The sequence below is a fragment of the Melozone crissalis genome, unplaced genomic scaffold (assembly GCF_028551555.1).
Source record: "Melozone crissalis strain CALT ecotype California unplaced genomic scaffold, PUWL_Pcris_2 ptg000132l_1, whole genome shotgun sequence".
NCBI lineage: Eukaryota > Metazoa > Chordata > Aves > Passeriformes > Passerellidae > Melozone > Melozone crissalis.
The window spans coordinates 5,412,552-5,556,339 of NW_026535905.1; the positions used below are offsets into that span (position 1 = coordinate 5,412,552).

Genomic DNA, 143,788 nt, shown 5'->3' on the forward strand with positions numbered 1-143,788 from the left:
AGAAGTGGCTCTAAAAAAGGCAGCTTTTCTCATCATGCAGAGGGAGTTAATTTTCATTGTCTTGAGCAAGAGCTGGGAGTTTCCAGCCACCCCCAAGCACAGCACACACTGTAAAGATTTTGCTTTTTTTAATTGCTAGAGCAGCTCTTTGCCAAGTAGTGCAGCAGCAGAGTCCTGCTGCTGCTGTCCAAGGTCCGTGTGCTTGGTGGGAGGAGCAGGAAAACACCCGGCGTGTGTTGGCTGCCCGGATCTGAGCCTGGAAATAGTCTGGGATTAGTGGTGAAAAACTGCTGGGAGAAGGGTGAAAAGACCCTTTAAGGCTTCAAGACCTTGTCAGTGAAACGCCAGAATCTGCACAGTGGCAATAGAAATAAAATATGTAATTTGAGTTAAGAACAAATAGCATGGAGCTTGTGAAACAATAAAAAAGTATTAAAATAATAAATAAATAAATAGTCTGCCCCCCTTGGAGGGGTGGATTCAGCACTGGGATGCTGGAACACAGCAGAGTTAGCACAGAAATCCTGGGAGCTTCTAGAGAAGCTGTGGTGGTGGGAACATCTCCTGCCTGTGACAGAGACCATCTCCAGGATGGGTTTTTTGTGCCCACCCTGGTGATGTTTTTGTCCAGCATCCACAGGATGTGGAGCTCACCTGTATTTGTGTCATCCTCCCTCAGGCTGGCCCTGGTGGGAGTTTAGGCTGCAGAGAGAGCTCCTGTCCCACCTCCTGGGACACCAAGCCACGATGCAGCTCCACCTTGGAGAATCCCAGAATGGTTTGGGTGGGAAGGGACCTTAAAGCTCACCCAGTTCCACACTTGTTTGCCAGGGAGGTCCAGCTCCTCACACATTAAAGCATTTGTATAATATCATCTTTTAACTCCTGCTATCTTCTGAAATTGTGTGTTCTACATGGAAGACTTTGTCATTAAAAAAAAAAAAAAGTGAATTGCCAGAGCAGAGCTGTCTGCTTCCTTCCCTGGATGCCAGTACTGAGAAGGGCTGGAAAAATTTCTTGGAAGTGCTCAAGGCCAGGTTGGATGAGGCTTGGAACAACTTGCTCTAATGGAAGGTGTCCCTGCCTGTAGCAGGGGATGATCTTTAAGGTCTTTCCAACCTAAATTGTTCTGTGATTCTATGAAATACCCATTTTTTACCTTAATATGATGATTTTAAAGCACTGACCTGCCTGTTCATCTGATGGTGTTGGGGTTTTGCTTAAACTCCATCTCAGAGCAATGCACAAGACAGAGAAAAGGAATAGTCAGGCTATTGTATAGTGAATATGAAAAATTTCCAGATTAAAATGGCAATAAAGTAAAGAATAAAGCCCATTTCTTACCTAACGACACAGGTGGAAAGTGTCTTGTGGCTCCCTTTCAGTTTTATTTACACGAGACTCAAAACAGCAGGAGCTTTTTCACATGGCAGGTCAGAGATCTGTAAATCATCTTGCCAAAAATTTCTGGATGATAGATGGAGTGGGAAATTAGGCAGATCATCCAAATCCTAAAATACTGAAGTTAGAAGGGCAGCCTGGAGGCTTCTGAATCTGTGCCATGCTCAAAGCAAAATCAGGTTCAGAGGCAGGTCAGGTTCTGGGAGCTCAGGTTTGAATTTGGCCAAAATCCCCCTCAGTTGCCACCATCAGCCTTCTGCTTGCCAAGCTCAAGATTGGGCATTCCCTGTGGAAAACCACTGACCCTTGCACAGAAATCATGGATAAACAAAGAATTTCCTGAACTAAATATGGTTTGATGCCTTCAAAGGGTGGGAAGGCACGTGATCCAGGCTGTCCTTGTCCTAATAATTTTCCCAAAGTGTCTCCTATTGTTGGAAGAGGAACTGTGGGTTGAACAGATTTTTATTTCAAGAGGAAGAATGTGGCAAAGGGCTGCAAGATCATAACTGGGCTGGAGAGGGTGAACAGGGCTGATCACTCCTTCTCCTTCTTGAGGCAGAGCTCAGCCAGAGCCTAAAGATGGTTTCAAAGGTGGTGTAAAAGAGGGAAGGGAGATACTTCACCTAAAAAGTAATTAAACTGTGGAACTCGTTACCTTGGGATAACAGAATGGGGAAAAATTAATAAAGGGGAAGGACAGCAGGTGTTGGAGGTTATTAAACATTGCAAGAGCCCTGCTGGCTCAGCTGAGCCTTTAATTGGTGGGACAGGGAAGGATTCCATATATTTTTGTTGATTTGGCTCTGTAAGAATCCAGGTCTGTGCTCCAGGTTGGATCAGCTTCCAGTCTGGTTGAGGCTCCTTTGTCCCAGCAGATGGAGAAGGTGGCAGCACTCCTGAGGAGATGAGGAACAGGATGGGTTTGCTGAGCTGTCTTTGCATATCTCCAGATCTGCCTGTTAATCCATGAAGTGCTGGGCTCAAAGTGGGGAGATTTGGGTTTTTTGGGGAGAAAACCAGTATTTTACTCCTTGGGCTTTACCTCTCTTGCCTGGCTTTGCTCAGTCATTACCAAAACCCTACAAACCCCCACAGAGGGTTTCTCAAAACTGCCTTTTCTCCCCAGATCTCTCTGCCTGCATTCCTGTATTTCCCCTGCACAGGGAGTGGAATAAAAAGCTGACTTGAGACCTCATTTAATGCCTGAATTAGTTCAATTTTTTCTGCCTGAGGCTCCTCATTTTTTTCCACTGTCTTGCTGTTGGCCTGCTGGGAATCTCTCATTGTCCACAAAAGTTTCTCTCGTGCTCCTAAATTGATGATTTTTTCCCTGAGCTCAAATTTTTGCCTAAATATGGACTCTTTCAGGGCTAATTTCTCTTCATAGTTTGCTTAGGCACACATGTGTGTGCGCTAAAATCAGTTTCAAAATGGCTCAGATTTATTTTTAAGCTGGGGTGGGTTTTTTTTTGCAGATGCCAAAAGCATTGATTCCTGTCTGATTAAAAAAAAAATAAAACCCACGGAGTATTTTCAGCATGATTTAGTGGCTCATCTACAAGGATCTTGACTGGCTTAGCTAAATTGTTGGTGCTCACTCGTGTGTGGAAAAGGCCCTGGTGTCTTTGGATGCACATTATTTTATTTAACCCAAACACAGTTTAATCTTGGGGAGTTAAAAAGCTAGAGTTGAGGCTGATGTCTCAAAGCTTGAGTCAATCACTTCTGGGAAAAGCAACCTACCTCATTATTTTTTGGAGCAAAATGTTTTAGTGGAGCTGTCGTCTTTAAATATTTTTGGATGCAAACTTCTGACATTGTTTGTGGGAAGAAAGCTTTCCTTTTAAATTTTTTCCTTCATATTTTTCATTTTAAGCTGTGGAAGCATTTATCAGGTAAGTCTTGAGTGCAACAAAACATTCAATTCCAAGTCAAGGCAAACACTGATTTTTTTTTTGAGACAAATAAAACCATTTTGCTCGATTCTTTGCTTAGAAGAAGTTTGGGGTTTGGATCATCCAGAATCCTATTCTTTCTTTTACTTTTTAAATTCTAGAAGAACCCTCAAACCAGAAAAACCAGCTATTTCATTTAAAAAGTGAAACACTGCTTCATAGCTCTGTTGCAGAATAGGAGTGACAAAAATGCCATCAGAATAAGGATGTTTAGAGGAATTAAACAGCATTATGATTTTTAAGACAATTTAAAAACTCCCAACACAGAAAATAAGTGAAATAATGACCTTAGGCACAGCAATAAATACACTGCAGCAGCACAACCAGATTCTGTTGTGTGCTGGATGTGAAATGAGCTGTCTTGGGGCTCTCCACGCTGCCAAGACAGCCTGAATTAGCAGCTGGTCAGTTTTCATGCAGACAGCTCTGTCAGAAGGGCAGGGAAGGAGCTGAGGGAGGAAAGTGGAGCCTGCAGGAGCTTCATGTCCCCCTGGCAGGACAGAAGCTGTGACAGCTGCTGCTGAGATGTTGTGGCAGAGGAGATGCTGGCCTGGGGTGTTTTTTTTGGGAGAAAAAGAGGTTGGTTTTGTGAAGCAGGCCCTGAGATGGGCAGTCAGAGTGTGCCCTATGGACATGGTGTGTGGGACTCCAGTTCAGTCCTTTAGGATCATTCCTGATTATGTTCTCCTTCAAATCTCTGCTCTGTCTTAAAACATCTCCCTCTGGAAACAGCAGACAGCCTCCCCTGCTCCTCTGTGCGATTCTGAGCCCATCTGTGAGGACAGGAGCTCAGGGAACATCTGGGGACATTGCAGTGTCCAACCTCACAGTCCCTCAGGACATTCCCAGTGGGCTCGAGCCACTTCCCCTGCTGTCACCCACCCATCCAAACTGGAAATCTCACTGGGCATCCTGAGGAAAAGCAGCTCTAAAATGAGACAGGGGAGAAATGGCTGCTGAGAAGAGGCCAAATGAGAACAAAAAACACATCACAGGAGAAATACTGATTGCTAAGCCAAGCCCTGCCAGCAGTCAGCCAGGACATCCAACACCCAGCTCGGATATGGATGAAGGCCTCAGAGTTCCTGGTGGTGCCAGAGGTGGGACTGCACCACTCATGCCAGATAAAGCAAATCTGGAGTAAAAAGAGCACTACAAACAATTCTCCCTGAGCTTCTGAGCAGTCTGGCTTTGACAAAAAACCCCAGAGATGTTCAACTAGGACTCGAGCAGGCATCAACTACCTTGGAATTGTCCAAGGCCTGGTTGGACAGGGCTTGGGGCAACTTGGGATAGTGAAAAGTGTCCCTGCCCATGGTTTTTAAGATGATTTTTAAGGTTCTTTCCAACACAAACCACACTGGGATTTTATGATATTATGATCAAACAGGCAAAGGTTTGTGTGGCTGCAAATTTGACACTGCAAGGCTGATAATGAGGAAAGACAACTGCAGGAAAGCAACTCCCACCACCACAAAAAATAGTGAAGAGACACTTTGAAGTCAGAGGGACCAAAGATTCTACACCAAAATAAGGAAACCAAACCTTTTTTTTCTTATTTCTTTTTTTTTTTTTTTTAAGAAAAAGATAACATCATTCAGTGTATTTTTTCAAGCTTGCTGGACATCATACCGAAATACCGTAAATCTGTCAGGGAAATTATATGTTTTTTTTCTGTTGTCAACCAAAGCGTGCTTTTATGGAGTCAATTAGCCACAAATGATGAACACACGTCACTTGTCTGGGAATGAATTACAGTACAACCCAATAAACACATCTGGCTTTGCTCTCTGATCATTGCCCTGATGAGCAGGAGGCATCAAACTTCCCTATCCAACCATGAAGGAAACTCCGTGTTCGTTTGTGTTTCACCATCCAAATTCATCTCCTCCAAGTGCTGCAGTGCTACAATGTGGGGGGAACGGGGGCATTGGTATTTCTGCTCTGACGTGCAAACCTGGATGTGAGCTCAGGGTGTGAAATGCAATTACCTCAGGGAAAAGGGCTCGGATAAGCTGGGATGGCACAGAGGGCTTGGGTGTACAACGGAGCTGCTGTCAGATTCCACAGAGAAGTGCAGCCAGTGTTGTCTTTACACAGGATTTTGTGTGCCCTCCACAGACCTTAGAGCCCTTTTTGAAGGTGGAGAGCCACAGTCTTATCAAGTTTTTAGAGTTTTTTTCCGTTTGGTTGGTTGGCTGGGAGGGTTTATTTTCTTTTCCTTTTTTTTTTTTTAAACTTTTATAACAGATGGGTAAACTGAGGCACAGAAAGGTGGTGTGACTGGCCCAGTCATTGGTAGACCTTGAACCCCCCAGCTCTTGCTCCCACCTGGGACAGAGTGAGAAGGAAGGGCTGTTCCCAAAGTTCCCTCCACTTGTTCCCAGGTTGAGGGAAAGGACCATCACCCTCAGTGGCAATGTCTGGAGGGGCTGCAAGGTTCCTGCCAGCCCCTGGGAGGCCAGGGAAGCGAGGGCATGGAGAGGCAGGAGGTCAGGCACTACAGGATGCACTCGTGCCTCTCTGTGGCTTTCAGGGCCTCGTGCATGCTGGCGGCCGAGAGCCTCCTGTTGATGTTCCTGTACCTGCAGCGCAGCAGGTTCCAGAAGGTAGTCCTCAAATCCCTGTTGAAGAAGGCGTAGATGAGGGGGTTGATGAGGGAGTTGGTGTAACCCAGCCAGAGCAGAGTCCTCTCCAGCCTCAGGGGCATGCAGCTGCAGCGGATGCCACAGATGAACGGCCGCGCTGTGGACATCAGGAAGAAGGGCAGCCAGCAGAACGTGAAGGCCCCCACGATGATGCCGAGGGTCCTGGCGGCTTTCTGCTCCCTCTTGAAGATGGAAATGTTCTTGCGGTCCTGGCGGAGCAGCTTGGAGAGCGTGGCGCACTCCTCGGCGGCCTTGGTGCGGCGGGAGCTGTGGTGGGCGCGGGCGGAGGCCTCGAGGCAGTAGACGCCCTCGTCCTCGTAGTGCTTGGGGAAGTTCATGAAGCGGTGCTTCTCGGCGCTCACCTTGGCCGCCTGGTAGATGCGGCTGTACATCACCAGCATGACGGCCATGGGGATGTAGAAGGCCACCCCCGTGGAGTAGACGGTGTAGCCAAAGTCCTGGCTGATGAGGCACACCCGCTCCACCGTCACGTTCTGGGCCCAGCCGAAGAGCGGAGGGAGGGTGATGGAGGCCGACAGGAGCCACACGATGAAGACCATCTTGGCCATCAGCTTCCCGTTCTGCCTCACGGGGTAGGTCAGAGGCCGCGTGATGCCCAGGTACCTGCGGGGAGGAGAAGGAGTTGTCAGGGGTTAGGGGTGGGTGCTCTGAGGTGGTTTTCACTCCCTCTGAGGTGGTTTTCACTCTCTCTGATCAGCTGTGAGGGAATTTTGGCCCTCAGAGGGGGCAAGAAATGAATTCACCAAATTAAAATCTCCACAGGCATGGGATCTCTTAACTAAACACCACAGTTTATTCCTTGCTTTTTTGCAATCACCTCATGTGTGGAATCACAGAATGGTTTGGGTTGGAAAGACCTTAAAGGCCATCCCATTCCAACCCCATGCCATGAGCAGGGACACCTTCCACTATCCCAGGTTGCTCTAAGCCCTGACCAGCCTGGCCTTGGACATTTCCAGGGATGGGGTATCCATAACACGAGGTGTCATTGAACTGCTTAGTGCAGTCTGAACTCTGCATGATCTCCTGTGGAATAAAAATACTTTAAAAAGCCTCATGTTCAGGAATAAAAAATGCCTTAAGAATTTTATTTTTCCACTACAGAAATATTTCATTATTCTGCACAGAGAACATGCAACAGCTTCCAGCCATGGCACATAACTCACTCCAGAGTATTGCCCTTCCCAAGAAGACACCCAGGAGTGGGCTGGGTGATGCTCAGAGTGATGTGCCACAGGACTGATTCCAGATGAAAGGAATAACTCCTAGCAGTGTTTAATGGGAAGTGGGAAGCACTGCAGCCTTCTCTTATTTGTTGGTGAAGAAATACAACCTGCAGCTAAGATGGCCCCGGGAGACCAAGAAATAATCTTGCCTTTGGGGAAGATTTAAAGATGTGTCTGGATAAGCCCTGCAAGCAAAGTTGGAGAGTGGACGATGTTGTTTGGGGATAGTTTTGGGGCCCCTCATGGCAAGAAAGCCATTGAGGGGATGAGGAGTGTCCAGGGAAGGGAATGGAGCTGGGGAAGGGTCTGGAGCAGCAGGAATGGCTGAGGGAGCTGGGAAGGGGCTCAGCCTGGAGCAAAGGAGGCTCAGGGAGGACGTTGTGGCTCTGCACAACTCCCTGAAAGTTGTTGAACTCTGGAAACTCAAATAGGAATGACCTGAGTAGCTGGAGCCATCTGCTCACTTGCACAGCCAGGAGCTGCCAAAGTGATGGAATCCAGCTCTCCCTCAAGGGGAAAATGAGTGGAGTTTGGAGTAAGAGATCCCAAAACCACCTGGTGGCCCGCAGATCCCCCAGTCCTGACGCCTGGGGTTAGGAGTTACCTTGTAATTTTGCCTGAAAGGAGTTGGAGGCTGCACCCACCATCAGCTCCTGGTGGTGCCTGGGGTGTAAATGTGAACTATCCTGACTTTTTTTGGAGACATTTGTGTGATAAAGAAATTGTGTCAACTGTGAGTAAATTAGAATTGTAAAGCAATAAATCAAGGGGGGAGTTGGCTGCTGTCAGCCAACATTCCCCCTGGAAAACATCTGCCTGCTACTCAGCTCCAATCAATCCTGCACAAACCTCGAGCCACTCATATGGATTTCTGTTCTGTTACAGCCTTTTTGATTCCAATCTCCTGCTGCCAGGAATTTTTAGGCAGGAACACATCACCTCTTAACTTGTTCTTGGATGAAAGGTGTCACTCCAGAGGGGCAGTGAGAGCAGCAGCTCTATGAGGACTTTTTGCTAAAAGCTGAACAAAAATTTGGAAAATATCTGTGGAGAATTTTACCTCTGCTGTGTAATTTTTTCTCTGACAGTCAGTCTTAGTGTGTTAGGAGATTTTCTCTTCCCTGATTATTTTGCTTTTCCAGATCATCCCTCAAGATTAGAAGATGGAAATAAAATATAAAAAAATCTAATTTCTCCTCCCCTCCTGACTGCTAAATCAATTGAGAGACTAAATTCGTCTCCCCTGCCTCCCTGATAAAATTATTTTGAATTCATTCACTGAGTTGTTCTGTCCTTATTTTCCTCTGTATTCTTTTTTTGGATACTTCTAGGGATGTGAAGTGAGCTGGCCTTGGTGACAAGAACCAACTGAAATTCTCTATGTTTGGGGAATTCCAGGATGGTTTGGGTTGAATGGAACCTTCAAGATTATCCATTTCCAATGCCCTGCCATCTGCAGGGACACCTTCCACTATCCCAGGTGGCCCCAAGCCCATCCCACCTGGCCTTGGACATTGCAGGGATGGAGCATCCACAGCTTCCCTGGGCGCCCCAATCCCTCCTGATGGAGCCAAGCTGGGAGAAAACCCCGTTCTGCTCCTGCAATTCCCAAATTAACACCCAAAAATCACCCCTCTGGATATCCAAGCCAAGAACTTCACCAACAAATCCATGCTGTGTTGTGTGTCACCCTCTCTTACGCTATTACCAGGTTTCTTTGGAAGCTGATCCGCCTGGGATTTGCTGAAACTTCAAGGAATTTACGAGGGAAGCGCTCGGTGACGCGGTTTAATGAGCAGGCAAAGCTGACACATTTCATCCACTGCTGCTGGGGGAAACGGGGCCGTTTTCAGGTCTTTGTAATAATTCTGAAACGAGCAGGGAGCCCTCAAAATAGGGCAGCGTTTACAGGAGGCACGGTGGCGCTGGCAGGCAGTGGAATTTGAGTGGAATTCTCTCCCTTTGAAATTTTTTTAGCTTTTCTCTGTGTGTGTGTTGTGCTGTTAATCAAGTTTAGGGTAACCAGGTAGCAAAAGGCAGTTCCTAGGATTTGCAGGCGCTCAGTGTGGATTTGCAGGGCAGCCATTCATGCCAGCTGCAATAAATTCCTGCCACATCCCTGATCCTGCAGATCCTTTGGCTGTGGGGTGGGAGGTGTGCCCCAGGCTGGGCTGCACCAGCAAACCCCACAGATGAGCCAGTTCAGAGTGTTTGTTCTACATTCAGTGGGGATAATGGAATGGGTTGGTTTGGTTTGGTTTGGGTTGGGTTTGGTTGGGTTGGGTTGGGAGGGACCTTAAATCCCATCCAGTTCCTCTCCAGGGGCAGGGACACTTTCCACTGCCCCAGGTTGCTCCAAGCCCTATCCCACCTGGCCTTGGACACTTCCAGGGATCCAGGGGCAGCCACAGCTTCTCTGGGCACCCTGTGCCAGGCTCTCATCACCCTCACAGAGAACAATTCTTTCCCAGTACCCCATCTTTCTCTGCCCTTGCCCTGCCTTTACATTTTCCCTCTGTGGCTTCCCTGTAGGCCCCCTTCAATTTTTGGATCATTGTGCCAGGAATTAAATAATCAAAACAACCCAAACCTCCCTGAGGTGCCCCTTTCTCCATCCTGCAGCTGGTGAACTGGGAAAAGATGAATCTGAACTCACACATGGGGACAAATGAGCCCAGAATTAGGGCTCAGAATTAGGGTTTCCTCAACCCTACTGTTTTACCACAATTCCAAGCCTCCTCTGGAGCCAAAATGAGCTCACTCCCTGATTTCCAAATTAATGCCATTCCTGCCCCATCCTGCTGAAGGAGAGGAGGGAACAGAAGGCAGCTGGAGGTTGCTGCAGTGCCCTAAGTCAGAGCTGGTGCAGCATCCCAGGGATCCATCCCAGATACAGAGCAGGGATCTACCCAGCCTGCGCAACATTTGGATGAAGGACGTGGGAAAGGCAATCCAGCAAAATGCTCTGCAGTTTTTATCCCACTGACTTTGGGGAGGCATCCTTTTACTGAGGGTGACCCCAATTTGGAGCATAAAATCTGATTTTGGGTGGAAAATACTTGCCAGGGAAAGGGGAGAGCCCCAGCAGAGCTGCCTGGGAAATGGATGGAAAGTTTTTTTTCTCCACCAGGGATGCCAGAAGTGATGTGTGGGCTTTGGGGAGCTCCTTTTGTCAGCTTCTTGGCATTTTTATGGAGAGTTTTATCAAAGCTGAGCAGCCAAAAGAGGGGATTTTTTTTTTGTTGGTGGTTTGTTTTTGGTTTGTGACATTAAAAAATCTGCAACATTGGCAGGCTTTTACATAAGGAAAATATAAGAGGGAGATAGATGTTTCCAGCATTTTTCTTTTCTGATTTCAAAGGAAATCAATCAAATCTCTCTTCAGACAAGATTAGTTCTACCAGCTTCAACTGAGAGGCTTTTAGGAAGCCCTCAGCATTAATAATCAATAACAGCAGCCTACATTTTAATAGTCCTCATCATCCTGGGCAAAGCAAGTAGCTTTTCCATCTAAGCTAAGCAAAATATTGAGGACACTTCAGTCATCAATAAAAGCAGGGTCTCCTCCTTGGCAGGGACAGGCCTGACAGTGCTGACCAAGTTGGATTCAGGACAGAACAGAGGAAATATTTCTATTTCTGAGAAATACCAAGGCTTTTCATCTTCTTCCTCACAGGGCAGGAGGAGGAGCTGGTCCCCATCACTGGGGAAGGTTTGGGTTGTGCCTCACTGAAATAACAATTTAATCTCTTTTGGAGCAGGTTTTTCAGGCATTCTGCAAGCTCAGCTCTCGTGCTTTTGGGTTTTGGTTGTATCAGCACAGAAACTGAGAATTGTGATTTTGGAGATGTTTCCATCAAGAGTCAAATGAAAAATCCTGCCTGTCCCAGGCTCAGGGGGGAAGTGGAGATCCAGGCATGATCCTGGATCCTCAGTCCACCTCCACACACTGCCTGAGGGTGCTGGGTGGGTGTGGAGCAGGGACGCTGCACAGGATGCTGGAGACACTGCCCTGCGATGGTTCACACAACTCCCAGCCCGTTCCTGGGCATCCTTGAGTCCCCTCCTCCTCTGATATGCACCAGAGAACATCCCAATAATTCCCATTCCCTCCTCAAGCCCCAGCACAGACTGACCCTACAAGCCCCCTCCACTTGCCCTTGTCCTTCCTCCCACCCAGATCTGGATGGGCACAGCTGCGGGGATGGTCCAGTCCCTTCCTTCTGCTCAATCCTTGCTGGTTTTCTCCTTTCCCAGCTGGAAATATTCCAGGCAGTTGCCCTGCAACCACTCAACTTCCCCATCAGACCTGTGGTGTGGTGAGGATGAAATTCTGGGAGCAAACTGGTCATGGTGCAGTTCCTGTGCCAACACATGAGGGACAAGCCCAGGCCAGAAAATTCAGGCTCTTTGACAACCTCTTGGGACACAGCTTTTCCCTGCCTCCTTCCCAGGAAGGACAAAGTGACACCAAACTCAGGATGTTGTCCTTGGATATGGATCTGCTCCCTGGAGATGTGGTGGAGGAGTGGAACCCACAGCAAGGATTTTTTGGGGAAAGATCTCTCCTATTTGTGTGTGCGTTTGGAAAAGTCTTGCTCCAAGGGATGGGATTGGTTGGTTGGGAAAGGAGGGGAAGGAAAGAGGGAAAATAGGGAAGGGAAGAAGGAGGAAAGAAAAAGGAAAGGGGAAAAGATTGCATGTATCGGGGTTTTGGGGACTTGGGATCGGGTGGGGAGAGTTGTTGACATGCTTGGGCAAGGAGAAGTGGAAGGGGAAAGGGAAAAAGAGAAAAGGAAAAAAGGGAAAAGGGAAAAAGGGGAAAGGGAAGGGAAGGCAAGGCAAAAGGAAAAGAAAGGAGAAAAGAAAGAAGGAGAAGAAGAAGGAGAAGGAGAAGGAAAAGGAAAAGGAAAAGGAAAAGGAAAAGGAAAAGGAAAAGGAAAAGGAAAAGGAACATTTCAAGCAAAGCCGGTGTGGGTTGTGTGCAGCCACTTCCCTGCTCCTCACCCACCGGGAGGAAGCACTGACACATTTAATTCCTCTTTAATTCCTGCATTCCATCCCTTCCCTCACAGAGTCAGACTCCTGCCAGCTCTGAGCACACCTGCTATTTTTTTCCCCAGCCAGAAATTTATTAAAATAAAGCAAATTCAGCAGAAGAGCTGAACCTCCCTGTGGCCTGGCAGGGTTTTTTCTGTCACCAGCAGCTCTGAGCTGCCCAGGGCTGTGGATCTGCATCTCCCAGGGGAGCAGTGCCTGGTGGGGATGAAGGCTTTGGAGCAGGACTCTCTGCTGGCTTTCCTGGGGGGCATATCAAGCAGCAGCCGGATCCTCTCTGTTCTTTCTGCTTTGTCACCCGCTGTCACACCTGCAGAGGTGACCGGGGAGGTGGCACAGCTGTGAGGGCACATCTCAGACGTGGGATGTGTCCCTTCCCTGAGCTGCAGCTCCCAGAGCAGCCCAGCCCAGCCCAGAGCGACCCCCGGGCAGGCAGCGCACGTCAGCCCCGGCCCCCGGCTCGGCAGCGCCATGGCCCCGCTGACGCAGCTGCTAAAATTAGAGCCACCAAGGTGCTGACTTGGCCAAGCCTGGCCACTCTGCCAGGCAGGCTCTGCCTTTCCCTCCCAGCTCCAGGTGTGGGAGGTGAAGCCAGCAAATCCTCGCAAATGTGCTCACTGAGCTAAACCGGGGGGGTTTGGGATCTTGGGATGGGGTGTGGGGAGCTGCTGATATCCTTAGCTAAGGTGTGAGTCCAGGGAGCAGCACAGAATCCCACAGGATTGGCTGCCCTGGAACCTGGATTTCCAAAGTGCATCTGGGGTTTTTTTTTTTTTTTGATTTCTTGAATGGTTTCATGGCCCAGGCACCTTCCATGGAGAAGGTCAGGTGCTGTTCCTCAGGAACAATGAGAAGCAGCTGCCAAAGGGGGGAAGACTGAGGCGGTAACTTAGGGAAGCAACTTGAGAAAACACCCTGAGAAGCCCAGCTCTTCCAAAGGGAGCACTGGACTCCCACAGAAAACCCTCACCTCCTGCAAAAAACACCTCCAGGAGCACTGACCCAACCAGGAACGCCATCCTAGCAGCTCCCAACACCCGAAATACCAGATCCCACCTGAGCCCAGGGCACCAACCCGCCCCTGCCTCACCTGTCCACGCTGATGATGCACAGGGTCATGATGGAGGCGGTGCAGCACATCACGTCCATGGCGATGAAGACGTTGCAGAAGACCTTCCCAAAGAGCCACTCTCCCCCCACCAGGTCCGTGATGGTGACAAAGGGCATGACAGCAAAGGCCACCGACAGGTCGGCGGCGGCCAGGGACACCACCAGGTAGTTGGAGGGCTGCCGGAGCTTCTTGACGATGCACACGGAGATGATGACCAGCCCGTTGCCGGCGATGGTGGTGAGGATGATGATGGAGAGCACGGCCCCGATGACGACCTTCTCGGTGTCCCCATAGAGCAGGATCTCCTCGCCGCAGTCGGTGCCGTTGTTGGTGAGGTTGGAGGGCGGCAGCTCGGGCTCGGCTGGGGCGGGAGGTTCCTCAGTCATGAATGGATTCGGGAGCGCTTCCCGAGCCGGCCGCTGCTGCTCTGCGCTCTCCACCAGCAGAAGGTGCTGCTCCAGAAACCTCCTGGGGCTGGCCCTCAGCAGCATGCTCCGAGCTCGCCACCAGCGCTCCCCCAGCAGTGACACCTCCAGTGACAAACCAGAACATCTCGTCACAAAACAGGGCGAAGAAAATCCAATATCCCCTCATCCTCTCGCCCACCGTCACCACCCCCCTCCACCCCTCCGAGCTCTTGCTGCGGCTGCATCTCACGTGCCCGGCAGGAAGCCGCTTCCCAAGTCTCCTTAAGGACACGCATTTTCCCGGGGGATGCTTGGAGGCAGCCGCTCTCCACTTGGGAAGCAGCACCAAGGGCTCCCTGCAACATCTCCCCGCTCATCCATGTGCTGTTCCAGCAGAGAGAACGGCTCGTGGATCCCTGTGTGCTCCCTGCCGAGCTGTGCCTGCTGCTGTGGCACTTCTCCTCTGCATCCATACATTTAATCCCTTGCAGAGCCTCCTCTGTGCATGCGACAACACGAGCCACAGCACCAGCGTGGGCACAGCCCCCGCCCGCTGCATCCCCTGCCCGTGGCACACGCAAACTTCAAAGCCGGGACCGCAAATCCGCAAATCCCCGCTCCTGGCACGCAGTGGCCACGCTCGGGCTGTCGGTAGCCACGGCAGAGGATCGGTGGCATGCAGCACACCCAGGGTACCACGCACAGCCCAGGCATCCCAGCTCATTCCCGGAGCCTGAGCATCAGCACCACCTCCGAGAGCCGCGCTCCCACCCCCGGCATCCCACCCCTGCCATCCACAAGGAAACTTCAGGGCAAAGATCACCCCTGGATGCTCCGAGCATCGTGCATAAACCCGCATCCTCTTTTTTAAAAATTGTTGTTGTTGTTTTGTTTCTAACCCCATTTCCCCCTCGAAGTTTTGTTTCAATCCCAGCCGGATTGCGGCCCCTTCCTCCCCTTTTGCAGCATCCCCCGGGGGGTTCCCGGAGTTACCTGTGCCGAGGGGGTGAGACATCCTCCAGGCGAGCCCCTGCGAGCTCCGGGCGGGCGAGGAAGCAAAGAGCCACCCCCGGAGCATCCTTCTCCCCTCCCCGCCTCGCCGGTCCCTCCTACCGCCCTCCCCTCGCCTCTGCCGGGCAGGGACCCAGACGGTCCCCGGCTCCCTCCTCGGAGCCCCAGGGAGGAGCAAAGAGCGGGGCGGGGGGGTCCGGGCTGGGTCCCGCAGCGATGGGAGGGAGCGGGTGAGGATCTGGAGGGAAAGGCTGGAAGTTGAGGAGATGCCTTGGAGCGCTGAGAGGCAGGAGAAGCAGCGTGGAAGGCAGCAAGGAGGGCAGGCACGGGGAAAGGCGGCTTTCCTCGTGATTTTTTTTAAGGATTATTTTACAGGATACATTTTTTACAGTATTTTTAGGTTATTTTTCCCTCGCTCCGGGCATTTTTTCAGCCCTTCTGGGTTGTCCTCCGCGTTCCTTCAGCTCCACTCTGAGAGGAGCTGCAAACAGCCAAGGAGAAGCAGATCCCTAAAGATGAGCCTTTCCGAATCCTAGAAAAACTGATTTTTAAAAATACCCAAAAAACGGGGAAGAACACGGAGAGATCCACATGCACTCCCCTCCATGGGGACTTTGGAGCTGGGATCACTCTGATATTTACACCCAGGGCATCAATGTCAGTCCCAGTTTGCTCCTCCTGGGGTGGAAGATGCGGGGCAGAGCCATCTCCTGCATTGGCTGTTCCCAAGGATGATTCCCTCGGGAATTCATCCCTCGGGGGGACGGACAGTGCGGGGCCCACCCTGCATCCCTCGGGATGGGCTGGGAGGGGAGAGGATGTGGCTGTGGAGCTGTTGGCAAATTCGGGAAGCGATTCCCGAGCTTCTGCCCCAGCTGGAGCGAGGTGGGAATCTCATCCCAGGACACCCTGGAGGGCTGAGTCTGGGAGAAACACCTTGAAATCTCAGTGATGCCAAGCACTGCAGGGATTTTTGGGGCAGATGTTCCCGGCGAGATAGAAAAAAAAAAAAAAAAGGATTAAAAAAAAAGTGCATTTGCAAGGAAATCGCCGGTGAGCTAAAGCAGGGCTGTTAAAGCTGTGCTTAGCGCTGGGGTTCCTCCTTTGCTGCTCGAGCATCGCAGCGTGTGTGGGAGGCTGGTGAAAATAGCTTCCTCACCAGGCCAGGACGTGCTGGAGGAGCTCCGGGATTTTTTTTTTTTTTCCTTTTTTTTTCCATGCCAGGTGGGTTTTTTTCCCGGCCCCTCCAAAGCCGGGGTGGGATGGGGCTGATGCACAAACCCTGCAGGGGCTGGGGAGGAGAATTCTCTCAGATTTACAAAATACACCCAGAATTTCTGAGGAGGAAAAGGGGGATGTGCAGAACTCCCTGCTGCAGGAATCCTGCTGGATTCTGCAGTCTCCAAACCCAGACAAATTCAGGCAAGGAGAAAAACACCCCCTAAGGACCAGCTCAGGCAGTCTGGGGCCAGATGCCTGGAGGATTTCAGGGAAACAATCTGTGCCCGAGCCACAGATCTGCTCCCAGCCCTGGGAGAGGGGTTAGAGGTAGGATATGGGGTGGGGGAACAACCTGGAGAGGTTTTTTTCAGCCTGGAGGGGTTTTTCCAGCTTCCCTGGAGAGGATTTTCCAGCTTCCCTGAAGGGATTTTTCCAGCCTTGAAAGGTTTTTCCAGCTTCCCTGGAGGGGTTTTTCAGCCTGGAGAGATTTTTTTCAGCTTCCCTGAAAGGGTTTTCCAGCCTGGAAAGATTATTCCAGTTTCCCTGGAGGGGTTTTCAGCCTGGAGAGATTTTTCCAGCTTCTCTTGAGGGGTTTCTCATACTGGAGGGGTTTTTCCATCTTCCCTGGAGGGGTCTTTCATCCTAGAGGGTTTTTTTTCATCTTCCCTGGAGGGGTTTCTCATACTGGAAGGGTTTTTCCAGCTTCCCTGGAGGCTGCTTATGGGAGAACACCACTATGCACTAAGGAGAGACAGAAGGAGAATTTTTTCCTTGAGGCATCCTTTGGAAGCAGCTGGTTCATGCTCAGAGGTCAAGTTCATGTCCTGGCAGAGAGGAAGAAAGGAAGGAAGGAAGGAAGGAAGGAGAAAAGGTGATTTTAGACATGAGGAGTTTCCTGGGCTTCCTTTGCTCTGCCCTTCCAGGACTTTTGGCAGAGCCTCAAAATCCTGCAAAAGCTGCAGGGAACAGAATTGACCCCACTCTGTCTCATCTCAGCCCCATTTCTGTAGGATGAAACCTACAGCTTTTCCCTTTCTGACGTCCTGCAGCTCTGGGGACTCCAAAGGGGAGTTTCCCCCCATTTTTTCAGGGAAATGAGCTGCTCTCATAACTTGGGGAGCAAAAACAGGGGCAAAAAGTCACTCGTGGGACACTGACCAAGCAGCCAGAGGGCAAATTCCTTGCTTGGGTTGCTTTTGAGGAGGACAGAAGGGAAAATGCCAAATTTCATGTGAAGAAATAATTAAAATAATTATCATTCTTCTGGCTAAAACCCTCAGTGCAGCATTTCTCCAGCCCCAGGCCACGGTGACCTTGCTGAGACACTGCCTCTGGGGCGAGCTGGGAAGCACTAATTGCATTTAATGGTAATTAAGGAGAGGAAATGGCCAGCGTGCTTCAGCTCAGCACTCACTGGAGCTTTCTGCCTTTGGTTTGGAGGAGCAGGGATGATGCTGGAGCAAGGTGGGATCAACCCCAAGGAAGATCTTCCATGCAAAAAAAAAAAAAAAAAAAAAAATCAAGAAGCAGAAATCACAAAATAAAAAAGTTTCCTGCACCTGCAGAAGAAGAGAGGCAGCCAAAATCCTCCCAACACTTCAGTGCCCAGATCTATTATTCCATTTTCATGTACAAATGACTGTTTTATTAGCAATTAATTGTTAATATTGAGCCCTATTAAGTCTAATGGCGAGGTAATAGGCGCAGGTATTAATATGCAAATTTGGAGAAATCTCATTAATTCTGAGGTGTTTCCAGGTCCAGCATCTTCCCTGCAGCACAGATGTTGACATTTCTCCCTCCCAGATGGATAAAATGAATCCCTTGGCACTCTCAGCTTTTAAGGAGCATCTCTAAGGGTGGATTTTACCTGCAGGGAAATTTGGATGAGCAGTCCTGGGGTACCCAAGCTTCTCTGTGGATGCTGTGATCAGGAATAACAAAATCTGGGGAGTTTTAGTGACCCAAATCCCATCCCCTTCTCTCCATGGGCATCTCCTGCTTTCCCCCTGAGGCTCTCCCAAAACCAGCCCTGATGAGCATCAAGGAACATCTCCCTGGGATCACCCAGCAAACAAAATAAAGTGAATAAAGTGGTGGGAGCGTGGTACCCAAGAGAGGGTTGGATCTCCCAGAAATGAATCCCTTGCCCTGGGGTCCAATCCCATTAAATTTACCTGTAATTTTAAAATTTACATAAAATTTTTAAACTTACCCTTTAAATTTACCTGTAATTTAAAACACAGAGAGAGGATTTTGGGGTGTTTTTTTCTTGTTGGTCCTGCCTAAAATAGCAAAAAAAAAAAAAAAAGAAAAAAAAGAAACTTTTTTGTTGTTCTTAAAGGCTCCCAGTAAATTTTGCTGTTTGAGCAGGTGAGGAACAATTGGAAATGTCACAGGATAACAATCCAAAGGATTGTTAATAATTCATTGCCAATAATTCATCTCCAAAGGTGGATTTGCTGAAGAGAAGTGTTTTAATCCTGTTCCGTGCAGCCACACTCCCTCTGCTGGAGCCTGCACGGAAAGCAGGCAGCTTTTGGTGGAGATTTATGAATTTTGGTTACCTGGGAGAGCTCTCAGGGGTTTCTCCTTTCTCCATGTGCCCACGGGCTCCTCCCGATGTCCCGCACAGCTGGGACTGCCCTGGGGACGTGGGGATGAGCTGCAAGGGACACTTGGGATGAGGAGGTGGGAGAGAAGCCCCTGATAACAAACTTCTGTCCACAGCCCCTCCTGTCCACCCTGAAGCTGCCCTTGGTGGGTGCCAAAAGGATTTCCAGAGGGACTGGTGAAATTAGGGAAAAAAAAACCAACAATGGGAAAGAGTAAAAAAAAAAGAGGGGAAAAAAAGAGTGAAATAGGAAAGAGTGGGAAAAAAGTGATTTAGGTGAAGTCTCCAGCACAAAGACCTCAGCCATAGCTCAAGGCTGTGCTCACCCATTTGCCAGATTTTTATTGGTGATTTTATTTGTTATCCTTAGTGCTGGTGATTTATTCAAAGTGATGGAAGTGCAGCTTTTCCTCCTGCTGCTGTCCCAGAGGTTTGGAAGAGCCTGGTTGTAGGTTTGAGCAGTAAAAGAACAGATTTATTTTGGGGATTCAGATAGAGAGATCTCCCCTTTTGTGCCTGTGGTCACAAATTGTTGTGGTGGTCCCCAGGATGAGGTGAGAGATGAGAATTGACTCCAGGTTCTCAGAATATAATTATGATATGATATGATATGAATAAACTAATAAATACCAATTAATATAATTAAGATAATATGGATTATATATAATTAATATAAGATAATATTATTAATAAATTAATATATAACACAAAATATTCATTAATATTATATGTTACATATAATATTATATATTATATATGATATAATATATATGATATAATATATATTATATCATATATATTATATAATATATATTATATATATTATATAGTATATATGGTTATGATATGATATATGACATGATATACTAAAGCTACACTAAAGAAAGAGAAAGGATACATCAGAAAGCTAGAAAGGAATGAATAATAAAAACCTGTGACTGACCAGAGTCCTGACACAGCTGGACTGTGATTGGTCATTAATAAAAATGATTCACATGGAACCAATCAAAGATGCACCTGTTGGGAAGCACATCTAAACCACATTTCAAGGAATCAGATAACCATTGTTTACATTTCTTTTCTGAGGCTTCTCAGGACAATAATCCTGGTGAAGGGATTTTTCATAAAATATGACAGTGACAGTGCCTAGGGAAAAACCTGGAGCAAAGGGTGATCAGGGGGGACCTTGTGGGGTGATCAGGGGGGACCTTGTGGCTCTGCACAGCTCCTGTCAGGAGGGGACAGCCAGGGGGGATTGGGCTCTGCTCCCAGGGAACAGGGACAGGAGCAGAGGGAACGGCCTCAGGCTGGGCCAAGGGAGGGGCAGGGTGGATATTTGGGAAAATTTCTTCATGGAATTGTTGGCACAACTGCCCAGGGCAGTTTGGAGTCCCCATCCCTGGAGGGATTTAACAGCCATGTGGATGTGGCACTTGGGGACATGGTCAGTGGTGGCCTTGGCAGTGCTGGGGGACCTGGGTGATCTCCGAGGGCTTTTCCACCCTAAATAATTCTGTGATCCTGTAACACCTCTGGGCCCTCCCCATGCAGAGCAAACCCTTCCCAAAGCACAGCAGGAGGAGGGGACATTGCCGCAGGACATCAACCTAGAGCTGGGAGAGGGAGCTGGCAGGGCTCTGTCCCCCTGGGAGCAAACCATTCAATGAAAACCATTTTCTGCCAATTTTTTTGGTACCTGGCTTTGGACAGAAGTTTTTGCTTGAAGGCAACAGCCTGGAAGTGTCCAAGGCCAGGTTGGGCAAAAAAAAAAAAAAATTAATAAAATGAGAAGAAATTTAATAAAATGAAAAAAAAAAAATTTAAAAATGCCTCCAGGTTGGACAGGGCTTGGAACAACCTGGGATAGGGGAAGGTGTCCCTGCCCATGGGATAGGAGGGGATTTAAGGGCCTTCCAACCAAAACCATTCCATGATTTCTGCTTTTCACACAGGATTTGGGGCTGGCTGAGCTGGAGTCAAGCCCTGCACCCTCCAGGTTCCCATTCTGAGCCCGGGGGTTCTCCAGTGCCCGGGGGATGGAGGGGATTGGGCTGAAATTTTGGGAGTTTTGGGAATGCAACCCGTCCCGGTGTTCTCCTCCCTGTCGTGTTCTCCTCTCTGTCCTGTAGATGGCACCGGCTCTCAGCACATCGAACTCCCGATGAAAACCAGCAGGATTTGGGGCCAGAAACAAACACAAAATCCACCCCGAACATTTAAAAGAAAAAAAAGAAAAAAAAAAAGAAGAAAAGAAGCTACAATTAATTGGGGTTTTTTTGGCTCACACACTGAAAAATTCAGATTTCTGACCCTTTGCTGGCTGCAGCATTTCTGCTGCTTTCTCTTCTGGTCCATCTCTGGGTTCTGCATCCCCCCAAAATTCAGGGCACAGGAAATGAGTGGTTCCTTCTCCCCAGCTTGCTGCAGTGGCACGTGGATATCTGGGGGCTGTGACAGACCCTGCCACACCTGGGTCACTCCAGGAAGGTATTTCAGCTCTTTATAGGGCTGGGAAGTGCAGGGAGGAATATCCCAACTCCCTTTGTAGTTTAAACCCAAGCAGGAGATCGAGGAGGGAAAATTACTGACAAAATCATCAGTTTGAAGACGCAGCCACCCTAAATAATCCCTTTTTCCATGCCCTCCACGGCGCAGGGCAAACCCACACATCACATCCCTGGGGCCTGGCTCTTCTTTGGGCAGTTTATCCGTGAAATTTTTGGCCATCTCACATTTCAAAGCTCCTGGTAGAGCATCACGAGTGTCCTGGTGGGGAAGGTGAGGGAAACACGTCCCCACCTGACCCTCCCCAGCTCTGCACCAACATTTAAACCCATATCATGATAAAGTCTGCTCTGGACAGGGGCACTTGGCACTTCATCCAAAGGAAATCCATGCAGTGACATCCAGAAGGTGCCACACAGGTCCCTCCTGCTGCTCAGGAGGGGCAGTACCTGCAGGGTCCCCACAGCCCCAAAGGGCTTTGTTTTATCAGAACCCAAAGCATTGCTCTGACTGCCCTGGAGGACTGCAAACCCTGGCAGGGGCTCAGAGACCTTGGCACAGAGTCACAAACACCTGTGCCTTTGATTTTAGCCCTTGGAAAAACAATTACCAACTTTGTGTGAAGATTTACAAGCCACAAGGGTTTGAGTGGAATGATAGTGAATTTATCACAGGGTGAAAAAGAAGAATTTTGGCGTTTTTAGAATGGGGCTTCAAGAGGCAAGATGGAGGAATCTGGGCATGTCCCATCCTTCTTCTTGGCCTCCATCTTCTGCTGTGATGGTGGCACTTCTGGATTGGTTTAGAGTAGAGGCAGACTGTCTAACATAGGTGATAGGTATTGAAAATTATTGTGAATAAATTACATGTAGTTTTTAGTATAAAAAGTTGACTCCACCCCAGGGGCAGAGACTGTGCCTCAACCAGACCTGCTGGACAGATCTCAGCAGGTCAGAGAAAGAATGTAATAGATAAGAGCAAATAAACAACCTTGAACAGCAGAACCGACAGATCTCGACTTCTTCGAGTGCAGCTGGGAAAAAAGACTTTCCAATACCTCGGTGTCATCTCAGCCACAGAACCTGAGGCTGTTTGAGCCCAACCACTTCTCACCCATTTTTCTCTCCTGTTTTGGGGCTCTCCAGCCTGTGCAGGAGGGAGCAGCCCTGGGCTGGGGCAGGTTCAGTGCTCTGCTCTTGGCACATCCCAACAGTCCCCATGGCAGAGCAGGGAGCATCTCCCATTCCAAAAATCAGAGGGAATAAAAAATCACCCAAACTAACACCACCCAAACTGCTGCCTCTTTTCCTGGAGTTCTGTCCATTTAGGAATTGGGATTTTTTTTTTTAATATATAGATTTATATAAGGGTCATTAGCATTGCTTTAGGGCAGCTCATGCTGATGAAGGTCAGAGCTGGAAGAAGAATCCCACAGAACCTGGGGAGATGCAGTGGTTGGAGACCAGGCACAATAAAATTGTTGCAATATTGGCATTATATATATATAGAATTATTATATAGATAATTATATATATAGGCATTATATTGATATTATATATATAGGCATTATTTCTCTATTATCAACAAATAACAATATAATAATACCAATAGTGATATAATGATATATGTATAATATATCAATATATCAATATAACTATATCAATATTATAATATAGGCATAATAATATATCAATATACAGGGATTGATATATATTATATCAATATATCAATATCAATATCAATACATCAATATTATAATATAGGTATAATAATATATCAATATATCATTACCAATATATCAATATTGTAATATATGTATAATAATATATCAATATACAGGGATTGATATATATTATATCAATATATCAATATTGATATCATAATAGAAAAAAAAATGTTGCAATTTGTATATTGGCAGGCTCTGGATTGTCCCAGATCCTGCCCTAAGACCCACACAGCCATTCCCAGCCTCACCTCAATCTCATGTCCTTGTGAGCTCCTCTTTGAGCTACAGGAGGTTGGAGTTGGCAGCTGGATGCTGGATCCTGGGGCAGGTAACAAATCCACTCCTTGGAGAATTCCCAGGATCCCCAGGGACAACATTCACCTGGATTTGGGCTCATCTCTGCTTTGGGTGATGCCAAGGAAGTCAGAGCCAGCTCCAGATGCGGCCAGTGCACCAAATCAGGTAAAAGGTGCAGTTATTCTCCATTAAATAATGAAATAATCCAATTTTTGGCTCCCCAGACTCTCCTGTGTCAGACACGTGCTTGTACAGTCACAGCTGAGATGCTCAAGTGCTCCAAGTGCTGGGGATTACCCGAATATCCCCAGAGAAACACCCTCAGCACGGGGAGAGAAACCCGGATTGAAGAAAAAACAGGGATTGGGCAAAAAGTAGAAATACATAAACAGCATATTTCTTTTTTCTTTCCATTTTAAATACAGAGCTTCCTTATACAGCCAAGGAATTCCCTCTCCCTCCCCCTCCAAGCAACTCTTATCAAAGGAAATCCTTCACTGGAAAATCAACACCAGATCAGGGACGTGCTGTGGGAGAGCCTCTTTAGCAAGTGGAATATCCATGGGCCAGAAATCCCTGAGCAGGGACCTTCCTCACTTCAAATCCTTTCTGAGAATCCTGGGAAAACCTCCTGGGCTCCCAATGAAGAATTTAACCAGTTACACATCATGGGGGGAAATAAACCCTGGAAATCCAGCCTGTGCTGCAGGGAGAGGGGATGCAGGGCTGGGGATGAGCTGGGTCTGCCCCTGGAATGTTTCTCCTCTTAAGCAGAGCTTATCCTGCATTTACACTCCCTCCAGGGAAAGCAGGAGGGGAAATGAGGGAGGATTTAAGATATTTATGTATTTAGGATACTCCTTTCTCAGGTGGAACATGGGGAAGGGGCTGGTTTGCATTGAGGGTGTACTTTGGGTAAAGTTTTGGGTTTTTTAGGAGCTGAACTATTGCAGTTTTTAGTAAGAGAATTTCTGTTTTCTGGGGAAACATCTCAAAGGATCATGGAATGTCCTGACTTGGAAGGGACCCACAAGGATCATTGAATCCAATCTTTCCTTTGTGGGGACAAGGTACAAACTCACACCCACAAAGAAGGCTGGGAAAGGAGGGGATAAACGCCCCCAAAAATAGCAGAGCCCTCAGTCACTGATGAAAGCAGGCTAAATAAACCCTCCCAGGGTCAATCAGCAGCTCCTCACTCCGCAGTGCCAGCTGTGCTCTGCAGCTGGATCATTCCTTCTCCCATGGGATCCCCTTGGACCTGTGGGTTCCTCAGAGCATGGCCCAGCTCCAAGGGGACACATCCAACACCTCCCAGCGGCTGCAGCTTCCAGACTGGGCCACTCAATCCCAGAATCAGAATTAGTTTTTAGTATCAGAATGGGAGGGAGCTCTGCAGTGAAGGGCCTGGAGGGACAGGACACAGGGAATGGTTTCCCACTGCCAGAGGGCAGGGATGGGTGGGAGATTGGGAAGGAATTGTTCCCTGGGAGGCTGAGGACGGGCTGGGATGGAATTCCCAGAGAAGCTGTGGCTGCCCCTGGATCCCTGGAAGTGCCCAAGACCAGGTTGGACAGGGCTTGGAGCAACCTGGGCTGATGGAAGGTGTCCCTGAACATGGCAGGGAGTGAAACTGGATGACTTTAATGTCCTTTCCAACCCAAACCACTCTGTGATTCCATGAAGATGTGATTCCCATAAAATCCTGCTCCAGCAGGCCAGCACTCCCTGGAGGTGCTGTTGAAATCAAATTTGGTCCCCAATTTGAGCAATGGGAGGTGCCAGCAGAGCTCCCAGGGGAAGCAGCCCCTGACAGGAGGGGACACAGCCTGGGCTCTGCCACCCCCATCCAAGAGCTCCCCGCAGCACTGGGGATGCTCAGGGCACCCAGGGCTGCACCTTCTGCTCCTGCCACCCCTGCAGAACCACCCAGGCCATCCAGGCATGGAAAACTCACCTCAAAAAGCATTCCAGGACACCAACTGCTGCTGCTGGGCAGGTGAGCAAACAGCTTGCACTGAGTTCTGGGGGGACAGACACAACAGAGGTGCTTGAGCCACCCCTGGATCTACCAGGTAAGTACTGCTCCCAGCCCTCCCAAAATCAGCACTGAAATCAGTCCCCCACAAGCTGAATTTGATAAGGAGGATTTCCTGCAGGCTCCTGATCACATCACAAACGCCTCACTGCTGCAGAGCTCCTGCTTCTCCCCACGTGCTAAAAAGTCCCAACATCACGCAGATCAGGAGGGAGAGATTTTATTTTCAAGCTGTTTTTCCCAATTCTTTGCATTTTGCTCCCCTTCTGTGGCTGAGTGACCCTTCTGTGTGCCCTTTCAGGGACACTGCTCCTGCAGCAGCAGGGATTTGTCTCCTGGAGGAAAAGCAGAGTCTCCAAGTGAGCAGATGGGGAGCAGAAGGCAGCAGCTCCCCCAGGACAGGCTCTTCAATATTTAATGTGACATCAGAGCAGAGCAAAGTGATCCCAGCTCATGCAGCGTTTTGTACAAGGCAAAGAAAGACACAGCCAGGGAAGTGTGAGAGGAAAACACCCAAAAGCCAAAGAGGAAAGTGCTAATTTGTGATTCTAAAGCTTGTACTGCAACAACTCCCTCCCCTCTGCTCTGGTTTGCTCTTTGCAAGCAGAGCTGCAGCATGAGTGAGATGGACAGGGTTTGGTCATTCAATGCCTTAATTAGACAGGAAAATAATTAGAGAAGATGATTCCCTTCTAACATTCAGGCCTCAGCACAGAAAATAACCCAGCCCCACCCCATTACGTCCATTTGGGTTGTTTGGGAAGCTTGGCAGATGAAAGGAGGACATCCCAACAGGAACAGGGACCATAAAGGAGATTTCTAAAGAGATGGGGAGGTGCAGCTGCTGCACAGTTATGAATCAATCCTTCATCATTGATTATCTGGCAAAGGAGCAGCCACTGCCAGACACAGGCTCAGGTTCTCCAGGAAAAATTCCTCCTCAGCATTCCCCCATGGAAATTCCAGAGGCAGCTTCTAGAGTGGGCTGGGGAAGCAGAGAGCTGAATTAGGAGATGACAGCAAACAGCCTGCACTGAGTTTTGGGGGGACAGACACAACAGAGGTGCTTGAGCCACCCCGACTCTGCCCATCAATGTTCTAGGCAGGTAAAAACCCTGCAAAGGGCAGATTCAGAACGCAACAAACAATAAAAAAAGGTTGGGAAGGAGTAACATGAATGTGTGATGATGGTGCCTGGTGGGACACACAGGAGCTGCTTTTGGCGATGGGACAGCTCAGGTCCCTTTCTTGTTGCTGAGAACTCCACAAAAACCCTCCCAAACCAACCCCTGCCCTCCCACCTTCAAATCCATCCAGCTTTGGGGAATTTCCTGCTCCTCCCAGGAGCGTCCACAGAGCAGAGTGCAGCAGCAGCTCCTAAGGCAGCCAAAGATCATGAGCAGGAGTTTGTGAAGTCTCTGGGTGCAGCTGGGGATGTGGAATTTTGAGGAAGAACCTACAGCTGTACAGAAGTGTGGCATCCACCCTGTTTCTTTCCTGGACGATCAGGAAGCTCCTGTTGTGTCCCACAGTGCTGGGGCTCATCCTAGACCCCTTCACAGCAGCAGCCCTGAGCCAAAGCAGCTGAATCCCTTTACTCCATCCCCATCCTGCTGCAGCACATCCAAGTGGAGCTTGACATTTATTAAATAACTTCAAATGTTGGTGCCAGGGAGTTTGGGGTTGTTGCAGTTGTCAGCTCTGCTTCCTAAGCAATCCCAAAAGGGCTGCACTGCTTGGTCAGCAAGTTCCACCTTTTCACCAACTTCCCTTCATTTACATGGACAAACACATCAAATCCCACAAACAGCACATCTTCAAAAGCAACAAAATAAAGTCTCAGACCAACAAAACCAGTCAGGTACAAATCCAATTTTAATTGTCAAGCTCACTTCTAGCTCCTACATTCAACGCAAGGATCAAAAACCACAAGTTTGAGAGTAGAATTTTATTCTATCTCCAGTTTCTGATCGTTTTGGCAGCTGTCAAAGGGCAACTTCCAAAATCCACTCGTTTCAGAAGCTTTTCCCTACCTTGCAATGCCAGGTGAAGCCCACAGACTCTCCCAACAGCTCTTGACACCTTTCAGACTCAGTTCTTTGGCAACAGTTACACAGAGCATTGTGCGTATATAAAGAGCTTATAATAAAACTTCTTTTACATTCTAATTGTCTTAAACCTTCACAGAAGTATTAAAGTGCTCAATCAACTTTGAACAAACCCTCCTTCCCTAGTCAGCTACTTCCTGGAAACGCCTGCACTTAAGTCAGCAAAACCAGAAGCAAACAAGAAGAGAAAAGGCATGGAAAAAAATAAAATAAATCCTCTGCAGGATCATAAAAACCCCTCCTGAGACAAGAGGCCTCGAGTCTCACATCTCCCTTCCACCCAAATATCGAGACATAGGTTCAAATGTTCAATCAGTCCAAGCCAGCACAGCTTTTTTGTTTCCCCCCCTCAAGCTGTGCTGATTTCCCATCAGTTGATTCTTTGGCCCCTGACTTCTGTAAGAACAAAAACCCTGCAGAACAGAATCCTACTGATGCTACAAAGAAAAATACAAACACTCAAGTCACACATCTGAGGGAAAAGAAAAGATACAAACAAGAGTTGTGGTTGATATTTAACCCTCCCTGCTGCCTGGATTTTCAATTCTCCCTGCACCATTTGACACTATCTGAAATGGATCTTTTAAAAAGGTTTTAAACGGGGACATTTTAAAAAGGTTTTAAATGGGGACATTTTTGGTTCTTCTAAGTGGGGAAATGGAAGGTGCATCTCAAAATTATTTCATCTGGTAAAACCTGCAGGCCAGTCCACCCCACTATGGGAAATCCCACCCAGAGCCTCAAAGAGGACCAAAGCCACACTCCCTTGGGCACATCCTGTCCTTCCTCCAGCCACAGCACCCAAAATACCCCTCAAACCACCCCTCAAGGGGAGTTTTTCCTGTGGAGACACCAGGAATTCACCCACGGGTCACGTGTGTGTTACAGCTTCACTCAGCCAGAGGATGACACCTCTGATTGCAGCTTTGCTTCAATCTTTTGACATCTGTGGGAAAAACATGTTATTTCAGCCTCAGCAGCCTCTGCACTGCCTGGCTCCCAGCAGGTCCTGAACTGCTGCCTGTCACCTGCCCTTTTGCTGTTGACTGAAGATCAGACAGAGCTGTGCCACCTCTGAGATCCTGCCTGCCCCCGTTCCTGCACGCAGTCCTTGCTAACAGCTCTGAGTGACCCTGCCACAGAAATGACTCAAAAGCCAGGGAATCCTGGGGAAAATGGTCAGAAACCACGTTTGGGTTTGTACCTGCTCTTGTCAGACATGCAGGAGCTGCCTCTGAGGCTGCTGAGAGCCAAATTCCCTGCTCTGATGCACTGGGGTGGTCACCCTGACCCTGAGAATTCTCACATCATCCTGGTGCCACATGAAAGTCGTGGTTTTGCTGTCTGTGACATTGTTTTGCTTGCTAAGCTGAGGGGTTTCCCCTAAAATTCCCCCAGGGATATAAAATCATGGATACAGGAACTCTCACTGCTCTCCTCCAGAGTCTCAATACAAAGGGTTTAGTAAGAAAATGCAAAAATTAGTTCTGCACACGTGTTTGAGAGCCGTGGGCAGCTCCACAAAGATTAAATACCTTCTGATCTTTAGTGCAAATACACCAAATCTGCAGTGGCTTGAACCTGGTTCAGCATCAGCACAGCAGCTTTGCACCCAAAGCCTTCCTCCCTCATGGCTGGGTTGGTCTCCCTCACCATGCTGGGGTGGGAGGAAAAAACTCTGCATCATTTACTGGGCAAGCAACTGGTGAGAAACATTTCTCTGTGCTGATAAATTCATATTTTACATTCTTCTTCTTCCCTCATTTCTACTCTTTTGAAAGTTCATCACCGAGGTCCACAATTGTCTGAACATTTTTAGCTGTGACCTGTGATGTGCCAAGCACTGAACTAAAAGGGCAGCTTTGTTTCACAGTACTCCAAATAAGAAAACTGACCATAGTACAAGCAAAATTAAATAAACTGAAATATAAAAGACAGCAGAAGTTAAGATTCATCCAGAAATATAATATAACATCTGGGAGGGGCAGGGGGAGGGAAACTGGAAATCAGCTACACAACAGAAACAATGAAATGACCAACAAATATTGATTAGGTGAAAAGAGGAAAACTTTCATTGCATTCTGTACATCAAAATTAAATGAAAAATTCACATGGTGGAGCCTCGAGACAGAATGATGAAGGTCTCAAGCCACAGGAAGGAGAAAGCAAAGAAAACACCTTGAAGAAAGTAACACATGAACAGAACCAGTAACTGAGCAGCTTCCAAAGGAATAAAAGTGACCATATCTCAAAATGAGAAAAAGCAGCACTGAAGCAGAGAGAACAAGTATATGGTCAGGACATGGTGGGTAACACTGAGTGCACAAAACACTTTGAGAATTTGGAAAGAACCAGGCCTATTTGTATATCTATGCAAAATATATACACAACTCCATATGTATATATGTACACATAGGCACTACTGTACATATGTATATATGCAACCTCCACACAACTGCCCTCTGGGTGCAAGCAAAAAATGCTGCAGTTGTGCAAAAACCTACAATTCTGTGTTTGATTACCCAGGAGAAATGGGAGAGAGATCCAAACTAATGCCCAAACAGCTCAAACCCAGCAGGAGTTTCACCCACAGGGCCATGTGAGCCCAGCCTCTGAACGTTCCCAGCTCATTTGCCGGGAATAAAAATTCATCCAAAGCTGTGGGTTGTAGCAGTACACATTGCAAGTGCTTCCAAACCCATGAATGTGAGAAAACAGCCACCATCTCTGCTGCCATCAGTGGTTTAGCACGAGGCCATCCCACCCAGAACACCAATTTGGGAACACTGGGTGCACAGGGAATTGGAATTTCAAAGGCCAGGCCAGGGCTGTCATTCTACAAAACAAGGGTCTGTTCTTAGTGTTGGGGAAGAAAAGGATGTGGTGCATTAAAAAATCCCCCCCACCCTCAAACAAGGGAACAGAGGCCAACTCTGGATGCTCCAACCGTGCAGCCAGGCTGATCTTTGGGGTTGGTGTGCTTTGGGGGTGTGGAAAGAAGCGTTTTCCATAAAGCTCCTTGGCCTGACAGCTCCAGAGAGCAGCAACCTCTCAGTCCAAGGCTCCCTTGGTCTGGCACAGGCCCCGTGGAGCTGTGACAGGAGTGCATTGCCAACGTCAGAGCACGAAGAAAGTGGTGAAAGGAAGCTGCAGGGATGGTCCCAGGCCTTGGCTGGCCCCCAGGGCTGTCTCTGCTGCTCTGCAGGCTGGGGACACTCAGTACTCTGCATCCATGGCATCCAGGTACTTGGCCTCGATGATCTTGGGGAGCAGGTTGTACCTAGGGCAGAGCAGACACAGCGATCAGTCCTTGTTTGTGCAGCATTTTTCTCTTTGTCCTAAAGCTCCTGGGTGAGATTGGCTGTGACATTCACACACTGAGGGGGACACAAAGTGGGGGACAGCAATACCCCACAAAAGCAAACACAGCTTTTATTCGTATGAACAGCAATGCCCGGCTCCCTCTGCAAGAGCCTCCTCCCTCCTTCCAGCTGGAAAGAGAACATCCTCATCCTCATCCTCACTGGAGGAAGTCACTTTCCCAGAGCTCTGTCACCACCAAGTCCTCAGGGTGACAAAAATAAAGAGGTGAAAAGCCATGACTCCAAACAAGACCATCCTGACCTGGTGGCCGGCTTCTCCACGGACAGAGATGGACAAACTCCACATTTCCATGGAGATGCATGGACAAACACATGTAAAGCAAATTAAGAATTTTTATATAAAAAAACTTTTTAAAGTAAGTTTACTATAAAAAAATTTAATTAAAAAGTACCTACTATAAATTTTTTTAATCTGATTTTTTGCAAGAACATCCTCACAAATTAATATATTTGGGTTAGAAAGGCATTGTGAAGTTGCTCTTGTAAATCTTGTAATCAAATAAAACTATTCACACAAACAAGTAAACTTATACACATAAATTTTAAATACAAAACCAAACAATATCTTTACATAAATAATATTAAATTCATAATTCTTAAAATAAGAACTAACACTACTTTCACACTACCGTCACACATTAAAATCGAATTTAAATTTAAGAAGTATTTTTAAATAAAATTTTTAACTAATTAAATATTTTGTAAATAAAATAGTTTGAATTTTATTATTATTAATATTAAAGGGTATTATGTTATTTTATTATAATTATATTTATGATAAATATTATAATATATTATAAATATTATAATAATTGTTATATTTATAATATTTATAATAATATATTATTATAGTGTATTATTTTATTTTATTATAAGGTATTTTATATATATACCCTATTATATTTAATTTTATAAATAAAGCACCCTATAATAAAATACAAACTACAACTCAATAACCACAACAACAACAAAAAAAGAAAAAAATCAACCCCATGCACATTTATGTGGCATTTTCCCTTGTTTTACAAGGATGTGACTCTTCAGCTGTTAAAATAACTGATAAAGCACCAAAAAAAATCAGTTTCAGATTTCAACAGCTGTGTAAGAGATCCCAAACATCACTTATAAATGAGAAATACCAGGATCTCCTTAAACTGACCCATCACAGAATAAAATGCTTGAGGGCCCAGATAAGAGACAACTTGGAGAGAAGATTCTTCTGTGGGCAACCAAAACCACATCATCCTAAAGTTCTGAATCCAGGCCAGGAACTGGGAATAGCCAAAGAGATCAAGTTTTCTTCCAACAGGCTGTTTTCCAGTGCAGTCATGGATTTCAGTGGCTTCTCAGAATCTGTCTGGGACCACACCAGTGATCCCTCACTAATGACAACACAAATCCTGTTTCTCCAGCTGTTGGATGGATGGAAATGTGGCTTTGGGACATGGCTGAGTTCTGGATGGGACACCAAACCAAGCCATGCCTTGTTTGATTCTTGAATTTGCCCCCTGGCTACTGTCCCACCTCCTCTTTCTCCCTTCACTTCTTTAAAAAAATAAATTGGAGAAAATATATTAAATTTCTTCAAGTGCCTCATCTATTTAGAGTGCCAGATCTTTGGGAAAAAGTCATTAACTACAGAGCTCATGGATCATGGTGCTGCCTTCTTGGCTGGAGGCCACACAAACTACATGAAGGCAAAGGAAATCAGAGGAAGCAAAGCCAAGGGCAAATTTCCATGCTGTGCCAGGCAGCATCTTCCCCTTGGCAGCAGGGCTGATTATCCAGCTGCTGGGAAAAAACTGCCCTGGAAAGAGAAATGAGTTAGCAACACAGAGAGTATAAAGTGACAGCATCTTATTTACTGAAAAGAAGATAGATTTGCGTATTAGTATCTAGCTCTGAGTACAAAATCAGATTTTTTGACTGCATTCTCTCCACACTAATTGAGTTTTTTACACCATGTCCAATGCCTGAATTTGGCTGAGTGTGCTCCACATTTTCTGATCTGCACTGAGCTGCAATTCCCACAGGAGCCACTCATCCAGCTCTGGAATTTTTACCAGCCACTCATCCAGGCACCCCAAGTGCCACCAGTGTGAAGGGCAGGTGAGGCATTACCAACAGAGGAACAATAATTTCTGTGTTTTCCAAGCCTGTTTATCTTTTAAAATCCAGCCCAAATGGCTCTGACATGATCCTGTTGAAAGCCACGGTGGCTCCAACATTTGCTTTTGTTTCAGAAAGGACTGGACCCGTCTTTATCAGCCAAGGAAAACAGCACTGCAGGTGGTGCAGATCAACAAATTGGCAGCCCTGGACTTTGCAAAATCTCTGGGACTGCAAGCTCAAAGTTAAGCAGATATCACTGGTACCATGCTGGCCTAAAAATAATCAAGTGGATTGGAAACTTGATCTGTTCCTTCCAAGATCTTTTTATGGCCTCTCATTATATCCAAAGGACTGAGAGCATGAATGATTTAACTGGAGAATGATGGGCAGTAGCTGCTAATGAACCCCAAGGAAGAAATTAGTTAAATTTCTTAATGATTCTATCTCAATTCTCTCTCTCTGTAGGATATTGTGTGGTCCTCCCAGCTTTAAATATATATTTTAAGTTTAAATGTGGCCAGTTTCACCCAACTGATCATTGACAGGGGCATCCAACAGTGCAGGAGGTCTGGGAAGTCACCACAGCACTGGGTAAGAGATGAGGATTCCTCTTATGAAAAGTTTCCAGCTCTGCTGGAAAATCAAATTGCAAAGTGATAAGGAACGTTATCAAATACCACCTAGAGGTTTGGATTATGGCTTCTCTGGAAGATCAGGCATCTCACAGGCACTAAATGGAGAGGTTTTGTCTCCTGGGAAGCTGGAAGAAGAGCACTTGCCAGCCCAGAACTCTCTGCACAACTCCCAGCAGCAGTGAAATCCTGATTTCTCCTCAGGTCTCAGCAGCTGGTAAAAAACTCCTTGTTATTACCCACTTCCAGGAGCTGCTTAGGCTGGAAAATGCAGAAAACCCTCCTGAACCACTCATGCAATAGCTGGGATTGGAAGGGACCTCTGGAGATCACCCAGCCCAATTCCCCAGGAGCAGGTGACACAGGAATATGTCCAGGTGAGTTTGGAATGTCTCCAGAGAGGGAGACTCCAGGGCTGCTCCCACCCTCAACATTAAAGAAGTTCTTCCTCATATTGTGGTGGAACTTCTTGTGTTTTAGTTTGTGCCTTTAGTCCTTGTCTTATCACTGGGCATCATTGGAAAGAGTCTGGCACCATCCTGGAGATATTTAAATGTATTGGTGAGGTCCCATCTCACTTTTCTCTCCAGACTGAACAAGTCCAGCTCCAGTTTCTCCTCTCCTCAGACTTCCAGCAACCCAAGCTGGGAGACAGGGAAAAAAATACAACCAAGCTTCCTACCTGATGGGGATCATCCCTATCATGATGAGGGGGAAGATCATCTTCATGTAAGGCAGGGGTGACATTCCAAAGCCACAGAGGATGAGGAGCTGCAGGACCTGCAGGCCTGTGAAGTAGTGGATCTTCCTCTGGGGAACTCTGCGGATGTAATGGGTCGGAGGATAAGCAGTCTGGGAAGAGAAGAACCACATGTCAGACATGGACTTGTGACAGCAGAATGGAGCTTTGGGACATCAGGGTTTGAGGGAAGTCATCAATTTATACAATGCATGAATCACCATCAGGGTTCTTAAAAAGATTCAGCAGCTGAACATAGGATTTGTAGGATTAATTCCTAAATTCCCGTGTCTGAAACCACAGCATGGGCAGCAAGACCCAGAGGATGAATGGGCACTGAGAGCCTGCAGAGAACACAGGACACCCCTCAGGGAACATCTGGAGTGCAATGAAACACCTTGGGAAGGGCAGTAATGAGATTCCCTGAGGAGGACTGGGATTGCCAGGGCTCCAGAGCCAGAGGTGGGAAGGAGAGCAGATGCATCCAGGTGTTGTTCCTGTCCATGGCTCCTCCCCCTGACACCCAGCTCCTCATTATTTTATAGCCTTGCAAGGCTCCAGGCTTGCCCCCAGAGCTCCCATCTCTTGGCTGAACCCCTCTAGGGCATCAGGAGATGAGGGAAATGTGGGAAGAGGCTGTGCTCACACTGCAGGGATTTTCTCAGCTCCTGTAAACCACCCATTTTTGAGAAATAGGGGGGAAAAAATGACATTAATAGGCTAAATATGGTGGTTTCTTTTGACAGTTCCTTGCTCATGTCTGAGCACTCAGGCTTTGACTCACTGTCTATACATCAATGAAGAGGATGAGCGACTGTCTGCTGGCACCAGCACAGCCTCAGTGGCTTTTAGATTGTGCCATGACTCATTAAAAGGTTTCCACAAAAGGGAGTTTTCCATACTTGAGAATACTTTTTAATTTTGCATGCCAAAACCTGGAAAATTCCACACATAATTCCTACTGAAACCAGAAGTAATAAGTCACATACATCAGTAGCTGTTCAAAAATTGACATGACATGACAAATGCAATCTTTACCCAAATTTCACAGTTTTGACCTCTGGGATGTAATAATGGAGATCAAGACAGATTGGCAGAGATGTAGAGCCAAATGTTGGGCTTATTAAGCCCTTGATCCTTGTTATATAAGAGAAGGTGAGGTGGAGATTGCTCCAGGTACCACCTACACTCCAAAACAACACATTTTTAGCACCTGTAACAGAGACAGGTTTAAAAAAACATCTTCCAGGTTTGTTTTCAGCCCACATCACAGAGGTTTCAATAACACAAGTAATTTCATTTTGAGTTTAAAATCCCATCTTGCTGTATTTCACACAAAATGAAAGTGTAAAACAGCACCAAAAAATACCTGCCTGAAGCTTTGCTGGGGAAATCAAAAATCATAATTTCTTGATGTTGTGCTTATTGTATTTTATATTATTATTTTTTTAAATGCATGTACTCTGCAGATGACAACTGTGGCATTCACATTTTCTGGAAAAATTCCTTCGCCCAGGATTTTTCTCCTGGGAAGCTGAGAAGCCTCAGAGAAAAAGAAAAACATTAACTCTCTGATTTGCTTCTCCTGTGTTTTGTTCTTTTGGAATGTGTTTGGAGATTGTTCACCCACAGGTGATTGTTCCATTGGATTCTGCTGTGAGTTGTTTTCACTCTTTGGCCAATCAGGGCCAAGCTGTGTTGGGACTCTGGATTATCTTTTTAGCCTTTTGTAAGTATCCTTTCTGTATTCTGAAGAATAGTATAGTTTGGTATTTTTAAATATAACATAGTATCATAAAATAATAAATTATTATCTTTTTAGCCTTTTGTAAGTATCATTTCTGTATTCTTCAGAATAGTATAGTTCAGTGTTTTTTAATATAATATAGTAGAATAAAATAATAAATTCTTATATTTTTAGCCTTTTTATAAGTATGCTTTCTGTATTCTTTAGTATAGTATAGTTTAGTATTTTTGAATATAATACAGTATCATCAAATAATAAATTATTATATTTTTAGCCTTTTGTAAGTATCCTTTCCGTATTCTTTTATATAGTATAGTAATTTTTAATATAATATCATATCATAAAATAATTATTATCTTTTTTATCCTTTTGTAAGTATCCTTTCTGTATAGTATAGTTTAGTATTTTAAAAAATAATATAGTCAAATTAGCCTTCTAAGAACAGGGAGTCAGATTCATCATTGCTTCCTTTGTCTGGGGAAAACCCAAATACAATCCATGACAGCACAGGAGGGGGGGTGGTTAAAACTCCCCAAAAAAACCCTCATAAAACAATAAACACCTCACAAAAAATCTCACACTGAGAGTTTGAACAGCTGGGTTGCAAACACAGCTCCAGGTACCTGTTCCTTGAGCAGCAGAGCCACCCTCTCAAAGAGCTGGTTGCCATCGATGGAGGTGAGGGCGATGTAGAGGAAGAGGCCGAAGAGCACCGGCTTTGGGATCCACTGCAGGGGGAACGGGAGCAGCAGCAGCGACAGCCCCACCAGGAAATTGGCCATCAGACTTGTCAGCCGGGTCTCCTTCACACTCACAATCCTGGCAGCAAGAAAAGAGGGGTTAGGAGATGGGAGAATACCCCAAGATCCGTTTTTATCCCAGTGGTTGCTCCATGGAGCACACGTGCCAGCAGGGAAAGGGAAACTCATCCCCACCACTGCAATCAGCACTTCTGGCCCTGTGCTGATATTGAGGAGGCAGAGCCTGGCTGGAGCCAGGCCAGGCACTTAATCTACAGCTCAAACAGAGCAGCTGGAAAAGTGCCAAATTCCCCTTCTGTAAAGCTCTACAGATCCTATCCTGAACTAAATTGCCCTCAAAACTGATTCTGTTTAGCACAATGCAGAAAAGAAAAAAACCAAACCAGCCAAGAATCCTCTTTCTGGTCTTTCCTTCCCTTGCTTTACCCTGGGCACATGCAACTGGCTTCTCTCCCAAAGAAAACCCATTGACTTCTCCAGGATATAAGGAACGTCTTGGAGGGAAAAAAAAAAACAAACAAAAAAGCAAACAGCAAGTCAGCAGTCTCCTCCTGAGAGCGAGTCAGCATTTCTGATGGATTTGAGGATCTCCCTGTTTACATGGAAGGGAGTGCTGAGAGCACCACACAGGGATTCTATCCTGCTGTGGGCAACTGCCTATTACCATGCTAAACATGTCATTAATTAATGCAAATTTTCCAGAGCTGACAGGCCACAAATTGAGCTTTTTTTGAGAGGAAGACTGACAGGAAAGCAGGCAGCAGCTTTAGCAACCTGCTTGAGGGGAGGCTGCTGTGTTTTCTGTGCACTTCAGCTAAACCTGTGAACATCTCCTCCCAGTCTGAAAAAAATCGCCAGAAACAATAGGAGGAAAGGAAACCCACATCTGTCAAGACTACTTACAAGGAAAGAAAAAGAGGATTCCTATTTTTTTTTTCTTTTTAGAAGGTAAATCAAACAATACGGTGGATCAGCCAGTGAATAAATCCCCCTATTATGAGGGAAGATTTTTTGTCCATAGGCTGTTTTGGTGTCATTTAGTGACCTCATTCCCTGGATGAGACCCCTCAAATTCTGAATTAACCCTATACACAAATTTCTCTGAGGATTAACACCAAAGATCTATCAAAACACACTTCCCTCCTTTGCACATGCACTGCTGGGACTTCTTAATCATTCTGTTCGGAAGAAGACTGAATTATTGCAATATTAAGTTGAAGAGTTTTGCTTAGAAGTAAGGTCAGGTTGAACTTGAAATCTGTTTATACCTTCAAGGAACAAAAGGGGATGAAGGAACCTTCAACATCTGTATTTGGACAGGGAGGGAAAGGGTGACAGCCCAAAGCTTGCTCTGAGGATTTGGACAACAAGGCAGAATTAACACCAGCAGTCACGAGACCTAAAGAACAACAGGTACCACAAACAGCACACAAAATCCTGAGGACAACACTGGAATTCTTCTGTGAGTAGTGGGGCAGGTCCTACAAACAATCCAGGATTACCAGGACAGGATGCACAGAGGTGTTAACCTTTAAGTAACCTTCCAACAGGTTTAAACCACAGCTTTTCCCCTTCCAAACAGATTTTGTTGGATCCTCTTGCAAGTCTCCTACATCCAAGGGGTCCCTGCCAGTGCCTAGAGAGGCTGAGGGAGAGCAGAGTGCTCCATTCTTGCCAGCTCTGGTGGAACTGGGACATCACCTACATGGACAGAGTTTGGCATCTTTCCCACTGCCTCCAGGTCTGGATCACCACATAACTGCTGGAGATTAACAAAACCAAGCAGCTTAAAGTGCAACTGTGCCAGAGTAATTCCAGTCTGGCCACTCCAGAGCTGCCAGAACCACCACGAGCCTCCTTGGTGGCTCAGAGCAGCAGGAGTTAAAGGAAGCATTGATTTAACCTCATCCAGATACAGCAAGAGTTCCTCCAGCACCAGGTCAGCCACAGAGGAAGAATTTGTGCTGTTTCACACAGAGATCTCTCCTCCTGCTGGGGAGGCTCCTGCCCTGCAAGCACACACAAGTCTGCAAGGGAAGTCATGCAAGTGGAAGAGCTCAGGAACAAAAGGAGCTACAAAATCACATTTCCATCAGATGCAAGGCTGCAAGAACAAGCTCAGAGTGGCAGCCCTTGGGTAAGAGATTTCTGAAGTTCATGGAATTTTCTGCAGCCATCTCTTAGGGATGCAGCAATCACAGCACTGTGTTTGATCACAGGCAAGATGTACTGCAATTGCTGCCAGCTCCTGCTAATGCCACTTGTTAGTTTGGAATATTTTATCAGAACATAGCTAAAATTGCTCATAATTGGCCAAACATGATATTTGTAAAACTGATGTTCCCAGCTTTAGATTGGTCTTCTGCTAATTCCAGCACCTCATTTCCAGAATAAGAACATCACAGTCACATTAAATCAACAGAGGAATCCTTGATTTCCATGTGTTCAGAATCTGGTTTGGCCCTTGAGGAAACAGCTCCAGAAAGTCTGTGCTGTGATAGAAATAAAGTAATTAATGGAGATTAAAGAGCATAATCCAGGCTCATTTCCCCAAAATCCTCTAAATATGGCTAGCATGGGATTAGCCATTCCAGAACTTCTCCAAGTAAGCAACAAGAGCCTGTTTGCAGATTGCCACAGGAAACTGAAATCGTTTCTCTACAGGGGAGAAGAAAATTTTGCTTTCAGTGTGACAGATCTTTATCCTTGTTTATATCATCATCCTGTGGGAGCTTTGATTTTGAGTGCAGGGAAGGAGCCTGCCAAGGGAGACAGAGTTGATTTTCTAATTGAGCTTCATTTCTTTTTCAGCAGAGCTGGCTAAGAGGGGAAAAAAAAAAAGGAAAGAAAAAGATGACTGCATTGCTTGGAGCCTCCTGTTCTAGCCCCAGTGCTTTGCAGAGAACAAAAAGCTTAAGTCTCAAAGGGAGTTCAAAGCACCAGGAAACCCTCATTCCCTTTTTCAGTCCCAATATCCAGTTCCCAGCAGCAATTTGCCTCCAGCAGAGCAGAGCTGTGCCATGAGGGCACAACCTCAGGGAGATCAGGGCAGCACTCAGCCCTTCCAGGATAATCCCTGGAGCTGTATCTTGGACAGAGTGGCCAAAAAGGCCTCTCTGGTGCTTTTATTTGGGGTGAAGGAGGAGAAGAGAGGTGCAGGAATTAGTCCTTAGTTCAGGCAGGGGACTTGACTTGGTCAAAGCAAAGCCAGAATACAGAACCATGACAGTGGAAAAACAGGAAAAAGAGGCATTTGGATATTCAAAGTGACAACAGGAGAGACAGGAGGGAGGTTTGGCACATGGGTTTCAAAGTGTGAGTTTTGCATCTCTCAAAGAAAGAGAGTGCAGGTATCCCAGAGCACATCATGCACATGAGGAGCAAGGGCATGGATTAAAACTCTACAGAACTCAAATTTCAAAGTTGATTTTTTCTTTAAATAGGGTTTAGCATTTATTCAAGAGAGATACAGCTGTGGAGACAACCAATAGCAACATATCCTAACGGAAATACAAACCCAAGGGACTCATCTCCCAGGAAAAGATCTGTAGAAGAGTTACAGGGTGCAGCAGAACTCAGCAATTTCCAGATGTGGAAGGTGAAATTTGTCCATCCCTGACCCAAAAATCAGCTGTGCCTGGCTGGGCTGGGCCATTTGGCACCAAAACAAGCATGAAGGCAAGACTGAGATTAAGACAGACCTACTCCATCCCCCAAAATCAATGATCACTTAGCCTCACTTTTGATAAGGGGCAATGCAGAAAATGGAAACCATGGCAGGATAATTAAAACTAATGGTATGTGAGTGGAAATTACCACTCCTGTGGTAAAAGCACTCAACTGCAACAGACTGAGATCAAACAAGCCAGATCTGCTCCAGAGCAGAGATTGTTCCATGGGAAAAAGGTTTTTAATTTTTTTAAAATAGGTCTGTGATAAGAATGTGTTGCTCAACTCAGAGCAGCAGAAGAGTTGGTCTTAAATAGAAACCCATGACCCAGCCATGGCTTCACACTTGTTTTTGTTTAAAACCCAGAGAATTTAAGCATCTCCTTCCCAAAATGTGGTGGGAGATGTTATGGGAGCTCTGAAATAATGGTGCATTTTTCCTCCCCTTTGTAATAACCACCAGACAGGTTTCAGGCAGTGAATCAGCTTTGGATTCTTTCTGGAGAAAGCATCCGGAGAGATCCGGCCAAAGCATCTCCTCGGCTTTCCACAAGGCTGAAACTGCAAATGGCCTTGGCTGACTTTTCCAGAGGAGAATTTGCAATGGAGTGGGTGGGATCCCTGTAGGATGTTGCCACTGCCCAGAGCATGAATTTGAGTGCCTGAGTGAAGGGGATGAAGCCAAATCAAGGTTCATTGGGGGCATCTTTCCATCACTTTCCTATCCGGAATACAACACCCAACACCCCAACCATGCAAACCCACCGTTCCCAAAGGATTGGAAAGGCACAAAAATGAATCCAAAGAGCTCAAAGATGAATCCAAAGATCTCTACTTACGTCTCATAGATGTGTCCACTCTCCACTCTCTCCTCCACGTAGGCCAGGGCCCGGACGTGCATGGGGGAATGCGGGAAGGCCGCGTGGATCCAGGGCAGGCCGAAAACCGAGAGCCCTGTGTTGATCAGTGCCACCAGCAGCAGGTCCCAGTGATAGGCTGTGCCCTTCACCAACCTGCAATGAGCAGTTGGGGACAGCAGTTACACCCTACAGGCTGCCTGTGTTGAACACTCAAGTTCTCACACACACACACGGAGATTTCACACCTCTGGATTTACCTTGTGAACGCTAAAGGAGTGAAATGGGTTTGCTCCCCAAAGTTGTTGTCATCTGGACAGAACAATGCTGAGCAGAAAGGCAGCCCATGAAGTAATAGCCCATGAAAATTTCAGTGTTTTTCTCCTACATTTATTGCAGAGTCTATACAAAATCCATGCATGTGTTTGCTCAGAGAGTCCACATAAAATCCTGAGCATTTGTTGTCAAAGTACTGACACTGAAGTTTCTCATTTGTAAGAACAAGAAACTGATCTGTCTCCTTCCCCACGAGCAGAACACGTGCTTGGTATGCTGCAGTAATCCCCTAATTATGTAATTGCTACTGCATGATAAGAAAATGGGACAGGAATTCATTAAACTTCAGTTCCTCCTTGGTAGTCACAGAATTGTGGAACGGATCACAGAATGGTTTGGGTTGGAAGGAACCTTAAAGATCATCCAGTTCCAACCCCCTGCCACAGGCAGGGACACCTTCCACTATGCCAGGTTACTCCAAACCCCATCCTACTTGTCCTTGGACATTTCCAGTGATAGAACAGCCACAGCTTCTCTGGGCAACACATTCCAAAAGGTTGGTAGCCAACCTTTGCTCCTAAATTCATCAAAGTTCATCAAAGGCTGCAGAGCCTCCCTGGTTTATTTTTTAGGGGATGGGAATCTGACAGCCCTCACTGAAGAATCTGAGCACACCAACTTTGCCAGGACTGTGCAGAAAAGCAGCACCAAGACTGAACTCACACTGACTTTAATAATTTTTTCCAAGGTCTGTCCCTTTCCTGAATACTCCTATCTTGTAGGAGATATTATGAGTAAAGAGAGATATAATACTGAGATATTATGAGTAAAGTTTAGAAAAAAAGCTGGGGAAGGATTCAGCTCTCAGACTTTAAACCCTCACTGAAAGGTTTAAAGGCTGAATCTCTGCCACTGGAGCATTTCACACCCTCACACAATGTGAGGGATCAGCTGAATTCTCTGTGGGCACCACTAGCTGGAAAGGGAGCATCATTTAGATGTCAATGCCACCCAAACAAGCTGCAATGAACACCTCTGCACAGACTTGGAGCCACCCATGATACTCCTGGACATGAGGCACATGCAGCTGGTAGAGCTGACCCAGCCCATGAAGATCAAAGCCATTGTTTGGGCAGCAGAAATGTAGGGTGGGTCTTGTTTTGGGACAAAAGCCTGGTCCCACTGGGAGTGTCCCCTTCCACTGACTGAGGAGGCTGTGGGGTGAGTGGGTCAGGTAGGTGTCTGCCCTGCAATGCCTCTGGAAGGTGCTGGCAGGAAGGGTGGGATTGCAAACGCGTTTCCTGCGTTGGAAACACAGCCCCTGCTCACGTGCTGCTTTCTCTGAGCAAAGGCACCTTCAGCACCCTCAGGGTCATTGTTTGTTGTCCTCCTCATTCTTTTCAGGCTTTAAGGACATCAGCCTGTTGGAATGAATCCAGAGGAGGCCACCAAGATTATCAGAGGGATGGAGAACCTCTGCTCTGTGAGGAAAGGCTGAGAGAATTGGGATTGTTCAATCTGGAGGTGACCTAATTTCAGCCTTCCAGGACAAGGGGGAATGGACTCAAACAGACAAAGATTTAGATGAGATATTAGAAAATAATCCTTCCCTGTATGGGTGGCACAGATTGCCCAGAGAAGCTGTGGCTGCCCCTGGATCCCTGGAAGTGTCCAAGGTCAGGCTGAATGGGAGTTGGAGCAACCTGGGATAGTGCAAAGTGTCTGTGTTGGCACCACAAACAGATGGTGTCAAGTCTTAGGTTTTACATCTCTAAAAATCCCTGCCCCAACACCTGACCAGCTCAGCTCTGTACCCAGATGCTCTGAAAAGCACTCTAAAAAACTCCAAAGAGTATTTTACATTCCTTAAAGACACTCTAGTGGAAAATACCAAAAGCGTAGAAGAAATTCATCTTAGCCGAGAGATGACCCACTTACATACAGATTTATGCAACACTTAAAGGGATATAATAGAGATAAGAGGTGGTCAAAGGAAACTAAATTAGTGTAGCTGAATTTGAGCTTTTCTCCTCTCTCCTAATACTGTGTCACTCCAGCTACAACATGGAGAATGCTAATGGATATTATGCAAGGAGAGAACCCTCCCACGCATCACATTAGCAAAAAATCCTCAGAGACGTGGTAGTTCCCCTGGAAAAAAAGTCATCCACATTCATTCTTGACATCACATCTGATTGCAGTTGGCACAAAAACATCAGAGGGAATATTTTAATAGTGCAACAACTCAAGTTTGCACACAAGTGAGACTTATCAGACATTGGACATATTGTTTTATTGCACTTCCACCTTTTTTGCAGTTGGAATTTACCAACTCCCAACACTCCTGATGCTCAGCTGCAGCACATTGTGCTACAGCATTTATGTAGGTCATTGACTTCTCATTTTCAACGAATTCTCTGTACTGCAAGAGCAGTGCAAGTGTCCACATGTGTCAGACACTCCCTAAATATCTTGAGGTGCATCCAAAGACCTCAAACTGTACAAAACATCCACTTCACATTCACTATGCCATCTCTTGTGTCCCAAACTCTTCCTAAAAAATGCCTTGAGTTGTAGGGGACAAATGATGGTGTTGGGCAGAGAGTAAAGAAGAAACGGGTTGAGGTGATGAGATCGTGAAGGATTTTTGGTTTTGGCTCACTGCCACAACACCAGACTTTGGGGATGGAGTTACCTCCACCTGTGACAACAGAAATTCTTAAAAACACACCCTGAATACATTTCTGGTCTTCAGACAAGCTTTGGGCTAGCAGTGGTGGTGACAGACCCAGGGACATCCCTCCACAGAGGTGTTACCTGTTCTCTGGGGCGTTGGTGAGCGACGCGACAATGTTCTGCTCGATGAAGAAGAGCATGGAGAGGAGAAATCCCAGCCCCATGGCACTCATGACCGACCCAATGGACAGGGACTGCACAGGGGCCAGCACAAACAAGCTGTCAGAGGCGTTGTAGTTAAATTTGGACACTGCAAAGAGGAGGGGAAGGATGTTAGGAGGCACCTTCTTATAAAACCATCAATGTTTTACCCACACCACGAAGTACTGGGAAGCAAGCAGAAAAGCAGGAGTGATGCTCTGGCATGTGGGAGCCTGGAGGCCATGGAAGATGGGTCCATCTGGCTGGTTTGGTTTATTTTTTTCCTCCATCCACTTACAACTTGGCTGCCATCCTGATAGGACAGACCACTGCTAGTCCTAGCGAGGCATTACAGATATTGGAGCAAAACAAAAGAGGGAAACTTGTTGCATCTGTGAAAAACATGTTTTTAGATGAGGAAGCCTTATTTCTAACCAGCACCATAATGCTCAGCTCATCAACCCACAGAGGCATTTGAGAACTTCCTCATCTCCAACAAGCTGTGCAAGGCATTTTAGTATAAAATCTAAATCAAAACTGCTGCTATTGGAAGCAATCCATGGCTGGGGATAGATCACACATGGCCACACATCATTTTGCAATCCAACTGGATGGAATGGCCATCACAACAAAGAAAAAGCCATTTCTTATTTGTTTCCATACATTTCCTCACATCACCCGCTCACGTCACTGCAGGACAATGCAATTCCTGTCCCCGTTATCACTTCCTGATATGGAAAAGTTGATCTATCTGGCCAATGAATGGTGGCTCATTTTTAGATTTCCTTGTGTAACTTAGAGCTGCCCAGATGCTCGGCACCATTTCACCTAATTTAGGAAAACAAACTGGAGACAAAGAGGACAAATTGGGATGACCAACTCCATGTTGATATGACTGGCAACAACCCTTCCTGCCTGCTGATTACTCTGCCCTTTGTTCTTTGCCAGAGATTGTTCATCTCCCTTTTTATGACACATACCTCAAACTCATTGAAAAGACACATCTGGATAATTTTTCTTGCCCCAGACTCAATCAGGGTTTTGAATTATATAAAACTAACAGTGAGGAAATCTGAGCTCTTGGTGGGTGGTACACAAAGAATTTGTGAAATTATATGGAAGAACTTTATTAACAAAACCCTTCTAGGATTTCACTTCTTGCTTTCATAAACCTCAGAATTCCAGAGAACAAAACAAGAACTTACTTTCAATTTCATTGAAGATAAAGGAACCCACAATAGAGAAGGTCAGGACTGAAATGGGTAAGGCACAGTCGGACAGAATTTCACGTACCCTCGCGTGCAAATATGGGCTGCAAAAGAGACAAGAAATTCCCATCAGCACCCCACTGTCAGGGCAATCACTCAATCCTGACAACATTTAATGTTTAAAAGTGAAAATTCAGTCTCATCTTGCAATGCTAAAGAGATACTTGGAGTGATGAATTAGTCTTTTACTCAGCCCTAAATCTTCTGGAACCTTTGAAGGTTGATGAGTGCAGAAGCAAAACACAAAGAAACAAGAAAATAAGATGCAAGCTAGGAAAAAAAAAGGCCTTCAAGCACCAATTTGTGTCTCATTTGCACTTTACTTTAATTGATTCCTGCATCTCAAATGAAGAGTTTTAAGAGCAATAGGAGCAAACCCCAGATTAGAGCTAATGTTTGACTCCCGGGAGCACACTGAAGGTACATTCCCAGTAGACCTTCCTGCACCATCAGGAATTTTTGCCCAGCAAAATGGTTCAATGCCTTTTGGAGGGAGATACAGGGATCCCAAGTGGGAACCCAAAGCTTTTTTAGAAAGTCACTTGTGAGGCCAAACCAAAGACAGACGGACATCGTCCACTGAGTGAACATTTTGTTCTGCTGGGAATATTTTCCAGGTGGCCCTGGCAAGTTCATCTCTGCCTTTGGCTTCCACCTGATATTCCCTAGGTTGCAAAATTGGTGAGGCCACACCTTGAGTGCTGTGTCCAGTTCTGGCCCCTCAGTTTAGGAAGGATGTTGAGATACTTGAGCACGTCCCAAGGAGGGCAACAAGGCTGGTGAGGGGCTAGGAACACAAACCCTGTGAGGAACAACTGAGAGAGCTGGGGGTGTCCAGCCTGGAAAAAAGGAGACTCAGAGGTGAGCTTATCACTCTCTACAACTCCCTGAAAGGTGGCTGTGGTCAGGTGGGGTTGATCTCTTTCTCCAGGCAGCACTGACAGAACCAGAGACACAGCCTCAAGCTGCACCAAGGGAAATACAGGTTGGATATTAGGAAGAAGTTTTTCACAGAAAGAGTGATAAAGTTCTGGAATGGCTGCCAGGGGAGGTGGTGGAGTAGCCTTCCCTGGATGTGTTTAAATAAAACCTGAATTTGGCAATGGGTGCCAGGGTTTGGTTGAGGTGTTGGGGCTGGGTTGGACTGGATGATCTTGAAGGTTTTTCCAACCTGGTCATTCTGTTAATGACTCCCTCAGAGAGAACATGAAACAGTCAGCAGCCTGAGCTCTGAACTCACCTTTTCTTGAACTGATAGAGGGTGTGGCCGAGCCAGAGAGTTCCCAACATCAGCATGAGGCTGAGGACAGCGGTCTCGCGCCCGTAGTGGTGCCCATCCTGAGTGCAAGTCTGGTTCTCGCCCACTGAGGAGTTCATCAAGAAGCTGGTGTTGATGCCAAGGCCTGGGATAGCATCAGCCCCTGCTTTTCCATCTCTTGTCTGGTCATTGGGGTAATATTTCTTAAAAACTGCACAAACAACCAACAGGCAAGCGTTAGGAGAAGACAATCAAAGCAAGTTAAATAAAGTGGGTTTCTTGCTTGATCATGAAGTATTAACATTATGCTTCACCAGCTCTGCCTCTCAAGCCTGCAGAAAGAAATCAGAGCTGTTGCTCTTAGGAAGCCAGTGCTTCACAAAACGATTTTTTCATTTATTTTAACAGGTAATTTAGACTAATCTATAAAGCAACACTGTAAGGACTTCCAGTGCTAATTATGTGGTTTCGTTCCCAACACTGGAAGCACTGCTGTTAGATACACATATAAATATTTCTATCTAGACACCTGCTTTCAGCAGCCTGGCAAACAAATTCCATCAGGATTCTCTGGAAACACTAAGAGCAGCCAGGTTGCACAGATCCTTAAGTGGATTACACAGTGTAGAGTAATTACTTTTCTTCCAAGGCTAGTCCAGATTTTAGAGGTAAGTGTTGATATGCAAAACCTGGCAGAACATTTAAATTTACAATGCAAATTAGAGTTACAGGCCTGAAGTAAACCTGCACAAGCAAAACACCCAGTAAAGCCTCTGGAACTGTCCATAAATGTTTTAGATCAGCTCAAAGGCATTTATATAAGGAATGGACAGCTGTAAAGACCCTCTTGCTCTTGAGCATTTACTGTGTTCCCATTTCTATGTCACTGGCTGGCTTCAAGTGTAAAAATATGCTTTTGGGATCATTTCACCACTTTGGGGAAGAATAGCCTGAAGGAGCAAGTAAAAGCAGAAGATGGGAATTGGGCTTTGCAGCCTCAGTGTTCCCACAATATCTGCTCCAATGGCAACATGCAGCATCCACACTTCCCTATACCCATGGGAAATACAGGAGCATGGAAACCACCCCACCAGAACTTTGCAGTCCCACTATCCTTCCTCATTTTGGTCAAAATACCCCTTCAAATTTCGCATAGAGAACTTCAGGGCAAGACCATCCTCTCTAGGCAAAACCACAACCACCTGAAGCTTAGGTTAAAATGCACTTCCTAACATTTCCCTCACTCTCAAATAATAATCCAGGTTCTGGAAGCACCAAACATTTCAGCTTTTCCATCTGCAGTGGCCACAGGGAAAGCAGTGAAGACAAACTAATTCTGAATATTTGAGAGGGAACTTTGAATGTTCTTGTGCAGCCCAACCAATATTTGCAACCACCTGGACTAAAGCCCAGGTTGTGTTACTGCTGCTTTGGAGCTCACCCCCAGTGTAAAATGACCCAAGTTCAACAAAGAAGCCATTAGAAATGCAGTAATGATCTTTCCTGCACCATCTTTGGAAGGATTTAAAGGTGTTTTAAAAGGAGTCTGGGCATTTCACAAGTGGATGAGGCCAGCATGGCATGTAGGCCACAAGAGACAAGACTGCCTCTCATTCAATACATCTGTACATAAATTTAAACATCACAGAAGGTTTACAGCTCAAAATGTAACCTCTCAAACTGCACCAAGAGCAGCCAGGAGTGAGGAAATCCCCTTAAAGCTCCAGAAAGGTTCCCCCAGTGAGGAGCGATCCCATCCCGACCCCTCTCCAGAAAGGTTCCCCATTGCGTGCTATGGAAGAGGCTCTGCCCTCCTTCATTTCCTCCCTCTGTGCTCCAGCTGCCTCAGCCCTGGCAGGACACACACACACCTGCTCTGAAAACAGGTAAAAAAAAATCCTGGGCCCCAGGGCACTGCCATGACCCAGAGCCTGGCACAGAATGGCTCGTTAGAAGATCTGCACTTTCTGGCTCTGAACGCCAACGGACGCTTTTGTCCTGACAAAAATGATTCTGGCAGCATTTCCTGGGAATTCACAGCTGGCCAGGGAGAAAAGCCTGCTCACCCTGAGTGCTACTGAGTCCCAGAGACACATCTGAGCATCAGAGAAACCAGCAGCACAAACAAGCCAGGAACTACAGAGAATGTATTTGCATTCCTCTGGATTAAGATTTGGACTGGAATGAGTAACAAACAAGCTATTTTGTTTTGGGTCTTGTAGATTTTCTCAAGCTCCCACAGATGGCTATAATGCAATAGTATATTTAGTGCTGGGATATATTGCAAGAATATATTTGGGGCTGATCTTTGGTGCTCAGCTTGACTACATCACTCCACATTCCATCTCTGAGGTTGCAATTCCATTTATATGCACCAACCCAGGCAGGACTGCTCCAGTCCCTCCTGGACAGAGGAAAAAACCTTGCTTTACTCTTGTATTTTAATTCAAGCAACAAGAACACGCCAAGACAGAGAGTGGAGGCCTTCATCCCATACCACCTTGCTGGGAAGGATTTGATTCCTGAACATTTCTGGTTTGTTTTTGCACCAGAGCTCAGTGAACCTCGCTGCCATCATCCAGAGAGAGCAGCAGAGCCAGGGGTGCCCTGGCTGAAGCCAAGCCCTTCTCCAGCCTCCAACAACATGAGCTGGCTTTGTTTTCCTCTGCCTGCTCACCACCATTTCCTGCTCAGTGCAGATGTCAAGATCAAACAAACACAGCCTCGGTGGCCGGGCCAGGCAGTGAAAACAAAGTGTCACCGGGACCGTGTGGCTTTGGCTCCCCTCCCCTCCTTTCCTGCATGTGTACCTTGCACAGAATCAAGGCTATGAACAGGCTGGGAAAACATCTGGGAAGAGGTGGCATTGCCCCCTGGCACTCAAAAAGCCAAGGCACTAACAGGACACATTTAAACAGCACCGAAAAAATATCAGCTTTCACTTCCTACTGAACTGCTCAACCAAAATTTTGAGTGGGAGGAGGAGGAGGTGGCAGCAGTGAACCATCACCTCCTCCTCCTCAGGCAGGGAAGAACAAAGATGAGCCTGTGGCCATGAGTTGCACTGGTTTCATGTTTTTAAATATGAGCTCTAAGAAGGTTAAGGATAAAGTCTGTGCCTGCCAGCACTGGTGCCCTCCTGTGTCTGGAAACAGCTTTGGTCCCACCTGTGGAGCCCTGAATGCTCCCAGGTGCAGCTGAAGCCAACATGAGCTGGCAAAGGAGTGTTGGTGTGACTTTATCACCATCATTCCTACAAATTCATCCCTTCACAAGTACAAAGAACATTCAACTGGTTCACTAATCACACATAAAATCACAGAATGTGTTGGGTTGGAAGGGATCTTTAAGATCATCTTGTTCCACCCCATCCCATGGGCAGGGACACCTTCCACTGTCCCAGGGTGCTCCAAGTCCCATCCAACCTGGCCTTGGACACTTCCAGGGATCCAGAGGCAGCCACAGGTGCTCTGGGAACCTGTGCCAGGGCCTCACCACCCTTACAGGGAAGATTTTCTCCCTAATATCCAATCTAAACCTGGTTTCTGTCAGTAAGGCCACTGCCCCTTGTCTTACAGCATCTTCTCCTGTTCCCACTACAATACTCCACTGATTTTCTTGCACATTCCTGAAAGTCTGGCAGACAAGAGCAGTGGATGCTTCCTGCACTTTTAACCTCTGCTATGGGAGATCAGCTCTGGGCTACAGAAACTTTGTGAATATTTGCTAATTTTTACAGGGCAGCTGAATTTTCCGTTAAGGACCACCTGGAGACTGTCCCATGCCTCCAGGACAGGGCACTGACAGCACACACTCAGCAAAGCTCACAGAGTCAACAACTATCCCATAAAACCTCTGCCTCACCAAGCTCCAAGCAGGATATTTAAAAGATGCAGGTGTTCTACAGAGAAAAAAACACCCTCTGATTGCACAATCAAAGCACACAAGGCAATTAAGGATTCCCAGTCAAGCGAGAAAGTTTCTCACTTCATATTGCCCTGCAGTGTCAAATCTCTTGGAAAGCATTCCCTTGCAAGCCTGAGTGTCTTAAAAACAAGGAGTGTGCTTGGTGTATCCTGAAGGATTTCAAAGATAGCTCAAATTTTGGGATGCTGGACAACAGGTCATAAAAATCAAGGAATTGTCCAGCTCCTTACTGGGATGAACAGAAATGTTGATATTCACAAGGTATTTCTGCTACCATGATTCACCTTCTCAAATATCTCCTGCCAATCCCCATGGAGAGGGAGAGAAGTGTCAGAGGAATCTGTTAAATCTCAAGGTTCTCCATGGAGATGTAGAATTTAACCCAGAAATGGGAAAACCAAGTGGCTGGAAAGGGCAGAGGAGATTCAGGAAGGTGTTGGAGGCACTGCAGTCTTTGTATTGACATTAAAGAAGCGTCTCAGAGCTCAGGGAAAACCAAGAAATCCCAACCCATCTTTCAACTCCCCTCCACAGAGTCTGAATAATGTGTCAAGGAATAAGGACTCCATACACTGCATTCAAATTGGACTTCTTTCTTTTTTCAAAACCAAACTGCAATCAGGAGGAAGCACTCACATCAATAACATAATGGTTTCTCCGTTTGGTGGAAGTTTAGAAACCAATTCTGTCTCAACCAACGGAAATTAGAGCTGCTAAAAATTCTGCACACCCAGGTAAATTGCTGACAAAGGGCTGCTCCTATCTCACATACTGATTTTCTTTTTTCCCCTGAAGACTTTGAACACAGAACAAGCAAATATCACACATTTTTGCAGCTTTGTGCTTGCCTTTGACAAGGCAGCAAAGCAGAGATCTGTTCTGAAAAACTCTGTTGCAAGACTTACCTTTAATAATGCCTTTGATGGCATCAAGCACAAATGTGATGGATATAAAAAGTGCAATTATTTCTTCTGTTGACCTGTGGAAAAAGCCCAGGAATTAATAGAGCTGCATTCAACTCTGCTCAAAGAAAAATCAGCATATTCATCAATTTACATGAAAATACACCAATTTGAGTTAGGCTCCAACTTAGAAACAAAACCCAGTAAATCAGAGAACTTCTTTCAAGCTGGAACAATAAGCCAAAATGATACTTTCCTCCTCTCACAAAATACATTTTGCAGCAAGTTCATAATTAAGGAGCTTGTGGAATGTGTAATTTTTCCATTTGAAGAATAATCTGATCAAAATATGACTTCTTGAAAATAGCTACCTTTTAAAGAGCTTCATCAGGAGGCTGACATTAAAGAGGGAGTAGATCACAAGGAAAAAGCTGTTCCAGAGTCCAATCCAGGCATAGAAAGCATTGAAATCCAAGTTGTAGTCATCACAGATTCCTTGGATGACTGCAAAAGTGAAGCATTCATGTGTCACAATTAACTCCTGTCACTGCCACCCAGTGATCCCCATCTGCTCCAGGCCACAAAGAACCAATTTCAAGACTTTACCCCAATGCATTTATTACAGATACCATTAAATCCATATTCCTGCACTTCCACTGGATCAACAGAAACTGTTCTCCCCTTCCACCAGGATAAATGGGGAGAGACACTTGGAAAAATATTCCCTTCCATACTGCTCAAAGTAATTTTTCTAGGAACTGAGGCCACAAAAGCAGTTGGAGTTTGCTCTCAGTGACAATTTGAGATGGTGTTGAGCAAGGGGTGTCACAGCTGCTCTTTGCAGCCCCATCCCCTGATTATCCTCACAGATACTGAGCTTGTTCCTTTGGCTGATCTCTGGTTCATTGAGATCAGCTTGCAGTACCTGGAAAGCTGCTGATGATACTTTAAAACATTGATTAGAAAAATTCAAAACTCAACAGACCCAAAAAAGTTTGTTTCAAGCTGGTTAAACACAGCCACATGAGAAAATCATTACTTAAACAGATTTCCTCACTGAAGCTGAAGAAATGCTTATTTTAATTGAGTTTTTTCTCTGCGAAATGATTTCTTCAGAAAAACAATTTGAAGTAAACCAGGTCTCGATGATCCCTGTGGGTCCCTTCCAACTTAGGATATTCTGATGGTGATGGAAAAGGGAGGAATTTGATTCAGGTTTTGAATTCCAGAACATCCTGAGCTGTAAGGGACCCCTCAGGATTATCCATCCAACTCCTGGCCCCACACAGGACATCCCAATAATCCCATGATGTACCTTAGAGTCCTGTCCAAGCAATCCTTGACTTTGTGCCCTGTAACTCCAAGGGGAGCTTGTTCCCATCCCCACCGCCCTCTGGGGGAGAACTTTCCCTGATAGCAGCCATTAAACATCAATTTATCAAACAAACCCAACTCAAACTCTACAAAGCTCTCACCCAAAGTCCCAAACCCTCAAATCCCCTGCTGCAGACTCACCACTGATGTAGATGGCCAAGGGAGCTGTGGTCAGCAGCACCACCAGGGGCTGCCCTGAGAAGAGGGCGTAGAGCAGCCCTCCAATGCACTGCCCGAAAATCGTCTTCCGCACATCTGGAATTGGGGAGGGCGGAAACAAAAACAGGGAGTTGGGTCAATCCCTGCCTCATCCAGGAGCTTCCACAGGGCAGAAAAACCAACCACTCATGAGGAGGAGAAATGTTTATAGAGTGCAGAGGTAACACACTCATAAATCAAAAAGTGAGCCTTTATTCGTATCCATAATTTAGGTTTCCAGATGTTCAGCTAACTGATGGACTCTGGAATTTTTTCTGTGTATTGTTATATTTTATATATACTTTTTAAATGTATTTATTTTATTTTAACACCTATAAGACATAACCAGTGCTTGTTTGAACTGTGACTGCAGCACAAACTGCTTCCACAACTGGGATAAAGGATGATGTTTAGCTCTGTCCCAGGGATTTCAATGCTGGCAATCAAATCCAGGTCAAAAGCACAGCAGCTTGTACCAAGAAAAATGTGCAAATAATTACATTAAGTCAGCATAATTCAAAAATACAGTAGCATACTTCTGTGTCAGTCCAAGTCAGATGATAACACCCAAAGCAGTGTTCAATTTTTCTGGTTTTTAACAAAAATAATAAACTTAATTAGAAAAAAATCCTTCAGTCATGATTTTGGGTTTGTTTTCCCCCTGTAAATAAAAACTCTCAGAACTTTCTGTGACCATAATGAAATTTTGAATACATGGAATCAAATGCACAAAACTGGTAAGTTTAAGAAGCACAAAACTGATGAACTCACCAATAGCTCCTCGGGTATTTTCATCATTGAGGGACCCAAAAGCAATGGCTGGAAGGAGGCAGGCAAAGTACAGAAAGATCATGGTTGTGATGTATTTCCCTATAGCTTTGTTGCTCCCAATAATACCTGGGGCAAACCACAACAAAAATCATGTTGGTAAAGCACTGAAAACCTTCTCACATCAGCCACAGCCACTGTTAGTTCATGTAGAGAAGCAGAAATTCAGTCCACACTTTAAATATGTAACCAAACTTTTAATATTTGATTCTGCACAACCCACACTCTTCTGTTCATCTGGGACCAGAAGTAGCACCAAAATTGCCACCAGACATTTTTGACATCATCAAAACAGGAAATACAAGAAGCTTTTTGCTCAGTTTTGTCAGTCCCCATAGCTTGGAAGAGGATCAAGGCAGAAACTGTAAGTTTAGGGTTCATAAACCCCCACTCCTGCCTTTTTAACACCAACTTCTCAGGCATTCTGGACTGTGTCCCTAATGAGCTTCACAACAATCTCTTGTCTTCCCTACTCTTGTCTTGGGCAGGAAAATATTAAGCACTTCATTTTTTCCTAGACAGAAGTCTAAGGCTGTAGGTTTTGATCAATAATATGCTACTCTGAGCCAAAAAATGGCAGAAGGACAAAAAACAAACAGCTCCAGAGGTCAGGAATGGCTACACTGAGGTTTGATTTACCAAGCCCTGATGAAAGAACAGCCTCTCTCTTTTCCATCCACTCACCCCTCTCATCTCCATCGGAAAAAAACACACCAGGCCAAAACACAAAGCAGCCAGAAAGAGAATTAAAGTGTCAGAATATGAATTTAAGAGCCTCTGAAGTAGCTTCCCTTCCCCTTCCTGTTTTCAGGCTGATGCTGATATGAGCTCACTGGGGATGCACAGGAGAAAGGATGAGATGACAGCAGCTGATGTTGCTCCAGGAGAACACAAGTTTTTCCACAGAACAGAGAGGATGCATTGGGAAAAGTCTCAACCTCCAGGCTGCCTGTGCCACCATCCTTGATGGTGCTGTTCCTCTAAAACAGCTGGAGGTGCTTGGAGCTGCCCAATTCCCCTTTCTGGAAGGCTCCAGAGCCAAGAATTCCCACACAGGAATCTGCCCTGAGCTGCCAAATGTCTATCTAAGCTTTTGCAGCATCAGTCCCTTGCTGAGAGAGGTAAAACAAAAAAAAAAAAAAAGAGTTGGATCAGATAAAGGAGGGCTTGGCTTTTGAGGTTATTGGTGCCACACTGAAAATCTTTATCACCAGAATGAAAAGAACAAAAATCTCTCAATGACTTTGGGATCTTATCTAACATCTGCTTTCTGCACCATTTGCAGGGCAGAGATAAGGATGGGAGGAGGATGTAAAAACCCAAAAATCAAAGGTGATGTGTAATGAACAGGCAGCCACATGAATAAAGGACACCTTGTGAGGTGCCTGCTTGCAGGCAGGAGAGGAACAGACACAAAGAGCACTTCTGATGCTCAGCATCCTCAAAGTCCAGGCTAAAACCTGACAAGAGACACCTCAAGCATGCAAATATGAGTTTGACCTTTTGGGAGTCATCAGACCCAGCTGTTCCCAGGCAAATTCCTTTCCATTTATTCGGAAGATCCAGAAACCACATGTCACATTCCTGACCACTCCTGGCAACCCAAAGGGCTGGAATTTAATTCTCACAGATGAAGACATCCTGTGATCCTGACTCCAACCTCACAGCCCAAACTGCTTGAAGCCTTTAGAGAAAAGGAAGGATTTGGAAGACAAACAGGGCTGAGGGGTGATTCCATGAGCAGACATGGTCACACCCTGGTTCAGAGGATTCTCTGTCACTCCAAAATATTGCTTTTTGGACAAAGGAGCCTTTTCAATATGAAAGGTCAGGGGCAATGATTCCTGGAAGGTTTGAAATCATTTCTGAAAGGACAACCAGGTCCAGAGAAGCAAATAATATCTTTTTTAAAAGGTTCAGGTGGTTAAACCACAGCATGAGAGGGCAGAAGGAAGAAACCTTGAAGAGCATTACAAAATTTCATTTTCAGTTTCCATCCTGGCAAAGGAGCCCTTGCTCGTCATGGAGGTCCTTATGCATAAGGACACGGACCCAAGCTGCACCAAGGGAGTTCAGCTGAACATCAGGAGGAATTTCTTAATGGAAAAGGTTGTTAAACATTGGAATGGGCTGTCCAGGGAGTGCCCAGCCCTGGAGCTGTCCAAGGAAGGACTGGAGGTGGCACTCAGTGCTCTGGGCTGGGGACAAGGTGGGGATTGGGCAAAGCTTGGACTTAATCTTGGAGGTTTTTCCCAACTTCAGTGATTCTGTGATTCATCCTGGCTGGGTCCAAGACTTCCAGCACTTTCTTTAATCCATAATCAGCCAGATAAGATTCTAGGATCAAGAATCCTTCTGGTGGGCAGTGAAATTCACTTTGTAATGGAGACAATAATTAAACACACTCCTTCCCAAAGCTGACTGCTCACTCTTTAATTGCACTCACGACCAAACATTGCCTCTCCTTGTACAGATCCACCTGTACAGCAACAGGCACGGAAATCTAGGATTAACAACAATTTACCCTTCTGCCTTTTTGAAGCCAACATCTGGTGAAACATTTTCAGGATGTTCTGCAGCCCATGGATTGCTGTGGCTTCATTCAGAAGAAGGTGAGGTGCATTATGATGGTATTTCATCTGTGACAAGGCTCATAAAGCCACTGAAAAATCTGTCACTCCACCTGCACCATGAAAATTTAGAGCATAAAAATCAACTCTTGGTCCAGCTGTAGAATTTGAGTAGCTGATTATTACAGGAGCATTCCCCTGAAATTAAGGTATAGCTACACACTGGAATGGGGAGCAATTATGTTCATCAACGTGACAGTTCCATTTTACCTGCCTGGATTTCTGAAATCTCACAGTTTGTAGAGACAAGGTTACAGTTTCAGGGGAAACTGCAGCAATTCTGGCCTCACCGTGCTTGGGATTCCACAGCAGTAACTCAGTGACCAGCAGCCCTAAAAATTGGGTTTACAGCTCCTGAAGTCTATTAATTGTGTATTTACTAAATCAAAATCACAACTGATGGACATTCTCTGAACTGCCTGTTAATGTTTCTTCCCAATTCTCTGAAACATCCTGTGCAAAGAAAAATTAATTACAATGACCTGCAGCATAGCAGCAAGGATGTGTTTATTAAAGCCCTAATTAAAAAAAAATAAAATTTCATATTAAAAACACTGTAAAACTCAGAATTACAAACTTCTCCTAAAGCCCTCAAGCTGAGCTTTCATTTATGTGGTGGCTGCTGGACTCTGCCCAATGTTGTGAAGATGAATGTTCCCTGAAGTCCTGTGAGGAATAAATCCCAGAACAAGTGGGACTAAGAACTCAACTGGAAAAGGAAATCCACTGAGGGAGTTTGGAGCAGGAGCCAAGCATATGCTGAGAGCAGAGAGGCATGAAAAATCAGATCAAGGCTCACTCCTTTCCCTTTCCATCTCACTTCCTTCAGCCCATTCCCCAAGAAATCCTGGGTCTCTTGGAAGGCAACATCCATCCACAAAACATGATGCATCTTTAGAACATTCCCACCCTGACACAAAGAGACCCCAAAGCAACCCAAGTTGGATGTTTTGGGCAATCATGATAAGTCTGGGATGTTAAACTTTGGTACCCAGGAGGTATTTAAGGATGAAGGGCTGCAGGGTGATGCAGGAGCTCCCTCATATCTGATCTAAGGCAGGAGAGACAGAGAGACAGGGAAAAACCTCTCTGCAATCCCTTTATTTCCCCTCCCAGGAATGGAATCCTGACAGACAAGGTGGCCAAGGCAACCAGGCAGGAAAGCTGATGAGGATTTGGCACAAATCAAAACCAGTCCATGGTCAACATTTCAGCTCTGGGTTCAGATCAAGGTTTAAACTCTGAGCTACCTTAGACAGCCAGCAAAACAAAAGTTCTCTTTCAAATCCAATTTCTCCAGCACTTTCAAGCCTTCTAAGCATGCCCATATTGCAGGGAGCTCTGGAGATCTCCCTCCTGCAAAACAGCACAGCAAATCCCAAGGATCTGCCAGCAGACCTCGGGAGCTGGTTAGGGACCCCCTGCAGGACCAAGGACAGGGAGAAATCCACACTTCCAGCAGAACTTTCCACCCATCACAACCAGGTATCAAAGACACAAGCTAAAAAAAAAAAAAACAGGGAGAAAGAATAAACATCAATTTTCCTCTTTTTCCTTCATTTTCCCTGAAGGAGGTGAAGGAATATGGATGTTGAAGAACACAGCATCAAAGCTCACCATTAAAATCTCAGGCACCTCACATTTCCCACTGGGCACTTCGGGCACTGCAATTGTGTTTGTTCCTCTGTGTTGTCCCAGAAAATAACACTGAAGAATGAGGACAGCAGCTTTCAGGAGTTTCAGAAATCTTGTATCTGAGTCCAGGCAGAATCCCCTTTCACTCAAAACAGCCTCAATATAAAGAAATTTCTGGAAGCTCCAGTTTGAGGCTTAAAGAGTAATAAAATTGACTCACAGGTGCTTTGAGCCAATTTGACAGGATCAGGATGAAGTTCAGTCCCACTGTTTTTTTTAAGATAGAATCCTACACACAAAGGTCACAGCCAAATGGAATAAATTCCAGTTTAAAGGAAAACTACAGGAGTTTTCAGACTCAGCATAGCCCAGTTGTTCATCTTCAGATGCTCCTGCTGGAAGACATCTATTAAAAATCATCTTTATCACCAAAATCCTGGGAAAAAAGTTTAGAAAACTCCTTCTTGATCCTCTGACCCATTCAGTAAATGCACAAGACTTTGCCACAAAATTAAGTTGATGAGTTCTTAATCTGGAGTAAAAAGGGGGAAAAAAAAAAAGAGAAAGACTTTTCCTTTAAGGATAATTTGTGCAGTGTGTGAAGAGGACAGATCCCACAAAACTCCAAGTGGCCAAAGACTTGCTGGTCCTACAAAAAACATCATTATTTATCCCCCTGCTCCTGATGGGTTTATCTGTCTAACCCCAAACCCCAGGATGTTTCTGAGATTGAGGATTTAGAGACTCCAACCAACTAAACCCAGCATCTTTATAATTCAGAGCTCTTTGATGGTGCACATGTGGCTGTCTGGAGTGCAGATACTGGGACAGTTCAAATCCCTCATGTTCTGCTGCACCACTGCTTTGAGATGCTCCAGGAATTCCACATTCCTGATCACCTTCAGTCTCAGTGGTTTATGGCACATGCTTCATGCTTCATCTGCTTTTCATTTCAAGCAGTTCCTTAAAGAATTCATCCTAATTTCTGGTTTCTGAAAAGAAATGGCCATACTAACATACAGTATTTTTTAGAAAATCCCCTTTTTCTATTGAAAGGGCACAACTGCTCCCAAAATGAGAACCTCCCATTTGAGCTGAAGTAGTTCTGGAGTTTCACTGGGCTCTTTTCCACTCTCCAGAAACTGTATAACAAATCACTGACACTTTTTAACCTGTGGTTGCATTTTATCCCAATTTTATGCCCATTCTGTACATCAGTGTGTGCAAAGCCTGCAGAGCTCACAGCCAAGAGCCCAGGGCTGAGGCAGCACCCACAGGGTCCATATGGATGCAGTCAGAGTCACAATATTGACCCTGAAGGGGGCTCCTAAATCTGCTGACAGCCAGAATTGGCTACAAAATCTGATGGTTTTGTGCCTGCTGAGCTCAGACAGGCACAGCAGACGCTGCTCTGTCTTGAAATGAACATGGACCCTCACAAGGCACTTCTGCAGCAGTTCCCTTCCCAAGTGCTTCAAAATCCCTTTATAATGAAAAATGAGCCTTTGACAGCTCTAGAAAGCCAAAGGGATGAAGTGTCCAGATTAGGAGCTGAAGTCCCCTGCCAGACCTGATGCCACTGATGCACACACCAAAAATTGTTTCCATTTCATCCAAATACTTGCTGCTCCCCTGAAAATCATTTTACATCCCCATCCTCTTTAAAACACCCTCAAATCCCCAGAGAAATCAGCCTTAGCCCTCCTATCACACCAAGTCTCCTGAAAATAAATTTCATCCCAGCAGTGCCAAAGCACCCAGCACTCAACCCCTGTGCTAAGCCAACCTCTCATTCTGTTCCTCTGCTGGTTGGAAGGGAGTGAGGACACATCCACAGCCTTGGCCAGGCTTCTCTGAAGCTTAAGCTGCCTGTGGAAGATGGCTTTGCAAGAGAAGACTCTGAAAATTGGGGTCTGGGTGGGCATCTTGGTTTTTTTAAGCCTAATCCAAAGAAGATCACCTTCATCTCATGAGCCTTCACAGCCCTGGTGCACTGAGGAAAGCAGGGACACACACTTGAGCTATGGTGGATTTAACAGCAGGAAGGGATAAATTCCTGATATAGCTGATAAATCTCCAAGGTTCTCCCTGCCTACACTTTAATTCTCTGTTTTATTTGAACTTTCTGGGTATGAGATTGAATATATTAACCAGCTCCCCAACAAGCTGCAGGAAACACGTTTTGATGTCAGGCTGGGGCTCTGTAACCTCACTTTGCCCTGAAGATTCCGCCCAGCCTTCAAGAAAGCGAAAGTCTGTGAGTGAAAAGGGAGAAAACAACTCTTCAAAACCCCAAGGCCACTGTGGGAGCTGCATCAGGCTGAGGCTCACTTTAAACACTGTGTGCTGCTCGTGTGATCTGGCGGCAGCGGACGAGCCGTATCCTGTTTTTCACAACACCGGGCTGAAGTTACTGCAGCTCACATTTTGTTTAAGCATTCTCAACTCCCACAGCATCACTATAATTAGTGTGGAGCCAGCTTGCAGAGGCAGCAGAAAGGGCCTATCAGGCCAGTGCTGAGTAATTAGATTGCAAGGAGTTGATGTGAGTCTACACACGGTAATAATCGATCCATTTAATCACCGCTTAATAAAAATTAAAACCCTCATCCGCGCACAGCCAGCACCTTCATTAAGGAAACGCTGCAGGAGCCTCCTCTCCAGTGCTCCACGCTGCCCATTCACAGGCTTTTGCCAAAACACCCTTTTAAACAAGGGCCAGGAGAGCTGTTACACATATCAAAGCACACATTGAATGCACACTGTAAACAGGACATCACATCACAAAAAAAAAATTCCCCACTCGGGGCAGCGCTTCCATAAACACTGGCCAACGTACCATCGGTGAAATCCAGCGCGTACACTGGGAATCTTCGTGCAATGTCATCAGAAATCCCCTTGCCAATACTGAGAAAGTCGTGCAGCTGAAGAAAGGAAGGAAGTGCTGTGTCAGTGTAAGGGCTCATGCATTGTTAAAGAGATTAAGCTCCTTATTCAAGCCTGATAGGAGCGAGAGGGCTCGTTTTCAATAGGGCATTCAAATCCCATCTTGCCGTGATAATAAAAATAAACTCGCCCAGATTAAATTTATATCCTCATAGCATTGTAACGGAGAAAATCCCCCAGACCACCCTGTTTTCCTCCCTTCCTTCCCTTTTCCCCCTCCCATCCCTATCTGCATTCCTGGTTTGCAGGTGAGGGAGCTGAGGATCCACTGGATGGATCAGACATTGGGTGCCCTGGGGTTGAACACGTCTGAGGTGCCTTCCCCATCCCTTCACACAACTTTTGCTTTAGATGCCAGCACAAAAATTCTCCTAAATCTATGTGAAACCTCTGAAAGAGGATCTCCAGCAAGTGCTTTGCCATGGCAAAGGGAGACCTCAAAAGATGTGAGGAAATTCAGGCTGTCTGCACCTCAAACTCCATCAACAGGGAAAAGCTTGAGTAAATCCACACAACCATCATTTCTGCTCTTAAAACACAATAAAAACACTGGGGAAGGGTTCCAAAATTCCAACATTTTCCCTTTTATTCCTGGTTTGGGAGCCTACAAGGTGCAGTGGGATTGCTGATAGGATCTGCTGCTCACCACAGGCAATGAGGAGCTTGTCAGGAATATGTGACAGCTGCTATTGACTCTCAGCCTCCCAACCCTCACAAGTCCTTCCTTATGGAAAGCACATGGAAAGCATCAGGGTAGGCAACACTTACAAATGAGGCACCTGTCAGATTTTTTCCTGTTACTCTCAGAGCACACAAACCACTCTGAAAATCAAATGCACCTTTATGCAGTGATAACAACCCCAGCTGCCTCAGCTAAAACATTTCATGTATTTGTTGCAGAAACAGGCACAGAAGACTTATAACCTCTGCTAGGGAGTGTAAGGGGGGAAATAAAAATTACAGACACAAAATTTACACTGACAGATCATCTCAAAGCAGCAGGGAGCTCTTCCTTTGGCTGCCTCATGTGGAAACTGATAAAAATGACTGCTTCAGAAAGGTACAGTGCTCATTTTATGGACTACACACAGCTTTGCCTTCTCTCCTGGGACTCACCTGTTTGCAGCACCTGGAAAATCAGAACCACAAACAAAATAAAGAAGGGAATTTTTTCCTTTAGAAGGAATACACCAGGCACAACAATCACTGGGTTTGGGGTGCAAAAGAGGAGCAGCTCCTTTATCAGTGACTGTATCATCTCAGATTTCAGCTATTTAAGTCAATTCTGTTGCTATTTGCCAATGCACCGGTAGGACTTTTCGAACTTTAAGACAGTTTCAACTCTAACCTGAACAACCAGGATGAGCAGACAGATGTGTTGCCAGCAAAACATCTGCATTTGAAGCATTTCTGAAAAAAATCTCAGTGCTTCAACCATATTTGGTGGCAGAGTTGGACATCAAAGCCAGATGCACTCAAAAAGCAATTTAATTTTTCCCCCCAGAAAGAGATTCCTGAAGGCATGAGTCAGCCAGAGAATCACAATGGCCTCAGACTGGGATGTTTACTTATCATGCTGCAGTGAGCACAGGGAAAAGGATGCTCAGGGTGTCTCATCTTCCAGGGAAGGAGGACCAGAGGCTGTTGCTGGCCTGGGGCAGCAGGGAGGGGGCTCTGGGGAACAAAACCTGTTCCAGGCAGCTGGGAGTGTGCAGAGGAGGAAAGCGCTGCCTAACTCATCCCACAAGGCACCAGGGTTGTGGTTAAGACCCGCCCTGATTTCTTCCACGCACTTATTTCTTGTGTGTGTGAGTGTGGAATGAGGGTAGGGGGTGTCAGTGGAACCTCACCAGCAGGAAAAGCTGTTCCTTCTGTTGGGCTGATCCTCCTGTGAGCTTTCCTCTCTGCTCTCTACCCTCAGACTCAACCTGGGCTGCACCAGAGATATCACAGAATCACAGAATAGTTTGGGCTGGAAGGGAGCTCAAAGCCCACCCAGGTCCACAGGCAGGGACACCTTCCTCTATCCCAGGTGGCTCCAAGCCCTGTCCAACCTGCCCTTGGGCACTTCCAGGGATCCAGGGGCAGCCACAGCTTCTCTGGGCACCCTGTGCCAGAAGGATTTCTTCCTAATATCCCATCTAAATCTACCTCCTTCAGCTTAATGCCATTCCCCCCTCTCCTGTCACTCCACACCCTCTCCAGCCTTCCTTAAAGTAGGAGGCTGCTAAAAGACTGAGTTACAAAAGATAAAAAATACAGAATATGAAAGACTGGCCTCCAAAGTTACAGCCCTTTTTGGTTTCACTTTTATCCCCCAACCTAGCCAAAGAGATGAAGTTCATGAATTTTTCCACTTTTCATTCTACAAATCTCTCCCAGCTTCTTGCCATTATTTGGGTTAGAGAAGAGGCTAAGCCAGCACTTAGCAGCTACAAAGCCAAACAGAAAAAATGTGCTCCAACAACTCTGACCCTTCCTCAGCCCTCCCCAAAAGTGCTGGGGGGCTGCAGGAGTATTTTACAGAGATCAGGGACATGAATCTGTGCAAAACCACATCATCCTTTGTATCCCCCTCCTGCTGACGCTGAGCACACACAGCCCCCTCAGCAAATCCACACAGGACACAAAATCACAGCCAGAAAAACATCACAGCTGTTAGGGGCTCCTCCATGAACAAAATCACAATTAGATGCCTCAGTAAACAAGAGGATTTCAGGCTGACTTAATTATGATTGAGTACATAGCCTTGCCTAAATAATCCTCTGAGATGAGCCAAAGCAAAGTGACAGCGCTGTAGGCACAGCAGGGAATGTGACTGTCACATCCCCCTCAGTATTTCAGCAGAGGCAAAAACAAGCCCTTGCAAAAAATCCCACTCACACACCCAGAATTTCAGGCTTGTTTCCTCTCCCATCACTGCAGGACCCAAGAGGCCAGATTTTCATGTCACCCAGAGACTTTACACCTTCCTGAGAGCTCACTTGTCATAGTCCAGGGGCTCCTGGGAGGGTGTTTATTTCTCTGGGGGTGGCTGACAGGCTGAAATTACACTCCTGGTCTCACATGGGTTTGTGCTCATATTAAATGCTTCCTCTCCACACGAGAGGAAAAGCTGGAGATGGCTCTCAGGAGCTGAGGAATCCAACCTAAGAGCTCAAATCAACCTCACTTCTCCAGGCAAACCTTGGCTTGCCAGGAAATCTCCTTTCCCAGCTCTTTGTACTGGCAGGGCGAGGTGGGGATAGAAAGGCTGCATCTCCCAAGATCTCAAGGATAAAATGGTTTTGAAAAGACAAAACACTTCAGCAAATCCAGGCCCACAACTGTCAATGCCAAAAGCAAGAGCTGAAGGAAGAAGTGTCACCCTCTACAGAAATCAAAATTCAGCCTGGCCAAGGCCGCTTTTCCAAGCAGGCCAGCAGGAATCACCAGTCTCAGGGCCAAAACCTACAAGCTCAGTGTCCCATCCAGCCCTCCTCCCCAAACCACAGAGCAGAAAACCCTCTGGAGGCATTTTTTTGGTTATTTTTAGCAAAAGACAAAATCAGACACTTCAACTGCTCTAACAAAAAACCGATTTAAAAGGCCAGGTGTAGAGGGTTAAACCTACTTTACGTAAATTACTACTCCAAATATCCCTGCCTTGCATGACCTGGGTTTAAAGAGGGTTTCAGGACTTGTTCTGCAAAGTTAAGAGCAGATCTGGGGTCTAGCAAAGTTCAAAGCCCTACCTATAAGCAAGGGGATTCCACAGGAAAAACATAAGCTTTGCTCATTTCCAGATGTGCAGATCAAACCCCTTAAATCTATTCCAGGGGGGAAAAAATAAGTGATAAGTGAAGCAGCTCCTGCACTATAAGCAACCCAAAGCTTTGGGGTTATTTGTAATGCAGGGACAGGAGCAGCATGCTGGGGATGGCCCAGTTTGTTTTTCAGGTATGCTGTCTGCTTAAAGAATGGATTTCTGAACGGAAAAACAAAGCAATGACCAACACACAGGAAATTCCAGAAAAGAAAGCTGAGTTACAGCATTTCCCTCCAACTTTAAAGTACAAAGCAAGTAATGTTTTACAGAGCTACAGATCAAACAGGGAGAATTCAGGCCAAATACTGACAGGCAACTTTTAAGTGAAATTACCGTGCAGAGATGGCCAAGAAGCTTTTTTGGCTGCAGGAAAGACAAGCAGCAGCTTCCTTCAGAGCCTTCTGATTGTAAGGATTAAGTACCTTGGACTGACAAGGAGCAGGGATCCATTAATCCCACCCTTCACTAAGCATCTGGAATCAAAGTCCTGCAACCATTTCAACCCCAAAGTGCTTTGCATCCCTTCAGCACCTTAAAGTGGCTTTTTGGAGATTTATAGCAAATCTGAGGAAGGTGGATGTGCACAAAGCAGAAATTTGGGGAAGAGTTGGTGTTGAGAGCTGCCTGGAAATGCTGCTGCACCCACTGGCCTTAAATGTTCAGCTCCTCACCCCAAATCCCCATGGATGGATGGATGGATGGATGATGGATGGATGATGGATGGATGATTGATGGATGGAGGGAGGGAGGGATGGATGGATGGATGATGGAGGGATGGATGATGGAGGGATGGATGGAGGGAGGGATGGATGGATGGATGGATGATGGATGGATGGATGGATGGATGGATGATGGATGGATGGATGGATGGATGGATGATGGATGGATGATGGATGGATGGATGGATGGATGGATGGGATGGATGATGGATGGATGGATGATGGATGGATGGATTTGGACATCAGGGCATGGCAGAGGTGCTGGCCAAGCCTCACCTTGAGGTGTTTGCTACCGTGTGTCTTGCGCCCATCTTTCCTTCCTGAGGGTCTCTGATTGGCCACCGTCAGCAAGTGGCGTTGGTACACCAAGGCCTCCTTGAACTCCTCCTCAGTTTTGGTTTCCAGAAGCTTCTGCCGGAAGGTTATGTCTGAAAACATCGTGGCAAAGGTCCTGCCCACTTCTGTGGCCGTTTTGGTGCTTTTCTAAGCAGGAAAAAAAAAGGCAGAAAAAGTGCTTGTAAAACCATTTAATTTCACTTCTGAAAGGTAAACCCTATAATTTATCCCTCTGAAGAAGAACCTGCCCACCTCCCAGTATCCCAGAGAGACCTGAGGGAGGAGGGCACATGTGGAAGTTGTTGCAGATGAACACACATCCACAGCAGAATTGGAAGCTGTTGCAGATGAGCACACATCCACAGCAGAATCCTCTGGAGGCACCACCAGAGGTCCTGAGGCCCTGATTGATCTTTACTTGATCAACTTCCCAGAAACCAATCCAAAGCTGAATCACGCTGAGTGTGCATTTTATTCCTGCTTTCCCTTCAAGACAAGACAATCTTTGCTACTTAACATCACCTCAGCATTGCTGCTCCTGGGGTGGAAAGGCTTCTGCAGCTACTGATGTCTTATCTGAAAGACTGAGATTTTTGTGCTCATCTGATTCCTATTTTCTGGGCATTAAAACTCAACTCATTTGGCCACTCTGGGGCAATTCTGGCAGCACAAGTGGAGGTTGAGAGCTCTCAGCTCAAGTAACCACTGGCACAGAGGAGAGGATGGGAAAAAACAGCTGAGAACACACACAAGGAGCTCTTGTCTGTCTTCACTAAATGTTTGGAAGGGACAGGAGTCTTGCAGACATGAAAAAAGTGTTTATTTTCAGGATTTAATATTTCTGTGAGACACAGGCCTGATCTGTGGGGGTCCAGCTTCCAACAGAATCCAAGCTGCTTTCCTACTGCAAGAAATTAAAGGCAAAGGGAAGAGTAAAGGAGGCTGAGGTCCCCATCCCTGCACAAACCCACCAAATCCAAGCTCTCCAGGCCCTGACCTGCTCCTACTGTGGCCAGGACAGGTAAAATACTTGCCAAGACTAAATTACACAGAACCACAGCTCATTAAAAGCTCCTTCTGATGCCAAGTTTTAACCCACCCACCTCTTCTACACTCTACACTCATCAGGCAGCAGCTACCAGAGACACCCAAACATTCCCCCAGCCCTGGAGCACCTCCAAGCTCCTCACTCCGCTGTGAAAAGAAGAGTGAGCATCTGTGATTGATCCCAATTGCTTCTCATGATTCACAACCTAACAGATGAACAATTTCTCCATGGACACAACCAAATAATTCAGTGTGGGTGACGCAGAAGCTCAGGCGTGGGTGGCACTGAGCTGGTCCCAGAGTCATTGCTAATGCTGTCCTTCCTCCATCACTCACATCATCCTCCTCTCTGCCATTTGCTCAGGAAAATTTTAACTGCCCCATCTTCCATTTGCTCCAAAAAATTGTGGCTGCCCTATCCCTGAAGTGTTCAATGCCAGGCTGGATGGAGCTTGTTGCAACCTGGGACAGTGGAAGGTGTCCCTGAACATGGCAGAAGTTGGAATGAGATTGTTTTAAATGTCCCTCCCAACCCAAACTATTCTGGGATTCCATCACCAGTAATGTCCCTTCAAACACTCACTAGGGCACATTCAATTTAAGTTTCCAGGGAGAGGTTTGGATTCAAGTGAGGGATTTTCCCTGAGACTTGCTTTTAGAGTCAGTGAACCAGCCTGGATTTGCCATCACAGAGAAGGCTCCACCTTTCACCTCTAAGCAGCAACAATCCTTGGGCTGGATGCTGCAAGGATTGCTTCAATATTCCCAATGCTCTTCCCATTTTTCCTTCACTAAGGAGATGAACAGTTTAGAGAGGACAGATATTTGCAGGAAAGCTTTTTTTTTACCTTCCTCCATATCAGCAAGGCCAAGAATCTGGATTCCCAGCATAACAAATACCCATTTTGTGGACTTTCCCCCCTTCCACTGAACGTGATGCTGTCAGCAGGTTAATTATTTTAACTGCTGCACCAGAAATGCGCACTTGGGGCTGGCTCCACCAACCCATTTAAAATAAAAAAGCACATTGGCAAGTGCAAGCTCTGTTGGCCTCCACTCCCTTCCCTTAATTTGATGCTGACCATTGGAATTGCAAACTCTGGGGATCCCAGCGGATGCGGAGCCGCTGGCGAGGGCTTTGCACGTAGCTGGCCCCAGATAACAATGAGGGACAGATCCATGGAGCTGCACACAGCCCCAGGTGTTCTCCCTCCTGCTTTGCACAAGGAACATCAATATGTTTTCAGCCTGTTGGCTTCGAGGTCCATGCCAAAAGCAAGTTGGGAAAGACCTGCCAGAAATCCTGGGAAAGAAGGAAACGCCAGGATTCCCATTTAAATGTGGGTGGTGGTGAAGGGGGGAGGAGACAGGCCAGAGCAGCAGGTGCCAAGGTCATACAGATAGCATTGAAGAGCAGGAAATTGAATCAGGACATATCCTGTCCCAGGAAAGGTCCTCAACCTCTCCAGCACCTCCCAGGAGCACAGACCCAGCAGCCCCAAGGTGTAAACAGCCAGCTGGAGTGTGAAAAGGTCTTGAGCTTTGAACCACGCAGCCATTAGCTGCAAGAACCACCTTGGTCAGGCCAAGGCTTTCTAGGAAGACAGGATGGTGATCCCCAATTAACCTTGATGCACCCCATGATATCAGAGTCAGACTTGGATGATCCTTGTGGGTCCCTTCCAACTCAGGATATTCTGATTGCGGTAAAAGTGTTTTACTGTGCCATTCTTGTCAACACCAAAGAACCTGAACTTGAGCAAGCTTTAACCTTGCTGTTTCAGGTGCTAAAAGCTCTGAACCCAAAGAGCCTCAGGGACAGGTTGACCTTAAAAGCACCACAGCTCCCAGAAAGTCTCACCCTCACTGCAACAGAGCTCAAAAAAGAATCACCTTCCTCTTGGCTACATCACCTCCAGCTGCTGCAGCCACACGTGCAGGGTAAATGTCAGCCCCATCAGGGAAGTTTGCTGGGAAACAACCCAGACCTTTGCCCTGGGGCACCAGCTGTAGGCTCACAAGGGCCTTTCAAAAGCTTGGCTTTAGCAAGGAACGGCATTGCTTACTTCTAAAAATAGCAGCTCCAGCTGGAGAGGGGAATCCATGGAGTGTTAAGGGCATCCCAGGTGTGTATGGGGACCAGAGAGTGTTCTCCTCCCAATCAGGATACAGCCATGAGACAAGGACACAGCCCGCCAATCCACCCCTCACCAACAGCATAAATCATCTTGACAGCTGCTGAGAAGACCTCAGGCCTTTTCACGTCCCCTTGTGTTTTAAAAACAAACCAATAAATGTTTAAAAACATTTATTAACCCTTGGAGGAGCCCAAGGAACAGCAAGCTCAGGAGAAACTGCTGAAATTATGGAGCAAGAAGAACAAAACTCACCATTTTGGGAGGAGCCAGGACCAGTATGACAAATCTGACTTCACAGGAGTTCTCCCCCCAGTTCTGAGGCCTCTCCAGGCGGCTGATGCAAACGTGACGTCGCTGAAGGGACTTTATAGTGCAACTGTGGGGAAAAGGGGATTGTCAGACTGGGTCCCACAACTCCAGGCATGATCTCCCCTGGTGCACATGGTATAAAAACACATTTCACCTTTGAGAAACACATTATGATGTTGGTTGAAGACATCTGAAGTCTTAAACTTAGTTACTATCAGCCCAATTCTGCTCCTTTTGTACAATTTGACATCTATGTTTTGATGGGAAATACCTTTCAAGATTTCAAGGTGTATTCTGCCTTTTCCTCCAGCTGCTTTTTAACAGCCAAGAAAACAAATGACAGAGAGCACAACACACTGAGTACCTGCAGAGCTACAGAAGCTTCTACACACACACACACACACAAAAAAAAAGCCTCTTATTAAAAACCACCTGCATCATTGGAAAGCAGATAACATTTCATTTCACCTGATCTCCCAAGGTGCTTCTGGAAACACTAAGGCAAAATGCCAAGCCAATGTACTCCCACTTCTGCCTCAGGCAGATCTCTCTGTTGTAATGGTTTTCCCCATTTGCTCCCAGCTGTTGTTTTCCACTTTCTGGCTCCCAAGTGTTAAAGAAACCAGGCTGACCTCCCTGCTCAAGAACCACAGAGATGGGATTAGTGCTTGGAGGGAAATCCTTGGCTGTGATCCAGGGGCTGGGATGGATGTTTGACTCCCAGAACCAAGACTAACAAAGAAAGTCGTGTGGAATAAACACAGGGATCATCTCCAGAGGCTGTGAAAGATCAGGTTTGTCTCCACCCCAGGATATTTAACCAGAGCTGGGACCTGTTTAGCTGCCACTTTGCCTGCTGGAAAATTTTGGGGTTTGCTCCAGGGGTAGCAAGTGAGTAATGCCAGCCTGGCATTCAGCTCTCCTGTTCCCTTTAAAGCCACCAACCACTTCCCAACCCTACTGTAAACCACTGGTGGAAAATGCACACAGGGTTTGCCTACAGACACCTCGAAGAGGTATGGAAGTGTTTTCCTGCCTCAGAGTCATTATTATATATTCCCCTCCTTTTACCTGGTTCAAAGTTATTTCAGCTGCCTCCTCTCTTTTTTTCGCCTAACAAGCACCTATCACAGTCCTCCAACAGAGGATTTATTTCTCTAATTTCTCTTCCATAATCCATCTTGTTTCTTTGTTTTTGAGATGTATTCTCACTCCCATGCACCCTGAGGGCTGTTCCATTAACAAGATCTTTGGCTGGAGATGTCCTGGTCTGGACTACGTCAGATTTTCTATCAAGTTCTTCAATATTTGCATTTTAAAAAATTAAAAATCACACCATCAAGTATTTTCTTACTGAGTTTGACTTCCTGATCTCAAACTGGAAGCAGCCTGCTTCTACAAATTAATCTCATACAGACACTTGTCTGAGAGCAAGCAAACAGCTTAATTAGAACAATACAGGGCATGAGAAAGATGACACTGGTTCATTTATTTCCTAACTTCCCTTCACCACAGCCTCTTGTTCTTTTTGTACTTGAATCAGCTTTGCAAGAGAGAAAGATCAAGGCAGGTCCTAAGGTGAGGAATAAATATCTTTTGAAGTAATTGAAAATAGAGTGCAAGCAACACTTGTTTTCACAACCAAAGCCAAGCCCCTGGTTGCAATCCAGCTGTGGCTGGACAGCAGACAAGTCTCCTTGTGTTACAGCTCAACAAGCCAGAGGGGACCTGAACTCTGGGCTTTGGACCAACTGGAGAACCTTCAAGTGGCCCAACACCTTCAGTTCTGCCACCTTCACCCACCTGGTCACCAGCAGTGAATGATTACTGAAAGCATTAACATTAATTCTGAGCTCATCTCTCAGCATTTGCACACCTCAGCTGCTGAGCTCGATGCCTTGTGAAGGCTTACCCAGAACAGAGGTTAGAGCTAAACAATAAAGTAAGGATTTATTAAAAGATCTCAATGGATCTACCTTGGGCAACATAAAAGCCCAGCCAGGGCTGCACCCAAGATGAACCAAAATGGTCACAAAATGGACAACTGGTCACAGGGTCTCTCACTTTTATAAGTTCTGCTCCATTTGCATCTTGGAGTTGTCCAATTCCAGCTTTAGCCCATGCAGTCCCATCCTTCTTGTTTTTCTCTCTTCAGCCCATGTTGTTTGTAATTTTGGGCCTGAGATTTGGATCATTTGTCCTTGGTCCCCAGCTGGAGCAGGAATTGTTTTGTGTCCCTGCTCTGTGCACAGAGCTCACCATCCCCTCATATGAAGCCCAGACCCACACACTAAAGCAGCACAGAATCTGAAAAATATAAAAACCAAAACCTGAGGCATCAAGCTCATCAATTAATCTGTTTTAGAAATGAAGGTTTGCTGGGCATTTTGGACACAATTTCTATCCCAGCCATGGCCAGCAGCAGCAGGTATCAGCACCTGTGGCTCACAGAGTTGTACCAACACTTCTCATTCACCTTTCCTTCCTACCATGTGCACCAGGCAGGACCTGACCAAGCAAGAAACCACTCAAGTACAAAGCAATCTGGAAAAGCCTATTATAAAGCGCAATAACAAAGCAAGCCACAAGTTCTGGAGTTTTCTTTCTCCCTGGAGTGACAGGGTTATGTTTCAGCTCCGTGAATTGTCTCCAGGGCTGTGTTTTGCAGAGACAGGAGTCCTGCCAGCAGTGCCAAATCCCACTTCAACTCAAGAACTTCTTGGGTAGGTACAGAGGGAAAACCGGACTGCAAAAAACTGAGCTTTGCTATTGGGTCTCTCTCACATATAAGATCATTTCCATGGCAGCCACCAAAAATTTGTGTTTCCCTAAGTCAGGAGTTCACTGTTTTCTTAAGCTGAGGAAAGAGGATCCCACAGTATTGAAATATTTCACACAGTGGAATTGACATTGACAAGATACCAAGAAATTAATTGTCATTATCAACGCTTTTCATCTCAAATAGTTTTATCCAGAGTGCTGGAGTTTGAGGTTTCTCACACTTCTGAGAGTCTACTCCAGCTCCTCTGTAAGGAACTCTCTGGACACTGACACAGGGGTCTAAATCCCAATATCACACCAGCAAAATTGAGAATTTCCAACACTTAGGTCAATGTACAAATAATTGAGATCAATAACACCTTTACAAATCAGGCTGGAGTTGATTTAGTGAGGACAAACCTGATTAAAACCAGATTTAAGCAGGTGCCACAGAGAAGATGGGATGTACCTGAGCCTGGCTGCATGGAGGGGAGGAACAGTGCAGAATGCAGCCTCATCTCAGTCTGCTCTCCCTCTGTTACATCCATTAATTTGGGGAAAAAAATGATGTTTCAATACTTCCAGTGTAAGGCCAAGTCACTCCTGCCCATGCATCATTCAGCAGCTCAAGCTTTTCTTCAAATTTAAGCCATTATTTAGCTGACTCAAATCCTATTCCCTGGTGTAGCACTTACACCTCCCACTTTTGTTTTTATTCCAGAACCCAGATACAAATACAATACAAACCAAATCTGCAGTCCCAACTAGAACTGTGCAAATATTTGTAAAAGACACACAAAAAAATAAAGTTCATTGGTTTACATGGAGAAATCCCAAGCCAAGCAAGACTGCAGGTAAAAGTCAGCACAGCTCAGGCCAAGAAGAAAGTCACTTTCAAAATGAAACAAGTTTTTTTAAAAGTAGAACCTAAATTCTCACTAAAAAAAAAAAGCAAAAAAAAAACAACTGGAGGGTAAATAGCCCCAAAAACCTGAGAACTAGCAATACATTTTCAGCTGACTCTAAATCAAGTCTGGTTTGGTCAAAGCCTCCAAGTTCCTTTTTGGTTTGACTTGAGCTACATTTGATGCTCCCTTGGTTTGGCCAGAAAGCCGAAAAATCTATTTTCACCCAGTATTAGTCAGCCCAGGAAATGCTGGACTATGATTTCATGAGATGCCAAGTTGTGTTCTCAGCAGTTTTATCTTGATCCCCCAATAACTGAGCTTGTAAAAAGGGCATTGAAATGATAGCACAAATTCTGCTTCCCTGTGCTCCTCTCTGCCTCTGGTGGTGCTGAGGGTGGCACTGGGATGGTGAGAATTGGCAGAGCTCCACCAAAATCCCAGATCCACCGAATCCCACGTGCCCCAGGTCTGCCCCACACCCAAGATGTTATCAGAGTAATAACACATTGCTCAAGCAAATCATAAAAAGGGTCAAATTATGGAGACCTAAGAGAAACAGAAACCCTCTTTTAAAAGGGCAAGAAAGGAAGTTAATTCAGAAACAAATTATCCCTTGCAGTATGAAAAAGTGCCCAGCAGAGGTAATCAGCCAGCCAGCCTTTTCCTGTCCCCACACAGAACAACAATGACACTTCTTGTTCTCAACCACTGCCAATAAATCTTCCTTTGCTGAGCAGCTCCAGGCACCAGCGTGGAGAAAGCAGGATCTGCAAGTGAGGAATGAAGCTGTGGCCAGGCCAGGCAGCTCACCCAGAGCTTGGCACAGGCTGGTCTCAGCCACAACACCCCCAACATCATGTTGGGAGTCCTTCTGGCCTGGGAAATGCACCTTGCTGGGCTCCAGGAGACTCATCCTCTCCAGGGGGAAGGATCTCCTCCAGGTCAGTGAGTATTGAGAATTCTGCTCCATCACACAGCACCTGCAGGAGCTCTCCAGCACCACCTGGGATGGCCCAGCATGGAGGGAGAGGCCCTTAAAATAAAATTAATTGGTTCTCTGAACTCAAAGAACCCTTGCCAGATGTTGGCTGTGACACTGGGGCTGTCACTGTGATGTTTTCTGAAAAATCCCTTTGCCAGCATTTCTTCTCCTGGGAAGATGAGAAGGCTCAGAGGAAAAAACCAGAATTATCTCATTTGCTTCTCCCTGTTTTGCTGCTTTGGAATGTGGCTGGAGATTGTTTACCAACAGGTGCATGTCTGATTGGTTTCATGTGATTTGCTTTTAATTAACGACCAATCACCATCAGCTCTGTCAGACTCTGAGGAGTCAGTCATGAGTTTTTCATTATCATTCTTGCTAAGACTTCTGTCTGTATCCTTTCTCTTTCTTTAGTATAGTTTTAGTATATACTATACTACACTATACTATACTATACTATACTATAATATAATATAATATAATAATAATGTAGCCTTCTAAGAACATGGAGTCAGATTCTCAATTCCCTCTTCATCCTGGGGACCTCACAAACTCAGCACTGGGGCCATGGTTTGGAGGTGAACACGGTGGTGCTGCATTAAGGGTTGGACTTTTCCAACCTTCCTAATTCTATAAGGAGACTTCTCACCCCTGTTCAGACCCTGCAGGAATCAAAACAAGCCATCTTTCTTCTTCAGGGTCCAAATTCCTAATGCAGAGGTTGAATTTGAGGTTTTCTTTACATAAAACAGCACCTGCAAAAGCTTCAGCTCTCCAGCATAATCCGGGAAAAACCAAAAAGGGTGGAGAGGCCCTTAAAAAAATTGTATGGTTCTCTGAGCCCAAAGAACACTTGAGAGATGATGGTTGTAAATTCTGGAGAAGAGGCTCTTGCTTACAAGGCTCCAAATCTTGTAATCATCCCTCTAAATGAAAATATTTGTTTTAAGCAGTCCAACTGTTTTAATTTCCCATTTTGCCCTTTAAAAGAACAATCTGAGGAAGAGACAGCAAGTGAAGCATCTCTATTTGCAATCTATTCAACAGCTAAATCAGAGACAGTGTGACTCTTCTAGAAACCCACAGACCTCTGGGTCTGGAAAAATCCTTAAACACATGAAATGGACTGGCATTAGTTCTGTTGAGAGTCACATCTTTCACAGTAATACATTAAATTTGGGATCTAACTCCTCAAATTTTGATTATCTCAACAGCAGCCTTGCTGATTATCCAATATCATCTCACAATACCTGTTTTTGAGAGGCTACCTGGGTTTTTCTGTGTTAAACTCCTCCACAGGAGTCACTGCCATGACAGGCTGCATCAAAGGCAGAAATTCTATAGCAACACAGAGCACACAAACCACTGAACCACTCTTCGCTTGCAGAGAGGCTTTTTTCCCCTCTGCTCTGCCTGTTAAAAGAGCTTCAGGAAATCACTTTATTGCCCAGTCCATGTGCTTTAGCAATCCAGCCAGAAATGGCTCTACAACTACTCTCCATCCTGACCATGGAGCAGCTTGATTTCACATTTTTCTAAGGATTCAGCTCTGGAAATCAGCAGTTATATCAATGTGCTGGCAGGGAGAACACAGCCTGGAAGCTGGGATGCCTGGGGAGTTCCATCAGCTCAGGGATATTTATTCCATAACCCACTGAGCTGATGCTTTTCCTAGCAGGACATGAGGGAGAAAAATCCACCAGCACCCAGTTAAGCCATTTTAAAATCTTCTATCCTTCATTACAAGAGGAAAAAATTAAAAATCAGGCATTTTCATCTTCATTTGTCAGGCAGTTAAAGAAGGAGTGGGGTGTGACAGGACTTGGCTTGGGATAGAGTCACCTCTTCATGGGATAAGGAGTAGTTTCTTGGCCTTTTTGAGGCACAAAACTGCAACACCAAACCAGCAGCTCCATCTAGAGCTTCTTTCCCATTTATCCCATGGAAAACATCCAGTTTACCCCTCTGTGCTGGGATCATGGCAGGTCTGGGTGCTTCAGGGGAGCTTTAATCATTCCATGCTGCAGCTCCTGCCAGCAGCTGAGCTTCCTCACTTAAATAACTGAGGAAAACAGTCCAGCACTCCCCACTCTGGGACAGAAATCCCTCATCCCAGCTTCTCCAAGGACACAACAAGCAGCAGCTTCCCAGGGAAGCAGAGGAGATCTCTGGGCCAGTTTGGGTCTTCCTGTTCTGGCAAATGCTGGAATAGGAGTGAAAAAAAGTTGTGTCCATGGTTTCAAAGGTACGAGATGTTGTCCTGGGCTGATAGAGCTCATCTGTAACTCTCAGGATTTGCTTTCTAGTTAGGAAGTGACCATGTACACAAATAGAAAACTTCATTCTTCCAGAGCTGGACCCTGGTGGCCACTGGGGCATGAAAGGCCTTGATACTCATTTTAACAGAAGAATCCCAAGTTTTCCATAAGCTGATGTAGCCTGGTCAGCCTCCTCCTCTTGCCTCCTCAGCAAAACCAGGTTCTGGTCATTCCTGACAAAACCACCCCTAAGACCTGCAGTGAATCAGAATTCAGTTGTTTTTCTGGACTTCACAGGAACATTGAAACCTTGAGATCTTCAATTCCTCAAGGGTTTGTTCTGCCCTGTGGCTGAAGCCCAGCTCCATGTGGAATGTCTGACCTTGCTGGAGCTTCCCTAGACCTGAAACCATCAGGAAAGCACCAAATCCAACAGAAGCAGAACAATTATCTGAACCCCAGGTTTTCCCCACTGCTCTTTTCACAGAGGATAAATCAGATAAGAAATAAGAGCCTTCTTTCCAGCACAAAGGAGAGGGAAACACATTTTTGCCTTCATTAGGAATGTTCTTCTGCAGCCAGGCTCTGCACAACTCAGTGAATATCCTACACAATTCCTTCCTTTCTCACCCCTAACTAATTTCAGCTGTTAATATTTCCCCTCATCATCTATGCAGAAGCAACACCACCAAAACCTTATCTCTGAGCTGTTCCTCCTCATTAATATAATCTTATTATATCAATTTTATCTCATCCACCAGGAATTAAAAGTTGGTTAAGGTGCACCAACCCAGCAGTGCTAATTTAAAATTTAGCAAAGGGTATAGACCAAATGCAAGGATAAAGAATAGCAGATATCTTAAAGGTTCTTCCCACTCATATGGAAAATTTTTTCATCAACAAATTCCTTTTACTTCAGAGGTTTAGAAGCTGTTTTGCAATCTGATTTCAAGAAAAATGTAAGATCTAAAAATATGGTTCACAATCTGTTGCACAATAACTCCAGCAGAAATACAGTGCAATAATTAGATAATTATGGTTAATAACTCATCATTGCTTTCCCACCACTTTCTTCTCCCTCTTCAGAGCAACAAAAGGAAGAAACAAGGAAAGTTTTGCACAAGACACCTTCAGGCTGTGAGCTTATTTTTTAAATCATCTCTTGTCATGGAAGCCAGGATTACTCACATGGATGCATTTAAAGCTCTGGCTCACTTTCCTAACAGGCTGAACCCACCCTTTTCAGTCTCATGTATGTAATCACAGCATTTGTATCCTGACCTTTAAAATGCTTTGGTGTTAAGGCAACACTCCCCAAAACCCTCCTCACCCCACAGGAGCAACTTCCATCCTCTGCATCAGCAGCACCTACATATCCTTACTGCTGTTACCCTTCCTATGGCATCCAAAGGGGAGAAAACTGCCCAAAAGTCCTCTTGGTTGACATTATTTTACTTTATAGATTAGTTTTGTTCGTGGTGATCCTGCTATGTAAGTGTCAGGTGTAAAAATGTAGCACCAAAAGCATAAAATATCATCCAGCCCTCTGATGCCCTGATATGCCATCACTTCTTTTTCACATGGAGATCACATCCTTCTCTTTCATAAGAGATTCAAAACAAGGGGAAGATTTTTCCTTGTTTGTTGATTGTGTTGTCTATTGTTTGATTTTTTTTAATCCTCTATTTCTCTCCATTTTCCCCAGCCATAAGCAGAGGGCAGGAGAAGAAGAGCAAGCAGAAGGAAAACTATTGTGACAGTTGTCCCGGCAAACTGACTGGGAAGGCTAAAATATGTGCATGCCTTTAGGCACCTATCCCACATATCCCAGCCATTTCTCTGGGAATTAACATATTTCTTGACAACTCTGACTTTAGGAATGCACAGGAATAAAGCAAGAGTCAAAAAGGCACAGCTTTGGCTGGCTCAGGGACTCAGGTTCTGGCTTTTCCCCTGTGAAGGGACAGCCTGGCTCACCCCACAGGCCTGACTTAGAGACAATAACTTCAAACCCCAGTTCTGGTCAAGTGCAAGCTGGGGTGAAGCCACCACATCTCATAAATCCCAGGTGACAGAGTTCTTAAGGGCCTGCTCCTCCAATGTTTAACAGTGTTGACAATTAATCAGCGTCCAAATTAATTGTCACACAAAGTAATCAGTGTCTAAATAGTGTGGAATGTCTGACTTCAATTTTCAGCTACAAAGTTTGGATGGTTCCATCAAAGGACCTAAGAAATCTATTGGTCCAGGCTCCCAGACTTTGGCAGGCAAAGCAGTCCATGAACCAGTTTGCTTGTCCCCTTTTTAGCATTTCTCAGTAATTAGCATTTTCTGGCTCATTTTTCCAGCATTCTTACCTTGTTAACAGCAGATTTCTATAACATCCAAGAGCTGAATGCCCTGGAAGGGCTGTGGTCACCTACTGCATGTGTTTGCCAAGAGAGGCAGCCCAGAGAGAGACAGATCCCACAGGATGGATGGAACAAGCACCACCATCTTAACCCAAAAGGGCACATTCTGAACCTCTGCTCCTCCCAGCAGCAGGAAAAGGTTTGGATGTCAGTGATTTTGCTCATCTAAGCCAGGTACTTACATGATACAGAGCCAGGACTGCTGATACTGCACCCCAGTGACTGTGGCTGTGACCCCTTGAATTGTGTCTGATAAGAGGTGAACTGGGAAGAGAAGAGAGGGAAACATCACAGGCTGTCCTCATTTATTCTGCAGCTGTAAACAACATTTCTGTCTAAATGGAAGCTGACTACTAATCCCAAGCATTCCCATCTGCCCAGTGGACTAATGCAGGGGTGGGGGCTGACAGAGAGAGATGGAAACATTTGCCCTGCTGCTTTTGAACTGTGTCCTTAAACTATTCACAGCTTAGAAAAGCAGCTGCTTTCTCCTCCCAACATCATCCTACTGCAGTACTGGGTTATTAGATTAGCATTATCCACCACACACACACAGACAGGACTGGGAGGGATGTCACCTTCCCAATCCCCTGCCCTCTCTCCCCCTCTTCCCAGCTACTGCTCTCACACTATTTTACAGCACTACTTACTTTTTGTTCTTTATTGGCAGAAAGCCTAAATTAAAAGGATTACAAATGCGAAGCTCTAAAGACAGGTAGCAAGAAGTAACCAAAGCATGAACATGCTTACTACATGCTCAGGACTTGACATATCTGTTAAACAAATTCACTCAGGCTGTGACAGTTACATTTGAGGTGCGCTGGATATGATAGTGCAATCATTCCTGGTGGCTCTGAACCATCAAGGATGCCTACAGAGAAACAATGCTCAGTTAAGCTTCTTCACATCTTGGGCTACAAGGCAGTATTTTTTTAGACTACACTACAACATTTTTTGATAGCTTAAGGTGATACCATTTGTTCATAGCTTAAGGTGATACCCGTTGTTGATAGCTTAAGGTGATACCATTTGTTGATAGCTTAAGGTGATACCAAGCCAACAACCTTGGCTAGGGCTGCCCCAGTTGAGCTTCTGGAGGAAAATCAAGTGTCTCCAATTTCCTCCAATGGGCTGGGAGTGACACAAAGGATCAACCCTCCCCAGTTACTCATCCAAAGCAGGCAAAATTCCTCAGCCTGTGTGAATTCAGGTGGAGAATCACAAGGCAAAGGAGCCATTGCTGATGAGGACAAGCAAATCAAAAGGGTCCACGCAGACAAGACACCCCAGAGAGCACCACAATGGATGATCTTAATGAAACAGGGGCAAGACTCCACCAAAACACAAAAACCCAGGAGAAATGAGGCCCTTCAGTCTGAATGACATGGAAAATAAAATCAATCCATGGGGTCACATGCAACATGCAAGCCTGGGAACCACACAGTGACTGTCCAGCACACCCCACCATGGCCAGGATGGCAAATGAAGAGCAGCCCAGCAGGCAAAGCAAAGAGCTGATTACCGTTCCCTTCCCGTGGGGTCCCTGAATCTGTGAATAAAGTGTTCATGATTTTTTCGAAGTTGCAGCTGGGCTCCATGTTCTCAGGATCCTCGGCGAAATGTCTCAGCATCTCCCGGAGAACGTCGTCCAAGGACGTGGCTGTTTCATCCAGGATGATGCTGGCTCTGGCCAAGAAACCATCCAGGTCTCTCTGGGCTCTCACCTCCTCCTCAAAATTCTTTAATTTCAGGTACTGTGTTGAGAAAAGAGCATGAGACAGCTGTACACCAAACCAGCAAAGCAGAATTTGGGTCCTTCACAAGCATTTTTGCTGAGGTTAGCACCCAACCAAAGATTCTATTGGCCATGGAGATCACAGGAGAAAAAGCATTTTATGCATTAATGCATGGAAGGTTTGCATTTTCAAGGCTTATCCTAACAGTGTGCCCACAGGTACCATTTATACCCTGACACAGAAAGCAGAATTTTTTTTAAAAAGTTTTTTTTTTGTGGTTGGTTGTTTTTTTTAGCCTAGAATAAGTTGGTCTAAAAGTAAAAATATTTAAGGTAGCATTTAAAATCTTTTTTAGGTTCAAGTAATTCAGGAAGTTTGACAAAAAGTGAGAAAGTTATTTGGGAGAAATGGACACTGAGCTCAGCAGCATGAAAAATCACCAGTGTGAATCTCAGTGCCAAGTCAACCCAGTTGTCCTCAAACTGGGAACCATCTGTCCCCAGTGCTCCCAGTTAGGGAGCATGAAGTGGCAGGTGGGGAATGTCATCCAGCCCATCAACTTTTCTGACATTTGCTAAATTTCTGTTCTTTCCACTTCCATGGAAGTTTTCTTCCTTTGTAGACTTAGCTTTAAAGCAATAACGAATAAAAGACAGCAGAGGCTGAAACTATCCCAGCTCTCTGCTGGTTCTTTCTGCTGTCCCAGACTCACTGGCTTTGAGATGGAAGAGACAGCCCCAGTATGTCAGAACTCAGTCTCTTCATGCAGGAAAAGTTAATTTTTTATTCACACAACTCATTTAATACAGTTTTTACAGGCCTCCTGGGCAACTTTAACTGGTTAATAGCTTTCTTGCTAATTACTCTATTGGTTAGTAAAAGCTATTTTACTTGTCTATCAAATGTCTCTATTCTTGAATTGTTTACATATTATCTTCACTGATGAGACTGAGCTTATTGTTTATCTACCTTCTTATGGGACTGAGCTTATTGTTTATATAGGTGCACTTGTTTTCTACCCTAGAAATAGACTGTTGTGTTAACAAACTCTCATTTTCAAGATGTTTTTGCATGAGAACTTGCAAAGTACTTAGCTGCACTTAGAAGTGACAGGCCAGCTATTAATTTAGCAGAGCAGGCCTGATTTTATGAGGCTTTTATTTTATAATTTTTCTACCTGTCTGTGATATGTAGACCTCAACTCCTTTCTGTACCTGTCAGTGGGAAGGTGATTAATTGAGTGATCAAACTAGAAATTCCCATTGCAGAGTCCTTGGAAATCCACACACAAGCAATGGACAAGGAGGGCTGGCAGTCCTGGTCCTCTCCTTCAACAGCCTGAGTAAGGAAATGTGAACTGAGCTGTTCTATGGATCTTCCTTCCCATGGGAAAGCTGCCAAGCTCAATTCGTGATGCTGAGAACCAGATTGTCAAGAGACATTGAAACCCTCAGTTCCCCTCAAGCTCAGGAAGAACCAAACTCTGAATTGCTTTTACAAATCTGATCCCCAGCTGCCTCCACAGCCAGGACCATGCCACATTTCCCCCAGGGTGCAGGGCCATCCCTCATGGGTCCTCTCCTTCCATGCACACTCTCTCTTACCTTTTCCATTTATAGACGCAGGCAAAAAAATGCTAACATCTCCCTAATTACGGTAATTATCACAGCAACTATCAAGTTGTCAGTACACATCCATTGCAATTAGCACTGTTTTACTTTGCATCAATCACTCTTTCCACAGCATCCTTGAGAGGGAGGATTCTCTGAAGCGTTGCAGCTCCCACCCCCAAGGCTTTGGAGCCATCTGCTCGTAGGAGAGGAGACGGTGACACAGCTACAACTCCACCTCAGAAGTGCAAGCACTGAGTCTGTCTCAAAAGTGAGAGCAGATTAACATACACCTGTAATAATGAGTTTTCAAAATAGCAAAGGTGGATTTGTGTCACCAACTTCTGCAGAGAAGCAACCAGGAGAATAGCAGAAGGAGAAAGGTGAGGGACAGCAAAAAATTAATCAAAGGCATTCATGTGGGTTATCTGCCCAGATCACAGAATCACAGAATGGTTTGGGTTGAAGGAACCTTAAAGATGATCCAGTTCCATCCCTTGCCATGTGCAGGGACACCTTCCACTAGCCAAGGTTGCTCAGAGCACTATCCAACCTGGCCTTGGACACTTCCAGGGTGGGGCAGACACAGCTTCTCTGGGCACCCTGTGCCAGGGCCTCACCATCCTCATAATAAAGAATTTTTTCCTAATATCCAGTCTAAACCTACTCTCTTTCAGTCTGAAGCCATTTCCCCTTGTCCTGTCACTCCAGACTATTTTAAGTTATCTCTTCCCTATCTTTCTTATAGCTCCCTTCAGGCACTGGAAGGCCCCAGCTCATCTCAATCGACCCTGATCCCGCACTGAGCTGTGCCTGACAGCACCAGCAGCAGCTCATTGCAAATCAGGAGGATTCAGCTCCAGCTGAGCCACAGGCTTCAAGCAATGCCTTGGAAAAATAACTTTCCATGCCCCAGAGCCGTTTCATTTCCCTGCTGTTGGTCCTTTATAGGAAATAGGGGGAAGACTCATATTTATCATCCATTTAGCATTATTATCAGTTCCTAAGATTAGGGGAGGCATTATAGAGTCATGGAATGGTTTGGGCTGGAAGGGAACTCAAAACTCATCCAGTTCCAAGCCCTGCCATGGGCAGGGACACCTTCACTAGCCCAGGGTGCTCCAAAGCCCCGTCCAACCTGGCCTTGGGCACTTGCAGGGATCCAGGGGCAGCCACAGCTTCTCTGGGCACCCTGTGCCAAGGCCTCCCCACCTTCAAAAGGGAGCATCTCTAACACCCAATCTAAATCTACTCTCCGAGCTTAAAGAGGCTTTATGCACATTAAACATCACAAGGCAAGCAGCCACCATGAAAGGAGAGAAATCCATCACTCCCTGAGACACACCAAAATCAAATTACTGGAAGCACTGGCACAGCAAAGCCTCAGAGACAGCTCAGGCACAACTGTTCCAGCCAGGACCCCCACTGGGTTCAGGGCAGATTAATGAAGGCTCCCTCTCTAATATTTTTAGCTGGATAGTCAAGTCACACCAGGAAACTTGATGCTGGAAATTCGATGCTGGAAACTGCTTAGGAAGAAACTCAAGTCAGCTACCCAAGAGCCATTTGAACAGCTCTGGGCATCCTTGATTGCAAAGCTCCACTTGCACCGTGACAGAACAGAGGCTGTTGTGCCAAAAAAGGGGGAAAACACTGAAACAGCCTCTCCTGACTTCAGGCAGGCCAAAATCACACATTCTAACTTATCAACAAGGCTCAAAATGCAAGCTCTCTCTTGGCTGGCTGCTCAGGAGGGAGACACCTTCACTTAGAGCCACCAGCACATTTTTTCTGGTGTCCAAAAAATCCCATTCTGCTGAGCAGAGCTCTGCCTGGGCTGCTGCCATGATCCTTTGGGCCAATTCCCTCAGAACCACTCCGTGATGGTGATTAAATAGCTCAATCTGTGTGAAGAACCTTTATTCCTGCCCACCAAATGCTAGATAGCAAATTGCCTGAGACACAAACTGCCCTTCCAGAACCACAGGCTTCCACCTGAGACAGGGACAACCTACAGGGAAACTTCTCCAAACAAAGCTTCTCACTTCTCTGCTGGTGATTCCCCCTTCCCAGACACTTGGAGCCATCTCCTCCATGAGTCAGGTCTCAATTTCCTTTGCATTTGAAGCACAAAATTTCCCCTCATCCTCCCTGGAGGGAAAAACTGGCAAAAATGTCTTTTTCTCAAGCCCTGCTAAAGCTCTCTGGTATTTGTGGCTCCACAGCACACTAAAATGCTCAAGCATGAACTACAGGCCAGAAAAAGCAAGAATCCTACAGCTCTGAAAAGGAAAAACAAAATAGGAGAGACAATTATGAGTTAGCAGTTTCCAACTATTTCTTATCAGAGGCAGATCCTGAGTTTGGGATTAGAATCTGCACTTTTAAGTGATTAAGTTCTCAGGTTACTTTCAGTCAAGTGTGTATGACTGAGAACCTTGGCACTGGGATTAGACAAGACAAATTAGGGATAAAGACATTTTCATTCCTGAGCGTAGAATTGCTTATTTTAACTTTCCATGATTCTATACCAAACAATGTTCAAATTTTTTTTATTGATTTGCTTTGGGGTTTTTGTTAACTTGGGGAAAAGGTTTCTAAAGCTATCACACATTTCCTCCCACTACTAATTCACACTTCTGAAATATCTTTTCAGGATTTGAGCTGTCTTAGAGCCCTAAAGAAAAGCAGAATTAAAAGAGCTCTCTGGGATTCCCTAAAAAGCCCCCAAAGCTTACAAGGCTGGACAAACTAAAACTTCAAATTACAACCTGCAGCAAAGCCTGAAATCCAAGATCTCAGGCACTGGCACAGCTGCCCAGGGCTGTGGTGGAGTCCCCATCCCTGGAGGGGTTTAAAAGCTGTGTGGATGTGGCACTTGGGGACATGTCAGTGGTGGCCTTGGCGGTGCTGGGGGAATGGTTGGATTTGTGACCTTAGAGGGTTTTCCCAACCTAAATGATTCTGTGATTTACCAGGATCAGTGATGCTACAAGTTCCCATGACAACAGCAACTCCTTCAGGCACAAAGTCAAGACAACTTAATGCACCAAGAGCCTCCCAACTCTAAAGGCAAAACTTCACACAGTACTAAATGCAGAATCAGAGAGTTAAAGAATGGCTTGGGTTGGAAGGGACCTCAAAGATCACCCAGTGCCACCCCTGCCATGGGCAGGGACACCTTCACTACCCCAGGTTGCTCCAAGCCCCGTCCAGCCTGGCCTTGGACACTTCCAGGGATCCAGGGGCAGCCACAGCTGCTCTGGGCACCCTGTGCCAGGGCCTGCCCACCCTCACAGAGAAGTTATTAAAAACGAACCCAATTCCTTCCTAAGTACTTTCTGTGCCCTTCCATAGCTGAAGGTTTGAATAACAAAACCTAGAGAGGTTATTTTTGCACTTTCACCTTATCATTAGTGAGTTACAGTCTCAGGAGCAAGTGTAAACTAAGTGTGGGCTCCCAATCCCCCTCCTAGCCTTGTTTCCAGGGATTTCACTCCTGCTGAACCTCGTGAAGGATGACTGAATAGCTGGAATAAAGAGGGAACCAAACCCCAGCCATGTCTGCTGGGTGTCTCTGTTTCCAGCTCCAGAGGAGCTCAGCAGCCAGGACACACTTGGATCCCTGTGGAGGCAGCTGCAGAAGAGAAAGTGATGAATTAACATGTCAAGGAATTGTCTCGGACAAAAAGCAGTGGAACAATCAGAATTACAGAGAAATTGTTCTGAGAATGAGCAGCACGTGGCTTTTTAGGTTTAAAGAAAGGGAGAGGAATTGAAGAGAAGAAGCATTTAAATGCCTTTTGTTTAGGCCATCGACAAGCAGCCCCTCAAGTGTGTCTCATGATCCTTTTCTGTACTTCTGGATGATGAAAAAACCAAATTGGTCAAACAGCACCTCTACTTACCTTCCTTGATGTGTGCAGTAACACGCATCCAGCACCTTCACTTTCAGCTGGAAAGAAGGAAAAAAACACCCATGTCAGAAGAGTGTTACTATCACAGGTACCTGACAGGCAGCAGGAGCCGAGCAGGAGGCTCAGGAGGAGGTGAAGCTTCACTCTCTTGGCAGGGGATGATCTCTAGAGAAAAGCAGAGATTCAGTTTTTACAACATCTCCCATTTTGGAAGCGTGAACCAAGCACGCTTGGATTGGCATTATCTGATCACTAGGGGATTGTGTCTTGCAGCTTTTTTTGGCTGGGTTTTTGTAACTCTGATGTATTTTTACTCTTCCCTTCTCTCCCCTCCCTCTCCACCTCCCCAAAAATCCAACTCCTAATCCTTGAAGTAATCATTTAATCCAATGCATCGTTGTTTGATAGATTGAGGCTACGATTTCATGAGTCACCCTCCTTGTCCTCGTTAAGGAGTCAACAATAACAGCCAGGCACTTCCAAGGGATTGCAGGCAGTGACTCCAAGATGAGCACATTAATGTCCTGTCAACTCACCACGCTGCCTCCATAAATCTGAGGAGAAAGCAACACAGCTCTTGGGAAAGAAAACTGCTGTTTAGGGACTAGTAAATGTCATTGAATACACAGGATGGGGGAACCCGGGAACTTCCCACTTCAAACTTCCAAGAGCCAACAATAACATTTTGTTAGAGTAACTACAAAGCATTTTTTGGGTATCAGCTACAAAACAAAACAAAATCAAGCTGTATTTGCCAAAAGCCCACTCATTGCAGCCAAGGCAGCTTCTCTGTGGCATTATTTGTCCCACAGGTACTTTTTGTGCAGAGAATCATGGAACAGTTTGGGACTGAAGGGATCTTAAAGACCACTGAGGTCAGTTTTCACTTGACCAGGCTGCTCCAAGCCCCATACAACCTGGCCTTGAAAACTTCCAGCCTGGCATCCTTCTCCTTAAGTTCTCCAAAAAAACCCCCTAAAAGCCTGAGCTGCTACCAAAATGAAGCACATGAACAGCTTTAATTTGAATGAGCACAGCAGCAGCAGCATGGAAAAACCCGCTGAAGACCAAAACTTTTCCAGAGGCCAAGCTGTGGAAAACTACAGAGATGTAATACGGAGTTACAGTTATTCAGATGAGGGTTTTGCTTCCTTTCCAGAGCTCTACTTCCAAATCCTAACCTGTAAGAGCTGCTGCAATCCCATGACTTGGCTACTCACCTTCAAGCCAAGCCCTGTTACTCTTCAAAAAATAAGCTGAAGATACAACTCATGTTAAAACTCCAGAACTCCAAAAAAAAAAACCAAAAAAACTATTATCTTTTGCATGCAGAAAACTGCTTTAAACAAAATCATTGCTGATCAAACAGAAATTTGAGTTTTGCTCTCAATGGGATTCAAAGGCTCCAATTTAAAGTGGGAGCAGAGCTGTAGAAAAGAGGGAAAGGATTGACTTCATCTCCCCCTAAACACAATGAGGTGGTTCAGAGGCTTCGGTTACATCACCCAACTTCTCCAAATTTCACTTGGATGCTGCACATGTGATTAAAAGCATCACTTAACCAGACAAGTCTGCTGCTGCAACAGCCCCAATTATTCCTGCTTTTGCTGCGCCTTTTGGAAAACACAAGCTGTTTCATCTAAAAAGTGCAGTTTATTATTAAAAAGCAAGCACCCAAATAAACCAGAAACATCAAGCATTTTCCTCAGGCTCTCACATCTGTAGCTCTCCAATGCTCACTTACCCAACTTCCAGCCTAATTACACATGCAGAAGTATGCGGGGAGATTTGGAAGCCCATAAATATTCATTGAGGAGAAAACATGTTTTGGTTTATCTGCTTTTGCAAGAAATAGTTCTGGAGAGACAAAAAAATACCCACAATCCTGAACAATAGCAGGCACATGCTGAAGAGAGAGCTGCAGCCTGTCCTCCTGGATACATGGAAATGGAACAGAAATTCTCGTTGTGCTTTTATCAGGCAGCAGCTCTTGGTTCCTCTTATCACTTTCGAGGTGTATCAATCTTTGCTGACAGCTCTCTCACGTACCCAGCTGGAGGAGCACCAAGTGCTGCTTTATCAACACAAGCAAAAACATCTCACTACATCTGTTGGAGCAGGATCTTTCAAACTTCTCAAAAAAGCTGTTCTGGGTATGGAGGTGGCATTTTGGAAAGCCCAGAGCTTCATTCATCATTCATCCCAACAACACACGGCTCAGATTTAATCCAGGCAAGGAGATGGACGGGTATGTCCATCCCAGTTCTGGGCTGGTATCTTAAATGCTCACTGGAGTGCTACAAAATCACTCAGGGATAGCAGCAAATCCACTGGAACATGACAAAGGGAAGGGAAAAATACACAGAGTTTTCTCAAGTGTTCTTCTGCCTTGTTCACAATAAATATCCATTTATTTCCGGCTGGACATAGTGGGATCAAACCCTGCAGGAGGTTGCCCATGACACATCCAAAGCTCAAGTCCAACCACCACCAGCCTGCCACTCATTTTCTCCTCCTCCACAGCACCATCCCTGCCTCACTCCAGCCAAGGAGGGAGTAAAAAGAATCAACACCACTGGCCCCTGCACCTCCACAAAGGAGCCCTTCACGGAGATGATATGACAAAAACCCCTGGATTCACCCTACAAGAAACCCCCCTTCAATCTCCTCAGCCAAGAGCAGTACCTTGAAAATCTCAGTAATTTGAGATTTCACACCTGAATGTCACAGTGAAACTCTACGGGGAGGTCGGGACCACGTGAAATTTTCACGTCTATTTTTGCGGCGCTCCTTGCCGGACAGAGCAGGCAGCAAAAGCCTATTTTAGGCAAGCGAGCGAGCAAGGGGCATTATTGTGTGTGTGAGGGAGAGCTGCCAGGGGTGGCTGAGCTTATCTGTTGGGCTCTGCTCCAGGTCCTGCCCAGGGGAAAAGCCAAAAAGTCAGCAACGCATCCCCGACATCCCCTGGCAGGCAGATCAAGGCGCCACGCGCATCCCGACGTTCTGGGATGCGTGCACACGGGCACGGAGCGTTACTGGGAACCCCACGAGCGACTCCCAGGGAGCTCAGCTGTGACAACTCTGAGGAATTGTCACCATCAGACCTTGTGGCACACTCTGTCTCTCCTTTTATTCTCCAAACAGGCCCCGTCCAACTTCAACACGAATGAGATTTAATGCCTGGAAGTTTATTTGCTCGGTTTCACCCCAGCTGCCCTGATAATATCCCTGAGAGCAACCCTGAGAAACAAAATCCCCTCCTTGTTTCCCCTCCACCCCCTGCTTAGGTAACAACATCTGCCATGCAAGCCTGAAAACAAACCCCTGAAAGTCAAACACCAAAGTTTAAGGTTTTTCACCTTTTGCCTTAAGAGATCTCCTTTCACCCAGGATCCCTTTCCATCCTTTTCCTCATCCAGGTCCCCAGTGCTGCCCTTAACACCTGAGAAGATCCAAAAGTCCTTGGAGCAATGCCACCACTGGATGCCTGCAGCATCTTAAGACAGTATTTTAATTTGGGATGAAAGGAGTGGAAATTAGAGAAAAAGAGCTTTTTGGCTGGGCACATTTCTTTAGATCTACAAACATTCCCCAGTGCATCTTCACAGTAAATATATATAAGCACAGTAAATTAAATCAGAGCAGAATACTGTATTAGCATTTCCATGGTTTTCCCTGAAAAATAGCAAGGTCCTGGTGTGACTGGAAGCATTTAAGATTTTGAGGGCTTATTACTTAAAAAAACTAAAAAAATCTATTTTATCTTTGCTTTTTATCAAGGGTCTGCCCAAATCTGAGACTCAGCCACTTGTGTCGAACCACACTGCAAGCAGAAAAAAACTGTTCTGCTTTTCAAATTGGCATTAAAAATATTTAAATAAAACCCCATCACCACATGGCATGACAAGAGTTTGTCAGGAGCAGTGGTGACACCTCTAACACACCACTGGCAGTGAAGGATTGCACAAACAGGATCTCAGAGGGATTCTTTGCTTTGCTGTCCTGAACCTGGACTAATCACCCCCAGATTTGAGTAATTTTGGTTAAATATTGTTGGATAAATAACTGTGCCCTCATTATCCCACATTCCCACAACAGGTGATGAGAAAAAGAGCCTGAAGTCTGCTCGGTTCATCCCACAAATCCCCAGGCCAAAGGCAGGTGGGAATAAGGAATCTGGAGCAGCAAAAACAGCAGGACAGCAGGATTCTTTGCTTTGTTGTACTGAGCTTGGACTAATCACCATTAGATTTGAGTAATTTTGGTTAAATATTGTTAGATAAATAGCTGTGCCTTCATTATTCCATATTCCCACATTCCCACAAGAGGTGATGAGGAAAAGGGCCTGAAGTCTGCTCGGTTCATCCCACAAACCCCCAGGCCAAAGGCAGGTGGGAATAAGGATTCTGGAGCAGCAAAAACAGCAGGGCAGGTGAAGAACCATCCCTCACACTCCTGGGTGGGGAACTGGGAAGAGAGGGGACATCACAAAGATTGATTAGGGGCAAGGTGTCACTTGTCACACCCATGTGCTGAAGTGTTTTTAGTTAAAAAACCCACCTGTAGTGGATTCTATTGGAGCAGAGGGAAAATGTGCATTTTTTCCATGCACTCTAAATCCCACAGGGGGGATTTAGCTGCTCCAAAGCACCAAGGTGAAGCACGGAGAAGGGAGGCTGCTGCCTCAGTGCAGAAGCACCCGCGCTCCCCCACACCTCCCTCAGCTTCCTAAGCAGCGCTTTGAAAACACCCTGGCCAGGAAATTCGGAGGGAGGCCGTCCCCTCCCCGGCACACAATCGCTATATCCACTTTCCATTAGAGGGTAGGAAGCCTCAGGAGCCCAACATCCCACTCTGACATCAAACTGCTAAAACAGGAGTTATCAGATGGAACGCGTGGGTCAGCATTGTGCCTCGAGACATAAAAAGGACCTTGGTATTAATGTGAGGAAATGTGACTATTGTGTGCAGAGTGATACCCATTCAAGCCCAGACCACTTGTCTCTGGACCTTACTCTCCCTGGAATATCCTTGGCGCCAGCATCCAGCTTTTCTCCTCGTCCCCTCGAAGGAAAAAAAGTCATCTGGGCAGGGGCTGGGCCAGGATTTGGATGCTGTGTTTTGTGGCGGCGGGCGTGCACGTGTGTGCCTCTGGAGCACAGGAAACTGTTGATTCTCTGTATCTAGGAATGATCACTCTGAGCAGGGTGGAACAGCCTTTAATTTCTCCTGAAGCGTAATTGGTGTTCCGCTGCTTCCCCCCCACACCCCGGCACAGCCACATCCTGCTTTCCAATTGGCTTCTCACTGCTGGAAGAAGTTTGGCTTGTCCTCCCCAAAACTCTCTAAAATCTCCAGTCTGAGCATCAACTGCAAGTGGGATAAGTAAGGCAGCTACAGCTCCACAAATCCTGGAGAAATTGTGGAGGAAATATTGTGCAAAACCTCCTGCAATGTGGGTAAGGAGAGGCTGAGTTTCAGAGCCTCAAACTACAAAAACAACACCCAAAGAACAGTTTTAAAAGCCCAAAGTGCAAGAAGAGCAGGGTGGAACAGCCTTTAATTTCTCCTGAAGCGTAATTGGTGTTCCGCTGCTTCCCCCCCACACCCCAGCACAGCCACATCCTGCTTTCCAATTGGCTTCTCACTGCTGGAAGAAGTTTGGCTTGTCCTCCCCAAAACTCTCTAAAATCTCCAGTCTGAGCATCAACTGCAAGTGGGATAAGTAAGGCAGCTACAGCTCCACAAATCCTGGAGAAATTGTGGAGGAAATATTGTGCAAAACCTCCTGCAATGTGGGTAAGGAGAGGCTGAGTTTCAGAGCCTCAAACTACAAAAACAGCATCCAAAGAACTGTTTTAAAAGCCCAAAGTACAAGAACAAGATTCAAATGATAAAACCTGAAACTGAAAGAAAAACCCAAGATTCAAATGATGAAAATACGTGCCTGTCTGATTTAAGGGAGCTGCCAAGGAGATAAGAACGCTGTGACTGAGGGCAAGGATGTGCCCCCACATATTCCCAAGACTCACTTGCATGACCTGTCCATTAAATTTAAGGCCCAGCCTAAACCAAACTGCTGTATTTATTTGCAGGGATTTAATTCCAGGTGTGCTGCAGATAAAGCTTTCCTGGACAAAAGCCTGGAGTGCCAGGACACCGGGGAAATGTTTCCCACTGACAGAGAGGACATTTAGATTAGACTTGAAAAATAAATTATTTTACAATGAGGGCGGTGAGGCCCCATTGCCCAGAGATCTGCCCCTGGATCCCTGGAAGTGTTCAAGGCCAGGTTGGATGGGGTTTGGAGCAAACTGGTGTAGTGGAAAACATTCCTGCTTACTGCAGGGGTGTTGGACTAGATGACCTTTAAAGGTCACTTCCCACCCAAACAATTCTGTGATTTTACTTGCAAACATTTATTGTGACTTCAGAAAAAGCCTCAGCCTAAAAACCACCCTGATCTTCTCCCAAAAATGCAGATCCCAGGTCCAAAAGCCTCCAGCTTCAGATAAACACCCACCTTCCTCTTAGAGCTATGAATAATTGCCGAAAACAAATGTTACCACCAAAATCCAAGTTACAAGGATGAAAAGCAGAAAATAATTTTTAAAAAAAACTTCCATCAGTTAACACAAGGAAGCACTGAAACACCCAGGAGAAATGACCCAAATGTCACCACTGAGCAGCATTTTAGTCCTCAGGCATCTGCACTGCTTTGGGCTCAGTACTCCCTGCAAAGGCAGCCAGTATTAATTAAAAATAACACAGGCCATACCTTGAACCCCAGATTTCTTCAAGCCATCCTGTTTTACACACACCTGTGCACAAAGCCCAGTATTTTATGTCCATGGTCATTTGCTGGAGTTTTATTGGTCGTGCTGTGTTTTGTTGGCTCAAAGCTTAATCCCACACAGTGATCTTTTTAAAAACAGAATTGCAGTGGAGAGCATCCAATTATGCTCATGGAGAGCTCAACACACATCACACAGAGAGGAACAGCTCAACAGGATGATGCAGAGCTGTCACTGCATCTGTAATTCCACCTTCACTGCCTGCCAGCACCTGCAGCATCCCAGGGTTCCAACTCATCCCCTCCAAAATGGGAACTTTGGATCTTTTAGCCCTTTATTAAAATGGGCAGCAAACTCACAGCAGCTGACCCAAAAGAATCTCCAGCAGGAGAGAGTTTGGGCACCACATTCAGCCAAGAGAGCACATTTTGACTCAAACATTTCACCCAGCTTGGAGAACACAGGAAAATTAGATGAGGATGCAAAGATTCCATTCCCACGCTTGGTCTTCCTCTGTGTTTTCAGAGCAACAGAGGATTGTGTAGGATCCTGGTGCACCAGCTCCCCAGGGGTAGGAAATGAGGTGTTGGGGTTTCTGGCATTACCTGGAGAAACCCCTCTTTTATTTCCCCTCCTTTCCAGCTTGCAAAGGTTCAGTTCCAGCTTTGCTCTAGAAAATCAAAACCTGAGTATAAAAACAAACCTCCCAAAGAGTGGCAGTGATGGAAGGGAATTTCTGTGCAGGGAACAATTCACTCCCAGACACACCTTGGCTCTGGCATAATTAAACCTCATTCAGTTTGGGAATTGGGTATTTTTTTCAGAAGTTCAGGGTGTTTTTCTTGGAGGATTTTAAGGGGCTCATCTCAGCCACCCTCAGCCACCCCTCCAGGAGGATCAGCTGTGCCCTGGGCAGCCACAGACTGATTTGATGTGTGTAAAATCCAGCCTGGAAGAAACTCCAGTAAAACCATCTCTGTAAAGGAACTGATAGCCCAGATGACTCCTACCCCTGGACCCTGATGAATGCTTTGCATAACAGTGAAAAAGTTGGATTTTGGCTACCTGGATCACTTTGATGTTGTAAAAGGGGGGAAAAATCTAGTTCTTCACATATCCCCTTATTGAAAGTTTGGGGTTTTGCTCTGTCTGAAACTCATTTTAAAAATCTCCAGCCTTCCATTTGAAACAGGACCCCAACACACCAGAAATCCATTTTTCCTTAAAAATTCTGATCATTTCAGCTGAAAAAAAAAAAAAAAGGGATACAACTAATATCACCAGCACAAACAGCAATGCTTCAGGGAAATAAGGCAGCCTTTTTTGTCCTGTTTTGAATGGAAGGGAAAACAAAAAAAGCCCAGAAGGACACACAAGGAAAGTGAACTTCTTCAGATACAGAAGAATCCACAGCACTTGCATTCCTCATCCCCAAACAATGCACCCCACGGCATTGAGTCCTGACTTGTCATAGCAGAGCACAGCTCCCTTAAATCTTTCAATTAAGATGGCATTTGTAAAATTGCAGGCTTGGAAATTGCTGGATATTATTCCTAAGCTCAAATCATTGCTCAGAGTCAAAAAGCAGACTCCAAGACACTCAAACAGGAGTCCAGGCTGTGCCTAGTGTGCATCACCATTCCCAGTAACTGCTCACTGCAGATCAACTGGGATTTGCATGTAACTCAAAAATAACTTTTAACAAACTTAAAGGACTCTCTGACATTGTGACACCAAGAATAATCCAGAGCCTGTGCATTTAACCTCTAAAATAGCCCACACAGGCAGGCTGCAGCTGCTGGGACAAGTCCAGGCTGCTCTGTATCCCAGAGCTGTGTTTTCCCTGGCATATCCCACAAAATCCAACTTTCACAAATTGGGTGGGAAAGGACCTTAAAGATAACCCAGTTCCACCCCCCATCTGTGGGCAGGGACACCTTCCACCAGACTAGGTTGCTCCAAGCCCCATCCAACCTGGCCTTGAACACTTCCAGGGAATAAAGAAGGTTAAGTTTTGTCTAATTCAGAACTACTTATCTTACTAAATCTGAAAACATTTTCTAGAAAAATAAAATGGTTGCTACAGCTAAGAAAGATTGTCACAGCTACCAGCCACAAAAAAAAAACCTCTTTAGCTGTATGACTTGATTTTTGTTTTCTCCTAAAACCTCCATTTCTCAGACCTGGCTTGGCACTATGTGGAATGTCAGTTTAGATCTGTATTCCCTTCCTCTTCCAGCTTTACTTTTCAAAGGATTCACTAAGTATCACCACTGGATTTTATGGGAAATTAAGCCAACGGGATTTTGTGCAAAAGAAAAAAGTTAAAAATTGCATATGAAATAAAACAAAACGACAGAAGTTTTTGGTGAATGGCTTGGCTATTTTCCTTCCTCATCACTTATCAGCACTGAGGATATTAAAACACTGTGCCAAAAGCAAAGGTTCAAGGATGGGTTGGACAGGGCCTGGAGCAACCTGGCCTAGCAGAAGCTGTCCCTTCCCTTAAAGAAATCACATTTAAGATCCCTTCCAACCCAATCTACTGTGACCCCATGAAATCCCACCAGCAGGACCAACCCCCCTTTGGCACCCCTGTTCTTTTGGGGCCACTCACCGGTGGCGCTGGGAGTGCCCTCGAGGTTGACGTTGACAAAGAAGCGGATGCTGTCCGCGGACACGATGGTGGAGTTGACGCCGTCGAAGAGCTCCTCGCTCACCACCTCCTCCTTCGCATCGTCCGTGTCGCACTTGAGGTACCCTGCCAATGAGAGGGGGGTGTCATAAGAGGGCAGGCTCTCAGGGAGTGTTGCTGTTGTTGTTGGCAGTGAGGAGGTGTCTGTGGCGTCCGAGTCTGAGTCCAGGTTTGAGGGGCTCTCGGCCATCGCCGGGGCCTTGTGAGGCGCCGCTCTGAGGCCCTGAGAGGCCCGCGGCGTTCAAGGAATGGCACCCAGCATGTTTTGGGGTGGCCTCAGAGGCTTTTTCCTCAGGCCAACGGTTCAGCTACAACACCTTGCCCCCCTTCAGGTAAAAGCCACCACAGGATGAAAATGCTGCATAAAAACACCACCAAAAGTAAGAGCTGTGCCCCAGCCCACCCCGAACTCAACATCTCAACCGAGCCAAGGCCACGCCGCTGCTTTGGGACATGGCAATTTGAAACTACAGGTGGAAAAATGGAAAAAAAATAAAAGAAGTTTCCAAGGAGATACCTGATATGGACAGAGAGACCCATAGTTCCCCAACGGGCAGAGGAGCAGGTCACTGGGGGTGGCAGCACTGAGAATGCGAGACAAGTTTCTTAATTACACCAGACAACTCCTTAGCCTTTTGCAAGGCTTTAATTAGAGTTTAACCCAGCCTCATCCAACAGCAAAGTGGTCCCTGCAACATCTCATTAGGGAGCAGCTGGAGGACTCTTGTAGCACACTCATGTATCATGTTTAATTAGGAGAATTAGGGACATTATAGAATGTCGATTTTTACATTACCAGGATTATTCAGCGGCTTCTCCTCATCTTCTAGCAAGTCTTTTATGCCTAATTTGAAGCAGGAGGGAGATAGTTCATTAGCTGGCTCTAGGCACTACAGTGAAATGAAAAGGGGGAGCTTCAAGGCAGAGGCTTGAATGGAAACTAAAATATTGATGGCTTTTTTTAAAGCCTTGCATAAGCAAATGTGGAGGCAGCAGCTGAAAGCAGCACATGCTGCCTCTGAGGGATCGAGCCAACAGTTCTCCAACACAGAACACAAACCCAGAGGAGTGAGGCCACAAACAGGAACTCAGTGACACAGGACAGGGGCTGCAGCATTTCCTGCCACGAGCTGATGGAGCTCAGCATCCCCCCAGAGGGCTCAGAGGGTGCAAAGGGCCTGCAGGAGCTTCAAGCCTCCAGATGACTCCTAAACTACTAATCAAAGGTGTGGGATACTTGATAAAGCCCCTCAGATTAACCCCCCTCCTGACCTCTGCCTCCTTCACCTTAGAGCCTGACAGGAATTAATGTGAATAAGCCCTGAAGTGCTCTGAAGGCTTCAAAAAGCATCCAGGGTGCTGCTGTCCCCATCCAGCAAAGCAGACTGAGGATATCACCCTCTGCTGCTGGCAGAGCTTGGGGTGTTTGCAGCCCTGCACGATGGAAACTTGTCCAGACAGAAAAAAGTGAAGTGAGGAAAGTACAGGAAACACCTGAACACTGAGGGCACCACTAGCTATGGAATCTCTGCTGGCAGATGTGGCAGGGATGGACAACAGCCAGCCAAGGTGCCTGCTGCCATCAGAAGTATTGCAAAGTCCCTCACAAGCATCTCAATCGCAAACTAAGTCCCAAAGTTGGGGTTTGGTTCCTCCAAAATGCATGATGGACAGCATAATCTCTCCTCAAAGCTGAGCACCCACAGTGCTGACATTCCCCTCAGTGCCAGGAGAGTTTGGGCAGCCCTGCAAAGGAAAAAAAAAACAGCCTGGGGAAGGCTCTTTCCACCTCAACCACATCCAGAGGAGAAAAAAATCAGCCTGGGCAAGGCTTTTTCCACCTCAACCACATCCAGGATTGCAGCCTCAGGGAAGTTCTGAGCTTCATCTCCAACCTTCCCACTCACTGGGTCACGTAAGGATGGTTTGAGCACCCAGCTCTGAGCACATGGCTGAGCTTTTCCTCACTCTGTCCTAAAGGAATTAGATGGGTAAATAGGGAAAAGCCAAGCAGGGAAAATGATTTATTCCCCTCCCCAGCCACTGAAAGTGGTTTGATAAGAGGGTGGCAGTGGTGGAAACCAGAGAGGGCTGGAGACAGGACAGAAGCAGCCCAGGAGCTGGAAGAAGGGCAAGGGTGGAGTAGGATCAGAGGGCTGGGCAGAGGTCAGCCAGGACTCTGGCAAGGGAAGCATCCTCTGTTCCTCCCTCTTTAGGGGAGGAAAGAGCAGAACAAAAGGCAGCCGAGCCTCGTGTCCCTTGGGCAAGGCAGGGACAAAACACTCGGCCTGCAAATATTCCCCAACCTGGGCTGGACAGGAACTGCACTCCCAGACAGGTGTCTGCTCTGTCACTGAAGCACCTCCAGGCTCAGATCACTCCTGTTTGGAATCCTTCAGCCCATTTCATCTGCCAGGAGCTTGAAACCATGAGCAATTCACGCCTGTCAAATGCAGGGTGGCCTCAAGGTGACACAGGCTCTGTGGTGGCAGATGCACCTTCCCTGTGAGCTGCAGCCCTGCCTCCAGCCCTGGCAGCTGCTTCCCCCTCGTTCCCTGATGCTCACTGAGTGCCACCCCCGCTGCTTGAAGGGCAGCAGATGCCACAAGCGACAGCAGAAGCTGTTCAGCTCCTCTGGAAGTCTGATGGGTGTTTTGCAGAAGTTCAGAGCAGGATCTGATGTGGCTGTTGCAGAATTTGTGCAGATTTGTTACCAATCAAGTTTCCATATGGAAGTCCCAGAAACACTTCACAGGCTCTGTCAGGAGCAGTTGCTTCAGAGACAGAGGGCAGAGTTAAACACCTGCATCAGATTTGGCATTGGCATCAGATTTCCTGGGGGATAGTTTAAGATCTTCAAATTGATGCTCCCCCCATCTTTATCACTGCAAGTTGGCACCTTCAGATGAAGGCAGCGTTGGCTGAAGTGCCATGAGCTATGTGACAGAGCCAGTCAGAGCTCTGAGCACAGAAAGTGTCACTCCAGCCCAAAATATGGTCTGAAAGAGAAGATAAGAGAAAGGGAGAGAAAAGAGAGAGAAAAGAACAGAGAGAGAAAAGAGAGAGAAAAGAGAGAGAGAAAAGAGAGAGAAAAGAGAGAAAAGAGAGAAAAGAGAGAGAAAAGAGAGAGAAAAGAGAGAGAAGAGAGAAAAGAGAGAGAAAAGAGAGAGAGAAGAGAGAAAAGAGAGAGAAAAGAGAGAGAAAAGAGAGAGAGAAAAGAGAGAGAGAAAAGAGAGAAGAGAGAGAAAAGAGAGAGAGAGGAGAGGAAAGAAAGAGAAAAGAAAGAGAGAAAAGAGGTTTGGCTGAGGAGGAGCTGGAACACAGTTAAAGCTGGCCCAGACCAGTGCAGCCCTCCTGCACCATGAAGAACACTCTGTGGTCAGGATAATCCCCCTCAGACCACCCTGCAGGACTCATCTCATGGCAAAGAAATGGAAAAACATGGGAAGTGCATGAGACTAAGGAGAGCAAGCAGCATCCTTCAGTGCTGCAAGAACAAAATCCCCTCCTCACCCTCAGAAGCAGCAGATGCTTTCACCTTAAATCCTCCTTTACTTTAAGGGCTTCCCTTAGCCCATACTATGCAACAGGAAAATAAAGCAGAATAAGCAGAAAATAAACTCAATTTTATGCAGGTGCTGGGAAGAAAAAAAGAAGAACAATTAGGATTTCTCTGGTGATTTCCCTGCAAAACATCAGCCCTTCCTCTGTAGTTAATCCCAGACCTGCCACACTTTAATATCCCAATATCCACCCAAGATCAGGCTGGATGGGGCTTGGAGCAACCTGGTCTGATGGAAGCTGCTCCTGCCCATGGCAAGAGGGTGATGGATGATCTTTAAGGTCCCTTCCAACCCAAACCATTCCAGGATTCCATGATTGCATTCCCAGCCTTCTCTCTTTACTTTCCTCACAGTCTCAGCTCCATCTCCCAGCTCCTGCTGCTCTCAGCCCTCTCACAGCTCTGACAAGGTGCCTGCCCTGCAGCTATTTTGCTTTGGAGCTGAGTTTAGTGCTCAGGGCTCTGTAGGGAGCAGCAGCGACTGCAGCTGCTGCCATCAGAGGTGGCACTGAGTGTCCCACTGCTGCTCTGGTGGCACCTGGCAGCTGCACCTGGGCCAATAAAATCAGCTGAGCAGGAAGCTCAGCCTCAGCCACGTCAGATAAATTCCCTGGAAAAGCTGAAGTGGGAGCAGCACTCCCAGCCCAAGGGCTGCAGGCTTCTCTAGGAAAGCCAAAAACCTTAATCAAGCTCAATTTCCTGGGAGAAAAAGCAGCTTTATTACTAAAAACATCCTCTCACACCCCAGGTGATGGGAATTATTCCAGCCACAACGCCTGCACAATCTCTCAGGTGACAAAGCCACTTGTGGAGCTTTAACCAACATCTGCAGGCACAAGCCACTAACTCAGAGCAGTTTTCTGGAAGCAACTGATTTTTACCCTCAATTTCCAAGGCAATCTCTTCTCCAAGCCTGGAAAACTGTTCTCATCTACAGCAGTGCTTATTCCCTCTGTCAAATCCAAGACCAGGCTTCCAGAATCATGGAATTGCATCTCCTCCTCTTCACCCCTCCAAAAAACTCTCCTCAGAAAGCCAGGAACCTCAAACTACATTAAAAGAGGCTTTTTGAGCTATGATTGGCAATCCAATGCTATCAGCTTGTCACCTTAAAAGCCATTTCAGATTCCTCGAGGGAGTTTTTAGGCACAGAAAGCAGCAAATTGTTTTGGAAGAGCCTGAAAACCATTTTTACATCCATTTTCTCAGAGGAATTACAGGTCAAGTACAGAAGGTCAAAGGAATCAATGATAATAATGTATATTCAATAGCTTTTAAAGGTAAAGGAGCATCAGATGGGACATGGGCATTACCCTAAAATCCAGCCTGGTTCTTTTGAGCACTCCAGTTCCTGGCTGTAACAGAGTATTAAGGAACTCAAGTGAGATTTAAGCCTAAAAACTCACTTGGTAATGCTGGCATTGAGTTAAAAAAGGTCATCTTCACCTAATTTTTCTCCTTGTGGATTTTTAACTTGCTCTAGCCAGGAATAGACACTGATTTTCAAGAAAGGCATGAAGTTTTAATTAACCTGAGCTCTCCGAGGGTTTGTTTCACTCCCTGTAGGCTCCAATTCACTGCACCACTTGGAAAACACCCAAATCCCAAACTTTGGGTGCAAAAGGAAACTCAGTTAATAATGGAGCATCCACCTCCAAAATGACCTTTCCACTCTGCACAGAAAACACAGATTCCTGGAGCCTCCATAGGTTAGGTAACTTTCCAGCCAGGTAACTCAGGCAGGGAGAGAGCAGCTGGAGGATTATGGAGGGATCTGGAAGAACTTTGTGCAAGTGTTATCAGTTCTCCAATCTCCAGAACATTCCAGGAAAAAAAAACGTTTAAACATCACCCTACTTCCACATGAACCACAGCAAGTTTGTGGGCACATCTCACAGGCTGATTCCAGCAAAATCACCCACTTACCAAAATAATTCTCTTTTTTTTTCCAGACAAAATGAGAGCAATTACATTGCTATAACCACATTTTTAGGTAAATGCACACCTACATTTTACACATCCCTGCTGAGGTTGAACTGCAAAGTTTGAGCTTTGTTTTGCATGACAAAAGTCATAAAAAACCCTCTTCTTTCCTAACAAATTATTGCATTTCACAGACAAGAACAACTGCAAGGCTGCAGCCAGCCAGCAGCACCCAAAGCTGTCTCCCACCCTGCTAAAACTGAGAGCCACAATGATTAAATAAATCTGGATGCCTGCTAGGATTTTTTAAGCTTTTTCTCTGGTTCACAGCTGAGAGAGTCCCTGGCAAGGCTCACAGGAGATTTATTTACCCCTGGCAGCCACAGGGAGCAACTGGGGGGGGGCTGGGGGTGTCCTCAAAACTCATGGTTGGACTGCTGAGGGTTTGCTGCAGAAAACTCATCAGCCAGGAGGACCCAGAGCTTATCCTGAATATCTTGGTTAGAAAAACTCTTTTATTAAGATTCACAGAGAAGTTGTGGTCGCCTCATCCCTGGAAGTGTCTGGACAGAGCCTGGAGCACCCTGGTCAAGTGGAAGGTAACTCTGCCCATGGGAAGGGTGGAAGAGATGATCTTTAGGGTCCCAACTCAATAAATCACTCTAGATTTTAACCAAATAATTTGAGTTGGCACAGGCAGATCTTCAGATCATGTAAATAGGATTTACATGAGGTGTCCCCCAATGCCAGACCTTCCACAGGTACCTTAAGAGTGTTGGGTGAAGCTTTTTGGCTCTCTATAAAATACAGATTTTCTACAGCAATGACCACCTGCTAGGATGATGTCAATCCATTACTTAAGCTCAAGGGCACAGATTAAACCACAACCTCCTCTTGGAAAAGCAAAAAAAAAAAAAAAAAAAAAAAAATCCAAAGCAGAGGTAGAAAGTGCAGAGGTGCAGAGCAGGTGAGTCAGCAAGAGAAGAGCTCTCCCACATCCCTGCACCACTGGCTGACCACAACCTCAGCTGCATCTCCCCAACCCTACTCCAGCCTTTTGTCATGAAGAGCCAGATGAAAACATCAAGCTTCCTCTGCCACTTCAGTGATAATTCATAACAGAGCTCCAAGAACTGATCTGTTGCTGCTGCAAAAAAAAAACCTCCAAAACAAAACAAAAAAAAACCAAACCAAAACAAAACAAACAACACCCAGGCACTTTTGAATTAATTCCAGTATTGTATTTTGCAGCCAGATTTCTAGGAAATGTTGTGAATAATCCAAGTAATTCAGTGGAGTGTTGTGGGGGTTTTTTGTTTTGTTTTTACAGAACACAGGAGCATGTGGAGTTTCAGTGCTGCAGCAAAACCCTCAGAAATCAGGGGTGATCCTGTTCCTTTTGGTATTTTATGAAAGGTTTTTCTCCTGATAATTCCAGAAATAAAAATGTGCAAGAGACCTGTGAGCCATCTCCTGGTGCTCTCCCACAGGTAGCAGCAGTTCATCTCCTGCTGGCAAACTGGGCATCTCATGGGAAAAAACCCATTGTGAAAGGATTTGTTTCAAAAAAACATTTAAATTAATCTCCTACTTAAGCAAACAATTCCAAGATAGATAAACTCAAATATATTTTAAAAAAATTAAAAAAAAAAGAAGAAAAAAGAAAACTCCCCCAGAACACATACCAAGCTGAACTGCAAACTGAAAAACAAAAACAAGCAGATAAAATATATCCAAACATCCCAAGCCAGACTGGGGCCTTGGGGGCCTTCAACACAACTGTGATTTATTGTGCCAGCAAAACCAATTAATAAGTCAGAGGAGACCAAGCAGTGAGGGATTTGCTCTGGAAGACCAGAAAAAAAAATAAATTTATGCTGCAGGATCTGTTGAGCCAGCTTTAAAACAATGCAACAATTCAGATATCCCCAGCACTGCACTGGGATTCCTTCCCTCAGATTTTGCAAGAGGAACCAGAAAACTTCTGTGTTTGTGTCTTATCAGGGGAAGTTTTTGGCTCAGTTAAAAACCTCATCATAATTCGGGGAGAATTTAATCACTTGCAGGTAATTCCAGTGCCTTTAGAGCTCCACTTCCACGAGGAGGGTGCAGGATGCTCACAAGAGACAATGAGGGGTTTGATGAGTTAATTCTGAGCCCTGATTGCTGAGCTGCGTTTTATCAGGACTCCAATTATCCCCAGGTTTGGATTGGGGCTACACAATCATCTCATTACTCACTTACACTCACCAGAAAGAAAACTCATTTGTCAAAACAACCTTACGGAAGATTTAAGTGACTTTAACACGCAAGGAGTGGGACACCAATTACCACCAGGCCCTGCCAGGTTTGTTTGTGCAAGAGGCTTCTTCCAGATATCAAAAAAATGAATAAAAATATGGATTTTCATCAGCAAGATGGCACAGGACAACTGTCAAAACTGACAGCACACATTGGCTGAAAACAGACCATGGCCATCAGATGTTATCAAATCTGCTGCCATCACCCTCAATCAGAAATGTCCAACTGGGCAGGCACAAATTTATTCCCTTTTTTTCCTCTTAATATTGCCTGTACAGAACAAACTCCTCACCAGATTTTTTTCCCAGCTACATTGTAAGTATTTACCTCTTGTAAGTATTTACCTCATGCAAGGCACTAAAAGCCACAAAAGTGGCTTTCAAGTTCTTCCAGAAATAAGGGAAAATTTGAACTCAAAGCTGATTTCATTGATGAACTTTCCAGACGTTTAGCTAGTTAGGTTGGGAGATGGTTGGGACCATAACAACCTCTGAATTTTCCAAATAGTCACATATTAATTCACTAGAAAATCCTTTCAGGGCTTTCCCCAGCTCCTCAGTAATTACCAGAGCTACAAATTACTGAACACTTGAAGTTTTTATGGATGTAAACATCCAGGAGGTTCTTCCAAAGCTCTGCTTCAGTGCTGAAGCCAAGATCAGGCTCACTACAGTCCTTTCAGCTGAAAATGAGGTTTCAACTTTTAAATTTTAACATTGCTGAGAACACAAGAAAGGTAAAGAAAAGTTAGCTGGCAAAAGACAGACCCAGGCTCCGAGGAGAGCCTCAGATATGCTCAGAAACAAAAACATCCTAATTACTAAGAATACAGAAAACCATATGTATATGCAAGATCCCAGGAGGAGATAAGGAAAAAAGCTCCACTCTACACAGAGCAAGAATATCAAAAGATGTTGCCCTGCTGAGAAAAGGGAGGAAAATGTCCAAAAAACAGAATTTAAGAGGTTTCTTTTTTTTCTTTCTAGGGGGACTGGGGATTTTTATTGCTTCAGAGGTGGGGCAAGAACATCTCCTGCCTGGCAGATCCCCACAAGCTCAGTGATTTCATAGCTCCATTTCAAAACAAGCTGTTTTGAAACCCTGTGAAAAGGTAACATCTATATCTATGGTTTCCTGCAGCCCTGATGACGTTTTGGGGTGAAGGCTTTGAGAATCTGAGGGCACAGAACTCCTGCAGAGAGATCACCAAAGCAGCACAGCGGGGTGGGAGCGCTCACACCAGCACACACTCTGGGATGTGCTGTCCATCCACCCCAAGGCCTCGGCGCAATCGAGCAGCAGAAGGTGACTCATCACTCCACAGCAGCTGAACTCTTCCAAAAGGTCACTTTGTAATGAGGAGTAAGAGTGACAGCAGCTCTGAGAGTGAAATAACCAAGAAATCCAGTGTATTTCCAATCACAACACAACAAGGGCCGAGGAGGAACCTCCCCTCCTTCCCCAAACCACACAAGCACAACAGGAAAGCACCACAGAGCTCTTCAAAGCCCTCAGAGGCAGCTACAGGGTGCTGTCTCCTTAAGACAAAGGAGGAAGATGAGTAATACCACAAATCCAGGGCAGAAATGCCCATTGCCATGGCACCAAGTCGACAAAAGAAGAAGCCGCTCTCAGAAGATGCCACAAGAAGAAAAAAAACATTCAGAGATCTGCTTTTGGGGTTTTTTTTGTTTGTGGGGATAATTTGAAGAAGGCAAGACTGAGTTCTGGAAGGGGACATGTAGAGGCACCTAAGATGTCAGGACAGACAGCTGGGCTCTGGCAGAAGGGTTTGGGGAAGACGTAGGGGCTTGTGCTGCCAAAACCAGCAGTGTTTCCCCCCAAACCCTTTCACTGCCCTCAGGCAGATGCTGGGGGCTCAGTCACCTCCCCAGCTCCCAACCTGGGTCGCTCTCTCACATTCCCAGTCCTCAGGAAAGCATCAACCACATCCCAAGAGCCCACAAGTGAGGTGGGAAGGAGGGAAGGAGCAGGGCTACCCCAACCTCACGCCCCACATGCCCTCAGAAAACCTCCCTGAGGTCAAGCATGATTTTCTGCCCTTCTGCAACTCAACCCAGCCTCCAGAGAACACCTCTGGCTAGAGATGAGAGGGCTGGCTTCCAGTTTTGTCCTTTGACTCCCCAAAATTTGTTCTTTGTATGAGAAAGGGAGAGCCAGTGCCAAAGGAAGTGCTGTCACCAGTGGCGCTGGATCAGCTGACATCTGGCAGACATTCAACTTCCCCTTCCAGATGTCAACCTAAGGCTTGGCCCACCCTGGAACAAGAAAGATGAGCCTTGTGACAGCTACAAGCATCTAAGGGCCTAAATAACCAGAGAATTTTAGTCTTTTTTCTCACCATTTGGAAGTCCTGAATATTTCCAGCACTTCCAAGGGCAGGAAGCCCCAAGCCCTCAGGGACTACTTCCTGAAGAGGCTGGAACTCTCCAGAAGATCTCTCCCTAATACCCTAAATACATGCTGTTTTGGGGGAAAACACAGAGCAGAAGGTTGGAACAAGATTATCTTTAAGGTCTTTTCCAACCAAAATTATTCCATCATCCTATTTCTCCAAAATCAGCAGAGAAGATGGGACTTCAATACCTCAAAGATCTCAGTCATCTTTGAGGCAGATGATCCAAGTTGAGGCAGATGATCCAAGTTTTCAAATGCCACCATTTCATCTTGCTTCAAAGAAAATAAAAAAATCTCCTTGCAGTTAAAGATGTGTCTGCCAGAGCCATCCAAGTTTTGCTTGATGCTCGTTGGCAGGATGTCTCCAAAGGGATCCAACACCCACGCATGATCCCCACTCCAGAAAAAGACAAGCAGATACACCTGCCAGGCTGTATGACAGGAAAACATCACAAAAGAACTTGAAAAACAAGGAGCCACCCAGAACAGTCACCGATGACAACGTGGAGTTGATTATTTACTGCCTATCTCAAACATCTACAGGATTTAAAAACACGGAGCCTGCTCCCAGGACTGGATTACACAAGCACCACACCAGACTGTTTTCATATCACACTTCAGCTAAATGGATTCTCTATCACCCATGGCAGGTTTGCAGCTACCCCTGCAGTGCAGCTCTCCCTCCAATAAGGTGTGTGTGCAAAAAAAGTCAAATAATACTTGCCACTCTCTTCAAAGAAGTATCCATTCCTTGACATCGCTGCTGGTGGAGACTCTGGAGAAGACAGAAAAAAATGAAACATGAGAATCATCAAGATGCTGAATGTCTTCACTTTACAGCACAAAACCAATGACAAAATACTGCAGGCATCAGATTTTCCTGAGTGTGGTAAATGTAACTTTTTGCTTATTGATATTATAGTATTTACCAGAAATTTCCTTTACAGCCACAGGCAGTACTTGCAAAAAAGAGTCAGACATCCTGGGCTGGGACCACAAAAGAGCAAGGCTAAAGATCAGGATGACTCTGATCATCTCAGGGATTTACCAAACATGAACAAGTACGTCAGCAAAAACACAAACTAAACATCTGAAATGTTTTTATAAAAATACAAACCACAATGAAGCCCAGGTAGTACCTTGTGCACAGACAAAATAACCAGTTTAATTTACAAAAAACAACTCAATTTTATGAAAATGGGAATTCACTTTCCATCCTGCTGCTCCTAATCATTAGGATATCCCCCAAACAGTGCTTGGCACTTGAAGATAAGCCCCAGAACCCTCCAGCCTTCCTTGGCCCACTTCCTGAGCTGAGGTCCTACAGGCAACACCATCTGCACCAACAGGGTCTGGTGAGGAAGCCACAAATGGGAAATGATGCTGAGCAAGAGCAAATCCACCAACACAGCAGCAGCAGGGATGGATCCCCAGCATTTATTAGGAACAGGAGTTTTGCTACTGAGTCAGTTCTGCAATTCACTGCTGGCAAAGCAGCCACTGAACATCTATTGGTGTGGTAACAGAGCACAGGAGCACCTGCTCTCAGGTGTGACCAAAGCCTGCTGCCCAAACCCAGCCTGGCTGCTCTGAAAGCTGACAAAATGTGACAGCTCAGCCTGTGTGGGCAGCAGCGCCTCTGGACAGGTGCACGGCTCATTTTCCATCAATAACAGAGCTCTTGATTTCAAGCCCTGAGCAAGAATCACCTAAGCAGCCCCTTGGAAACGTGGGACTCGATGCTGCTTCTTCACACACTTCTTCCCAGCCAAAATGCAATCAGAAAGAGGAATAGGTTTGCTGTGTCTCTCCCCAGGTCATTAGGCTAATCAAACATTACCTACGCAAGCCTGCGATGAATTTGGGCCAACAAGGAAAGAGATTTCGCCTGCCTTATTGTTCTACAGATTAGGCTTCCTCCTTTTCCTTTGAGGTATGACACTGTTTCCCAAAGACCCTTTCTCTGCCCCATCACTTCTGGCTCCCAGGTTGCAGGCTCTTTATTCCCTTGTACAGTGTGCCACGTTTTCAGGGCTCACAATTGCTGCTGGTCCCCCGGGAGCCCTTGTGCACATGACGGATGTAAAGCCACTTGTCACTGACGGCAGCACCTCCCAGCCCTGTCACTTGTCACCACTCAGACCTTCCAGTGCCCACAGGTTCCTGAAGGGATACCCTGATGGCCATGGGAAAAAGAAATAAAATAAAAGAGCCAGCACATAAACCAGAGGGCAATTCCAGTGTCTGGTCCAAAGGAGAAACACAATGTTCCAAAGTTCATCCCAGAACAATGGGCTGGAGGAACAAACGGCACCGAACTGTGGCCAAGGGGCACCCATTACACGAGTCAATTGTTTCCCTCCACCTGGAAGGGAAGGAGAAGATCCATCCAGACTGATTAGCATGTTAATGATCAAAGGAAAGTTTTTAAAGACTCTTTTATTGTGCAATGATTGCATTTACGTATTTCAGGGAAACAAACAAAATACGCCTCGGCAGCGGGCGGATTACCCAAGGAACCCACATTTCCAGCAGGATGGTTTATCCATTTCTCACTCCTCTTATGGCTTCTGAGGGAGCCTGAAGCAACATGTTCATCCTTCACTGGGCAAAATGAGACCCTCTGCTTTTTCTTTAACTGAACACAGCTATTTCTGTGGGTTGATGCTGTCTAATGATCAGGAATTGGTTGGTTTCTTCCTCAGAAATTCCTTCCAGCTGCAGCATCCCAAAGATTGGCATCGCACTTTTATGGGAGACTGGTTTGGTCCCTGCTTGGAGCAGGCATGAAAAGGGCAAGGCTGGGGTGTTACACAGCAGGCAGTGCCATTTCATTAGGTGCCACTGGTTCCTCTGAGTCACTAACGAACCACAGTCCCCCCGGCAACATGCTCGGGTAATTATGGTGGAGGTGCTGTTTTTTTCAGATGAGTCATAAAACAGAGGTCTTAACCTTGTAATTAAAGATGCAATGGCACGTTTGGGGAAAGGAAAAAAAAAAAAGATAAAGAGTCAGGCGTTCACCCTACTACGTCCTGGCAAAAACCCAGCCCTGGCAATTTGTCTTCTCCCAACATAATGCTGTCTCACAGCACCAACCCAATTCAGACTTCCAAACAGCCTTGTTGGCGCCTTTGGAAAAGCTCTTCCATCCCCCACGGAAGGGGCACATTAACATCAGGAACCTGTGCCTGGCGTGCCCAGGAGGTAAAAGGTGATGGGTGTTTATACAAGCCCAGACACAGGCAGGGAGCCACAGGAGCAGCTGAAAGGTCAGGGATTAGCACAAGTGGAGGTGGGAAAGGTAAATTGGGGGCTACAGCATCTGCACCTCTGATGCACTACAGAATTCAACATTCACCTGACTTTTTCATACAAAAATTTGGGTTGGAAGGGATTTCTAAAGGTTTATTCCCCCTTCCCTGCCATGGGAAGGGATATCTATAACTAGATCAGGCTGCTCAGCACACCTGATCTTGAACATTTCCCGGGATGGGGCATCCACCAAATCTCTGGGCAACCTGCAAAAAATTTATTCTTTATGCCTAATCTAAACCAAACCTCTTTTCATTTATAACCATCACCCCTTGTCTTATCCCAAGAAGCTTTTCTAAAAAGTCTATCCCCACCTTTCCTAAAGGCCCTCTTTAAGCAGTAAAATGTCACAGTAAGTTTACCCTACAATCTTCTGTCCCAGCTTTGGATAAATTAGGAGGAAATGTCTTAAAATGTGTCCTCTAATACAGGTCACCTCTTTGCCAGTTTGAACAACCCCAAGTTCGGAACTGAGCAGAACAAACCAGACAGATCTCAGGGACAGCCCAATTAATCTCCTTATGCCTCAGTCCTTTTCTCCCCTTATTCCCCCATCAGCATTCCTTATGCTGAGGGATGCTACCTAAGGACAAGGCCAGCTGGCTCCTGCTGAAGTGCAGGCTGAGGAGCAGCCAGAAAGACAAACACATCAGCAGCTCCACCTGCTCCCCTCTCCTGGCGCTTACGGGATTTCACATCCAAGGTCTCGGCTCCTCGGCCGCGTTTTGCTGCGCTGGGTTTGGGCTGTGCAGAGCTGACAGCAAGGCTGAGCCTGCTCTGCTCCAGCAGCCACTGCCTGACACACACACACCAACCTTGTATTTCCTCTCCCCACCTCACCTCCACTCCTGAAATTAAAAAGAGTTCAAGCAAGGGCCAGTTATGAAACACCGCAGTGATCGATGCAATTGCTGGCTTAGGGAAGCCTGGGCAGGAGTACAAGTCTCCAAATTCATTAGGTATCAACATGGTAATGCTCCAGCGTTTGCCTGAAGTTGCAGAAGTGTTTCCATGAAGGATAAATTTTCCTCCAGCCTGTAAAGTGCAGGGGTTTCCCCTCTGCACACCCTCAGATCCACCAATCCTGCACTGCCAGTTCTTTAACTCAGCTTTTCTTTCAAATGCTGCAACAATTAAAGAAAAAAAATCCAAGCGAAGAAATTTCAGCAAGACAAATGCTTCTAGGGACAAAGCAGGAAAGCACTACCCCAAGGAGCAGAGATGGAGCACAACAACTCATTCCTGTGCCTGTGAGAGGTCTCCTGTGCCCCTCTCCAAACCCTCAGATCAACCAATTCCATGCCTCCCATTTCTTCCACTCAGGTTTTCTTTCAAAGGCTGCAACAATTAAAGAAAAAAATCCAAGCAAAGAAATTTCAGCAAGACAAACGCTTCTAGAGACAAAGCTGGAAAGCACTACCTCAAGGAGCAGAGATGGAGCACAACAACTCATTTCTGTGCCTCTGAGAGGTCTCAGAAAGGTCCTGCCTCTCTTCAGACTCCTTCTCACCCATCACCTCCAAGGACAACCAGACTCTCCAACTGTTCTCTCTATCCAAAGGCAGAACAAGGTGTCACCTTCCACTGTCTGCCCAAAAGCACATGGTGCAGCTCTCTTCTGACAATTTAAGCCGTGCTCTTCTTTTCTAAACATTAATTTACTCCAGAAAATAACTTCCCACTGCCACCCCAACCTTATTCCCTGCAGGGATGCTTGTTAGATGAGACTAAATTGGAGAGGCACACGGTGTTACCACTTCTTTCCTTCCTCAAAATGAAAATTTCTGAGCTTTCTGAGCACTGAATTCAGACGTGAAGAGCCGAAGTGCTGCAAAAGGGAAAACAAAGCTGCTTTTTCCAGACTCAAGGATGCAGCTGAAGATTTCATGGCTAAGCCATTACCCTTCGAGCTGAGGCAACAGCAGAGACCCCAAGAGCCACCAAGGCAGAGGAATATGAGAGAATCACAGAATTATCTGAGCTGGAAGTTAAAAGACCATCCAAGACTCTGCCATGGGCAGGGACACCTTCCACCAGACCTGGACATGACATTTATTTTTAACTGGCAGCAGAGTCAGGGTTGCTGTTGTTGTTTGAGGTGCTGGGATGGAACAGCTGATCTGCCATGGGAAGCACCAGACAAGAAGTGGGTATATTTCCTGATTTCTTACATTCTTATCATTTTTACATTTAACAACAAACCCCTGCCATGCCATCCTCCATTATTAAATTCCTGTGCACACTGCATCTCCAGCTAATAAACCCATTTTGACTCTCTTGTTTTAAAGTTAGCAATAAGTTCCCTTGAGCCTTGCAATACTGGAAGATTATGAATAAAAACACATTCTCGGGATACTTGGGTAACTCAATTACAATGTTCTGGGGCTGGCATCTTCCAAATAAACAGCCCTCTGCAGCACAAGCCTTATATTGAAGTGAAACACAGCTCTGCAAAAGCCTTCTACAAGTACTGCCACAACCTTTGGCATTTATGGCTTTTTTTGGCTTAAATCTCTAAAAATTCTAGTGCCTTGATAGTTAATTGGAGTTTGTTTTGTGACAACACCAGTTTGAAAGAGGTACTGGGGAAGAACATTTTTATTTACAGGTCCTTTAATACTGGCAGCTCTTGGGCAGTCTGTAAACATGGGCAACTTGTACACCTGGAAAATCTAATTAGCCCAAAAGTTCTGATCAGAAAACATCATGTAGCTTCATTATCCTTTACTTAGGGTGTGCTCCAATACCCCAATTTCATAGAATGGTTTGGGCCAGAAGGGTCCTTAAAGACCATCCAGCTCCAACCCCATATTCCAACACCTTCCACCAGACCAGGTTTCCCCAACCCCATCCAACCTGGCCTTGGACACTTCCAGGGATGGGGCAGCCACAGTTTCTTCAAGAACCTCAATTTTCATCATTTTTGCCGGAGCTCTGAGGACATTTCTCAGACTCATCAGCACGTGCAATGTCCTGCCTCAAAGCTGATAAAGCAAAACACGTCAGACTATGAGTGAGAAGTCACCACAAAAATCACTCATTTGTGCTGAAAAAGCCTTGAGACTTTGTCTATTTCTTCCCAGGAAGAATTAGCAATTATTGCATCATGCAGAACTGCCCAGTCAGATAACTGGGCAGAAATGGGATGGGTAACTGGAAAGAAATCCATTTCCCAGAAGACATACAGGACTTGAGCTTTGCAGCAAGGTTTTGGCCACTTCCAGCTGACTCCAGGAGTTTACTGAATGCAAAATGAGGAATGTTACAGTTAAGTTTCACCCCCTCAAACTGATCCAGGGATAATTCCAGCTTGGACAAATTCATAGTCTCATCCAAGGCTTCAAGCTGGAAGATGATGCAGCTTCCCCCATCCAAAGCTCCCCAGTTCTGCTGTTCAATATTAAACTCTTAATAAATTCTTATTATTTGCTCTCTCCACCCCAACATCCCAAGACAAGGGATTCCTACACAAGGGACTGGGATCTGCATTCAGGTTTCTGCAATTTGTAGCAAGGGGAGAGTCACAATTTATGTGCTTTAAATACCCAATAACCAAGTGGTTATTGGGTATTTAAAGCACATAAATTGTGACTCTGCTCCCCTTCTCCACCCAAAGTCAGCAGCAAGCCAAACTTCAGAGAAAAATCACACACAGAGGAAATAACACCTCAGGGAAAACCTGTAGGAGAGAAGGAATTTTTTAATTATGTGGAGCATTGACTGAAATGGAATTTAAAAATCTCAGTGTGCAGCAAGAGCTCAACAGGAGGAGGATGAGGAAGCCTCCAGCTCCTTTGATAACAAAACTGCATCACAACAGAGCAGGACAGGAGCTTGTCAGGCAGCAAATCTGATCACAGACGAGATGAACAGCTCCAAATATGTCAATATTACAGTTTTTCTCCAACACAGCCTCTCTTGTGCTCTTAAGACAAGAGATTCTGGGAATTTTCAAGAAGAACCAAGCAGCACAGGCTCTTGGTGGAGACATTCCCTGCAAATCATTTAAAACCACCCAAGTCAGCAAGAATTAATGGACAGCAGCAAGCAAAAAGCTATTCTGGCTGGAGTTGCCACTTCTCATTTCTATCTACACCTTCAGCAGCTGATTCCTTCCCACAGCTCCACCTAATTCAGCTGGAAAAGGCTGGTGAGAGCACAGCTCCTGCTGGCACAGAAATTGGAAAATGCCCCTGTGCTGCTGGGCTGGGCAATCACAACTGACAGACAGACAGGAGGACAAGAGCTGGAGATTTCACTTATTTTTCTCCATGCCCAGAGAGGTGTGACCAAAAAAATAAAAGGAAAAAATCACAGAAGTCAGGGTTTCCAAACTGATCACTGTAATTCAAGTAAGATCAGTGAGGGATGCTTGGAAAGGAAAGTGGAAAGGTAAATGGCGTCTGATGCTGCCCAAACACAGACCCTTCCCTAAAAATCATGGAGAAAGGCAAAGGAAAACATCAAAGACAAAATTCCAGAGGGGCAAAAAGACCTTTTGTAAGTGATCAAATGGGGAATATCCACACCCTGGGAGTCCCAGGGAGTTTTTTCTGGAAGGGCTGAGTTAAGACCAACTAATGGAATCTTTCTAGGCACAGCTTTGCAGCCTGGCTGTCCTTTGTCAGGGCAGCCACACCTCCATCCCCAGCAGAGCCTGAGGGGGATAATCCTCCCTGCCCAAGGCACAGCAGAGCCCCGTCCATGCCCAGCTCAGTGCCAGCGCTGCAGGGAAGGGCTCTGCAAGGACAGAGCCAGCTCCACAGGCCCCAGCTGGGATCCTGCTCCCCCCGGTTCCAGCCATCACACAGAGCAAAATATCCTCCCAACACAGCTCCCAAAAACACCAGGAGAAGAGCAAAGAGTGGGCAGTGCCCCACAGGGAGAGGGCAGCTCCCCTCTGCCTGCATCTGCTGCCCCTCACCTTCCTCAGCTCATCCTCCTCCTCCTCGTGAGGCTGGGAGGAAAACCACAGCCCCTGAAGGGAAAAAAGCCCCAGAACATCTGGAGATTTAACACAGAAGGGTGACTGGCATCACTGGGTAACAAAACAGGGATATTCACTGCAGATTTTTACCTAAAAGGGTTGATTAAAACATCATCTGCATGCAAATATCTACAAGAAATCCACTCAGGAGGTCCTGAAAAGAGTGTAGGAAACAGCCATGCCCCAGAAAGATTTAAATCTACTCCAAAGCTCTTCACCCCAGTAAACTTTTGGAAGATGAAGTGCTGCTCAGAGCAGACACTGAGGAGGAAGGTGCTTTTAAGCAGCCCCAATCTGAAGGCAAATTATTGCTCCAGCCCAGAGACCCAGACCTGCAGGGACACAGGCTTTGCCCTCCTGATGTATAAACACATCCTCCAGAAAACCTTACAGGAGAGAATGTTTCTGTTAAATCATTCTTTAGAACTCCCTTTATGTTTAAAATAAAGGAACCTGAATGCTCCTCCTGCCACAGGGGTGCATTGATGTGTTGCTTATTCCCCTATCCCCCTACCAGAAGTATCCCCAGAGGATTTTCACCATTTCTTTGCTTCCCAGAAGGGTTTCATTCCCCCAGATCCCTGTTTGTAGGACTCAGAAGTCTGGATTATCTAAACTAAACATCACACCCCTTGGAAATGTCCCATTTCTGTGATTTTTGGAGAACACAAAGCAGTCCTCTGACATTTCCAGGGCTATCCTGAGTCCCTTGGATATAAAGTTTTGCTCCATGGATTTATCTAAACAGTGTCCTCCACCAGAGTGGGATGACATCCCAGGCAGAAAACACAACTCCATGCCTTTGAGGCTCAGCAGGCACTCAAGGTTCAAACCACGGATTATTTGCAAGGAGCTGGATATTCCTCCGAGGATGGAAATGGTGTGGGGAGGTTTTAAGTTATGCCACGGGGCACTGTGGTAAATGAAACCCCAGAACTCATTTTCACAGTGGCTGGCTGGGAAAAAATAAAGCATTATATTGAAAGGATAAAGCAGGAAGCATCCTCCTGCCTGCTCCCTGCCAGGCAAACACCCACCCACACACAGGCTCAGGGATCAGACGTGGCTGTTTTCAAATCAAAGCCTTTTCCTCACTGCATTGAACAATTCCCCTCCTCAGCTTCCTGCAGCTCACCCATGCAATAAAACCAGCTAATAAAGAGTCACTGGGTGCAGCAGTGACAGCTCCCAGCACCCAAAAACAAAAAAGCTGTTTGGATTTAGCAGGAGCACCACGTTTTCCAGGTTGACTCATCACAATTTAGCCCACCCAAACAATTAACATCCGAGGCTGCCTCCCAGAGGTGAGCTGCAAGAGGAAGGCACCCTGCATACCCAGAGTCATGCAGGATATCCACTCCTCACCCACTGCATTTCTTGGCCAACATTTCACAGGTGAGCAGGACAATTTCAGCAGCAAGGCACCAGCAACATTTGGGATTTGGCTGTTGGACTATTCTGGCTATTCTCCCCCTTTTTGGTTTGGTTTTTTTGAGTTGTTTTTACAGTTTTTTGGAGGTTTTGTTTTGCTGAACCCTCTAAAAAGCGATTTAACTCTTGCAAGGATTTCTTGTTTAAGCACTACATGGAGAGGAGAGACAGCAAAACACCTCCAGAGATGCCACAAGCTGGCAAAGGCCCAGGATCAGGCCAGTTGAGGCTCTTCAGTAGACTTTTCCTGAAACATTTAAATAATTTAGAAAGCATTAACTCTTACTGACAGCTTCTCAGGCAGCTCTTTCCCTTGCACGGCCCTATCAGATGCCTCATCACTCTTAATCCAAAAGAAAAAGAGATACTGCAACAGCCCCAAACCTTGGTTAGGGTTGAAAATGGATTTTTAAAAGATGCCTGAGATCTTTTTCTCTGCTGAAATGCCTTCTTTGTACAGGCAGGTCTTCCAGAGGCCACCACCTGCCACTTATCTGCAGTGGCACTGTGTAAACCATGCAGAAATGGTTAAGAGACAGTCTGACAACATTTCACTGACTTGGGGCTATTCAGAGGGTGGGAGCTGTTCCCTGTAGGGGTTTAAATGTTTAAATACTGTAAAAATTAGGAGTAAACTGGTGGGAATAAGCCTTTCTTGGGGGTTAAGTGGAAGAGATGCTGCAGCACCACCAGTCTCACTCTGGAACATCCCTCCCTCCTCCAGGGTACCAGGGTCATGTTTTGGAACAAAGTGGATTTCTAGAAAGTTTTTTTCCCCCTGCTATCTTATCACCACCAGGAATGAAAACAGCTGCTGAAAAGGCAGCAGTGGCTGAGCCAAGCTTTAGCAGCAAAGTTGTTCCTGCATCACTCCCAACCACCATCCCCCAAAATCACTGGATGGAACAGATCTAAGCCACAGAAAACCAAAAGTCAGGCCAAACCTAAGGTCTGTACTGGAAACAGAAGCAGAGCACTGAACCCAGCCACCTGATCACCAAACACATTTTCAGCTGTGCTTCTCATCAAGACTCAGAAAGAAAAATTTCCCTCTGCCACAAAAAGCAAGAAGAGCCCAAAAGGATCCCCAAATGGCCACAGAGCTGCACTCTGCAGCCTCAGAAACAGGGTCTGCAATTCCCACCAGCTTCAGCAGGACAACACCAATCACCCCATGCAGTTTAGGAGCCATAAAACAACATCAGTGACAACAACAACAACAACAACACAGGTGGGGGGAGAGGCAACAGCACCAGATCCCATTTCCCAGTCTATCATCAATCCAAAATTAAAATGCCCCAGTCCAGTGATGAAATAACTGCAGACGGACAAGCATGGAGATAATGTTATTCATTAGGATGTTGTTTATGGTTCCTCTACAAGGCTTCCACAGCTACAGCACCAGGGATGATGTTTGGGAGCATTTCAGACACACCACATACATGATTTTGTCTCCACTCAGCACTGCACTTCCCCCAAGTGAAACAGCTCAATGGAAAGCTCACTGACAGGCTGGGAGGATGTTTTGCCATTAATTAAGGGAAAAACCAGAACAGAGAAGCTCTCTTCAGTACTCATCTCCCCATGCATACCTTGAAACTAAATGCAAACCCCAACAGCCAGCGCTCTGGTTAATTTAAATGGAATTCAAAAGGCATTCTCCATCCTTAAACACAGAGACACCCAGCACAGGCAATAGATATCATCACCAAGCACAGCAAAGCCCATAGAAAATACATCAAGCACTGCCTTACTTTAGTGAATTAAATAATTCAAGAGCTGGCAGAGCTGCTTTTTCAGATTTCCTGACCAAATGCATCACCCAGCAACAGCAGCGCTTCAGCCTGGGAGGGGTTTTAAGACCACAACTTACCTGCACTACTTCTCCAAGAGCCACAGATGCCTCTGCTGCCCTCAGGGCTGCTCCCCCCAGCCAGCAGCACTTGTCCCCAAAGGCCACTCGCTCAGGTGGCCGAGGCAGAGCCGGCTCCTGCTTTTTCACTGGCTCCAACGTGAATCCATCCAGAGCATCTTTGTCCCTCACTTCCAATTGGCGAGCGGCGGATGGGTGGAGTGAGAGCGCGACCCATTAGCTCCCAGATGGACACCTCCAGCCCAGCTCTGCCAAACCCACACCTGGGCAGCACCTCTGCACATGCCACCACTGCCCCAAACAAGGATCTGGGATGTGTCCTCCTGCAGCCACCCGGATCCCACCAGCTCTCCGAGCTGTTTGCCTCCAGGAGCAGAAATAGAGTAGTTAAAGCGACGCAGCGCGCCGGAGAGTTTTGCTGGATGCAGGATGGAGAAAGCTCCTGTGCCTCCTTAAAAAAGAAAAAAAGCTCTGTGCCAGCCAGAGCTGAAGTGAGAAGATGCTGTACCTTACAGAGAGAAGTACAGGGAAAGCCAGAGGATGAAAAAAAAAGGAGGAGGGGGGGAGAAAAAACCTGCTGCTGAGAGGGAGATAGAGCAAATTCCTTAAAGACACAGCTGCCGTGCCTGCCGGGCTCTGCTGCTTCATCCAGCTCAGCTGCACGGCAGCAGCAGTGCAGGGGTTAATGCATGCATGCAGTGGAATGAGAAACAGGGCAGCAAGTCTGTGCTCCAGCAGCAAGTTGCAGAAATTAGAGCTGAAAGACCTCACCTCATCTGAGGGGACTTAAATCCCAGCGTGTGCGCCCAGCACTGGAGCATGAGGTGCCTAAAAAGCTTTGCAGGGAAGATGCCACATCCTCTCCTCCTGCTCCAGCCTGTTCTACAATGCTTCACTTTCCTTACAATTCCAGATTTTCAGCACAATAAGCCAAGTCTCCCCCAGAGACTTAAACCCCAGAGGAATGGTCTAAGCTGGCCAAACAAACAAACAACAACAACAACAAACCTCCCCAAAGCAACATCAACTCAGAAAAGGCAGAACCCTAAAAGAATAAGACAGAAATAAAGAGCAAATTATTCAAATGCTGGCAAGGCTGGGTCACTCCCCTACTACAGCAACTCTGACAATCCCAGTGAGTTCAGTAAAATAATTCCCAGTGATGATATTTACCAGAGCACGGCAAGGGGAGGCAGCACCCGGCTGGGGAAGGGGCATCCCTTTAGCAGCCACAAGCCCCCATCCCCAGGCCCTGCCCCAGGCTGGTTTCCTCTGCACAGAACCACAGGCAAAGCGTGTTTTTAAACACCTCCCACGCCTTTTCTCTGCTGAGACTGCTCAGCCAGTCTCCTCCATTTTTTTTTTTTTTTTTTCCCTTACCATGCCACCTGACGAGCTTTTCCAGGTAAGGCACATCACAGACTGGCAATAAGATGCTAAGGAGGTAGAATGTGGTTCAGAAAGTGGAAGAGACCCCTGGAGGTCTCCAGTCCCACTCCCTGCTCCACCTTTAAAGAGAAATCAGGGCAATACAATACCAGACATCTTCCCCAAAAAAAAAGTTTTATAGGAAGTTGAGACTCCCATCCTTAGGATCAGCACTCACAGAGCTCAGCTCCTAAACCAGCAGCATTCACCAAGCTCCCCATATTACACTAAAGCAAGATTTGAACCAAGCTGGAATTTTTAAGGTAACTCCTCACAGTGAGACAAACCTGCACAGAGCATCTTCAAACCTTCCTGAATCCCCACACCTGATACCTTCACTAACAGTCCAGAGGATCCCTGACAGCATCACAACCCCAGAGGTGAACCGAGCCCGCTGAGCCTCCAGCAGGTATTTCAGGTTTCACGCAGTGCCGGATCCATTTCAGCAAGTGAACAAGCTCATGAAACAAAAGACTGGCTCAGATCAGTTTCTATTTTTAATTTTTTTCCACGCTGAGGTTGTTTATCAGCTCTCCCAGAGCTACTCCTTGGTGGAGATGCCAAACTGTGCGACCAGGACAGCATCACCACCACCACACCAATCACCCTCAAAGTCCCACCTGCGCTGCTCCCATCTCCAAACCCTCCTCAAACCCCACCTGGGCTGCTCTGCTGCCCCATCCCAACCCTTCCAAAGTCCCACCTGTGCTGCTCCCATCTCCAATCCCACCTCAAACCCCACTTGGGCTGCTCTGCTGCCCCGTCCCAACCCTTCCAAACCCTGGGCACGCACCATCCACCGGCCTGCTCCACCTCTGCTGCACCAAATGCTGCGGCCACGGGGCCAAATCCTGGGATGAGCCAGCACTGGCCCCAAACTGGCCATAGGGAGAGCGCAGGAAGGTGAGTCTGGGGTAGCAGAAGGACGCCGGCTCCATCAGCACAGAGAAGAGAGGAGAGCCAGGTACGAAGCAAACCGCGTCTCCCTTCGCCTCCTGCAGCGCGTACTGTTGGGACATGCAGTCTCAGAGCCTTCTCCCAAAGAAGTTCCTTTTTTTTCCCCAAAGGATTTAGTGCAAAAATAATTTTAAAAAAAGAGTAATAAAAGAAAGCCCAAAGACGCTGGAGCAGCCCCGGTGCTGCTGTCAGAGCCCAGCAGAGCACACTGGCAAGGCAGCGTCTCCAGGCTGTATTTAAACGCCCCTCTCAGAAAGCAGAGATGCAGCACAGGAAGAGACAAATTCCAGCTCTGCGTCGGGCTGATAAGCCAGGTTTATAATATTCAAGAAGTATTGGCATTACTACAGTTCCTCCCCCCCCTCCCAACCTCCTCCCGCAACGAATATCTTGTGCAGGAGCTTGTTGTGCACAATAAGCAAAAAAAAAAAAAAAAAAAAAAAAAAAAAAAAGGAAAAAAAAAGAGCCCAATCCCTAAAAAAAAAAAAAAAGTAGAAAAATCAGCCTGTTCCGGTGGGAACAGCCAACACGTTGAATAAAACAAACACACGCGTGTTAAGCCCTGGGGACGCAATTAGGCTCGGAGCAGGGGGAAAAGGCATTTAACTTGTGGAAAAGGAGATGGCAGAGGAAAAGGAGAATAAATCTGGTGCCTCACACCTCGTCCTGTGGGGTGGCACATCCCAGGGGGGCACTGCAGGATGCCAGCACCTGCCCCAGCACCAGGAGGGGAGGAAGGTCACCTCATCCTCCTCCCAAGTTGCTCTGTCCTCCTGATTTCCACTCCTGAGCCCCTCTCAGTGGGTAACACCCAGCAACAACTCTACTGTACCCAGCAACAACTCCACCTCCACTGTTTGCCCAGCTGAACACCTTGAGACAAGGGTTGTTCAGTTCTCAGCATTGACCAGCTGAGATCTTCTCTCCACCAGCTTCAAATCTTGGTTTTCCCCACCACACCCCTATTCAGCACTGCTGGCATCCATCCCACTATGGCACAGCCCCACCAGCCTTCCTCTGCCACTTCCATCAGCCGAGGAACCCCAAAGAACATGTTGGGAAGAAAAGTCCTCACCCAACACCAGCATAAAGTGTAAAGAACTCCAATGCCTTTGTTTTCAAGTTTTTATCCCCATGTTCTTGCACTTTCTCAGCAAATCTCAGAGGATTGGCACTACTTTGGCTTTGTTCCCTACCCAAATCTCCTCAGATTCCCTACCCAAGCTCAGAGCTCAGAACCTCCTTCAGCAGCAGAGGCAGAGTGAAGCTCTCAGTCCTGCTGGTTTTAATTGGGAGTCAGAGCCAGGGATGAATTTAGAAAGAGGGAGCAGAAGAAGCCATGGAGCAATGAGTGACAGCAAAGCCCTTTGATGGCACAGCCAGCACTGACAGATGCAGGAGCCCTCGGTGCTGTGCTCTGCAGAGAGCCTTTGTGGGGAGCTCAGCCCAGAGCAGAGCTAGGAAGTTGTATTTCCACTAAAAAAGAGGAATAAAAAACAAAACTTGATTTTCAGCATCGCCAGGTCCCAGCACAAACTGCTGAGGGGGCTGCTCTGCAAACTGCACAATCACACAGCACTGCTCAGGTTCAAGTAAGGATGAACTTTGAGGAATTGCCTTGGCGTTTCCAGTTTGGATGGGAATAGCAAAAGCAGCTTGGATTTAACCTGTCCTAGATGTCTTGACAAGGATTTGCATATTTAGAGGGTAGATAACAGCTCCATGATGATGATGATGAGTTATTAAAGTTTCCCAGGCTTTGTTTCCTCCCAGGGCAATCCTACACAAGGAACCAGGACTTGTCCAGAAGTGGGTTCACATGAGGAGGAGATAACTCAAGTGCCACCCAGCCTACTGAAACAGGAAGGTTCTGGGAACCTCAATCACAGCACACTATTAGAATTACTAAAAAAAACCCCAAAAAAGCAGCTTTCCCCAGTTAATGTGATTTAACACCTGTTCTTAAGCATAAAGTACCTATGCAGAGCATCAGTGCAGTTCTGCCAGGACAGAATTGGAGGTTTTAGTCTTATACAGGCAAAGGAAACAGCACCAGGCTAAGCTGGGTAATTCTGGACTAAAATCCAACTTTTCCACTAAAGCTTGACCTTGAGCCTAACTCTTTACGTCAGCTGCCTCCTGCAAGAAAGACCAAACCAAACAACAAGAAGGCAAATTGAACAGCACCAGGCTAAGTCTGATAATTCTGGATTAAATTCCAACTCTGAAGCTAAAATCTGACCCTAACTCTTACCTCAGCTCCCTTCTGCTGAAATATCCAACTTCTCACTGACACTTTCCTTTAAGCCAGCACAGAAAACTTCCCTTGCGGATCCTTTCCCTTTGAAACCCAAGACATCTTTGTTTTCACACTGACTCAACACAAAAATAAAGCTTGTTTTAATAAATGTTTACAGCCTCAAATGATTTACTGCAGCTTTACTAGAAGTCAAGCCACTCTGAGCTTACATACAGATATCTTATGCCACCGGGTGGGTCAAGCGAGGGCTCCACTTAAAAAAACCCCAACCCTTCCTTTTTATCTGCATTTATTTAAACAAGCTGAAGCATTCAAACTGCCAAGGAACAACAGGAGAGCCGGAGGGGAACTTCCTCTGCGGTCCATCATTCTTAGGGAGCACCAACTGTACAAAAGCCACAGACATTTCAAAACTGGAGGGCTCTGGCTGAGATGGATTAGCCAACAAATCCCGATTATAGCCGGGAAGCGGCGACGCGCGGCTCGCAGGGGGGTGGCAATCACTGAGGTTGCTGTGCAGACAGGACTCCAAGTGTTGCCTCGCTGTTCCAGCCTCCCAAACAAACCCCAAAAAAGCAGCCACAAACCCAAGAGCAGTAAGCCAGGTGAGGCACAGCTGGCTTTATTCAATCCTGGCTCAAGCGGTTTATCCCGTGCTGCAGCACTTGAGGAGCAGGAATTTGGCAGAGGAGGGACAAGGCTGTGCTCACACCTAGAGACAGTCCAGGAAAAATCCTGCAAACACTGAAATAACTTGGGGGAAAGGGGGAAATTCCCTTGGATTCTCCACATGCAAATCCACACAGAGAAGCTGAGGCTGCCCCTGGATCCCTGCAAGTGTCCAAGGCCAGGCTGGACAGGGCTTGGAGCAACCTGGGATAGTGGAAGGTGTCCCTGACCATGGCAGGGGTGGAATGTGATGTATTTTAAGGTCCAAAACCCAAACCTTCCCATTATTTTCTATTCCTGCAGGACAGCCAAAACCTTCCCACGATTTTTGACTCCTGCAGGACAGCCCAAACCTTTCCGTGATTTTCTATTCCCGCACGACAGCCCAAACCTTTCTATGATTTTCTGTTCCTGCAGGACAGCCCAAACCCTTCCATGAATTTCTATTCCTGCAGGACAGCCCAAACCTTCCCATTATTTTCTATTCCTGCAGGACAGCCCAAACCTCTCCACGATTTTCTACTCCTGAAGGACAGCCCAAACCTTCCTATGATTTTCTATTCTTGCAGGACAGCCCAAACCTTCCCAATATTTTCTATTCCTGCAGGACAGCCCAAACCTATCCATGATTTTCTACTCCCGCAGGACAACCCAAATCTTTCTATGATTTTCTATTCCTGCAGGACAACCCAAACCTTCCCAATACTTTCTATTCCCGCAGGACAGCCCAAACCTTTCTATGATTTTCTATTCCTGCAGGACAACCCAAACCTTTCCATGATTTTCTATTTCTCCAGGCACCACCAGGTCTCCAAATGCCAACACGGCCGTGAAAAAGCAGCAGAGCTAAGGCAGAACATCAGCTCTAAATGAAAACTTTTCCATTAAACCGGAGCGGGGAAAGCTCCGGAGGCACAAACCCTCCCGGAACACCGATCCTCACCCGAGGTGCGGGGACAGCACGGGTGACAAAGCTGCTGTGCCACCTACAGTCACTTGTGGTCCAGCACAGAGTCCCTGCAGCGGTCCCTGTCACTTCAGCCGGTGTCACCCAGCGCTGCCGCGGCCATGCCGGTGAAGGAAGCGCTTCCTCTGCAGGGCAGCAGGGAGACACCGCAAAAATAACTCTGAAACTTCACCCCAAATCACACAGCGCATTTAAAGCCTTCCTCCCCCCCCCCCCCATTTTAGATTAACTCCTTGCTGGGGGTCTTCCCCAGCGCGCACAACTGCCCCAACTTTTCGCATTAAAGTTTCGCTTTTTCTACTTATTTTCTCCCCCTCCTTTTTATTGCGGTTTTTACACCAACACCAAGTCAGGCAACCTCATCCGCTCGGCAGAGCTGAGCAGCACCCGGTGCCCTCCGCCCCATGCTGGGTGCAAAGAAGGCAAAGTGAAAACGGGGCATAAAACACCCCAAGAACAGCCAGACCCCAACTTTCCATCGCTCCTTTTCCCCTCTGTGTCCTCCTGTCCCACCGCATCCCCGGCGCTGGAACATCCCGCTCTGCACAAGCAGCTCAACTTTAGGAGTGTCACCAACAGAAAAAAAATAAAACTAAACTTAACTAAACTAAAATAAAATAAAAAAGAAAAACCAAAAGGGAAGATTTTTCAGCCCCCATCCCAAGAGGGAAAACCAGAACACATCCATCCCCCTTTCCAAGCCCACAGCATCCCGCCGCGACCCCTGCGCCGTGCAACAAGCAAAATCCGGGGTGGCAAGCGGGGGTGGCAGGGGGACAGCCGGGTCCCTCCGGTCCCCCCAGGCCCCCAGAGCCCCTCGGAGCCCCTCAGAGCCCCGTCCCTCACCGCAGGGCTGGAGGTGGAAGAGCCGCCGGGCTGCCATGGCCGCGCCGCTCATCCCGTCCGCACCATCGCCGCGCCTTCGCCTTCCCCGCCGCCGACGGGGGAGGGGGGGGGCAGAACTTCTTTATTTATTTTCCCCCGCCGAAAATAAATAAATAATGAAGGAAAAAAAAAGAGAGAGAGAGAGACAACTGGGTTTTCACCCCCCCTCCCCTGCACGCGCGCCAATTAAAAAAAATAAATAAATAAAATATATAATAAAAAAAATGAAGCTGGAGAAAGTCCCGAGCGAGGAGTGCGGCTGGGAGGGGAAGGGACAGGCGGTGTCACAGGCGGCCGGGTCCTAAAGCCCGCCCGCGGCCCCGGCGGGGACAGCGACACCGCAAAGGCAGATCCTGCCCGCAAGACCCCTCCTCGGGGAGCCTACGGAATTTTTTACATAATATATTGCGTTGGAAGGAGTTGGAAGGACCTCAATGATCATCCAGTTCCAGCCCTGGCCATGCAGGGACAATTTTCACCAGCCCAGGTTGTTCCAAGTCCCATCCAACCTGGCCTTGGAACTTCCAGGGATCCACAGCTCCTCTGGGTACCCTGTGCCAGGGCCTCACCATCCTCTTATTGAAAAAATCCTTCCTAATATTAATTCATATCTATATGGACACCTATCCTTTGGGTTAAAATCATTCCCACCCTTGTTTCAGAGCAACGGGCCCTGGATTGAGGCTCTTCCTTTCAATGAAAAATTAATTCTTCAGGTTAAGATCACCCTCTCTTGTTCCAGCACAACAGGCCCTGGATTGAGGCTCTTCCCCTCAATGAAAAATTAAATCTTAATTTTTCAGGTTAAGACCACCCCCCCTTGTTCCAGCACAACAGGCCCTTGGATTGAGGCTCTTCCCTTCAATGCAAAATGTATAAAATATGAATCTGTATTCACTTTTCCAGGGATGCAGGCTGCTGGAAGCATTAGCAGGGGAGATGATGTTCATAACTTCAGAGCAGGAAAAGGCACAGCTCTGATAAATCTTGCTTCTCCCATCAGATGTGCTCACGGACACCATGGGGTCCCATCATCCACACTGGTTTCCTCTGGCACTTCAAAATTCCTCTGAAATAACCTGGCACAGAAATTTTGAGTCCAAACCAACGAGCTGGGTGTCAAAATAAATCCCTGGGGCACAGCACAGCAAGGGAGCCTGAGGTTCTTTACCAAACCAAGCGGCAACAACGAAATTTAAAAAGCAGGGGCAGAAAAAAGCAACCTGCAGCCTTTGCTGTAGGAAAAAACAGGCACATTTAAGTTCTTACACCATGAAGATTGGACTGGGACTGTTTTGTTTCTCCATATCTTGATTTTTCTTTCCTCCAGAAGGGTCTCAGCTGATCCAGCTACAGCAATTTGGGAATCTTGGAATGGTTTTGGGTGGGAAGGGTCCTTAAAGAGCATCCAGTGCCATGAGCAGGGGCATTTTCCACTAGCCCAGATTACTCCCAGCCCTGTCCAACCTGGCCTTGGACATTTCCAGGGATCCAGGGGCATCTATAAAATTTGGATATTTGGAAATGAGAGGTGAAGAAGGTTTAAAGAAATCTTATTGACCTCTTGGCTTTTGATTGCTACAGATCTTGTTGTAGAGGCAGCATACCCTGAGTGAACCTTCACCATCCTCTAAATCAACAAACCACATCCAGGGGAAAAAAAAATTCCAAATCACCCCAAAAAGCATTTGACATCATTTGAACTGAGGTGGGAAACTCCCTGTCAAAAGTTGAAGGTTAAAGCTATTACTCCAACATTATTCTCTTATTAAATCCAAAACACAACACTTTAAATCAACTCTATCCCAGCCAAAACCAGGACATCACCAAAAAGAGGAAAAAAGGTGAGGGGATTTGGTTTTAATCCAAATAATTTAATCCAATTGAATTTATGTTGGCTTGGAGGATCCATTTATTGAGGAAGTGAATGTTTGAGTGGTTTAGCTGTACATGTTTATATACAACATTTAACTCTGTGCCCACACTGAGCACGTGGCAGCTGCAGCAGGTGGGAGGGAGCCCAGTGTGCCCAGGGGTCACCTTGCAGCTCCTCCTGAAGAGGATAACCAGGAAGGAATGTGGAATACATGACAGCATCCAGGGACAACTTCCCAGGGCCAGGAAGTCTTTTCCAAGAGTTTTGAGATCCCTTCCACTCCTGCATCCTTTGGGCTCTGAGCTCATGGCAGAAAACTTGACCCTGGTATTAACTCCCTTTTAATGCACCACACCATATTTCTCAATTATGACAAATTATCATTAAAGCAGTGCCTGTCCCATGGTAGAAATCTTAGCCTTCTACCAGTGACATTTTCTGGAGGGTATCAGCTTATCTGCCACCATGCCAGGCACCAGAGGGGACATCAGATACTGCAGTGTCTGGCTCTCTCTGCTCTATCCCAGCTCTGCAGACCTGATCTCTGCAGACATTCCCCACTGTCACAGCCAAGCACAGCCACCCAGGGACAGCTGGATCCAAGGAGCAGCAGTTCCACCCTTCCCCAAGCCCATCGGCTGCTGAGGAGCCTCATCCCAACATTCCCCTCCAGCAGGTTCTTAACTTTATGCACAAAGCCAACCTCCCTCCCAGGCAGAAGTTCATTTTCCTCCCTTACTGACTGACTGGTTGGCATTAAGCAGCTCTTTGTAGCCAGGCTGGTTTGTGGCTGGAAACCAGCGGGAAGTGGATTTTTGCTTCACAACCAGATCATACAGGACCTGCTTGCCTGGTCCAGCAGGATCAGCCAAGTATCCCAGCAGAAGATACTTGGGTTCCCTCCAAGGCAGGGACAGATGCCAGGTGTATTTGCTTTTTAGCAGGATGCTTTTCCAAGACTCTGATTGATTTTTTTTAATATTTGTTTTTCCTTTCTGATGGCCTCACATTGGAGGCTGCAAGAGCCTGGACACAGAAAGTAACACTAGGTGGACCCAAGCATTGCAGAGAAACCCTTATCCCATCCTCATGAAGCAGCTCTGGGATTCCCAAGCTGTGACACGGCCAAGACTTGAAACAAAAGCAAAGAAATTGCTTAGGAGATCCGAATTAAAAATGTAGGTACCACCATGGCTGAAGTCTGGGTTGTTTTATTCTGTTTGCATCATGAACTCCTTAAATCCCACCCCACCTCCTGCTCTTTGAGTGCAGCTCAAGGGAAACCTGAGTTCTCTTCCCAGCTCCTGCTGCACATCCTGCTCGTGCCATCACCTGCAGGACACTGCAATAAAAAAGCACAGCAGAGGGAGCAGCGACCTGCTGGGAGCTCCAGGTAACTCCTGCCTTGGATTCCTTAGCATTTGGGATGGGTTTAAGTGTTTATCTCACCACCGATCCCTTCAGCCCTCTCTGATTCCACCCCTGGAGCTGAATCCCACAAGAGCAGCTCTGGGGATCCCATTTCAGGCTGCTCTGGGGAGACCCAGGCTGGTTTGAGGCACCAGGTTTGTTTTCAGGAATCCAAGAAATTAAATTTAGAAGCCAAAGGAGCCAGTGACCTGAATTTTGAGGAGGTTTTGAGACTCAGAGGTGAGTTTAACAACTGCCATCTTCTTTTTGGCACAAATAAATATTACACTGATCAGCATCAGCTCACCCAGCTGAAAGGGAGCACATCAAGTCCTCCTTGAAGAGTCAAATATTTTAAGGTTGCCCTCACCTGAGAAACACATCTAAGTAAGAGAGAGAAGACCCCAAAACAACTCCAGGAGAAGGCACAACAATCCCTTCAGTACAAGGGGGATTAGGGGAGTTTAGGAGGCAGCTGCACAAAGAGCAGACCCAGAAATCTGAAATAAAACCCAGGCAATATTTTGCTGCTCCTTGCTCATGCTCCCAACCAGAAGGTAAAGAAAAAAGAAAAGAGAGGAAACAATCAGCTATATTTGATTAAAATGAGAAACACTCACTCCTTTGTCTCCCTCCTGTACAATCTTTTTCCCTAGCAAGGGAAGGAGCCCAGGCAGGGCAGAGCTGGTGCTCAACCAAGAGCTGCTGGGAAGGTCAGGCTCCTTGAGCTGCAGATTGCACCCAGATGGTGATTTCCTCCTGGCACTGGCAGGAGCTGGGGAAGGCAGCCAGGCTCCAGCAGGCTGTGCCAGAGCTGGAGGCAGAAACTCCCTGGCCAAAGCCATGCCAACATGCAGATCTCATTAGGCCAGAGCCTGCAGCCAGCTCGTGCTGCTCCCGGCTAGAGCAGGGAGACGAGAGCAGGGCTGGGAGCTCAGACATCACCACTGTGCTCAATGCACAGGCTTTGCCCTGAACACAGCCCCTCCTCATGGCCTGAAATGTTGATTTGTAAAGATCTCCCACCTCCTGGAGCTGTTTAAGGAGACAAAAAGGGAGCAGCTCCCACCTGGGTGTCACCTCCCTGGGAAGGAGCCACAGCACAGAACTGCAGCTTGGAGAGGATCATAGAGTCATGGAATGGTTTAGGTTGGAAAGGACCTTAAATCCCATCCACTGCCACCCTCTGCCATGGCAGGGACACCTTCCACTATCCCAGGCTGCTCCAAGCCCTGTCCAGCCTGGCCTTGGGCACTGCCAGGGATCCAGGGGCAGCCACAGCTTCTCACCCTCAAAGGGAACAATTCCTTCCCAATATCCCACCTAACCCTGCCCAGAGAGGGAATTGGGATAAAAGTGAGAAAAGTCATGGCTTGAGACCACAGAATGATGGAATGGTTTGGGAAGGGACCTTAAATCCCATCCAGTGCCACCACTGCCATGGCAGGGACACCTCCCACTGTCCGAGGGTGCTCCAAGCCCTGTCCAGCCTGGCCTTGGGCACTTCCAGGGATCCAGGGGCAGCTACAGCTGCTCTGGAAACCCTGTGCCAGGGCTCCTCACCCTCACAGGGAAGAATTCCTGCCCAATATCCCATCCATCCCTGCCCTCTGGCAGTGGAAGCCATTCCCTGTGTCCTATCCCTCCATCCCTTGTCCCCAGTCCCTCTCCAGCTCTCCTGGAGCCCCTTCAGGCCCTGCAAGGGGCTCTGAGCTCTCCCTGGATCCTTCCCTTCTCCAGGTGAGCACCCCCAGCTCTCCCAGCCTGGCTCCAACCCTGGAGCAGCTCCATGGCCTCCTCTGGACTCTCTCCAGCAGCTCCAGGTCCTTCTGATGCTGTGAGAGAGAGGAGCAGCAGCAGATGGACGTGGTTTCTCTCACAGCCGCAGGCTCCTGAGCACTGCCAGTCCACCCAAAAATTTGAACCAGAAATAATTGTGGTCAATTTTGGTATAAAGGAAAAAGTTATTTCCCAAGGAGTGTGAGATTGAAATCCACCTCCCAAGCAGCAGCTCAAGCTCTACTCTGGCCCTTCAGCACCTGGCTGTCAGTTTTGCCTCCTGCAGCAATCAGAGATCTTGTCAGAGCACATCTCCATTCCTGGCTGGCCAACAGCAGGATTTGGGGTCTCTGTGTCACACAGGGGCTGTCACACCCTGCAGAGAGCCCAGGCTGTGTCTCCCTGCTGCCAGAGACCCAACACATCCTTACAGGACACAGCAAACCCTGGTAGGGCATATCTATGAAATGGAATATGGAACATCCTGAGCTGGAAAGGACCCACAGGATCACCCAGGCCAGCTCCTGGCCCTGCACAGACACCCCAACAATCCCACCCTTGTCCAAAGCCTCCTGGAGCTCTGGCAGCCTCAGGGCTGTGCCCGTTCCCTGGGAAGTTGGGCAGTGCCAGCATCCTCTGGATTAGGAACCTTTCCCTGATTTCCAACCTCAACCAGCTCCAGCCATTCCCTGGGTGCTGTCCCTGTCACAGAAACAGAGCTGCCCCTCCTGTCCAGCACTGAGGCTCAGCCATGCCACTGGAGCCACTGAAAAAGAGGGGGACATTCAGCAGAAGATGCTTTTCCACTGCTCTGCTTTCTTTGTGGGGAAAATCTTGGGAAAATCCTACCCTTCAAATGATGTTCCAGCTACACAAAGAGTCCTGCTGCCTAATGAGCACATCTTGGGCAGAGATAAACACAATAGATTTGCACGGAGCCACAGCTGAATAGCTGACTTCAGCCTTAGTTTAGCCTCAGAGCATTAAGAGATTGTTGATTCCAGTGGAGAACACACTTGCCAACCTTTTTTTTTTGTGTGTAGAGCACAATTTAAAGTTAAAAACCCTCAGTGACTCCAGGCACTGACAACCTCATCCCCTCTCAGGCAGTCAGTGACCATTCAATGTGAATATTTTCACTTCTGCTGGAGGCAACGTGCTGGTGATAAGGAATTCAGCATGGTGGTTATTTATTTTCAGAACTCTAATGGATTTAGTAATAAACTCTGCTCCTTGCCCAAGACTCAGCTGAACATGTTCTGAAGCCCAAAGCCCAGAGCAGCAGTTCCAGATGATGTCATGTAAGAGTGCAATAAAGAATTACACAACGAAGGCAGCAGATAAAAAACAAGGACAATCAGCAGCTTCTCAAGATGTAATGAGGAATAAACTCCAGCCATGCAGAGCCCCTTGTCTAATTATTCCTGTTAAATCACACATATCCACAGGCAAAAATATTTACCTGAAACTTTCATGATGAGGAAGAGGAGGGCACCAGGCAGCAGTGCAGCTTCACACCAGGCAAAGACACACAGGAAGCAGCAGACACAAAAACAAGCCTAATGAAGATCATTTTCCAGGCAAAAAAAAAGCAGATTTTAACTGACTAAGCAGCAGGTTCATGAGGACTTACAGCACAGAGAAGTTGTGAGCAACTGGAAGAGCTTCCAGACAAGCTAAAACTCCCACTTTTAACACAGAAATGGATCAGATTCTGGGATGTGGTTGTGAAGATTCTTCACACTTGGGCATGGTGACTTTCATCTCACTGAGCACATACAATTGCTGGCAGCAGACTCATAAGAACAGAAAAGAAAAAAAAAATAATAAAAAGCCCCTCAAGTTCCACAAGCAGCTTCAAAGCCCAACAGGGTTTTCCTCACTGCTAAAGGGGATTCAGAGTTCATTGTGCTCATGGAACTCAAGCTGGGCTGCAGGAAAAACCTCCTTGAGATGCCACCCTCCCCAGCAGTGGGACAGAGGGGGTGAGGGGTAGGGATGCACAGAGCACCCCAATAAAACCATCACAGGTTCACAACTTGAGCTTCCACATACCAGCCTGGACCAGGATGGGGTATTTGGTGAGAGGATGTGGCAGAAGAGGCATTTCAAAGGATGTGGCAAGCACGGGTACCAGCAAAGGGCTGGGTGGCAGAAATGGGGGCAGCAGCTCCTGTCAAAGAAGGAGAATTCACCATGTTCTCCACCACCTCCCCTTGAGGAGAAGGAGAATTCACCATGTTCTCCACCACCTCCCCTTGTGGAGAAGGAGAATTCACCGTGTCCTCCTTGGGTTCACCAAGAGCACAAAGTCCCCACAGAGCCAGAACCTCAAGTTTGGGAGCCCATCCCTTCAAACCAACAGAAATTTAAATGAATTTTTTTACTCTGAAATCAGTAAAACAACAAGTAATGAAAACCAATGCAGCAGCACAACCCAACAGAGGGGCTGAGCTGCCCTCCCTACTGCCACATCAACCAAAACCCAGCTCTTCTAATGCTGATAGCCCAGCACATGTTCTTCAAATTCATTTGGATCAGCAGCATTCCCACCACCTGGAGGAGGGCATAAATAAAGCCCTCAAAGCCTTTAGGAAGCAGCTCAGTATCTTTATAATGATATTTTTGCATTAAATGCCACAGACTATTGATGGCAGCAGGGATTTAGTGGCTCCCACTGAACAGTGACAAAGGACAACAGAGAGGTTTTTTCCTCCAACCAAACACCTCCTTTTTCCATGAGAGGGAAGAAAGAATAACCAGCTGGACAAGCCATTCCTGAGGTAAAATATTTCCAGCCAAAAGGGACCTACAATGATCACCTAGTCCAGCTGAGAGATTAGATCTGCCTTCTGCAACCCTTTCTGGACAGGAAAAACTGTCCCAGAGGGATCTGGAAGTTTGCAGATTCCTTTTCAGTCTTTACAAGGCAGAAAGGGAAACTTTTAAGAACTTGATACCCAAAGTAAGAAGCCTGAAATCACCTGCAGGTTTACAAAGAAAACCATTCCATGAAAAAATTCCAAGTAGGCCACGAGTTTTTGCCATGTTTTAGTGCCATGAGGAACAGGAAAGGAGCAGTGCAAGGGAATTTTGACTCACTAGCAGGGAAGTTTTCCAACATTAAGCTAGTTCAACACCAGTCTGGTCATCGTCTCCTAGGAGATTATTCTTCCTGCACAAACCAGAAAACCCCAAAGGTTGCCATGTAAAAAACAAGGGGAGGTTTGATGAGTTTTACTCCTTTTTAATAGAGGAGAGCTGGAAGAAAAACAAGTGATTCTTATCTCTGAATTCAGTGTTTCACTATCAGTCCTGTGCCAAAATACAAAATTATTTCCTTGCTACAGAAAAGATTTCTACATGCAAAGAGATGCAAGGCTCCCTAGTATTTATATTGTATTTATTTCATAGCCCATCCGTACTCCCCTTTCCTCATTCTCCACCTGAGGCTGCAGAACTACAGGGAAATATCTTTTAATCCTGTTGCTGCCTCTTACCCCAGTGAGCAGAAACCACTTTTACATCCCAAAATGACCAAACCCAACCATTATTTGCCACTTTGAGAGCTGCAGTTCAGAGCTGTCCACCACCTGCCAGGCTACAGCTCCTGATTCTGCAGAATTCAGATTCTGAAATTACAACTCCTGCTCCCTGTCCTTCTCTTCCAGGCTGTATTTTGGGCTCTCCTGGCTGAAGAGAATGTGCAGACTTCAAAGAGCCATCTACAACAGTGCTGGCACCTTCTCATCCATTGAGATGCTTCTCCCACAGACAGGCTGGCTCCTGGCTGGAAATCCTGAGAAAATAGATAGAAATAACTGGAATTAAAGCAGAGAGTAACTTGAGAGTAATTTCCTTCTCTGGGGAGCTCCCACATGCCCTTTCACCAGCCTCAAGTCCCAGGATGTGGCAAGAGATTACACCCAAGGACAGAATAAAACACGTCAGGAGCACAATTCCTTTATCACAACATTCTGGCCTTCCTTTTTTTGGGGGTGGTGCATACCCCCAAGAGCTCAACCAGTTTGAAATATCCCCAAAGATGGGTTTGTGGTGTGATTTCTGAGCTTTCAGCTCCAGAAGCACCAAAACAAGGGGTTTTCTGAGAAAAGGAATAAAAGCAGTGGTGTAACACCCACCAGAGAGCAGCTCTGAATGAAACCAAACATTCTTGGTACTCCAAGGTCTTTGCTGCCTCCCCCATGAAGAAAACAGATGAGGAAAATAATTCATTTCAAACCCTCTGCAGACCTCCAGTGTCTGAGAAACTGCAGCAGACTGATAGGAAGAGAGGCAGCAAGATTCAGCTCAGACTGGCCTGCAGTTCCTGTTCCCACAGGAGAATGTATTTACACCCTGATAAGCTGGGCAGCGGCTTGATTTGGGAAATGTTTTAGTTCCAGAGCGAGAAACAACACCTCTCTTTGCAGCATTTCTTCCCACAAGACAGCACCAGCCTCAGATGATTTTGTCTCTGAGCACTGAAGCCTGCTGGGAACCAGATAAGCAGCCGAAATTAGGGTCAGAGTTGATGTTATTCCACCAACTAATGCCCAGTGCTGCTCAGAGGAGGATCTTTAAGTGATTGGGTTTATTGTCACCCCACAGAGCTCTAAGCTTTGGGAAGGAGAGCTCCAAGGGTGCCTTTTCCAGAGCAGCCAAAACTGACCTTGATCCCCTCCCTGGACCAACCACACTGATCCACCTTGCCAAAAACTCCTTCAGGTATCAGGGAATCCTGGTTTGGGTTGTAAGGGATGGTAAAGCTCATCCAGATCCAAATCCAGACCCTGCCATGGGCAGGGACACCTCCCACTATCCCAGGTTTCTCCAAGTCCCATCCAACCTAGCCTGGAATTTGTGACATTTTTGTCTTTATCCACAAACGCGCCAAGCCCTCATTGAGCAGTTCTTCCCTAATAAAACATAAAAATGTTGAGGTGAGAAGCTGCATTCACATCTCCCTCATCTCCCTGTCCATGCAGATCACATCAGGCTGGTTGAGGACCCTTCCTGTCCCAGCTCATGGGGGACATGAACTCCATCCCTTCATCACCTTCTCTGCCCATCACACTGAGGCACCCCCTGAGCCGCTGCCACAAACAGGAGAGCAAACAAAGGCAAGAGCAAATCAGGGAGGCTGCTGCCCTGGCACGGTTGTTTTCAGCCTGGAGACACAAAACAGACACTCTCAAAGCTTTTTAATAGAGAGTTTGCCTGCCATTACAAGTATTTATTGATTAGAGGCTGAAACACAACAGCAGTTCATTGCCAGCCACCTTCTGGCTCAAGGGCTCCCCTCCAGCTTAGCCAGGCTGTTCTCATGCTTGCTACACCTGAACTCTCACAATCAGAATGTCCCCTGCACTCTAAAATGATGCTACAAACACCACTAAGGACCAAAAGTTCATTGTGGTTCTGAGAAATTATACTCCCTTTCAAAAAAATCTAAAAGGTTTATTAAAACCTTATCAAAAACACAGCAGAAGACTGAATAGAGAAAATATTATGGTGTTGAGAGCAAAGGATTTTTCCCACCATGTGCTCATATACGCAATGGAGGTTTCCCCTTTTAACCCTTCAGTCCCTTCTGTCCATCAGCTCCTTGTTGTCTGTCCAGTGGTGGAGATCCCTTCATTAAATCTTGATTGAAGGTCAGATGTTGCTGTAGTAACAATCCCACCCTCCCAAATGTCCCAAACCCATAACAACACAAGGGGGGTAAAATATAAATCTATAAAACTTCTCCTAACATATATCCATGATATTTGCCTTTTAATTGTGAGATTGCTCATCACATTACTCACCTATCACACCAGGCTGTTTTCATGCTTGCTACACCTGAACTCTCACAGTCAGAATATTCTCTGCACTATAAAATGATGCTGCAAACACCACTAAGGACCAAAAGCTGTGGTTGTGAGAAATGATGCTTACTTTCAAACAAAGTAAAAAAGGTTTTTTATTAAAACCTTATCAAAAATACATCAGAAGACTGAATAGAGAAAATATTATGGTGTTGAGAGTAAAGGATTTTTCCCACCATGTGCTCGTGTATGTAATGGAGGTTTCACCTTTTAACCCTTCAGTCCCTTCTGTCCATCAGCTCCTTGTTGTCTGTCCAGTGGTGGAGATCCCTTCATTAAATCTTGATTGAAGGTCAGATGTTGATGTAGTAACAATCCCACCCTCCCAAATGTCCCAAACCCAGATCACCTTCTGATAACAACACAAGAGGTGGGTAAAATATAAATCTATAAAACTTCTCCTAACATATATCCATGATATTTGCCTTTTAATTGTGAGATTGCTCATCACATTACTCATCTCTCACACCAGGCTGCTTTCATGCCTGCTACACCTGAATTCTCACAGTCAGAATGTTCTCTGCACTCTAAAATGATGCTGCAAACACCACTAAGTACCAAAAGTTCATTGTGGTGATACTGGGTGAGTGATGCAAATCCCTGCAGGGCTTTTCTCACTTCCCTGGGCTCAAGGCATTCATTGGGATGGGGATATTCCAGCCTGGTCCACACTGATCAATCAGGTGCTCCTGGTGGTTTTAGCAAGAAGCCCTCACTGAGGGTTTGAGCTGTTTGTGTGATTTCACCACAAGCCGCTCTCCCCAGATGTCACATCCCTGGTTTCTTTTCCCCAGCAGGAGGAAGGAGAAGGGAATTCTGTTTTATCAGAAATAGGCTGGTTCTGTCCCAATAACAAAACCAATTCAGGCACAGCCTGAGAGAGTTCCAGAAGTGTTTGGACAACACTCTCAGGCACAGGGTGAAATTCTTGGGCCAAGAGTTGGACTTTGATGATCCTTGTGTATTGTATTTGTGGGGTGCCCCATGGCAGGGAGGAAGGAATGAATCTGACTCCATGTTCTCAGAAGGTTAATTTATTATTTTAAGATACTATATTATATTAAATAATACAAAAAATACAGAAAGGATACTTACAGAAGGCTAAAAAGATAATAATGAAAACTTTTGACTCTTTCCAGAGTCCCAACACAGCTTGGCCCCAGTTGGCCAAAGAGTGAAAACAACTCACAGCAGAATCCACTGAAACAATCACCTGGGGGTAAACAATCTCCAAACACATTCCACATGAGCACAACACAGGAGAAGCAAATGCGATAATTATTGTTTTCCTTTTTCTCTGAGGCTTCTCAGTTTCTCAGGATAAAAATCCTGGGTGAAGTGATTTTTCTACAAAATGTGAATGCCACACCTGTGGGCCCCTTCCAACTCAGAATATTCTACAATTCATTTATTTAAATTCTACCCTGAGCAAGGTAAAGATCTGACAGCTCTAGAGAACTCCAAAGTCTTATCCCTTCTTGCCCAAGGAACATCCTGCAGCTCAGGAAAGTCTGGCCCAATTTGTGGCGGATTCCAGCCCATATCCAGCTCATCCCTGCCCGGATCTAGTGTGGGCTGGGACACCAGGCTGCATCCAGCCTCACTCATTAAAAAGGTTGAATCACTGAGTGGCAGTGTCCCCATCACACCAAACACCCTGAGGTGCTGACAGCACCATCCTGGCTGGGTTCAAGGTCATTATCTGACTTTCTGAAACACTAAAAGGTTCACCTGGCACATTTCCTCTGTCGTGATCAGCAGCAAGAAATAGAAACTGGGAGGGGAGAGTTGAGCAAGCCCTGTGAAAACCATGAGGAGCTAAAGGCTCAGCCCCTCTCCTTGCAACATCCACCCAGGGTGAGTGTTCCTGGCCACAATTCCCAAACAAACATCCCATTAAGGTTTTGGTTCTGCAGAGAAAGCAAAAGCCTGGAGCACTGTGGGCTGCCAGCCTTTGAACACAGTGGGAGTTACTGGTGATGGGTATGGAGGGAAAAAGGGCATCTCAAGAGGGTAAAACCAGCTCCTTTTACTGATCCATGAATGTACTCCATCCAAGAGCCCTGGATTGGATAAAAACTACCAGCAAATATCCATTAAAGAGCTTTTGGAGCTTCCCAGACTATGGAGGGGCTCCCTAAGGTGCTGCCAGCCTTTGAACACAGTGGGAGTTACTGGTGATGGGGATGGAGAGAGAAAAGGGCATCTCAAGAGCCTAAAAACTGTTCCTTCCACTGAATGTACTGATCCATGAATGTACTCCATCCCAGAGCCCTGGATTGAATAAAAAACTACCAACAAATATCCATTAAAGAGCTTTTGGAGCTTCCCAGCCTTTGCAGAGGCTCCATGAGGTGCTGCCAGCCTTTGAACACGGTGGGAGTTACTGGTGATGGGTATGGAGGGAAAAGGGCATCTCAAGAGGGTAAAACCAGCTCCTTTTACTGATCCATGAATGTACTCCATCCCAGAGCCCTGGATTGGATAAAAACTACCAGCAAATATCAATTAAAGAGCTTTTGCAGCTTCCCAGCCTATGGAGAGGCTTCCTAAGGTGTCCTCCAAGGATTTAAAATGTGCCCCTCACAGGAGGGCTCACTCATCCTCTGAGATCATTTCAGCATCTCCAAAAATCCTGCAGCAAGGAGACCTACAGCTCTGCATTGTGTCACCAGAACACTTACCTTCTGTTAGATTGTTAAGCAAAATAAAATCTCCAAAATATTTCTTTTTTCCCCATCTTTGACCACGCTCTTCAGTCTCCTCCCTTGTGCCCCTTGGAGATTTTTATTATTTCATGATTTGTAAGGCAGAAACTCCTCCCTGCAGTCCCAGTAAGCAAGAGAACCCTCAATCAAAGGGAGATCAGATCAGACAAAGCCCTTCAGATCTCCAGCAGCACAAACAGGATCAGCTGTGGCCTGGAGCAACACAACCTTCACAGGCTATTTCAGGGAGGTTAAGCAAATTTGGCTCAATAACACAAGTTTATGCCCCCTCTCCTCCCTGTAAATCATGCCCCATTCACAACACTGGAGCCCAGATTAAAGAAGACGGGGTTGATTAGCACCACAAAACTCAAAAGAGGTTAAATAATTATCCAGTCATTATTCCAACAGAATACTTGTGGCTAACACGCACAAAAAAAAAAATGAAATATTCCCAAAGTTTGGTGCTTGATGAAGCAACAGCACCTCTGCTCCAAAGAGAGGTGATTTTGCAGTGATTTCAACCATCTGGAAGAGTTTTTTCAGCAGGCACAAAGCAGAGCAGAACAGGGAGCTCTGAGGGAAGCAGCTGAGGTGCTCTGAAGCAGGTGAAGGTGCTTTAAAGAGATGCAGAGGCATAATTCCAATAAATCATCCCTGAGCAGGCTGATGTGGGCTGGGATCAGGGCAGGAAAAGCAAAAATCCCCTCTAGGCTCTACAATTCCTGCACTTTGCAGCCAGGACTTCCACGTGCCCTCATGGTGACATTTCCCTTCCCAGTATGGGATGGGAGTGCTGGGAATGGGATGGGGACACCCCAGCTGGGGTCACCAGGCAGCCCCCAAGACCCAAGAGACCCCAAAGCTGCCAGAGCCCCCCTCTTAACAACGTTTCAGTCCTGGAACAGGGTTTGTTGGCACAGGAAAAGTGGAAAGCAAACCTCCTCTAGTGGAATCCCTCAGGGCTGGAAGCTCTCCAGAAGTTCAAGACCAGCAATTTTTGGGTGGGTTCCAAGCACTTTTCATGAACAGCTCCCAACCAGTCCAAACTTCTGAGGGCTGAGGGGATCCCAGGCATGGCCAGCTTGGGCTGCTGCCCACGTACCTGAAGCAGGAGCTGCAGAACCAGCAAGCTCTGTAGCTATCCAAAGTATTCCAAAATCCCTCCAGCTCCTCCTTCAGCCACCCTGGAGCTGTGCAGGGCACAAACCTCAACCCCAGCACAGCACCTGACCCACAGGGCACTCAGCACTGTGACAAAACAGAACATGAGATTTATCGCCATCACACCAATCAGGACTTTTCAGGCCATTTTTCATCCAGCTCATGCTGGGACAAGCTCTCCTTGTGCTCCTTACATTCTCCCATCCCAAGAGGAAGCTCAGAAGGAATTTCTGAGCAGATTTCCCAGTCCCCAGCCTCACCACCCCAAATCAGTGCTTGCCACCAGTCCTGCCCTCACCACCTCCCCTGGCAGACCTGACCATGGCATGGGACACTCCACCACCTTATCCCAATCCAGAAGTGGTTTTTTCCTTCTCCACCACAGCAGCCCAAGGCTGGGCTGATCTACAGGAGTTTTACAGGGCTGTGGGGCACAAATCCTACAAAAATATCCAGGAAAGGGCTACATCCCTGAGCAGGAAGGTCCCCAAGGTCTGCAAGGGGCTCCAAGGGGAACTCAGCAGCTCCCTGGTCATGGCAGCTGTTTATGCTGGCAGCCACACCTGGGGACACCCCTGCACTTCATCCCAGCCTGGGACAATTCCCCACATCCCAGGCCAGCCCCGGGGCTGTGTGTGAGCAGTGGAACAAAGCGAAAAGGGCACCTGGGAGCACTCCAAAAGCAGCTCATCCTTTCTGCATCTCCTGAGGAGACATCCCAGGGCATCCCCCAGCTCCTGAGCATCAAGAAAAAAGGGTTGGAGGAGATTAGGACAAAGATAAAGCCAAGTTCAACAGCAGGAGCAAACTTTACTTCTCTGCACGCCCAGCAATGCATCTGGATGATTCTTCCTCCTCCTCCCAATGGCCTGTGGCTCCTTCCTTGCTTGGATAACCCCAAAACCCCCAATCCCATTCCTTTTTTTGCCCACAGACATGGGCTATCCCTACCAGGAGCATCAGGGAAGAAACCTGCAGCTGAAAACAGCAAATTCCCTATTCTGGCTCATAGGGATGGAGGGGAAAGAAGAATAATAAAGATAAAAAAGTGTGCATTTATCACAAAGTAAGGTTGTCTGGGAGGCAGATCCCAATTAAGGGTGTCAGTTTGGAGTGCCACAATATTCCCAGCACAAACACATTTAATTCTTGGATATAATCAGACAGCTGGCAGAGGGAGCAGGCAGCAGGTCCTCAGAGCCTGCTCTTGAGGCTGTGAGCTGAGGTGAGCCCCAGGCACAAAATAAATGCATCTGCTGCTTTTAAACATGTATATTACAGAGTCATGGAATTAATTGGGTTGGAAGGGACCTTAGAGACCATCCACTGCCGCCCAGGGACACCTTCACTAACCCAGGTGTCTCCAAGCCTTGTCCAACCTGGCCTTGGACACTTGCAGGGATCCAGACCCTGTGCCAGGGCCTCACCAGCCTCACAGTCAATAATTTTTTTTCAAATTTCTGTTCTAAAGCTGTTCTCTTGCAGAAAGTCTCTCTATCCATAATAGACTTTAAGGTGCCTAAAAAAGCAATCTGGGCAAATTTTCCCCCAAGCGTTTCCCAGATCCAAAGAAATCTAAGCAGGTGTAGACAGAACAAAGCACTCTGCAGAAAAATCTCTGCAGCTATTTAATCTTCAGTTAAAAATCCCTTTGCACATTTGCCCCAATTTCTGTAGCCTTTAGCCCCAGATCCCAGCCCTGAGCTGGCCTTGGGGGAGGTATTTGGGCTTGTGGTGGGGCTGACCCTGAGTGGGTGCCAAAGCAGATCTGTCATCGCCCTCCCCAGCTGGACAAGGCAGAGAAAACACAACAAAAAGCTCAAGGTTGAGACCAGGGCAGGCAGAGATCCCTCACTGGTTAAATCAAGGGAAAAGCAGACTCAGTTCAGGGCAGTTTGTTTTATTTATTGCCAGTCAAATCAGAGCAGGGCAAGGAGAAGTAAACCCAAATTTTAGCAATACCTTCCCCACAGCCCTCCCTTCTTCCTGTGCTCAGCTGGGTCCACCTTGGAGCCTTCCATGGGACATGGGGACAATTCCAGCAGCTTCTCATAGAAGCCACCCCTGTACCCCTCAACCATCCCAACCCCAGAAGATATTATTGCATCAAGAGCAGAGGATTTTCCCCACCATGTGTTCATCCACACAATGGGGTTTTGCCTTTTAACCCTTTGGCCCCTCCCAAAGTTCCATTCATCAACTCCTTCTTTGCTGTCCAGTGGTGGAGATCTCTTTCTTAAACCTTGATTGGAGGTCAGATGTTGATGTAGTAACAATCCCACCCTCCCAAATGTCCCAAATCCAGATTACCCCCTGATAACAACACAAGAGGTGGGTAAAAAACAACTATAAATCTATAAAACTTCTCCTAACATATATCCATGATATTTGCCTTTTAATTGTGAGATTGCTCATCACATTACTCACCTGTCACCCCAGGCTGTTTTCATGCTTGCTACGCCTGAATTCTCCAAGTCAGAATATTCTCTGCACTCTAAAATGATGCTGCAAACACCACTAAGGACCAAAAGTTCATTGTGCTTGTGAGAAATGATCCTCACTTTCAAAAAAATCTAAAAATTTTATTAAAACCTTATCAAAAATACAGCAGGAGACTGAATAGCGAAAATATAGTGGTGTTGAGAGCAAAGGATTTTTCTCACCATGTGCTCACCCACACAATGGAGCTTTCACCTTTTAACCCTTTATTCCCTGCTGTCCATCAACTCCTTCTCTGCTGTCCAGTGGTGTAGATCACTTCCTTAAATCTTGATTGAAGGTCAGATGTTGATGTAGTAACAATCCCACCCTCTCAAATGTCCCAAACCCAGATAACCCCTGATAACAACACAAGGGGAGTAAAATATAAATGTATAAAACTTCTCCTAACATCTATACATGATATTTGCCTTTTAATTGTGAGATTGCTCATCACATTACTCACCTGTCACACCAGGCTGCTTTCATGCTTGCTACACCTGAACTCTCACAGTCACAATGTCCCTTGCACTCTACAATGATGCTGCAAACACCACTAAGGACCAAAAGTTCTTTGTGGTTGTGAGAAATGATCCTCATTTTCAAAAAAATCTAAAAGTTTTATTAAAACCTTATCAAAAATACAGCAGAAGACTGAATAGAGAAAATATTGTGGTGTCAAGAGCAAAGGATTTTCCCCACCATGTGCTCATCCACACAATGGGGTTTTGGCCTTCTAACCCTTTGGTTCCTCCTAAAGTTCTGTTCATCAACTCCTTCTCTGCTGTCCAGTGGTGGAGATCACTTCCTTAAGTCTTGGTTGGAGGTCAGGTGCTGCCATAGTAACAATCCCCCCAGTGCAGGCCGTTCCCTCTTCTGAGGGACACCAGGGCCACAGCTCCAACCCTGGGGACAGCCTCACTTCTGGAAAGTTCCTCACCCACCTGTCCTGGGATTTCACTTCTCCAGATGGAGCCAAGAAAGCCACCTGGGTGTTCTCTTCCTGGTGTGATAATCCAAGGGAAACCAGAAGGCTCCTGGACAACCCAAGAGTGGGTTTTTTTTGTAGTGGTGGAACCAACACTCAGCCTGCTCTGCTCTCTTTATCAGTGACAATGTCCATTATCCTGTGAGCCTGGGCACGAGGGAGCCTCAGACACAACTGGGATAAGGGCACAGGGATGCTGGGCAGGTGGGACCACTGGAACACCCCTGGGGACCCACAGGGAGCTCAGGGTGCAGAGGCCTGGACTACCACCCCTGTTCCCTAACAATTGAACCTCAGGAGCAGATTTCATTCCTGATTTTGGCAGCATTACCTCATGAGTGACCAGAGCAATGATTTTACCTTCACACTCCTAAACCCAACCTTATGGAGAGCTTGGAGAGACCATCAGGACATCGCAGAGCTTGTTTTAGGCAGACAGCAGAGCTGGTAGACATCAGTAGTTTCATTTTCAGGCTAGCCATGGACCTGCACCTGAGTGCTCCAGGTTCTCCAGAATTTGTGCAGAAGTCAACAAGATACCAGAGGCATTAAACATGTTTTTTTTTCCTCTCCATCCACTCTCATCATCAGTGGTGAAAGTAGACTTGGAAATAGTTCAGTCTATCATGCAGCGCTGTTTATTTTCTAAGACGTTTCCAGGCAAAACAGGGTGGGTGTTCACTTTTTATAATCCCCTGCTCTGACCTGAGAGAAGATGAAGACACTGGACATGTGGGACCCC

At 46.4% G+C, this 143,788-nt stretch overlaps 2 protein-coding genes across 4 annotated transcripts; both read right to left on the reverse strand.

Moving 5' to 3' along the window:
- Window positions 1-4,931: 4,931 nt before the first annotated feature.
- Window positions 4,932-14,928, reverse strand: LOC128948553 (5-hydroxytryptamine receptor 7-like). The gene is made up of 3 exons (XM_054293314.1): window positions 14,824-14,928; window positions 13,403-13,953; window positions 4,932-6,631 (listed from the first exon to the last, which is right to left on the reverse strand). Exons 2-3 carry the CDS (start codon window positions 13,912-13,914, stop codon window positions 5,860-5,862), a joined length of 1,284 nt encoding a protein of 427 aa, XP_054149289.1. The 5' UTR covers window positions 13,915-13,953; window positions 14,824-14,928; the 3' UTR covers window positions 4,932-5,859.
- A 12,171-nt stretch (window positions 14,929-27,099) lies between these two features.
- Window positions 27,100-120,054, reverse strand: SLC4A11 (solute carrier family 4 member 11). 3 transcript variants are annotated; one of them, XM_054293305.1, is made up of 20 exons: window positions 119,829-120,054; window positions 106,726-106,776; window positions 95,720-95,863; window positions 86,300-86,346; window positions 80,568-80,799; window positions 79,228-79,309; window positions 69,670-69,793; window positions 66,173-66,379; window positions 61,263-61,347; window positions 54,102-54,227; window positions 53,274-53,387; window positions 52,130-52,262; window positions 51,762-51,835; window positions 46,912-47,140; window positions 45,609-45,715; window positions 44,344-44,512; window positions 41,233-41,406; window positions 36,587-36,782; window positions 34,160-34,329; window positions 27,100-30,630 (listed from the first exon to the last, which is right to left on the reverse strand). In XM_054293305.1, exons 1-20 carry the CDS (start codon window positions 120,052-120,054, stop codon window positions 30,567-30,569), a joined length of 2,754 nt encoding a protein of 917 aa, XP_054149280.1. In that variant the 3' UTR covers window positions 27,100-30,566. The 3 variants fall into 3 exon arrangements, with proteins under 3 accessions (XP_054149280.1, XP_054149282.1, XP_054149281.1); XM_054293307.1 differs by lacking the exon at window positions 119,829-120,054 and adding an exon at window positions 118,781-118,856; XM_054293306.1 differs by lacking the exon at window positions 119,829-120,054 and adding an exon at window positions 117,608-118,070.
- Between the last annotated feature and the right edge of the window lie 23,734 nt (window positions 120,055-143,788).

What these genes read in the sequence shown, in the direction of transcription:
- LOC128948553 (XM_054293314.1), bottom strand. Translation starts at nt 13,914, where the DNA reads ATGCTGCTGAGGGCCAGCCCCAGGAGGTTTCTGGAGCAGCACCTTCTG. An exon ending in TGCATCATCAGCGTGGACAG is followed by an intron (nt 6,632 to 13,402) that starts GTGAGGCAGGGG and finishes TCCTCCCCGCAG; the next exon opens with GTACCTGGGCATCACGCGGC.
- SLC4A11 (XM_054293305.1), bottom strand. Translation starts at nt 120,054, where the DNA reads ATGTCCCAACAGTACGCGCTGCAGGAGGCGAAGGGAGACGCGGTTTGC. An exon ending in TATCTTCAATGAAATTGAAA is followed by an intron (nt 44,513 to 45,608) that starts GTAAGTTCTTGT and finishes TCCTCTTTGCAG; the next exon opens with TGTCCAAATTTAACTACAAC. An exon ending in AGTGGACACATCTATGAGAC is followed by an intron (nt 36,783 to 41,232) that starts GTAAGTAGAGAT and finishes TCTTGCTGCCAG; the next exon opens with GATTGTGAGTGTGAAGGAGA.